We start from the raw sequence: 136704 nt of genomic DNA, 5'->3' as shown, positions 1-136704 counted from the left end.
TCTGTGCAAGCAGGAAATAAAGACTAAGGTCTGTCTAAGCACTGGAGCGCCCCAGCACAATCTGAAAAGACTGGGTGAGGGTTTTCTTTGATTTTCTTATTTTTTTTCTCTCTCTCTCTGGCTCCTGGCATTCAAGTAAATCTTTGTCAAAACACTAGCTAAACACAAGCTAAAGAAACAGACTTCAGAGCTCACATGTGACAAAGAACACAGACTTTACAAACACAGTTTAGAAAAGGCACTAAACACATAAACAGCTACAGACTATAGCAAGCAACAAAAACACACCCTGAGGAAAAGGAAGAATCTGATTTCCAGAGTTACCACATTATAATAAATGAAATGTCCAGCTTTCAACAAAAAAATTATAAAGCATGCAGAGAAAGAAGCAAGTATGGCCCATTCCCAGGAAAAATTAAAAGGAATCATCCCTGAGAAAACATAGATATTAGACTTACTAGACAAAGACTTTAACTATGTTAAATATGCTCAAAGGGCTGAAGGAAACCATGGACAAAGAGTTAAAGCAAAGTAGAAGAAGAATGTCTAAAGCACAAAGAGAATCTATATAAAGAGATAGTATTATAAAAAGGAACCAAACAAATCCTGGAGCTGAAAAACACAATAACTGAAGTGAAAAATTTACTAGAATATTTCAAAAGCAATTTGGCAGCCACAAGAAAGAATCATCAAGGTTGAAAATAGGTGGGTTGAAATTGACCAGTGTGAGAAGAATAAAGAAAAAAGCAAGAGCTTAAAAGGCCTGTGGGACATCATCAAATGTACCAACATACTAATAATAGGAATCCCAGAAGAGGAGGAGAGAAAGAAGGGGCAGAAATATTTGAAGAAATAATAGCCAAAAACTTCCCAAATTTGGTAAAATACATAAATTTACACATTCAAGAAGCTCAGTGAATCCAAGAGGGATAAACACAAAGAGATCTACAATGAGACTCATTATTATCCAGTTGTCAAAAACTAAGGACAAAGAGGGAATCTTGAAAGCAGCAACAGAGAAGTGATGCATCAGCTACAAGGGATCCTCAAAAACATTATCAACTGATTTCTCATCAGAAACCATGAAGACCAGAATGTAATGGGATGGCATATTTTAAATGCTGAAAGAAAAAACTGCCCACCAAAAATTATATATCTGGCAAGAAGATCCTTGAAAAATAAGAGGAATTATGACACTGATAAACAGAAGCTGAGGGATTTCATTGTTAGTAGACTTGCTCTATGAGAAATGCTAAAGGAGTCCTTCGGGATGAAATGAAAGGATGGGAGATAGTCACTTGAAGCCATTCTGGGAAATAAAAAACAAGGGTAAAAGTAACAACATAGGTAAATCCATAAGCCACTAATATTGTATTTCTGGTTTGTAACTCCTTTTATTTCCTACGTGATTTAAAAGAAATGCATAATTTAAGAGAATTAATCTTAAATGTTCTTACCACAAAAAAAGTTACTATGTTAGGTGATGAATATGTTAATTAGTCTGATGGTGGTAATCATTTCACAATGTATACATATATCAAAACCTCACATTTTACACCTTAAATATATTTTTAATTTTTACTGGTCAATTTTATCTCAATAAAGCTGAAAATTAATTAACTAAATAAAAATTTAAAAGCACATAATACAACAATTATAAGTCTGTTAACAGGCACACAATGTATAAAGATGTAATTTATGACAACAAGATAAAAGGGGGGCAACAGAGCTGTATAAGAGCAGAGTTTTTGTATGCAATTGAAGCTAGCTTGGTATCCATTCAAACTAGATTATTATAAATTCAGAATGTTAATTGTAATCCCATGGTAATCAGAAATAAAATAATTTAAAAATTATTCACAAAAGGAAACAAGAAAGGAATCAAAAGAGTATACCATAAAAAAAATCAATGAGGGGCCAGCCCCATTGCTGAGTGGTTAAGTTCGCATTCCCCACTTCAGTGGCCCAGGGTTTCTCTGGCTCAGATCCTGGGCGCAGACATGGCACTGCTCATCAGGCCACGTTGCAGTGACATCCCACATGCCACAACTAGAAGGACCCACAACTAAAATATGTACTGGGTGGATTTAGGGAGAAAAAGCAATTAAAAAAAAAGAAGATTGGCAACAGTTGTTAGCTCAGGTGACAATTTAAAAGAAATCAGTGAAACACAAAATAAGGCAATAATGGAGGAAATAAGGAACATAAAAGATATATGACATACAAAAGACAAATATCAAAATGTCAAAAGTGCTTTCTTATTAGTAATTAAGTGTACTTTAAATGTATATGAATTAGGAGAGAGAATTCTGGGAAGATGGCAGAGTAGGAAGCACCAGGAATATGTATTCCCAGCTAGCAATTGCACTGGCAGAATCTGTCATATATTTCAGAACTCTAGAGTGTGTTGAATACTTGCAACTTCAAGGAGAAGACTCAGATGGTAAATTGCAGTTAATTTCAATAAATTTCAGCTTTTAGCACAGTAGCAGGGACCCATGTCCCACCCCCAGCCACATGGCAGGCAGCTGTGCATGTGTTCCTAGAGCAGCTTGCACCAGCTTGCAAGAGCCAATGTGGGCAAAAAGGACTCTGTCCTTCAAATACCAGGTGTTTGTGTTCTGATTGCTGATTGCTGCTTCTGATCAAAGAGGGGTGAAGAGGTGGGCAGACATTGCTGTTATACCACAGAAGTACGTCCCTTCTTATAAGTAATTACTTTAAATGTAAATGGATTAAACTCTCCAATCAAAAGACAGAGATTGGGAGAATGGATAAGAACATGTGATCTAACTGTATGCTGTCTACAGGAGACTCACTTGAAATCCAAGACAAAAGATAAGCAAGGAAATAGGGGTCTTAAAGCCAACTAAATTTAACAAACATATACAGAACACTCTACCCCCCAACAGCAGATGCAGTCTTCTCAAGTGCACATAGGACATTTTACAGAATAGACCATATGTTAGGCCAGAAATTAGTCTCAAGAGATTTATAAAAAATAAATGTCATACAAAGTTGTTCCCTGACAATAGCAGGATGAAATTAGAAATTGATAATAAAAGGAAACTGGAAATTTTTTTAAATTATGGAAATCAAACAATACAGTTTTTAAAAAACCAGTGGATGAAAGAAGAAATCACAAGAGAAATTAGAAAATACTTGGAGGAGCTGGCCCCGTGGGCGAGTGGTTAAGTTCCTGTGCTCCGCTTTGATGGCCCAGGGTTTTGCAAGTTCGGATCCTGGATGCAGACTTGGAACCACTCATTAGGCCATGTTGAGGTGGCATCCCACAGACCACAACCAGAAGGACCCACAACTAAAAATATACAGCTATGTACTGGGGGGATTTGGGGAGAAAAAAGCAGGAAAATAAAGAAAATAGAGATGAATAAAAACAAAAATACAGTATACCAAAACTTATGGAATGCAGCAGAAGTGGTACTAAGGGGGAAATTTATAGCTATAAAAGCTTACATTAAAAAACAAGAAAGATCTCAAATCAGCAATCTTATTATACAACTTAAGGAAATAGAAAAAGAAGAGCAAACTAAACCCAAAACTAGTAGAAGACAGGAAATAATAAGGACTGGAGCAGAGATGATTGAAATAGAAAAGAGAAAAACAATAGAGAAAATCAATGAAACCAAAAGCTGACTCTCTGAAAAGATCAAAAAATTGACAAACCTTTAGTTAGATGGACTAAGAAGAAAAGAGAGAAGTCTCAAATTACTAGTATCAGAAATGAGAGTGGTGATGTTACTACCAATTCTACAGAAATAAAAAAGATTACGAGAGAGTACTATGAATGATTGTATCCCAACAAATTGGGTAACCTAGATGAAATGGACAAATTCCTAGAAATACACAACTTACCAAGATTAAATCATGAATAAATAGAAAATTTGAATAGATATAACTAGTAAGGAGATTAAATCTGTAATCAAACTCTCCCAACAAAGAAAAGCCCTGGACCAGATGGCTTCACTTGTGAATTCTACCGACATCTAAAGAATAAGTAATACCAATCATTCTCAAACTTTTCCAAAAAAAAATTGAAGAAGAAGGAACACTTCCTAACTCATCCTATAAGGCTAGCATTACCCTGATGCCAAAGCCAGACAAAGACAATACAATAAAAGAAAACTACAGACCAACATCCCTTATGAACATTGATGTAAAAACCCTAAACAAAATGCCAGAAAACCAAATTCAGCAGTATATTAAAAGGATTACATACCATGACCAAGTGGGATTTATTCCTGGAATGCAAGGTTGGTTTGACATACAAAACTCTATCAGTATAATACACCACATCAACAGAATGAAGGGGTAAAAACCATATGATCGTCTCAATTGATTCAGAAAAACGATTTGAGAAAATTCAACACCCTTTCAGGATAAAAACACTCCACAACATAGGAATAGAAAGAAACTACCTCAACTTAATAAAAGTGATATATAAAAAACCCACAGCGAACATCATACTCAATGGTGAAAGACTGAAAGCATTTTCCTCTAAGATCAGGACAGTTCATTGGTATTAAATACATTCACATTATAGTGTAGCCATCACCACCATCCATCTACAGAACTCTTTTCATCTTTATAAAACTGAAGCTCTGCACTGATTATACAATAGCTCTCCATACTCACCTCTCCTCAGTCCCTGGAAACCACCATTATAATTTCTGTCTTTTTAAGATTTTGACTACTATAAGTACATCATTTAAGTGGAATCATACTGTATTTGTCTTTTGTTAATGAATTATTTCACTTAGCATAATGTCTTCACAGTTCATCCACTTTATAGCATATTGCATAATTTCCTTCCTTTCAAGCCTGAATAATATTCTCTCATCCATTCATCTGTCAGTGGACACTCAGGTTTGTTTCTATGTTTTAACCGTTATGGATAATGCTACTATGAACACTGGTGTAAAAATATCTCTTTGAGACCCTGACTTCAATTCTGTTGGGTACATACCCAGAAGTAGAATTGCTGGATCATATGGTAATTCTATTTTTAATTTTTTTATGAACAACCATACTGGTTTCCACAGTAGCTTTACCATTTTACATTCCCACCAACAGTGCACAAGTGTTCCAATTTCTCCACATCCTCACCAGTACTTATTTTTTTCTGTTCTTTTATAGTAACTACCCTAATGGGTGTGAGGTGGTATCTCATTCTGGTTTTGATTTGCATTTCCCTAATGATTAGCAACGTTGAGCATCTTTTCATGTCCTTAATGGTCATTCATTTATCTTCTTTGAAGAAATATTTATTCAAGTCCTTTGCTCATTTTTGAATTGGGTTGTGCTCTTGTTGAATTTAAGAGTTCTCTATATATTTGGGATATTAATCTCTTATCAGATATATAATTTGCGAATATTTTCTTCCATTCTGTGAGTTGTCTTCTTACTCTGTTGCTAGTGTCTTTCAATGCACAATTTTCTTTTAATTTTCATGAGGAGAGAGAGAAAGAAGATGCAAATAACTAAAATAAGAAATGAAATTAAGGACATTATTACTGACCTTACAGTATAAAAAGGATTACAAAAGAATACTATGAGCAATTACATGCCAACAAATTAGATAATATAGATGAAATGAGCAAATTCCTAGAAAAGCACAAACTACCAACACTGATACAAAAAGAAATAGAAAATGTGAACATACATATAACAAGAAAAGAGATTCAATTAATAATTTTTTGAAAATCTCCCACCAAAAAAAAGTACAGAAGCAGTTGGCTTTACTGGTGATTCCTACCAACATATAAAGAAGAATTAATATCAATCCCTCTCAAATGCTTCCAAAAAATGGAATATAAGAAAACACTTCCTAATTCATTCTATGAAGTCAGCATTACTCTGATAAAAAGCCATCATATTAAAAGAAAAGTCAAATACCCCTTCTGAATATATATGTAAAAATCCTCAACAAAATACTAACAAGTCAAATCCAACCATATGTTAAAAACATTATAAACCATAATCAAGTGGAATTTATCCCAGGAATGCAAGAGTGGTTTAACATAAGAAAATCAATGGAATTTACTACATTAATAGAATGAAAGATAAAAACCACAGGATCATCTCATTGATACAGAGAAAGTATTTGACAAAATCCAACGCTCTTTCATGATTAAAAAAAACACTCAAACTAAGAATAGAGGGGGACTTCCTCAATATGATAAAGGCATTTAAATAGCCTTCACCTAACATCATTCTCAATCATAAAAGGCTGAAGGTTTTCCCCCCTACAATCAGGAACAAGCTAAGAACACTCACTTTCACCACTTCTATTCACATTGTACTGGAAGTTCTATTCAGAGCATTTTAGTCAACAAAAGAAAAGGCTTCAAGATTGGAAAGAAAGAAAGAAAACTCTCTCTATTAGACAGCATGATCTCACACAAAGAAAATCCCAAAGAACCCCCACCAAAAACTACTAGAGCTAATAAATGAATTCAGCAAAGTTTCAGTGTACCAGACCAACAAGAAAAATAGCAGTTGTATTTCTATACACGAGCAATGAGCAATCCAATAAGAAAACTATTTCATTTGAAATAGCATCCAAAAGGATAAAATGCCTAGAAGTAAATTTAACCAAGGTGAAAGACTCATATACTGAAAACTATAAAACACTGCTGAAATAAATTGAAGAAGATCAAAATAAATGGAAAGATATCTTACATTCACGGATTGGGAGACAATATTGTTAAGATATTGATACTCCCCAAAGCAATCTACATATTAAATGTGATCCCTATCAAAATTCCATAAATGGAAAAGTTGATTCTCAAATTCATATGGAATCACAAGAGGCCCTAAATACCCAAAACTACCCTTTAAAAAAAAAAGGAAGAGTTTCAGGATTCACACTTCCTGATTTCAAAACTTACTACACAGCTACAGTAATCAAAACAATGTGGTACTGGTATAAGGATAGACATATACACCAATGGAATAGAATTGACAGCCCATAAATAAACCCATCCCTATATGGCCAATTGATTTTGGACAAAGATGCTAAAAACATGCAAGGGAAAAGAAATGGTCAACAAAATGGTGCTGCAACAACTGGATATTCACATACCAAAACATTCACTTGAACCCCTGCCTCACACCATATACAAAAATTAACTCAAAATAGATCAATAACCTAAAGGTAGAGCTAAAACTATAAACTCTTAAAAGAAAACATAGGGGTAAAGCTTCATAAACTTGGATTTAGCAATAGGTTTTTAGATATGACACCAAAAGCAAAAGTAACAACAAAAGAAAGGATAAACTGAACTTCACTGAAATTAAAAGTTTTTATGCATGATAGGACATTATCAAGAAAGTGAAAAGACAACATACAAAATAAGAAAGTATATTTGAAGATCATATATCTGTTAAGGTTGTAGTATCCAGAATATATAAAGAATTCTTACAACTTAACAATGAACAAAACCAAGCAACTCAATTTAAAAATGGGCAAAGAATTTAAATAGACTTTTCTCCAAAAAAAGATAAAGAAATGGCCAAGAAACACATGGAAAGATGCACATCAATCATGGAAATGCAAATCAAAGCCATGATGAGATACCACTCACACCCACTAGGATAGCTTTAATCTAAAACATACAGACAAAAAGTGTTGGTAAGGATGTGAAGAAATTGAAACCTTCATACATTGCTGGTGGGATATAAAATGATTTGGCCACTGTAAATAAACAGTTTGTTGGTTCTTCAATAAGTTAAATATAGAATTGCCATATTCATTTCACTGCTAAGTGTACATCCAAAAGTATTTAAAACAGTTACTCAAAAAATACATGTACACACATGTTCATAGCAGCATTATTCACATTAGTGAAAAGTTGGAACTACCCAAGTGTCCATCAGTAGATGAATGGATAAACAAACTGTGATATATTCATATAATGAGATGTTATTCGTCTCTAAAAAGGAATGAAGTATTGATATATGATATACCGTTGATGAAGCTTGAAAACGTTATGCTAAGTGAAAGAAGCCAGACACAAAAAGTCACATTTGTAGGAAATATCCAGATTAAGTAAATTCATAGAAACAGGAAGCAGATTAGTGGATGTCAGGGGCAGAGGGGAAGGCAGAATGAGGAGTGACTGCTTAATGGGATTGAGGTTTCCTTTTGGGATGATGAAAGGTTTTGCACAACATTGTGAGCGTCCTAAATGCTACCAAATTACTCATTTTAAAATGGTCAATTTTAGGGGCTGGCCCAGTGGCCGAGTGGTTGAGTTCGCGCACTCCGCTGCAGGCGGCCCAGTGTTTCGTTGGTTCGGGTCCTGGGCGCGGACATGGCGCTGCTCATCGGGCCACACTGAGGTGGCGTCCCACATGCCACAACTAGAAGGACCCACAACGAAGAATATACAACTATGTACCGGGGGTCTTTGGGGAGAAAAAGGAAAAAACTAAAATCTTTGGGAAAAAAAGGTCAATTTTATGTTGTGTGAATTTCATCTCAGTTAAAAAAACTGATCCTATGTTTTAAATAGCACTAATTCAAAATTTTAGAAAACTGCTGTATTAAGTAATTGTTCTTAATTTTTGCCATATTAGTATTTTCCATGCATATTTATATTTTAGCTAGGTTATTTATAGTCTTTACATCTGAAATTTAAATGTGATATGTAACTATGGTCATAGAAATGCAGCATTTTAGAAAGCTTAATATGGGAGTGGTACGCAGCATTAATAAAAAGAAAGAGAGGGACTAAAGTTAGAAATTTCAAATAGGAGATTATTCCAGTTATGTAGACAGGAATGAAGTAATACCTTTGTAGTACCTTTGATAATGGTAGTGTGATGGGTTTTTGATGTGTCAACTTGGTTGGCTAAATTATAAGGATGAAAGTGAGGGCAGTATCTTTTTTGTAGTATACACACACCTTATCTCACTAATCAATCAAATACTAATCTAGGTGCTGCTATGAAAGTAATTTTGCAGATGTAATTAAAGTTCCTAATTAGTTGACTTTAAGGAGATTATCCTGGTGGACCTGGCTTAGTTAGTGGAAGCCTTGTAAAAGAAGAGTTAGGCATTCCCTGAATCAGACTCTTAACAGCAGCTGGGACTACAGTTGTTTTCCCTTACCTGGATCTTCCGTTCCTGACTACCTATGGACAACAATTTCATCTTGTGTCCAAGGGGTTCCATCCTGCTTATGATAATCCCTTTCTGATAGCATAGTGACAACAGCATTGGCTGGTGCCCATGGATTCCAGCCTGCCCACTAACTTCCCGTCGTGATGGCCCATCCTACACATTTCAGGCTTGTTTAGCTCCAGCCTCCACAATCATGTAAGAAAATTCCTTGTAATAAATCTCCTAATATAAATGTTATATATACATATATATCTTCTACTGTTTCTACCTCTGGTTGAACTCTGATTGACACATATTTTGGTACTGGAAGTGGCTCCAGAGAAACAGAATCTTAAAGTAAATTCTCTGACTTGGTTCTGAGTTTTCTGGGAATGGTTCTCTGGTTGAACTTAAAATCACTAATGACCCTGTTTCTGGTGAAAATGAGGACACTGAAGTCCATAGCATGATGTGACAGAGAGTTACTCAAGTTTCATTGTTGGATATCTACAGTCAATAATGATAGAAGATGAGGTTCTATTACCACCCGAGGGGGGAGGGTTGTCTCCCCACCACAAGACATGCCAGTAGACAAGAGCGAAGGTGATAGCAGACTTCATTACAGCTTGCTAGCAAGGGGGAAGATGGCTGACTCATGCCTGAAAGAATCATCTTACAGAACAAAGACTACAGGCTAGTTATATAGGGGCTGGTCTCCGGGTTGGGGAGGCATCTGATCTTAATTCCTGATAGTATTTTGTTTTACTGGATATGCATCAGAGACTGGAGCAATGCCCTATAGCCTGATCTTTCAGCTGTCATTGATGATGGCTATCAGCATAGACTCCCTGCCTGGGGATAAACACATTCCTAAAGAACTCAAAAGAACAAAGTTATCAACTTATAGCAGCTGGGATGGACCATAAAATCTACAGAGCATGTCTGGGTTAGTTAATCAGAGATCATTCAAAGTTACAGTATAGTTTTTTCCTACAATATGACTTCCCTTATGTCAACCTTGTGTTGAGCCAGTATCAGTTCTAGGTTGACAAGTATTTGCTATGCTGGAACATTTTAGTCTAAATAAGGAGTATAACGCAGTTGAGTGCTTGCTCCTAACTGCACAAAGTCAGGAAAGTAAAGAACGATCTCAAACTCCTAGCTCAAGCTCTGCATAAATGGTGTCAGAGCTTCTATATCTGCTATGAAAGAAATCTTGTGGCTGCAGGGCCCAGATTTCTGAAAACCAAACCCACAAGCTTACCCTATGAGTAGCTGAATTACAGTACAAATTGAATTCCCAACCTCACAAGTTCTCTTTTGTTAAAGTCAGGGCATTGACTGGGAAGAAAGGCGATCCTAAAAATTGGAATGGGGACATATGAGAAGATCCCAATGAAGCCGGAGACATCAAACCCCTAAGTTCTGCTGACTCTTCTTTGCCAGAAAAAGCAGCCTTTCCACCCCTGCCTGAGGAGGTTAGCCCTCCTTTGCTTAAAGAACCTGTGAAATCATACACACAAGGTTGATGTGGGAAGCAAAGTAACCAAAGTTTCTGAGCTTGTTTTGCAGAACAACAGGAAGACCACTGATAAGAAAGCAGCTTACTGACAGTTCCCCCTACCCCCACCACCTGGCGAAACATGGCACAAGTGCACTGAGAAGTTAAAATGACTGATTGCAAACTTTAGACATCACAGACTAAAAATCCACCCCATGCAACACATAGAACATTCACAAATTTTCACATGCCACCCATGAAGAAATATGAAAGGCAGTCATGCCTGTGCAGAGGACTCTTAAAACTTCAGCCCCCAACTCCCTCCTACTCTATTTCCCTGATAAATATCCCACACAAAAGCCACTCAAGGAGGCAGATGTGAGCTGAGTCTCCTGTCTTCTTACTTGGCTGCCCTGCAGTAAAGCCCTTTCTTTCTGTAAAAGACAGTTGCTCAGTATCTGGTTCTTCCATAGTCCATCAGGCAAATGGACCACTTGTGGTCAGTAACACTTGTAACATCCTCCCCTGAGGCACTGATGATCTCCCTCAGGATGTATCCAACCACTCCTCTTTCCTTCTAGACCTATAACTAGACTTAAGTCCCAGCAGGCCACAAAGGGTAAGATGCAAAGTGTGACCCCCAAGAAGATGGACTTACTACCTTCATTGTTAATTTTAATTTTTTAAAATAAATTTGTGTCTAATATTCACCTGAGTCCTTTGGACCAAATTAAATGGTCATTTAACAGTCAACAAGGCCAAGTGGTAAGGGTAGAATTCACTGTTTTGAGGGAAAGGGAGAGGGGTCTCAGAAGACCCTCAGAATTAATTCTTGTCCCTCCAGCTCCTTTCTCCTCTGCCACCTCTCCCTACCCAGTGCTCTGCCTCTCCTTATCTTGATATGAATGTATACGTTAACCAAATATTTTTTCTTCCCTCTCTCATTCTCATCATCTAACATAAGATATATTATTAATAGTAAACTTTATATCTTAATATTTAAGTTACAGCATACAAAGGAAAAGAGAAAACATCACCTAAGGATGCAAGGGTCCCCTCACCAGAATGACTATGTGCTAAGGAAAGGGAAATCATCTCAGTCCTGACTGCCTGGCACCCTTCCGCCATCTGCTCTAGTCTGACCCCTCCAAACTGGGGACTCTCAGTTTGCATTTCTATGCCCAGAGCTGCTGGAGAGTAACCGGGGCATCATCCTTAGTGATTCTAGGATGTAGGGGCAATGTAGTCAGAACAAGGGTTCCCAGGAATTAGAATATTCTGCACAGGCTCAGCAGGCTGGGAAACCCCCATCAGGCCTATGAGGCTGGTTTCCTGGCTCTGGAGAGACAGAAAAAGAGCCACAGGTGCCCTTTCCAGCCTTCCAGAAAGGCATCAGTGGTTGCTGGGACCCAGGGTGAAGATGAGGAGGTATGAGAGAGTTTCCAGAGGCTCGGGCAGGCCAAGGATCCTTCCTCTGGCCTCCCCTGCACACAGGACAGTCCCACCCTCTGGGAAGGACCTGGAACACTTCCAAGTTATCACTCTAAGAGGAGCACCAGGTGGCACTGTAGCAATGTGGGGGAATCCTCGATCCCCATCTTCAGTACACTGGACACCTTTCATGGATAGAGAAACTTTAATCAATCTTGCATAAAAACAACAACAATAAATAGTAATAATGGTAAAAATAGCAATAACGATAAATAAGAATGATGAAGATCACAATAAGAAGTAGAAGAAGTGGGGAGGGGGAGGAGAAGGAGAAGAACAAGAAGAAAATGAATAGGAGGAGGAGGAAAACAGAGGAGAACAGAGAATAAAGTACAGATTCCGTGAGTGAATGGCCACATACCCACATCGGGTCTTGGGCAATGACTTGAAGTCAGAGTCCCAGGTTAGTACCATGAAACACACTCCACGAAAGTGAAAGAAGAGGAGCAAGACAGAGAAAAAGCCACTCGCACATGCTATTATGCGAATAAACCTTATCCACATATGTGGTGTTGCAGGAGATCATAGTAACATTCTTGCTAGGCTTTAAGCTTAGGAAAAATAAGTTACAATGGGTGGTTGAGAAATATGTGACTGCTGGTTCTCATAAATTACTGTACCATCACTGTACTGTGCTTAGGAATCAAGGGCCTGAACAGAGTATCTTTATCGAGCATGAAGGCAAAGGGCTTAGGAACGCCAGGCCCTTGCAGGGACGGAAGGCCATCTGCATAACTTGCTGATTGTTCCTAGGTTACTCCCTAAGGCAATGGCCTTGGATAGGGCTGGGGTACATTGGAGGGAGGAAGACTAGAATTGCTGAGCTTTGACTTGCATATCCCTGCTGGCATGAATTCCTGCTATGCTTGTATTTCTTTGCCTGCAAATAAATACGTGGTGATCAGAGGGACCTCACCTCAGTCCTTGAGGCTGATGGTCCCCTGTCCCATTGAATAATATAGATTGTGTCTATTATATACACATATATACATAACACAGTTCTGTCTATTAATTGCGCCCGCCCCTTCAGCTGGCTGCCTAGCTGGTCTCGGCAGCAATGTGGGGTGGGGCCTCGGGGCCTTGGGGGCTCCGGGGCTGGGGTGGGGGGACCTCCACCAGGGGCCTTCCCTGTGGCCAGAGTCAGTTTCCTGGAGCTCAACCCGCAGGTGTGGGGCCCACACCCCGCCCCCGGCCCCTGAAGCCCCTCCAATGCAAAGCCTTGGGCCGCGGCACCTTCTCTGCACACCATGGGTGGCCTTTCAGGCACCTGTTCTATCTGCACCCTTGGTTTGGCCTGGGGCTATCAGAGGGTGTCATGCTGGCAGAAAGCAGCACATGGGGGAGAGATCTGGGGAACTTAGAAAACTAAGTAAGCAGGGTGGGCGGGCAGGCCCCTCCAGCGTTAGCAGTCCCTCAGCCCTTATAGACTGAGATAATTTCCATAGTCTGGATACCAATTTACCTTCAGAGAGAGCAACTTTTCTGCTGAAACTACCATCTGTGGCCTTATCTGCCATTGTGGTAGTCCCTACAGCATCCCTTCTGATCAAGGAAATAACTTCAGAGCAAATAAAGTGTAGCAATGGGCCCATGTTCATGGCTTTGACTCATCTTACCATGTTGCCCATCATCCTGTAGCAGCTGCATTGATAGAATTTACTTAGACCATTTTTAATTTCTTTCATCAAAGTCTTGTAGTTTTCAGTGAATAAGTCCTTAACCTCCTTGGCTACATTTATTCCAAAGTATTTTATTCTTTGTGATGCTATTGTGAATGGAATTTTCTTCATTCCTTTACAGATTTTTCATTGCAAGTGTATACATATGCAATTCATTTTTATATATGGATCTTCTATCCTGAAACCTTACCAAACTTGTTTACTAGTTCTAATAGTTTTTTTAATGGACTCTTTAGTATTTTCTGTATATAAGATTGTCATCTGTGAATATAGTTTTTATTTCTTCCTTTCCAATATGGATGCCTTTTATTTCTTTTTATTTTCTAATTGCACTGAGTAGAACTTCAGTAGAATGTTGAGTGGAAGTGATCTTAGGGAGAAAGCATCCAATCTTTCACTATTAAGTATGTGGGTTCTTTATAGATGACTTTTATCAGATTGAAAATTTTCACCTCTATTCATAGTTTGTTAAATGTTTTTATCATGAAAGGCTGTTGTTGGGTTTGGTCAAATGTGTTTTCTGTGTCTATTGAGGTGATCATGTGATTTTTGTTATTTATTCTATTGATATGATGTATTACATTAATTGATTTGGGGATGTTAAAATAACTTTGCATTCCTGGGATAAATCCCACTTGGTCATGGTATATAATTCTTTTTATATTTTGTTGGATTCTATTTACTAGTATTTTGTTGAGAATGTTTTTGTAGTTTTTAAAAATTGTGGTAAAATATACATAACATAGAGTTTATCATCTTAACCATTTTTAAGTGTACTGTTCAATAGTATTAAGTGTATTCATATTGTTGTGCAACCATCACCATCATCCATCTATAGAACTCTTTTCATCTTGCAAAACTAAAACTCTGTACTCATTTACTCCTCCTCACAGTGCCTGGCAATGACCCTTCTACTTTCTCTCTCTATGAATTTGACTACTCTAGATACCTCATAGAAGTGAAATCATACACTATGTGTCTTTTTTTGACTTCCTTATTTCACATAGCATGATGTCCTTAAGGTTTATCCACATAGTAGTATGTGTCAGAATTTCTTTCCTCTTTAAGGCTGAATAATATTCCATTGCATGTGTATACCACATTTTGTTTATCCATTTATCTGTCAATTGACAGGTGAATGGACACTTGGGTTACATCCACCATTTGGCTATAGTGAACAATGCTATTATTATATGGTTGTACAAATATCGCTTTGAGATCCTGTTTTCAATTCTTTTGGGTATATACACAGAAGTAAAATTTCTAGATTATATGTTGATTCAATTTTTCATTTCTTGAGGAGCCACCATACTGTTTTCCACAGTATTTGCACCATTTTACATTCCAACTTATAGTGCATGAGTGTTCCAATTTATCCACATCCTCACCAAACACCTGTTATTTTCTGTTGTTTTTTTCTTGTAGTAGCTGTCCTTATGGTGAAGTGGTATCTCATTGTAGTTTTGATTTGCATTTTCCTAATTGTTGGTGATGTTGTGCTTATCGGCCATTTGTATATTGCCTTTGAAGAAATATCTATTCAAGTCCTTTGCCCATCCTTAAATCAGATTGTTTTTGTTGTTGCTGAGTTGTACAAGTTCTTTATATATTTTGGATATTAAGCCCTTATCAGATATATGATTTGGAAATATTTTCTCCCCTTCCAAATGTTGCCTTTTCACTCTGTTGATTGTGTCCTTTGATGTACAGAAGTCTTTAAGTTTGAAGTTAGTCCCATTTGTCTATTTTTTCTTTTTCTTGCCTGTGCCTTTGATGTCCTATCTAAGAAATCATTGCCAAATCCAATGTCATGAAATTTTTCTCTTATGTTTTCTTCCAGGAATTTTATAGCATTGGCTCTTACATTTAGGTCTTTAATCTATTTAGAGTAAATTTTTGTACATGGGTTAAGATAATGGACCAACTTTACTCTCTTTGCATGTGGATATCCAGTTTTCCCAACACCGTTTGTTGAAAAGACCATCCTTCCCCCATTGAATGTCTTGGCACCTTGTTAAAAATCATTTGACCAGAAAGTGATGTCAGCATCATGGCAGAGTGAGTTGTTCCCTTTGTCTTTCCCCTCTAAGTTACAATTAAACAGGCATCCATTAATCCACAGAGGATTCCCTACACAACACAATAGGAAGCCTGAGAGATTCATGCAGCTATACATCCAAAAGGGAGTGGAATAGACCCCCAGAAAGCAGTGGGACTAGGGGAGTGGCCCCCTCCCTTTCCCCAGTGTCAGTGACCCAGGTTGTGGATCCTCACACAGTATCCAGTGTGATTGTGAGAGGAGGTAGGGGCAGCCTAGCCCATGCACAACCGCTTTCAGAGCCATGGTAGCCTGGGCCACGGGAATACCCACCCTGCCACAGTGGCCCACTTGCATGAATACACTCCACTGAGTGGTGGTGGCTGAGCCCATGCAAAGGCACCTTGCCCAGCAGCTGCAGTTTGGCTCACAGGAATGCAGAGCAGGCTGACTGGCAAAACTATGAGCAGATGCAGTGGGAACAGAAGAAACAGCCCTTGCCCTCCGAGTGGTGGCAGGTGGAATCTGTGACTAGAAGCAACAGGAGCTACAGCAGAACTGATGACCCAGCCCCCAGTGGCAATAACCCCAACACCAGCTCCACCAGCATCAGGGGTTGTATACAGTTCTCTGGGCCCTCAGGCCCCCAGGAGTGACAGTGACATCTGTGAACCCAGTGCCCCTGGCAGTGGTGCAACCATCACCCCCAAGACAACCCAGGAATAGCAGCACAGGTGGTGCATGGGACAGCAGCATCCAAGCCCACAGAGAGCCAGTGGAAGAACATGAGACCCAGGTGACCAAAACCAAAGTAACCAAAGCTGTACCCAAATAAGAAAAGGTGATTACTATCACGAATGCATCAGCAGAGGATCAATTCATCAAACATCATGAAAAACTACAGTAACACTGCAGAACTGAAGGAAAATGACAACTCTCCAGAATCCAAACCTGAAGTCACAAAAGACTATATTTTAACCAACAGAGAATTCAAAAGAGCACTCATAAAGGAACTCAATGAGTTATAAGAAAACTTAGAAACACAGTTTGATAAGCTTGGGAATAAAATTAATGAACAGAAAGAATATTTCACCAAAGAGATTGAAGCTCTAAAAGAAAAATCAAACAGAAACTCTGGATATGAAGAACACAATTAATGAGATAAAAAATAATGTAGAAAGCATAAAAAATAGAGTGGGCCTTATGGAGGAGAGATTTAGTGAGCTTGAAGATAGAACCCTAGAATGCTTCAGATGCAGGAGGAGAGAAAACTAAGATTCAAAAAAAATAAAGAAATCCTTTGAGAAATATAGAACTCAATTAGGAAAAGTAACATAATAATAGGCATCCCAGAAGGAGAAGGGAGGGAGAAAGTAGCAGAGAGCTTGTTCAAAGAACTAATAGCAGTGAATTTCCAAAACCTGGGGAAGAAACTGGACATACAAGTACATGAAATCAATAGAATTGATAATTACATCAATGCAAAAAGGTCTTCTCCAAGGCATATAACAGTAAAACTAGCAAAAGCCCATGACATAGAAAAAATATTAAGGGCATCAAGAGAGAAGAAAATAACCTACAAAGGAATCCCTATCAGGCGTTCAGCAGATTTCTCAGCAGAAAACTTACAGTCTAGGAAAAAATGGAATGATATAGCCAAATACTGAAACACAAAATCTATCAGCCAATATCACTCTATCCAGTGGAATTACCCTTCAGATATGTTGGAGAGATAAAATCTTTCCTAGATAGAAGCTGAGGGAGTTCATCACCACTAGACCCCCTTTACAAGAAATGATGAAGGGAGCCCTCCTACCTGAAACAAAAAGGTGAAGGTTTACAAAGCTTTGAGCAAAGAGATAGACAAAATCAGAAAATTGCAGCTGTATCAGAATAGGTTAGCAAATAGTTAATTATAATATAAAAGGTAAAAGTAAAGAAAGCATCAAAAATAACTATAAACACTTAAATTTAGTCACAGATGCACAACACAAAAAAGAATAATTGGTGACAACAAAACCATAGAAGGGGAAAAGAAAAGAGTTGGAACCTACTCAGGCTAGTGGAGATAAGAAGCAATCAGAAAACAGACTATCTCATCTATGAGATCTTTTATACAAACTTCATGGTTACCACAATACAAAAAATCAGAGCAGAGTCACAAATCATAAATAAATAGAAAATAAAGAAAACCATCACAGAAAATCACCAAACTGAAATGGCAGTCAGAAATACAAGAGAAAAGACACGATGGAAATATAGAACAATTGGAACCACAGAAAATAAAATGGCAGTATTAAGCCCTCATATATCAATAATCACTCTAAATGTAAATGGATTGAATTGTTCAAACAAATGACACAGAGTGATGGGAAGGATCAAAAAAAAAAAAAGACCCAACAATATGCCACCTTCTGGAAACACATCTCAGCTCTAAAGACAAATATAGGCTCAGAGTGAAGGGATGGAAGATGACATTCCAAGCAAATGGCAAGGAAAAGAAAGCAGACGTTGTCATACTTATATCAGACAAAGCAGACTTCAAGACAAAAAAGACAATGAGAGACAAAGAAGGGCAATATACAATGTTAAAAGGGACATTCCACCCAGAGGACATAACACTTATGAATATATATGCATTTAACACAGGAGGACCAAAGTACATAAAGCAAATATTAACAGACTTAGAGGGAGAAATTAACAGCAGCACAATAATAGTAGGGGACCTCAACACCCCACTTACATCAATGGGCAGACAGAAAGTAAATAAGAAAATCGTGGAATTAAATGAAAAACTAGACCAGATGGACTTGACAGATGTATATAGAACATTCCACCCAAAAACAACAGAATACACATTCTTCTCAAATGGAACATTCTCAAAGAGGGACCATATGTTTGGAGAAAAAGGGCAAGCTTCAATAAATTTAGAAGACTGAAATCATGTCAAATATCTTTTCTGACCACGATGCTATGAAACTAGAAATCAACTACAAGAAAAAACCTGTGAAAGTCACAAATATGTGGAGACTAAAACATCACGCTACTGAACAACCATTAGATCAATGAAGATATCAAAGGATAAATTTTTAAAAACCTGGAGAAAAAGAAAATGGAAATACAACATACCAACTCTCATGGGATGCAGCAAAAGTGGTACTAACAAGGAAATTTATAGCAATACAGGCCTACCTCAAGAAATAAGCAAAGTCTCAAGTAAGTAATCTTAAGCTATACCTAAAAGAACTAGAAAAAGAACAAACAAAACCAAAGTCAGTAGGATTGAAAAAATAAAAATCAGAGCAGAAATAAATGAAATAGAGACTGAAAACATAGGAAGGATCAACCAAACTAAGAGCTAGTTTTTTGAGAAGATAAACAAAATTGACAAACCCATAGCCAGACTCACCAAGTAAAAAAGAGAGAGAGCTAAAATAAAATTAGCAATTAAAGAGAAGAAATTATACCATTACACCAGATACCACAGAAATGCAAAGGCTTATAAGTGAATACTATGAAAAGCTATATGCCAATAAATTGGATAACCTAGAAGAAATGGATAAATTCTTAGAATCTTACAACCTCCAAAAACTGAATCAAGAAGAAATAGAGAATCTGAATAGACCAATCACAAGTAAAGAGATTGAAACAGTAGTCAAAAACATCCCCAAAAACAAAAGTCCAGGACCAGATGGCTCCTCTTGTGAATTCTACCAAACATTCAAAGAGTATTTGATACATATCCTTCTCAAATTATTCCAAAAATTTGAAGAAGATGGGAGGCTTCCTAACTCATTCTATGAGGCCATCATCACCCCCATACCAAAAACAGACAAGGACAACACAGAAAAGGAAAATAAGAAGCCAATATTGCTGATGAACACAGATGCAAAAATCCTTAATAAAATATTAGTGAATTGAATACAACAATACATTTAAAGGATCATACAACATGAGCAAGTGGGATTTATTCCAGGGATGCAGGAATGAGTCAATATCTGCAAATCAATCAATGTGATACTTCACTTTAACAAAATGAGGAATAAAAATCACATGATCAAGCATTTGACAAGATCCAACATCCATTTATGATAAAAACTCTTAATAAAATGAATATAGAAGGAAAGTACCTCAACATAATAAAGGCCATATATTACAAACCCACAGCCAAAGTCATACTCAACGATGAAAAATGGAAAGCCATTCCTCTGAGAACAGGAACAAAACAAGGGTGCCCACTCTCACCATTCCTATTCAACACAGTACTAGAAATTTTGGCCAGAGCAATTAGGCAAGAAAAATAAATAAAAGGGATCCAAATTGGAAAAGAAGAAGTTAAACTGTCACTATTTGCGGATGACATCATTCTACATATAGAAAACCCTAAGGAATCCACCCCAAAACTATTAGAAATAATCAACAACTACAGCAAATTTGTAGGGTACTAATTCGAAGTACAAAAATCAGTTGCACTTCTATACATTAATAACAAACTAGCTGAAAGAGAAGTCAAGAATACAATCCCATTTAAAATTGCAACAAAAGAAATAAAATACCTAGGAATAAATTTAACAAAGGAGGTGAAAGACTTATACACTGAAAACTATAAGCTATTATTGTAAGAAATCAAAGAAGACATAACGAAATGACAGATATTCCATGCTCACGGATGGGAAGAATAAACATAGTTAAAATCTCCATGTTACCTAAAGCAATCTACAGATCCAGTGCAATCCCAATCAGAATCCCAATAATAATCTTCATGGAAATAGAACAAAGAATCCTAAAATTTGTATGGAACAATGAAAGACCTTGAATAGCCAAAGCAATCCTGAGAAAAAAGAACACGGCTGGAGGCATCACAATCCCTAACTTCAAAATATACTGCAAAGCTATAATAATCAAAACACTATGGTACTGGCAGAAAAACACACACACAGATCAATGGACAGAATTGAAAGCTCAGAAAAAAAATCACACATCTCTGGACAGCTAATCTTTGACAAAGGAGCCAAGAACATACAATGGAGTACGGAAAGTCTCTTCAATAACTGGTGTTGGGAAAACTGAACAGCCATGTGTCAAAGAATGAAAGTAGACCATTGTCTTACACCATAGACAAAAATTAACTCAAAATGGTTTAAAGACTTGAATCTAAGACCTGAAACAATAAAACTCCTGGCAGAAAATGTAGGTAGTACACTCTTTGAGTTAGGACTTAGAAGTATCTTTTCAAACACCATGTCTACTCAGGCAAGGAAGACAAAAGAAAAAATAAACAAATGGGACTACATCACACTAAAAAGCTTCTGCAAGGCAAAGGATATCATGAACAAAACAAATAGACAACCCAACAACGGGAAGAAAATATTTACAAACCGTATACCCACAGGGGTTAATTTTAAAAATATATAAAGAACTCATACAACAAAAAAAATCAAACAACCAAATCTTTTGCCCATTATTTTGGCTATTTGGGATCCCTGGAGATTCCATATGAACTTTAGAATGGGTTTTTCTATTTCTACAAAAAACACCCTTGGGATTTTCATACACATTGCACTGAATCTATAAATCATTTTGGGTAGTATTGACATCTTAACAATATTGTCTCCCAGAGATTTTTCCAAAGAAGATATTCAAGTGGCCAACAGGTACAAGAAAGGGTGCTCAACATCACTAATCATCAGAGAATGCAAATCAAAACCACAATGAGCTATCACCTTATGCCTGTTAAAATGGCTATCATCAAAAAAGAGAAGAATAACAAATGCTGGTGAGGATGTGGAGAAAAGGGAACCCTTGTACACTGTTGGTAGGAATGTAAATTTGTAGAACCACTATGGAAAACAGTATGAAGTTTCCTGAAAAAATTAAAAATAGAACTACCATAGGTTGCAACTGTTATCTGCAGCCACAAAGGGCAAGGAATGACAGGTACCGCCAAGGCTACTTGGTTGTTTAAGCAATCAGAGTTTATTGATAAAGGGTAACAGAACAAGGAGTGGGGGAAGCAAACAACAAATCGGTACTTACAACATCCACACCACAATTAGCAGGGGAGGTCCCAATAGTTTGTACAGTGGGCAGGAGTGCCGATTTTCAGGGTCTGAGGCAAAGCGTCCTCTCCTCAGTGAGACTTCCAATTGTTCTATGTTTGTGACTCCCTTTTATTCTAATGTTCTCTTGGTTCAGACCAGGGTTTCAGACATTTGGAGACTTTGAGTTATTTCTTCTTGTTCCCATGGATGGGATGTCTATATCTTTTTGTTCCCATGATGGGATGTTTCTATAGTCCGGTCAGGTGCCCATCAGGGTGGCCAGCCCAGACAAGGAACATGATGCAGGACATTTTCTTATTAACTTGTGCCTTGAGGTCAGAGTCAAAGTGGCCATCTCCTAGCCCAGACACATTCTTTCACGTAGGCCCCAGGTCCCAGTGTCCCTGGAAGGTGGGGAGGTCAATGAACTCTGTACTTCAGCAATTCCACTTCTGGGTATATATCCAAAGGAAATGAAGTCACTGTGTTGGAGAGATATCTTCACTCCCATGTTCATTGCAGCATTATTTACAATATCTAAGACACAGGAACAACTTAAGTGTACATTGAGAGATGAATAGATAAATGAAATATGGTATATACATGCAGTGGAATACTACTGAGCCACAAAAAAGGAAATCCTGCCATTTGCAACAATGTGGATAGACCTTGAGGGAGTTGTGCTAAGTTAAATGCAAGTCAGAGAAAGATAAATACTGTATGATATCACTTATACGTGGAATGTAAACAACAACAGCAGCAACAACAAACATTTAAAAAGATCATATTTGTGGTCACTAGAGGCAGGGGGTGGAGGGTGGGGGAATTGGATGAAGATGATCAAAAGTACAAATTTCCAGTTATAAAATAAATAAGTACTGAGGATGTAACATTCAACATGACGACTATAGTTAACATTGTTGTATGGTATATTTGAAACTTGCTAAGAGAGTAAATCCTAAAAGTTCTCATCACAATGAAATAAAGGTTTTTTCTATTTTTTGTGACCATATGAGATCGGTGTTAACTAAACTTATTGTGGTAATCATTTCATAACATATGTATGTTAAGTCATTATGTGATACATCTTAAACTTATACAGAAGTGTATGTCAATTATATCTCAATAAAGCTGAAAAAAGTAGTTCCTCCAATCCATGAACATGAGATGTCTTTCCACTTATTTGTGTCTTCTTTAATTTCTTTCAGCAAATTTTTGTGGTTTTCAGTGTACAAGTCTTTTGCCTTCTTGGTTAAGTTTATTCCTAAGTATTTTGTTCTTTTTGAAGCTATTATAAATGGAATTTTCTGAATTTCCTTTTCAGATTATTCATTGTCAGTGTATCGAAACACAAGTGATGTTTTTGTGTGTTGATTCTGTAATTTTGCAACTTTGCTAAGTTGGTTTATTACTTCTAACAGCTTTTTGGTGAGATCTTTAGATTTTCTACCTATAAGGTCATGTGACCTACAAACAGATAATTTCACTTCTTTCTTTCCACTTTGTATGCCTCTGACTTCTTTTTCTTGCCTAGTTGCTCTGGATAGGTCTTCCTGTGCTGTGTTGTATAGAAGTGGTGAAAGTGGACATCCTTGTCCTGTTCCTGATCTCAGAGGAAAAGCTTTCAGTCTTAACACCATTGAATATGATGTTAGCTATGGCCTTTACTATGTTGAGGTAGTTTCTTGCTAATACTAGTTTGTTGAGTGTTTTTTACCATTAAAGGTGTTGAATTTTGTCAAATGCTTCTTCTGCATCAGTTGAGATGACGTTTTTTTCTTTCATTCTGTTACCAATTTTCATATATCAAACCAACCTTGAATTTTATGAATAAATCCCACTTGGTGTATGATCTTTTTAACGTGCTGTTGAATTCTGTTTGCTAGATTTTTTTGATGATTTCTACATCAATATTTATCAGAGATATTGGTCTGTAGTTTTCTTTTCTTGGAATGTCTTTGTCTGGCTTGGGTATGAGGATAATGCTGGTCTCCTAGAATGAGTTAGAAAGTGTTCCCTCCTCTTCAATTTTTTGAGGGAAGATTGGTGTTAAATTCTTTAAGCATTTGGTAGAATTCACGGGTGAGAGCGTCTGGCCCTGAGCTTTTCTTTCTTGAGAAGTTTTTGCTGATTCAATTTCCTTACTGATTATAGGTTTGTTCAGATTTTCTATTTCTTCATGATTCAGTCTTGGTAGATTGTGTGTTTCTAGGAATTTGTCCATTTCATCTAGGTTGCCCAAATTGTTGAGGCATGAATGTTCATAGTACTTTGTTATAATACTTTCTATTTCTGTAAAATCAGTTGTAATGTCCCCTCTTTTATTTCTAATTTTAGTTAGTTGAATCTTCTCTCCTTTTTCCTTTGTCCACCTAACTAAAAGTTCATCAATTTTTTTTTTATATTTTTGAAGAACCAACTCCTGGTTTCATTAATTTTCTCTGTTGTTTTTCTAAACTATATTCTGTTTATCTCTGCTCCAATCTCCTGCTACCTTTAGGTTTAGTTTGTGCTTTTTCTAGTTACTTAAGGTGTAAATTTAGGTTGTTGATGACATCTTTTTTCTTTTTTAGTGAAAGCTTTACAGCTAACATTTCTTTCAACACAGCTTTCACTGCATCTAATAAGTTTTGGTATATTGTGTGTTCATTTTCATTTGTCTCAAGATATTTTTTGATTTCTCTTTTGATTTCTTTTTTGACTCTTTGGTTGTTTAAGAGTGTGTTTTATTTCCACGTATTTGTGGATTTTTCCATTTCCCTTCATAGGGAAAATTTCCCTGTGAAATTTTCCATTTCTAGTTTTATTCAATTGTAGTAAAAAAGATGGTGTGTATGATTTCAATTTTTAAAAATTTCTTAAGACTTGTTTTGCAGCCTAGTATATGGTCTATCCTGGAGAAGGTTCCCTGTGCACTTAAGAAAAATATATATTCTACTGTTGTTGATTAGAGTGTTCTGTAATATGTCTTTTAGGTGCAAATGATTTCAAAAACTTACTACAAAGCTGTAGGAATCATAATACACAGTAATCATAACAGTGTGGTACTGGCAAAAAGACAGACATACAGACCAATGGAATAGAATAGAAAGCCCATAAATAAACCTTCACATATATGGTTGAATGATTTTTGACCATAAGCAAAGAGAGTACTTGAACAATATGCCCTTAGCATGTTTATCTCAGTTAAACAAAATTCCTGATCTAATAATTCCAACATACCTGCCATAGCTAAGTCTAGTTCTGATGCTTGCTCTGTCTCTTCAAACTGTGGACAGTTTTTTTGCTTTTTAGTATGCCTTGTAATATTTGTAGAAAGACATGCTGTACTGGCTAAAAGGATCTGTGGTAAAATAGGCCTTTATTGATATGGTGATAAGTTGTGGCTGGAGGGGAAGCATTCCATAGTCCCTGAAATTATGATTACTTCTCAGTCTTTTAGTGAGCCTGTGGCCCTGGGCTGTGAACTTAACAAGGGTTTCTCAGTATTTCTCCCTCCTTTAGGTGGGACAGGATGGCTAGAGGGGGCTAGAACTGAGTTTTTCCCTTCACTCAGGTTAGTTATGCTCTGATAAAACCCCAATAAGTTAGGCTTTGTTGAAATAGTTCTCTTGGGCTGGCCCAGTGGCACAGCAGTTAAGTGCACATGTTCCACTTTGGCAGCCAGGGGCTCCCTGGTTCAGATCCCAGGTGCAGACATGGCACCGCTTGGCATGCCATGCTGTGGTAGGCGTCCCATATATAAAATAGAGGAAGATGGGCATGATGTTAGCTCAGGGCCAGGCTTCCTCAGCAAAAAGAGGAGGATTGGCAGTAGTTAGCTCAGGACTAATCTCCCTCAAAAAAAGAAAAGAAAAGAAATAGTTCTCTTGAGGACAGGCTTCATTAAGAACAGAATGTTATGGCATATTTCAAAATGGTTCCTTTTCCCCTCCCTCTGCTGGAAGCACAAGGGGCTTTTTCTCCAGTCTTCATTGTGAGAACCTGATAAAATTCCTGGAGATGAAACTCATAAACCCTCTAAGACTGGGTCCCGCCCTGAAGTTTTTAACTCACAGACCTGTGCACGCTGAACCTCCAGAAATTCATCAGCTTCAGTTTAGATTTTCTTACTCTGATACTGGTTCCCATAGAGGTTTCCATTTATGGGTTTCTGCTTGGATAAGTTCTGATTCTCTGTATCCATCTGTCTGTCTCCCCGATTCATGGGTCAGCAGTTTGCCCTGTGACCTCACTTCTCTCATGGGTCTAAGAAGAGTTTTTGATTTTCAGTTCCTTTAGCTTTTTACCTGTTAGGACAGAGTGTCAGCTTTCAGGCTCTGGATGCGCTAGACCAGAAACTGGATCTCTATTATTTCTATCTCCTTCTTGATATTTTCATTTTCTTCATATATCGTTTTCCTGATTTCCTTTAGTTCCCTGTACGTTTCTAATTTAGCTCATTGAGCGTATTTAAGGCAGTTGTTTCAAACTGTTTGTCGAGTGAGTCTGAAGTATGTGTTTCTTTAGGGTCAGCTTCTGGAGATTTTGTTCCTTTGAATGGATCATGTTTCCCTGCTCCTTTGTATGCTTTGTGATCTTCTCTTGAAAATTGGGCATTTGTAAAAACATGTACCTCTCCCAGTCTTTGCAGACTGATTCTATGCAAGGGAAGACCTTCAGTAATCAGTGCAGCGTGAACGCTTAAGGTCTTCTCAGGGCTTTTCTGGTAATGCATCTTTCTTGGGCCTGTGTATGTGTTTCCCCCCCCCCCCCCCAATTTCTCTATATACACAGCTGCTTTTTAAAATGTCTTATGTCCCTAGGAGTCTCACCCTGCTTCTTCTCAGGGCCTTACACATTTTATTGTATTCCTCTGCCCATAATCTCTTACCCCAGGTGCCCACAGGTATGAAATACCTCTGCAGCTCTCCACCTTGCCTTGGCGCCCCCCACTGCTTTCATTAGCCTTCAACCTGATATCCAAACTAATCCACCATCCTGTCAGCACTCTGAGTTAGGCAAGACAAAACCAGTCCCTCCAATGGCCTCCAGGCAAGTTGGAACATTGCAAACAACTTGCACTTTTTTCCTTCCACCCTAAGGGAGGAACCAGAAATTGAGGGAGGAACTTCTTCCTAACCATTCGGTGCTGGGGAGGGAGTGGGCAAGGGTGATCAAAAACATCATGAAATTTTTGTTTGAAATGTTTTAAGTACAACTTTTCTTGGTTATGCATTGGTTTGGTTGCTGCAGATCCTTAACCAGTTCTAGAGTTCTCACAAAGCTACTTTGGTCCCTATGGTGTTTACCTAGCATTTCTGTGGGGGAAGATGGACTGGGAGCTCCCTACTCTGCCATCTTTCTCACATCAACCAATATGTTATATTTCGTATCTAGTAAAACTGCTTAATTTTGAAATTCATCCATTTTATAATACTTGGATCATTCTTTCCTTTTTATTAATAATATTCCATTGTATGAATATACCATACTTTGTTTAACCATTTTCCTAGTTATGCCCTTTTTGTTTCTAGTTTTTTGCTATTATGAATAAGGCTTATAAGAATGTTCATGTGGGTGATGTCAGCAACATGGCAGTGTGATCTCACCTGGGACTCTCTCCCCTCCAAATTACAACCAAAAAGAGCAACTGCTGTCCAACCAAAAAAAAAAAATTGTAATAGAAATTGTCAGAGACCCACAGCAGCCAAATGACAGAAAGTGGAGAGGCTGGAGCTGCCCTCAGAGGAGCTGGAATGGGGTAAGAGAGAACTTCGCTCCCTCCCCTAGAGATTGGGATCACTGCTGCGCGCGAGGGAAGGAGTGGGGCAGGGGCCACGCATCCAGGGATCATCCAGGACTCACACCGCCAGTGCAGTGGAAACCCTCTAATGGGGGAAAGCTTTCACGTGGGGGAACCCCGCAAGCCAGGGCCCCAGGAGACCAGAAAGCGAGAGCTAACCAATCCAGGTCGATGTGAGTGAAAGTACCCCTCCTCCCTCAACCCACACTGCACGCAGCCATCGCGGGTGAAGGTGGAGGGCTCAGAATGCAAGGCTCTCGACCTCCGTCTAGTGGCAACAGGCTGTAACTGCAACCAAATAATAGCATCATGTGCAAAAACTGCTCCTCTACCATCCAGCAATTTATAAAAGCTCCAGCCCAAAAGGAAAACAATAAAAATACAGAAGTAGGTCCTGAGGGCTTGGAAATGGGTAAACTAAGTGAAGATGAGTTCAAAATAGCTATCATCAAAATATTCAATGAGGTAAAGGGAAATATAGGGAAACAAGTCAACGAGTTCTGGAGTTACTTCACAAAAGAGATTGAAATTATAAAGAAGAATCCATTAGAAATACTAGAGATGAAAAATACAATGGATCAGATAAAACAGAATGAGGATTCCCATAGAGGAGCAAATTAGCATAATCGAAGATAGACAGGCTGAATGGCTCCAGAGAGAGGAAGAAAGAGAACTAAGAATTATAAAAGCTGAAAAAAATCTCAGAGAAATAGCTGACTCAATGAGAAAAATGCAACTTAAGAATCATCAGAATTCCTGAGGGTGTGGAAAAGGAAAATGGAGCAGAAAGTGTGCTCAACAAAATAATACAAGGGAACTTCCCAAATCTAGGGATTGAGAGAGAAACGTGTGTGGAGGAAGCTTTCAGATATCCTAGATTTGTCCATGTAAAAAGACCTACTGTGAGCCATATAGTAGTAAAAATGGCAAAAATGAATGACAAAGAAAGACTACTCAGGGAAGCAAGGCAGAAGAAAATAACCTAGAAAGGAACCCCCATCAGACTTTCAGTGGATTTCTCTACAGAAACCTTACAAGCTAGGAGAGCTTGGAGTGACATATTCAAAACTTTAAAGGATAAAAATCTTCAGCCAAGAATACTCTATCCAGCAAAAATATCCTTTAGATATGAGGGAGAAATTAAATCTTTTCCAGACAAACAAAAGCTAAGGTACTTTGTAGTCACAAGACCTCCACTACAAGAAATCCTCAAGAAGGCTCTCATACCTGAAAAAAGAAAAAAGGGAGTAAGGGGTCACAAAACACAGAGTTGGGAGACAAATAGAATCTGAATAGGATAGCAAATATTCAACTATAGCATTAGGATAAAGGGAAGGAAATCACCAAAGCAAAGACAATCTTATCACTCTAACCACAAACTCACAACACAAGTTGGAATGAGAGATTAAAATAATAATTTAGGAGGGGAGGAGGAAAGGGACTGAAACAGTCTAGGCTAAGGAAGTAAGAGACCACCAGAAAATGGACTATGTTATACACGAGATTCTGAATACAAACTTCAGGGTAGCCACTAAACTGAAAAACAGAACAGAGACACAAAACATAAATAAGGAAAAATCTAAGAAACCCAGCATAAGAAATTGCAGAAGTCAATGGGTAGGCTAAAACACACAGGACGAGAAAAAAAGGAAACACAGGAAAACCAGAAAACGAGCAACAGAATGACAGCATTAAGCCCTCATGCATCAATACTCACCCTCAATGTAAACAGATTGAACTCTCCAATAAAAAGGCACAGAGTGGCAAAATGGATTAAAGAACAAGATCCAACAATTTGTTGCCTCCAGGAAACACACCTCAGCTCCAAGGACAAACACAGGCTCAGAGTGAAGGGGTGGAAGACAATACTCCAAGCTAATAGCAAACAAAAGAAAGCAAGCATCACAATACTTAGACAAAACAGACTTCAAGATAAGGCAGGTAAAGAGAGACATAGAGGGCCAATATATAAGGATCAAAGGGACACTTCATCAAGAAGAAATAATGCTTATAAATATCTATGTACCCAACACAGGAGCACCAAAGTTCATAAAGCAACTATTAACAAACCTAAAAGAAGATATCAAAAACAACACAATAATAGTAGGGGACCTCAACACCCCACTCACATCAGTGGACAGATCATCCAGACAGAAAATCAACAAAGAAACAGTGGAGCTAAACAAAAAGCTAAAACAGTTGGACTTAATAGACATATATAGAACACTCCATCCAAAAACAGCAGAATACACATTCTTCTCAAGCACACATGGAACATTCTCAAGGATAGACCGTATGTTGGGAAACAAGGCAAGGCCTTTACAAATTTTAAAAAATTGAAATAATAACAAGCATCTTCTCTGATCATAATGCTATAAAGCTAGAAATTAATTACAAGAAAAAAGCTGAGAAAGGCACAAGGATGTGGAGACTAAACAATATGCTATTGAACAAGCAATGGATCATTGAAGAAATTAAAGAAGAAATAAAAAAATACCTGGGGACAAATGAAAATGATAACATGCCATACCAACTCATATGGGATGCAGCTAAATCTGTATTAAGAGGAAAATTCATCGTAATTCAGGCACATCTTAACAAACAAGAAAAGTCTCAAATAAGCAATCTTAAACTACACCTAACTGAATTAGAGAAAGAAGAACAAACAAAGCCCAAAGTCAGCAGAAGGAGAGAAATAATAAAAATCAGAGCAGAAATAAATGCTATTGAAACGAAAAAGGCGGTAGAAAGGATCAATGAAACAAAGAGCTGGTTCTTTGAGAAGATAAGTAAAATTGACAAACCCCTAGCCAGACTTACAAAGAAAAAAAGATAGCTCAAATAAACAAAATCAGAAATGAAAGAGGAGAAATAACAACAGATTCCACAGAAATACAATGGATTCTAAGAGAATACTACAAAAAACTATATGCCAGCAAAATGGATAACCTAGAGGAAATGGATAAATTCTTGGACTCCTACAATCTCCCAAAGCTCACTCAAGAAGAAGCAGACAATTTGAACAGACCAATCACAAGGTAAGAGATTGAAACAGCAATCAAAAGCATCCCAAAGAATAAAACCCCAGGACAAGATGGTTTTCCTGGGGAATTCTACCAAACTTTCAGAGAGGATTTAATTCCTATACTTTTCAACTTATTCCAAAAAATTAGGGAAGATGGAACATTTCCTCACACATTCTACGAGGCCAAGATCACACTGATACCAAAGCCTGACAAGGACAGCACAAAAAGGGAGAACTACAGGCCAATATCGCTGATGAACATAGATGCAAAAATTCTCAACAGAATTTTGGCAACCCAAATTCAGCAATTCATCAAAAGGATCCTACATCATGACCAAGTGGGATTCATCCCAGGGACACAGGGATGGTTCAACATCTGCAAATCAATCAACGTGATACACCACATCAACAAACTGAGGAATGAAAACCACATGATCATCTCAATAGATGCAGAGAAAGCATTTGACAAGATCCAACAGCCATTTATGATAAAAACTCTGAACAAAATGGGCATAGAAGGGAACTACCTCAACATAATAAAGGCCATATATGACAAACCCACTGCCAACATCATACTCAATGGGCAAAAACTCAGTGCCATCCCACTGAGAACAGGAACGAGAAAAGGATGCCCTCTATCACCACTCTTATTTAACATAGTACTGGAGGTTCTGGCCAGAGCAATCAGGCAAGAAAAAGGAATAAAAGGAATCCAAATAGGGAGGGAAGAAGCGAAACTCTTGCTGTTTGCAGACGACATGATCTTATATATAGAAAACCCCAAAGAATCCATTGGAAAACTTTTAGAAGTAATCAACAACTACAGCAAAGTTGCAGGGTATAAAATCAATTTACTTAAATCAGTAGCATTTCTATACTCTAATAAAGAACAGAAAAAGAACTCAAGAACACAATACCATTCACAATTGCAACAAAAAGAATAAAATACCTCAGGGTGAATTTAACTAAGGAAGTGAAAGACCTATACAATGAAAATTACAAGGCTTTTCTGAAAGAAATGGATGACGACATAAAGAGATGGAAAGACATTCCATGCACATGGATTGGAAGAATAAACATAGTTAAAATGTCCATTCTACCTAAAGCAATCTACAGATTCAACACCATCCCAATCAAAATCCCAAAGACATTCTTTACAGAAATAGAAAAAAGAATCCTAAAATTCATATGGGGCAACAAAAGACCCTGAATTGGTAAAGCAATCCTGAGAAAAAAGAACACAGCTGGAAGCATCACAATCCCTGACTTCAAAACATACTACAAAGCTACAGTAATCAAAACAGCATGGTACTGGTACAAAAACAGGTGCACAGATCAATGGAACAGAATTGAAAGCCCAGAAATAAAACCACACATCTATGGACAGCTAATCTTCGACAAAGGAGCTGAGGGCCTACAATGGAGAAAAGAAAGTCTTTTCAACAAATGGTGCTGGGAAAACTGGACAGCCACATGTAAAAGAATGAAAATTGACCACTCTTTTTCACCATTCACCAAAATAAACTCAAAATGGATCAAAGACCTAAAGGTGAGACTTGAAACCATAAGGCTTCTAGAAGAAAATGTAGGCAGTACACTCTTTGACATCAGTATTAAAAGGATGTTTTCAGACACCATGTCTTCTCAGACAAGGGAAACAATAGAAAGACTAAACAAATGGGACTTCATCAGACTAAACAGCTTCTTCAAGGTAAGGGAAAACAGGATTGAAACATAAAAAAAACCACTAACTGGGAAAAAATATTTGCAAGTAATACATCCGACAAAGGCTTAATATCTATCATATATAAAGAACTCACACAACTCAACAACAAAAAGTTAAACAACCCAATCAAAAAATGGGTAGGAGACATGAACAGACATTTCACCAAAGAAGATATACGGATGGCCAATAGGCACATGAAAAGATGTTCATCATTGCTGATCATCAGGGAAATGCAAATCAAAACTACACTAAGATATCACCTTACACCCATTAGAATGACAAAAATAACTAAAACAAATAGTAACAAATGTTGGAGAGGTTGTGGAGAAAAAGGAACCCTCATACACTGCTGGTGGTAATGCAAACTGGTGCAGCCACTATGGAAAACTGTATGGAGATTCCTCAAAAAATTAAAAATAGAACTACCATACGATCCAGCTATCCCACTACTGGGTATCTATCCAAAGAGCTTGAAGTCAGCAGTTCGAAAAGTCCCATGCACCCCAATGTTCGTGGCAGCATTATTTACAATAGCCAAGATGTGGAAGCAACCTAAGTGCCAATCAACAGATGAATGGATAAAGAAGATGTGGTATATATATACATGGAATACTACTCAGCCATAAAAAAGAACAAAATTGTCCCATTTGCAACAACATGGATGGACCTTGAGGGAATTATGTTAAGTGAAATACGCCAGATAGAGAAGGACAATCTCTGTATGACTCCACTCATATGAGGAATTTAAACATGTGGACAAAGAGAACAGACTAGTGGCTACCAGGGGAAAGCGGGACTGGGGGGTGGGCACAAAGGGTGAAGGGTTGCGCCTACAACATGACTGACAGACAATAATGTGCAATTGAAATTTCACAAGATTGTAACCTATCATTAACTCAATAAAAAATTTTTTAAAAAAAAGAATGTTCATGTACAAGTCTTTGTGTAGAGATAAATTTTCATTTCTCTTGGGTAAATACATAGATGTAGGATTACGTACCATAGCATATATGTATGTCTAACTTTATAAGAGACTTCTAAAGTGTTTTCTTTGAAGAATCCTATTTTTATTGGGTTGTCATTTTACTATTGTATATTCTTTGTATATTCTGGATACAACTCCTTTGTCAATTATATGAAAACAGCATTGTCTTCAAGTCTGTGCCTTGGCATTTCACTTTCTTAACATTGTCTTTTGATGAGAAGTTTTAAAATTCTGAGCAAATTATTTATCATTTTTTTCTAAAGTTATTGACCAAAGAGGTTAGTACATTTTCTGTTCTCGGACATCTTTGCCTACCTCTATGCTAAGGTTGTGAAATTATTCTCATGTTTTCTTCTAGAAGCTTTGTATCTTTAGCTTTCACATCTAGGTCTGTGATCCATATTGAGTTAACTCTTCTGTGTGGTGTGGGCAAGGGGGTCAACGTTCAATTTTTTGCACATGGTTATGCAGTTATTTAGCACCATTAAAAAAAGACTTTCCCTTCTCCATTAAATTCCTTTGGCACCTTTATTGAAAATAAACAGCCCATATAGGTGTGGGCTTGTCTTAGTCTGTTTGGGTTGCTATAACAGAATACTACAGACTGAGTGGTTTATCAACAACAGAAATTTATATCTCACAGTTCTGGAGGCTGTGAAGTCCAAGATGCAGGTGCTGGCAGATCTCGTGTCTGCTGAGAGCCCACCTCCTGGTTCACAGACCTGTAAACTCAAATAGTGGAACAGATGAAGGAACTCTCTGGGGTCTCTTTTCTAAGCACACTAACCCTATTCATGAAGGCTCCATACTCCTGACGTAATCACCTCCCAAAGTCCTCACCTCCAAATACCAATCAATTGGGTATTCGGTTTCAGCGTATGAATTTGGGGGGCTGGGGGACAAAAACATCTCAGTCTACAGCTGGGCTTATTTCTCACTATTCTGTTCCACTGGTCTATTTGTACTTCCTTATGCCAAGACCACACAACTTTAATTACTGTGGATTAGTGGAATTGGTATTGTTTCTTCCTTAAATGTTTTAAAAAATTCACCACTGAAGCTGTATCAACTTGGAGATTTTCTTTGTGGGAAGGTTTTAAATGATAGATTCATTTTCTTTTTTCTTCTACCAATTTGGGACTATTCAGATTTTCTATTTTTTTCTTGTATCAGTTTTGAAAAGTCATGTTTTTCAAGAAATGTATCTATTTCTTCTGAATTATTAAATTTACTGCCATCAAGTTTTTCATACAATTCCTTTAGTATCTTTTCACTGTTGATAAGAAACTAGTAGGGTCTCCACATTTATTTCTGATGTTGGTAATTTATGTTTTTCTAAAATCAATTTTGCTAGGGTGTAACAATTCTATTACTTTTTGCAAAGCCAGCTTTTTTGGATTTTCCTGTTTGGTCATTTATTTTCTAGTTCATTGTCTCTGTTCTTTATTATTTCTTTACTTCTTTCTTTGGATTTAACTTGCTTGTGTTTTTCTAAACTTTTTTGAGGTAGAAGTTTAATTATTAATTTTAAGCTCTCCTTATTTTCTAATATATGCATTTCATATATAAACTTTCCCTCTGAGCATTCATTTAGCTTCCTTTCATAAACTTTAACATTTTTGCATTATTGTTTGGTTCAACATATTTTCTCATTTCCATCGTGATTTCTTTTTTGATCAAAGGGACATTTGGAAGTGTATTATTTAATTCTCTAATATTTGGGCATTTAAAAAGTTATTTTTTTGTTACTGCTTTTTAACTTAATTTCATGGTGTTTAGAGAAGGTTCAACATGATTTCAACCCTTTGAAAGCCGTTGAGGCTTGTTTTACTTCCTAGCATATGGTATATTTTGTGAATGTTGCACATGTGTCTGAAAACTTGAATTCTTCTTAGTAACACCTTGAGGGCTCAGTAGACAGTGTTTGAGCATCTTTTATTCAATCCAGCATATTCTGTTTTGTGGGGGTACTGTTTAGGTTAAACAAGTTAATTGCCTTTTAAATTTTTCTGTATCATTGCTTATTTTTGTGTCTGCCTGTCCTATCAATTACTAAGAGAGGTGTGTTCAAATCTCTAATTATGAGTGTGTGTTCGCCTATTTCTTTTTCTGATTCTATCAATTTTTCCCAAGTATTTCAAAGTTTATTTGGTGTATACACATTAAAAATTATTTTTTTTCTGAATAAATTGACCCACTTATCTTTATCAAATGTCCCATTTAATTTCTGGCGACACTCCTTGTCTTGAAGTCTACTTGATATTAATCTAGCCACTCTAACTTTATGATTAGCAGGTGCATGGTAGATCATTTCCATCCTTTAAATTTCAACCTTTTTGTGTCCTGACGTCTCCTTTAAACAGCATCTATTTAGGTTTTGTTTTTATCCAATGTGACTGTTTCTGTCTTTTAATTGGAGTGTTTAGCCCATTTATATTTAACGTAATTACATATATGGTTGGATTTAAGCCTAAGAGCTTGCTCTTTTTTACTGTTTATCCTATGTGCTTTTTCCTCCTTCTTTGCTGCCTTCTTTGGATTAACTGAGTATATTTCAGCATTCCATTTTATTTTCTCCCTTGAAATTTTATCTATGCTTCTTATTTTGTATTAATTGCTCTAGGGATCACAATGTTTTTAAATTATCACATTATACCTTGAGTTTGTATTCTATCACTTCACCTACAGTTTTTATTTTATTTATTTATTTATTTATTTATTTTTATTTATTTATTTTTAAAGATTGGCACCTGGGCTAACCACTGTTGCCAATCTTTTTTTTTTTTTTCTGCTTTATCTCCGCAACCCCCCCTCCCCCCCCCCCCCCCGCCCCATAGTTGTATATCTTAGTTGCAGGTTCTTCTAGTTGTGGGATGTGGGACGCCGCCTCAAAGTGGCCTGACGAGCGGTGCCATGTCCGCGCCCAGGATCAGAACCCTGGGCCGCCGCAGCGGAGCACACGAACTTAACCACTCGGCCACGGAGCCGGCCCCTACAGTTTTTAAAAAAGCCCTTTGGAATCTAACTTTGAGGCTCAGCCCTGGGCAGAAAGAAGTAGTAATTGAAAATGTGTAGCCTGGGAACCAGAAAGTCACTAGAAGTCCATGTTTTGCAGGAGTGTAAGAGACCTCCGGGAGCTCCTAGAAAAAGTGTTGTTTGAATATTTAGACAACTGGTAGACTCTGGCCTAGTCAGGATCCATTTGCTGTTAACTTTTTGCATTATCCGAGGACGGCCAGGGAATAATCAAATGTCTTTTGGTTTTCACAGTTCAGTGGCCAGATTAGAATACCTGATGACCATCATTATTGTTCCCCATTAGATCTGGGACGGAGGGTGAAGGGGGAGAGGGTAGTTGGGGGTGAGTGGGAGTTCAGAGCAATTTTTCTCCAAAGCACGCCTGTGACAAGCTCTCTCCTCTCAGCGTTTCCACATGATGTGTTGCTTAATTGCCTCTCTCAAGATTGTTTTTTGGGGACTAATGCAAGTCGGGTTTTCTTCTGTCAGCAATTCTCACAAGCAGGCACATGCATTTGCTCCTGGCTCAGAGGGGAGATGGGATTGTACAGTTGTGATCACTGCAGGGGCTCGACGAGGTCATTTTCTCTTAGTTGGCTAGGCTCTGGTGGCTTGTACCTGTCGCACCCGGCCCCCGGCCCCCTGCTGTGGTCCGTCCCTCGGGGCGCAGGTGTGCGCTCCTCCTCCCTGGTGGTGGGGCGCCCGGCCAGCGCGCCCTGGGTTCATCCCACCCACCGCACAAACCCCGTGGAGCCCTGGGAACAGGGTACAAATCCCCGTTCCTTTTACGCCTAGTGCCGGGCGGCTACCACGGGGAAGCCCCTCGCTGATCTCTCTGCCCCCCTCCTCCCCTCGCGGTCCCAGGCAGAGCTGAGGTCGCATAAAGCAGCAGGTGACCCTCGGGGCCTCTCCTCCCTGGGGAACACCTTCGGCAGCTGGAGGGAAGCGCGGCCAGCCCCGCTCGGGCGTCTTCCCACTGACCGGCGTCGGGCGCGCGTGCCCCGGCGGGCTCCCGGGAGGCGGGGGCCGCGAAGTGCGTAGGGAACACAGGGAGCAGACAGGGCCGCGGCCGAGCTCAGAAGGAGGAGCGCCGGGAGGAAGAGGCCGAGCCGGGAGAGCCCCCGCCCCGGGAGGAAGGGGAGGAGGCCGGGTGTTTCCTGGCGCATTCCCGGCCCGCCCGAGTGACTCACTCAGCCAGGAAACTCCCAGGGCCTGCTCCGGACCCCCGAGCCGCCGCTGCTGCTGCTGCGGACCCAGGTGAGAAACGCTGCTGCCCCCGCCCCGTCCTGCTGCCCCCGTGGGGTCCTGGCCGCCCTCTGAACCGGGTCGGGCAGGGCGACGGCGGTGCCGGGCCGGGGCCCCGCGAGCGGCCAGGACTTGGCCCTCAGCGGTGCGGCCTCCCCGGAGGCGCGGCCTCTCGGATCGCCTCGGCTTCCGCACGCCGGCTCTGGCCGCTGTACCCCCGACCCTCGTACCACCGGCCCCTGCTCTCCCTGTCCGCTCGGCCTTGGCTCTCACGTCCCCCGCCCCCGGTCTCCTGACCGCGCGCCCCCAGATCCCGGATTCCCGCGTCCCCGGCACGTGGCAGAGCTCCAGTGGGAAGGGGTACGTTGGTGTTTTGCAGTTATTGTTGGAAAGTAAGGGGCAGAAAGCTTGCACGAAGGTCGTGCGACAAAATCCGAACCAGTTTTTGCTTTGTGTCCCTCTCGGAGGAAATGAGGGAGACTGGCCAAGCGAAATCATTTTTCAGATTCTTGGAGAGATGAGTTTGAGGCTTTGTTAAGGAACCAGGATTGTTACGTGGGAAGCGCTGTTCCGCGCAGCCATGAATTGTGTATTTTAAGCCTAAAATGCGTGCGCTTAATTTGCAGCACATTGAGGGCATAAGAAAAAGAGCTGAAGAGTAATTTGGAAATGGGGTTTAAGGAGCGTTTTTTAAGCTGAAAGAGGCATGCGGACCATGTACACTCTAGTATTATGTGTAAACGGGATGGATAGCGATTGCTTATTAAACCCAGTCTTGGGTGATCTGCGCTTCTGTGGTCGACTGGGACTTTGGAGTGTTTCTTTTCTAGTAGTAGAGGGTAATGTGGCCCACATCGGGCAGGGTTTTGCAGGAAAGCTTCGTGAGCCCGGTGGTATTTCTTGGCCATTGTCTAACATGATTCCTTAAATGATTTGTGATTGAAGCAGCAGTGATACCCGACTCTGTAGCTCAGATTGCTGTGGTTGACAACTCGTCACCAACTCGGAGCAGCGTGGTGATTGTGCTAGAGAATCCTGTCCAGGTTCCTGAGCCGGCGGTGGCAGCCTCTACGCTGCGTGCTCCTGTGCTCGGACCAGGGAGGGTCCCAAGCGTCGTCTCCCTTATCCCTGCAGGTCGTTAGTGGTTTTCCATGTAAAGCGTAGTTATGCAGGCACAGTAAGAAGTAATCATGCTTTAAATAAACGTGGCCACTGAAGGTATGCATTTGTAGGATTTCAGTGGGAAGATGGGTGCTAATGCTGTTCGATTTGCTGCTGCCTTCTTCCCCAGCGGCATCATCTCTCTGACAGGCAAACAGGGAATCGTGGTGGAAACATTTCCTATATGTTTGTATGCTGGTAGGTCGCTCAAAGAAAATTTACTCCCCGAGGTTTTTTCTTTTTTGTAGTGTTTTATTTGAACTTATTTTTAAATTTACATATAGTAAAATTCACTTTTTGGCGTACAGTTCAATGAGTTTTGACAAATGCAAGGGGTCGTGTGACACCCACCACAAACAAGATAAAGAACAGTTCCATGGCTCCCAAATTCTTTCATGCTGTGTTTTGTAGGCAACCCTCCCCCTCATTTTCAATTCCTGAAACCACTGAGCTGGCTGTTCTCCATTCCTACAGTTTTTCTTTTTCTGGAGTGTCATATGTGGTCTGTGACTCTGGCTTAGTTCACTTAGCATAATGCATTTGAGACTGACCATACTTTAGTTTGTCCCTGAGTGGTAAAGACATGAAGCTTTGAAAAGTGTAGTTCTAAGGTACAACCAGAGAGATTCAAATAATATTTTTAAGTTATGATAAAAATTACAAAACTCCAGCTCATTAAAAAATTTAAACTATACAGAGAATGATGTATACTAATTCTCTCAATATGTCTATCATAGTATATAGCCTTTTTTGTTCTTACACGTAGTTTTTGGTTTTTGTGTTCTTTTGGTAACAGTGAGATTATATTGCGTATATCTTCATACATTTTCACTTGATGATCTTCGCTTAATGATCTTGGAGATCTCTACATGTTGGCATATATAGTATATATATGCAGATTTTCCTCATTCTTTTTACTATCTGTATGGTGTTCTAATATATAGAGGTACCATAATTTATTTAATCAGCATCCTGTTTAACACTGTTATTTCACGTTTCTCATCACCGTGATCATTGCTTGTGTCTATATCTTTGTGCACGTACTCAAGTTTATTATTCTGGAAGTGAATTTGGGTTTAAATAATAGCTAACATTTCTTAAGTACTTACTTTGCTCCAGCGTTTTTTTAAGCCAGGGTTACTTTTCCTGTAAAGGTCCAGACAGTGAATGTTTACGACTTTATGGGCCGTATGGTCTCTGTCATAGCTACCCCATTCTGCTGTTGAACCACCAAGCAGTATAGACCATATGTAATGAATGGGTGTGGCCATGTTTCAGTAAAACTTTATTTACAGAAACAGGCAGTGGGCTATAGTTTGTAAACTGCTAAGTACTTTACATACTAATTATTCTCACAACCTTCAAAGGTAGGTGCAATTATTATTCTCACTTTATGGATGAGGGAACTGACAAAGAGGGATGAAGTATGTGTCCAAGGTTACATGCCTGGTAAGTGGCAGAGCCAGACTTTGAATCCAACCATCTCACTGACACACTCTGAGTTAAAAATTAGAAAGAATTGCTAAAAATACCTTCCCCAAAATATTAGACCCTGGGACCTGACTCTCACACACCTACTGAATGACTCACCTATGATTCTTTGAAGGCACCTTGCTTGCTCAGGTGCTACTCCAGGAGCTCAACTGCCTCCCACTCCCCCAGGTGGGCCAGTGTTCCCTCAGCCACTTTCACTGTATGACTGTGTCCTGGCTTTTGATCTGTGTTTTACTAGCACGAGCTTATAGAGAGGTCAGCTCAGTCAGTGCCCGGGGCCACCCAGCTAGCCAGTGGGAAGAAAGACAGAGACTTCAGCAGGTGAGATCTAGTGGGTCCTGGCAAGTCTGCTGCTCTGACTGTTATTGATGTCTGCTCCAGCAGGATCACCTGAGCCCAGGTGGGCACCTTGCTTTGCCTACCTTGGCCCATTTTCCTTCTTCAGTAACATGGAAAATGTACCTATTACATTGTTATGAAGATCAAGATAGATAGTATGGGAAAAGTACCGTATGATATAGGAACAGTTACTATTAGTGCTATGTTTTCTAGAGCTTTTATATTAGAAAAATGGATTTTATAGTGTCCATTTCTAAGTAGCTAACTTGTCCCAGCTGCTCTTTCTTGCACCCAAAATTTAGCAGCCACAGGTATAGCATGGATTAATGACACGTATGTAATTTTAAAACTTTATTTTAGCCAGTGCAACAAGGTCAGAAAAAGAAATAAAAGACATGCAGATTGGAAAGGGAAAATAAAATTGTCTCTATTTGCAGGCGACATGATTATCTACATAGACAATCCAAGGAATCTATGAAAAAAACTATGAGAACTAGTAAGTGAGGTTAGCAAGGTCACAAAATAGAGTCAACACATACAAGTCAATCTTATTTTTATATACTAGCAATGTACAGTTAAAAAGTGAAATTTAAAAATACCGTTTTCAGTACCTTTAAAAAAATCAAATACTTAGATATAAATCTAATTAAACACGTACGGGATCTGTATGCTGAAAACTACAAAATGCTAATGAGTGAAATCAAAGATCATGTAAATAAATGGAGAGGCGTATTATGGTTGTGGGTTGGAACACTCAGTATAGTAAAGATGTCAGTTGTCTCCAAATTGATCTATAGATTTAACACAATTCCAATCAAGTATCCTAGCAAAAAATATTTTAAACAACTTTATTGAGGTATAATATACGTACTATAAAATTCACCTACTTTAAGTGTAGAGTGATTTTTAGAAGATTTATGGAGTTGTGCAGTCATTGCCGTAATCCAGTTTTAGAACATACTCATCAACCCACTAAGATCCCTTGTGACCTTTGACAGTTAATCCCCATTCCTAACCCCTGTTGAAGCTAGTCACTAATTTACTTTCTGTCTCTTATAGAATTGCCTTTTCTGGACATTTAACATAAATGAAAGTATACAATTTGTGGTCTTTATGTGCAGCTTCTCTCACTTAGCATAATGTTTTTTGGGATTCATTGCTGTTGTAGCATGTGTTTCATTTCTTTTGGTTGCATTGTATTCCATTGTATGGATATATCACATTTTGTTTATCCATTCACCAGATGATGAACTATTGTTTGTTTCCACTTTTTTGCCCAGTATGAATAGTGGTGCCGTGAAGACTCATGTACAAGTCTTTATGTGGACATATGTTTTAATTTCTTCTGGGTAGAAATCTTGAAGTGTTATTTCTGGGTCATAAGGTATTTATGTTTAATTTTTTAAGAAACGTCAACAGGATGTTTTTATGGATGAAAGATAAGCTGATTCTAAAATTTATGTGAAGGATAAAATAAACTAGAATAGCTTAAAAAATGTTTAAAAACAAAAATAAATTGAGGAAATCTCCTTACCTGATGTTTTCTATGTAATAAAATATAGATGACCTCACATTTACTATTTTAAACATTTCAAGTGTACAGTTTAGGAGCATTAAGTACATTTACATTGCTGTGCAACCATCGCCACTACCCATCTCCAGAACTGTTTCATCATCAGAAACTGAAACTCTGTGCCCATTAAACACTAACTCCCCACTCCCTTATTCCCCCAGCTCCTGGTAACCACCCTTCTACTTTCTGGCTGTGAACTTGATTATTCTGGATATCTTATATAAGTGGAATCATACAATATTTGTCCTTTTGTATCTGGCTTATTTCACTTAGTATAATGTCTTCAAGGTCATCCATTTTGTAGCATGTATCAGAATTTAATTCCTTTTTAAGGCTGAATAATATTCCATTGTATGTGTATACTGCATTTTCTTTACCCATTCATTTGTTGATGGACAGTTGGGTTATTTCCACCTTTTGCTATTGTATAATGCTGCTGTGAACATTGGTGTACAGATATCTCTTCAAGACCCTGTTTTCACTTCTTTTGGGAATATATCCAGAAGTGGAATTGCTGGGTCATATGGTAATTCAGTGTTTAGTTTTTTTGAGGAATTGTCATACTGTTTTCTACAGCAGTCAACACTTGTACTTTCTGGTTTTTTGATAATAGCCATCCTAATGGGTGTGAAGTGGTATCTCCTTCTGGTTTTGATTTGCATTTCCCTAATGATTAGTGATATTGAGCATCTTTTCATATACTTACTTGCCATTTATATATCTTCTTTGGAGAAATGTCTATTCAAGTCATTTGTCCATTTTTTAATCATGTTTTTTTGCTGTTGAGTTGTAAGAATTCTTTATATATTTTGGATATCAATCCCTTATCAGATATACGATTTGCAAACATTTTCTCCCATTCTGGGGGTTGTCTTTTCACTGTGTTGATAGTGTCCTTGGCTGAACAAAAGTTTTTAATTTTCATGTTCAGTTTATGTATTTTTTCTTTTGTTGCCGGTGCTTTTGGTGTCATACCCAGAAAATCTTTTTCAAATCCAGTGTCAGGAAGCTTTCTCCATATATTTTCTTCTGACAGTTTTATAGTTTTAGCTCTTATGTTTAGGGTTTTTTGTTCATTTGAGTTAACTTTTGTACGTAGTATAAGGTAATGGTCCAGTTTAATTCTTTTGCATTTGGGCATCAAGTTTTCCCAGCCCTGTCTGTTGAAAAGACTGTCCTTTCTCCATTGAAAGGTCTTGACACCCTTGTTGAAAATCATTTGATCATATATGCAAGGCTTTATTTCTGGGCTCTACTCTATTTCATTGGTCAACAGCCCCTACCATACTGTTTTGTTAACTGTAGTTTTACAGGAAGTTTTGAAATCAGTAAGTGTGAGTCCTCCAACTTTGTTGTTTTCTCAAAATTCTTTTAGCTATTCTAGGTCCCATGAGATTTCATATTAATTCTAGGATGGCTTTTTCTGTTTTTGCAGAAACTGCTGTTGGCGTTTTGAAAGGGATTGCGTTGAATCTGTAGATAGCTTTGGGTTATATTGTCATCTTAACAATAGTAAGTCTCCCAATCCGTGAACATGGAGTAGCTTTCCATTTATTTGTGTCTTTAATTTTTTTCAGCAGTTTTGTAACTTTTAGTGTACGAATCTTTCACCTCCTTGCTTAAATTTATTCTTATTTTTTTCTTTTTGATGCTATCGTAAATTGAATTGTTTTCTTAATGTCTTTTTTGGATAGTTCATTGCTAACGTATAGAAATGCAGCTGATTTTTGTGTGTTACTTTTGTATCCTCCAGCTTTGCTGAATTCGTTTATTAGCTCTAACAGTTCTTTTGTGAAATCTTTAGGATTTTCGGCATAGAAGATCATGTCCTCTGCAGTTTCATGTATTATGAGGCTGTGTTGTTAGGTGAATATATGTTTATACTTGTTACATCTTGCTGATGGATTGACCCTTTTATCATAATGTTTCTAGTAACAATTTTTGTCTTCAAGTCTGTTTTGCCTGATATTTGTTGAATGCTAGTATAGCTACTTCTGCTCACTTTTAGTTTCTCTTTGCATGGTATATCTTTTCCCATCCTTTTAGTTTCACTCTATTTGTATCTTTGAATTTAAAATGTGTCTGTCATGGACATGTAATTGGTTCTTTTTTTAATCCATTCTGTCAATGTCTGCCTTTTAACTGTCTAGTCCACTTACATTTAATGTGAATACTTATGTGGGAGGATTTACATCTGCCATTTTATTACTTGTTCTCTTTATATCTTATATCTGGAGAACCTTTGGCTACAAATGGGGGGTTTAAGTACAGCAGCTGTGCAGGAGCCAGTGGAGAACCTGGGGCCATGAGTGGGGCTTAAACATGGCAGCTCTGGCTTGATTTCAGATTATCTAGTAGGGGGATTACAGAGCATTCCAGGAATAAGATTTGCATTGATATGAATTTTTTGTGTTAAAGGCCTCTCAGAACATGTGCTCAAGAAAACAGGAATGTATTCTTTACCTCTGTGTTGGTTTGAGCCTGGTGTGCATTTGTGCTGTTCAGCAGGAGCTCACTGAGCATTCATTTACCTGATTACTCCCCCATCCAACTTCATCATTTCTGCCTCACCTCTGTGCATGGCTGTGGTGACAGAAATGATAGGCCTTCAACTGTGGCTTTCAGATGTTTTAGTTGTGAATAAGACAAATGGACAGTGATAGCGTCTGTGACCTTGAAACCAGCATATGTATGAATTGTATTTATAACTCAGATACTCCACTAGCCAAACTTGTCAGGCCCTGTTCTTTACTCTCCCTTGGGTGGATTTTGCTCCACAGCGGGAGAAAACAATTAGAGAGCATTGTATTCTGTCGTGAAACCTGATTTTCATAGCCAGAATTTTATGCCGCACTGATCAGGTTTTTGTACACAGAAATTGTGTTTTTTCCTTTGCTTGATGGGGGTGGAGCTGTGTATTAGTCAGGATTCTCCAGAAAAGGAGAACCAATAGGATGTTTATATCTAGAGAGAGATTTATTTATTTAAAGTAATTGACTCACATGATTGTTGAGGTTGGCATGTCTGAATTCAGATTAGGCAAGCTGGAGAGCCACTGAAGAGCTGATGCTGCAGCTCAAGCAGCCTGGAGGCAGATTTCCTTCCTCTTTGGAGGACCTTAGTCTTTTCTCTTAAGGACTTCAACTGATTGGATGAGGTGTACCCACATTATGGAGCATAATCTGCTTTACTCAAAGTCTGCCAATTTAAATATAAATCACATCTGAAAAATACCTTTACAGCAAAATCTGGACTGGTGTTTGATCAAAAACTAGATCATACTGTAGCATAGCCAAGTTGACACATAAAATTAACCATCACAGGAGGTAATTTTTATTTTGTACTGTAGTAATTTGCATTTTAGATAATTGCTGCCTCCAACAAAGATTGGCTGAGTGCATACTGCGAGGTAAGCACCATGCAAAGGGTGGACGGGGAGAGGGGCTTTGCCTTGTAGAGCTGCCAGCTGAGTAAAGGGAGAATCAACACGTCCACCCTCCCTTCACCAGGAAAAGGGAACATGTCCTTTCATATCGTCACTGTCAGACTTGCACACTCTAAGAGCTATGAGGAGCTGTAACCCTCTCAGCTTGCACTGGAGGTGGACAGAGCTGGGTCAGTCCACTCAGGGTGCCTCTGCCAGGATGGTGAGTTCTGGGACAACAGCCACAGGAGATGTGGCCTCCTGCCTGCACTTCCATGTGACCCTGTACTGAGTTCTCTCTGTATCATTTGTATTCCAGTTGCACATTTGGGGCTTACCTCATAGATTGTGTGGAATTGGTTACAATTCTGAAAGGGCTCTTGCTAAGTTTCTAGAACTCTCAGTTGCCCTGATTTTGCTCCAAGGTCAAAAAAGGAGGGGAGATGTGCTGTATTATCAGACCTCTGGGATGTGACTCATCCTGGGGGTCCCCCAACAGACCAGGGTGGGGTGGCCCCGGGCACTGTGACCCTGTGGGCCTTGGGAGGTGTGTGCAAAGATGCAGCCCCACATACACCTTTCCTGTAGACTCCGACCATGAAAGCTCGAGTTCCCTCTGAATTCTCCCTTTTTACATAGGTCAGGTGCATTCCTGCATAGTTAGCCAGGATGGTGTAGTGTTTGGAAGTGTGCTTAGAACTCTGCGCCTCGGAAGCTTCATGATTTCATTTACTGCACCCCTGCTGAACAGCCCTCCTGGCTGTCCCAGAAGGTCCTGTTATCACCCGTTAACCACAGGAGGGGACGCACACACCTGAAGTCCAAGTAAGTTGTCCCAGGTCCCTCAGCCACCTGGGCTAGCTGTGGTCTGTCCAGGCTATCTTCACGTTCTGTGCAGCTCTCCAAGATTTAGAACTGGGGATTCCCTGCTGATTGCAGCCTCATGCTGGTTCACAGCGTTTTGCCCTTCAGCCAACAGGTCCCAGGTAGGGGTGATGGGGGAGCACTGTCCCCTTGTCCCATGTCCCCACCCACGTGCCCAAGTTGATGCTTCCACGTACCTCAGATTGCTTGAAGAGTTTAAATTAAAAGAGGTGATTTTGGGAAGCACAGCATTTCACGTCCCAGTCGTTTTCGGCTGCTCGCTCCATCCCTAAAGTGTCTCTGAGTATCTTCTGCAGTTGGTGTCTGTGTTTGTAAATGTAAGCAGAGTCTCTGTCCAGGCATGTTGGGTCAATCATAAAGTGTGCACAGTCAATATTAGGTAATAGAGTTTGAAAAAGACACCACCAAGTCGTAGAAGGCAGAGTTGTATTTGCTTGTTGGTTGCGACAGCCTTGTGCCAGCTGTTTTAGACCCCCAGGCCCACACACTTGGAGCAAGGTGAGGCGGTGGTTAACTGTACTGGGGGCCTGTTCTTGTCTGAGGCTGCCAGTACTCCTGACTCCCTCCATCCCCAGAATCTTGGCAGGAACAAAATCTTTCCAAAGGGTTTGTGTATTAGTCTGCTAGGGCTCTTGTGACAAATTAGCACAGACTGGATGACTTTAACAACAGAAATTTGTTTTCTCACAATTCTGGAGGCAAGAAAGCCAAGATCAAGGTGTTGGCAGGGGTGGTTTCTCTCAAGGCCTCTCCTTTTGGCTTATAAACAGCTGTTTTCCCTTTGTATCTTCACATGGTCTTTCCTCTGTGCCTGTCTGTGTCTTAATCTCTTCTTATAAGGACACCAGTCGTATTGCGTCAGGGCCACCCTGTGACCTCATTTTACCTTAATTACCTCTCTAAAGACCCATCTCCCCTACTGTCACAGTCTAAGGTATTGGGTGTTAGGGCTTCAACATATGGATTTGGGGTGTGGGACACACTTCATTCCATAGCAGTTCATTTATATAAACTTGTTATTACCATTAGCACTTCTCAATCCCCTGGGCCGGCCCCTCAATCATGGGGCTCCCATGATCCCTCACAGCCTTGGGCTTCTGCTGCTCCATGAGGCTAGGTATGTAACTATCAGGGAGGCTTAATTCCTTGTCCCTGTTAGGTAAAAATACAGTTGCTCTAGTGTTTTCTTCCATCATTTCAAAGGATTATATGGTGTACCCCACCTTGGAGACCACTGCCCTTAAACAGTTTCTCAAAGTGTGGGCCCAAGAGACTCCTACCTCAGAATCAACAGGGGGTGGTGTGGGCAGGGCGTTAAAAATGCTGGTGCCCAGAGCACCCCAGCTCTACCGAGTCAGGGTGAGGTCAGCCAGCTCGTACTTCAGCTCCCTGGGGACTCTGGGGTGCTGGGCGGGAGGAGACCATTCTTAGGATTTTATGGTTCTCTGAATAAAGTACTCACCTTATCAGCTTTGTAGCAGCCTGAAAATGTCTGTTTGCAAAAAACTCCTACCTCTTGAAGACTTTTTAATTATAACTGGAAAAAAAGATGTAGTTAATTAAAACTAGACATTTTTAAGTGGGTAGGAGCACTGCCAGGCTATCTGTCAGGCCTCAGGGCTCCTCCTATCTGCAGAGCCACTAGCTGTGGCCTCATCACTGCAGGGACAAGGGGGTGACTGCACACTCTAGCTCAGCCCGAAACGTGAAATCTTGTATGTATGTATATTAAACTGTTCTTTGTGAGCAATTGCAAAATGGACAGAGGCACAGAAAATAGTGTTGTCAACCCTCGGTGGTAGTCTCGGTTCATCTGTAACCCCTGCCTCACTCTGCACTGTTGGGGAGCAAACCCCACGTGCAGGATTTCATCTTCATAAATGCTTCTGACTTCTCTCCAAGAGTTAGGAGTTCTCTTTAACAACATAAATGGTGTTGGAGTTTTGCTGCTTTTTTCTGGGCCAGAAGTAGAAATGGTTTTACATTTTTAAGATCTCTCACTGCTTTCTGTAAGCTGATTTCTTTCAAATCCTAAATATCTGGGAAACGTAAAATTATTAAGTAATTGAAGCTAGAAATTTGGAGTATTTATATTTTTAAACAAAGCCAACACTTTGCAGTGGTCTAAAGCATTCTGGATGATAGTACTGACATGATCCCTCTTGGAGCTGAGTTGTCTGGGAGAGCCTCTCTAACAGCCCTACCTGAGGACGTATGATTTTGGGCCCAGCTCTCCATCGGGAAGCTTGCATCCAGCAGTAAGGACTCTGAGCGAAACCTTCCTCTGGGCAGACGCAGGATCTCTAAGGCAGGTGTTCTGGTTGGAAAGATGTGTTTCACTCTGAAGTGAATACAGGTGTATAACCCACCAAGGGTCGTGGCAATGAGGAGCCGCTGAAACTTGCCTCCGTTCAAGGACTTATGACGTCTGTTATGAACATTTTTAATTCCTTCTCTTTTATGTTTGCAAAAAGTTTCCAGAGGAATATTCTATTTTTACTCTTTTAAAATAATTTCAAACTTACAAAACATTGCAAAAACAAAAATAGTACAAAGAACACATGCAGACAAAACCCTTTACCATAAATTTGAGGCCATTTGCCCCTAAACACCTCAGTGTATTTCCTAAGAATCAAGGTATTCTCTTATATACCTACGGGACAGTTATCAACTTCTGCCCCTTATAGGAAAACGTTACTGACCTTTGACCTAGAGAATTCATTGCACATGTATTTGTGCAGGAATTTTCCTCACAGTTCGCAGTAACAAAGACCTGCCTTTGGAGACTGGATGTGTCGTCCATTTTTTTCAGTGGAGTAGTATGCACCTGTCAAAACAGCACTTTGGAGCAACACATAACAGTGTGGATGCGTGCTGGTGATATAACAACAATGGAAAAAGTAAGTCAGACGATTATATATAGCATAATATACTTTTATAAAGACTAAATTTTAAAAGTGCCTTTTAAGAATATGTAGAGATGAGATGCAACTTGTACTAAAGAAAGCAAGGGGTTGATGCCCAGGTGGGCTTCCCTGTGGATCACAGGCAGGACCCCAGCTTTCGTTGTAGATAGTGTTTCACTTGTCTTTATGGCATTATTAAACATAACTAAGTTGAGAGCAGTTCAGGGTCTTAAGAACTATTGTGCATCTGAGGTCCAATAAAAAAATTCCTACCATCAATCAGTTTATTTAACTTTTTATGGGTCTCAATATTACTTTTAAGTTAATTCTTTGAGATTACCTGTTACCTCAAAACTATTTCTCAGATGGGCAATTGTTTGACTTCTGATAATAGGTCAGCAGTTTGCTGAGATGGGGCTGTGGATCAGAAACTGCTTCCTTCTCTGGGCCAGGCTAGTGGAGTTCTTCCTATTTGGTAAATTTAGAAGTGAAAGAGGAAATTCCAAAGGGAAAGGCTGAAAAGGTTAATCTGGTAAAAATTTAAAACTGAAGTTTCAAAGAAAAAAGTCAATGACTGAGAAAGGCAAGTAGCCTGACCTGGGAAAAAATTTTGCTGCCACTTTCATACAGTTTTAATGTCTTTAATGTCAGTAGTATAGTGAGTGCCTGTGCATGTTGATGAGAAAAGTACTACTGAGGTTTCAAAGGATGAAGTAACAGGGAAACAAACCAAACTGGCAAGTCACACACACACACACACACACACACACACACATACACACATACACACACACACGAGTTACTGTGTAGAAATGTGTTCAACCTTAGTAAGAATAAAAGGAATGCAAATTTTAAAAATATTTAGATGCAGTTCCATTTATTAAATAGTAAAAATGAAAATGATCCGTGGGTGCTGTGGTGGGGCTCAGTGCTGGAGTCTGCAGGCCCTGTGGGAGGGCGCTTTGCTGGAATCCACTTGCGGCTTTTTTTTTGAGGTATAATTGACATATACCATTATATTACTTTCAGGTGTACAATATGATTCAATATTTGTATGTATTGCAAAATGGTCACCACAATGAGTCTACTTAACATCCATCACCTCACATAGTTAAGAAATTTTTCTTTCTGTGATGAGATCTTCTAAGATCCCCTCTCTTAGCAGCCTTCAAATATATAATACAGTATTATTAACTATAGTCACCATGCTCTACATTACATCCCATGACTTATTTGCTTTATAACTGGAAGTTTGTACCTTTTGACCCCATCTACCTGTTTTGTCTACCTCCCGTGCCCACCTCTGGCAACCATCAATTGGTCCTCTGTATCTATGAACTCATTTTTTTTTAGATTCCACATATAAATGAGATCATACAGTATTTGTCTTTCTCTGTCTGACTTATTTCACTTAGCTTCACTTGTCTTCACTTGTCTTCAAGGTCCATCCATGTTGTTGCAAATGGCAGGATTTCCTTCGTTTTCATGGCCGAATAATATTTTAGTGTGTGTGTGTGTGTGTGTATATATATATACACTTCTTTATCCATTCATCCATCAGGGGACACTTACGTTGTTTCTATATCTTGACTGTTGTAAATAATGCTGCAATGAACATGAGGTACAGACATCTTTTCAAGTTGGTCATTTTGTTTCCTTTGGGTAAAGACCCAGGAGTGGGATTGCTGGATCATCACCTGCAGCTTTAAAGACAGTAGTGTGATTGAAGAATCCCCTCCTGGGATGCGCTGCAGGGAAAGTCATCCGAAAATACATACTGAACTTTTCTGCCCAGAGATGGTAATCTTAGGCTTTTCCCTAGCAGAGAAAAATTTAACTTAAATGGTTAACATGAAAAGAAGGTTCAGAAGGACTGTTGGGTCTGAGTCCTTGGTGCACCTTGGTGAGACTGTGAAAGCGAAGGTGAGGCCGCCATCTAGCCTGGAGGGGTCTTGGTGACAAAGCTTGAGTGGCAAAGTCCAGCTCCACATTTGTGTGGACTGAGCTCAGGACAGGCTGGAAGGGGAGGCTGCACGCAGTGTTTTTCTTTCTTCAGGTGTTCTGGACTCTGCAGGCATTTCTATGTTGGTGGAGAAGATATGCAGGAGCTCAGTGAAGGAGCTGCTCTCTGCTTTTGTCCCATTGAGGCTAGGAACCACAGGACAGCTTCACTGGCCTGGGCAGAGTTCCTGCAGTTCTGGAGAGGACCAGAGGTGGCCGGCTGTAAGAATCAGAATTTTGGTTCCCTGAGAAGCTAGCTCTCCTTCTCTCCACTTCTTCTCCGCTTCCAGAGTTGGTACCTCTGCGGGAAAACCTCCTGCCTCACCTGGGACCTTTGGTGACACCTGCTCTGTGAGAACCATGGGGTCACAGGGCACAGAGGAAAACAGCAAGGCTCATGCAGACGCTTTCAGCATGAGTGGCTTGAACAGCAATATCTTTGGTAAAAGTTGAGGAGTGGGGTGTAGGTAAGGTGGTGACCGAAGTCATGGACTTGATCTCAGGCTGAATGCCATGAGGAGCTCAGAGGACTCCAGGTAGAGTCTGGCTCTGGGTCACAGCTGGTCTGGAGGACCTTGAGAGGTGAGCCTGGAATGAGAGGAGGTTCATCGCTCTGGGCTGCTCCAGAACCATTGTGGGGCTTTCTAGAACCCTGGTGGACACCCAGCCGTACTCAAACATCTAGATGGAGATGTGGGAGGCGAGGGTCCTTGCTTTGTCAGGGAGTGGACAAGGAGAGAAGAAAGGGCACACGCAGGTGGTGTGGGGTGCCCGGTGAAGGCTGACCCAGTGATGTCTGTGTGCCTTTTGGTCATCGTCCCACAGCTTTCTCTACCCTGGGAGAAGACCTGAGGAGGCTGGCATGGTGCACACAGGGAGGGCCCAGGAGAGGCAGGACCAGGGGCTTGGTCCTCGTGGGACCTGTTCCTCCACCCCTGCAAGATCTAGCCTGTGGCAGCTCATCATACCATAAGGGGACCAAGTCAGGCTTTTTCTTGTCAAGCAGCAGGGATTGGAGACGGCTGAGAAGGCCTGGCCAGAATGATGAACAGTGGTGTTACTTTGCCAAGTGTTTAAGCTGGCACTGCCCTGATGTGATGCGTGGCCTCCTGGACATGGCAGTCACTGTGTTGTTCTTTCCAGACAGGACTGCTCAAGCAACGGCAGCTGTACTGCTGAGCTGGGGTCTTAGGGACGGTGTGAGACACTGGAAGGTAGGGGAGCTGTGCTGCTCTGGGGGAGCATGGAGGGCCCTTCAGGCTCAGTTCTCTGCTGTGAAGTGAAGAAGGTCATCATCCTGGTGCAGGATGGGTCTCGAGGTTTGTTGGCAGGCCTGTGTGGCGGGTGTCAGCCATGTGTGTGGCTCAGTCTCCCAGGGCTTGAAGCTGTCTCAATGTCACCATGGATGGGGAGCCCTCGAGTCTAGTTGGAAGGTTGGTGTGACCACCCACTGAATGCCAGAGACTGCTGCAGTTGGTTCTGTTCTACCAGAAAGAATGTACTCAACTGGGCATACTCTTATCTTCCCTTCATGTCTTTTAGACATGCACTGGATTCTGTGTCAAAGAGGAAGGACTACCACAATCACAAAGACACCTTCATTAATTAGTAGACCGTACTGTCTCTCTGGATCCCAGACCATGGAGGCAAACAACCATCTCCCCATAGGGAATCCTGTGTGATCTGAGCATCCATCAGGCAGTCAGTCAGGTTCTGTGGTGCTTACCTATGTGCTTGGTGTTCGGCTGGGAGCCGTGTCGAGCATTTCCATTTTCCTGAGGGACCTGCTTGAAGTGGTGGGAGTGGGAGAGCAGGGCACAGCGGTGTCAGGCTGGGCCTGAGCATGGGTGAGCCGAGGAAGGCTGAAGGCTGTGAGGAGGGCCCTTGACTTTACCTCAGGATTGAGAGTTTACCCTCCAGGATCCTGGACACATTTCTGCCTTTCATTGATTGATTTATTTTAAGGTCAGAGTAGTTTTTCCATACAAATCTCAGGAGGCATCCCAGTATATAAAATAGATAAAGGTGAGGCTGCTCTCCCTTGCCATCATGGGGCACCCTGGGGTTCCATGGAACGTGGTTTGAAAACCACAGCTGTAGGTAGAGGGAGCTAGTGCAAATGTAAGCAGCAGAGTGACGTGATCAGAATCCTGCTTTGCACAGTTAAAAGGAATTATTAAAAAGAAGAGTGGAGGCGTGAGTGCAGCTTTGGAGTGCTCCAGGTTGGCGAGGGGCCAGTCAGACCGAGTGGGGCAGCAGCAGGAATCCTGGGGAGGAGGCATTGGGGAGGCAGAGACACCACTCAGTCTTGGGAAGACCCTGTCCCAGGGGCAGCCTGATTTCTGCTGCAGGGTCTGCAGACTGAGGACGAGGGGCTGGAGAGCAGTGTCCTGCAGAGAGGGGCCAAGAGACTCAAGATTCTCAGGCAAGCTCCCTCTGAGACTTCACCTCCTTGTGATTTTCAGGCAAACTTGACTTTTGTTTCTCTGTTGATGCAGCAGTTCTTTTGAGGTAATTGCAAAAGAGACCAGTGGTGCTTTTGAGAATGGAATTTGAACTTTTTGTGCATTAAAACCATTGAATTTCCTCAGTAGTAAAGCCGGGCTAAAAAATGATGTTTGGTTTTCATTATGAACTTCCTAGTGATCTCAGCAGCTCCACCCCTGCCCTGCCCCAGGTAATCTGGGGAAACAAGCTGGATTCCCTGTAGGTTGGTGATACATTGTTTTAAAATGTGGGAGAGAAAAAGGCATAGTTCAATAAAGTATGTGTCCCTTCCTCAGATGATTTATTTTACATGTGAACAGATTGCACAAAACTATCAAATGTTTTTACTCTTCTGGGAATTACTGTTATTTGCATATAGAGAGGAAGAAAATCAGCGTACGCTTTGCCCATGTCAGCAGAAATATTTCATAGTTTGTCCTTGTTTGGTTATGCTGCAGAGTTTGATAAGCGAAATACTTTCAAGTTGTAAATGCGGGGAAGACCATCTTTCCAGCTGCTGCCCGCCACACCCGCTTCCCGGCTCTCACTTAAACACCCTCACTGTGGGGGCTCGCAGGCAGGATGCCTACATGAGCTCAGAGCCATCAGTTCTGCATTTTCCCGCCTGTGGTTTCACTATTTTTGCAACCTTGGTGTCAAGCTGCCCTGAAAGTTTCTATTTTAAACAAAGATTATAGTGCCTTGCAGAGCTCCTCCTTGCTGGCTCTTGGGAGCCTGCAACCCTCACTTTGCTTGTGTCTGACACTGGGCCACGCTCCTCACAGACACCCCTAGAGGGAGGCTCTGGGCCTTGGTCACTGATGGACTCCATCCCCCCCTGCACATGGCACTGGCGTTGCCTCCTACTGTCGTGAGTCCTGCCCCTGAGTTGGCGTCCCCATACCTCAGCCCTTCCTCGGGCCTCCAGGTGCCAGCAGCTGCTGCAGACAGGGCTGCCTGCCTTCCAGGGCCTCAGGGTCAATTTTTGGTTCTGTTTGTGAGCTGAGTTAGCCGCCACCCCAATTCACTCACATTCCGCCTCCCCCCAGTCTGGTTCCCGGCCCCTGGAAGGCTAATATTTGTTAATAGGCGGGTACCTACCATTACAATCTTAATTTTATTTCTGTTATTGTGGGCAGTAATTTATCTAGTTAAGACCTTGCCTTGATAAAAGTTATAGATTCTGTGAAACTATTTACTGAAGTCCTTTTGGATATGTGAGATCTATTGGATTTAAATGTTTGATTTGCTGAAGATTTAAATTTAGAGGCTGTTTTGGAAACAGAAGTAACCAGAAAAAGTTTGCTTACTGTCTGTGTTTTGAGCTGTTTCTCTTAGAGTTTTTAACCCAGCCTTCTAAACTGTCACCCTCTCCAAGCTGATGTCCATCGCCCCTGGGTTTGGCCTTAATTGGTATCTATTTCCTCCTACACTTCATTTTTATCCGTGTACACTGGTAGGTGAATGCCCTTCTTCAAATGCATGCAGATTATTCAACCAGAAAGCGGTTCAGATGTTTTTTGTTTCCAGAACAGTACTAGGGGCATGGTGATAGAAAAGAAATCTGTCTCCATGGTGAGAGAAGTTTATCCTCTACTCTGGTAAAATACAAGGCCCCCCTCTGTGCCTTGTGTCCCGCACCAGGCTGACCCCAGCTGGCAGTGCAGACTAAGGTTGTTCAGGCTCGGAGGAGGCCTTGTGTCTGGATGGCAGCTCTGTGACACCACCCCTCGGGCCCTGCTGTTGTCCCAAGGTCTTGTTGGGAGTCTGAACCAGGCCTGGACCCTTCAGGTGTGGATGCCTCCACGTTGTGTTCTCAGGGGGCCTTGGCAGGGCCGTCTGGACTTTGGGCCTCTGAGGGCGCCCCTCCTTGCCAGTGCCCAGCACCTGTCCTTGTTCCTCACCTGCAGTGCCCATCTCTGAAGGCACCTGTCTGGTCTTGCTCCCGTATTCTGTCTTATCTCTGCAGTGGCTATCCTGACGGGGAGCCTGTATTCTCCCAGGGGTACTGGCTTATTGGAGACACTCACACTCACATACTCTGACACACATTCAGTCACACACACTCATACACACTCACACTCAATCACACACGCACACTTTTTTTCTCTTTCCCTTTTAATCTCTTGGCACCATCTATCCTACCAGGTTGAAAATCAGTCTCACTGCTTTAACTTGTTTGCAGCCTAAGTGTTCCTTTTTCTTTTTTTAAGACTGTTGAGTTATACAAGGACCCATTGTCTATTACTACCTGTTAACTGAACTACCAGCAAACAGAGGAGGCTTCCCTTTTTTCCCTTCCCCCACACCTTCCTGCTGCCCAGAAACAGGGAAAACAATCAAATCATATTTATTTAAAAAAAAGAGTTGTATTATTCACTGTTCTTTGTTTCAAGCATGTGGTGACTATCATGTTTTACAGAAATCGCCTTACCTTTTCCCTTGGGTGCTCACTGTGGCCCTGTCCCCTGTCCTCACACTGCCTACCTGCCGTGGGTGGCTCTGTCTGGGTCTCTGCCTCTCACTGCCTCTCTCCTGCCCCTCAGGCCTAGGCCAGCTTCCTAATACCTGCACTCACACTTGTGAAAGTCACTTTATTGACCTTTCTGTTTGCCTCTGGCCTTGATCCGAGTGGGCACAGTGCTCATTGCTGGGGTCAGTGGCTCTGTCCCCACTGTGGCCTTGGGTCCTCTGAGCCTTGCTCTGTTCGTATGTCAGAGTGTGAGGACCCTACCTTGCAGGCAGCCTTGAAGAGGCCTTGTTGAGAAGATGTCAGGGTGAATCTGAAGCTGAAGGGCAGACATTGCCATGTGAGGGAGAAAGGAACTCAGCAGCCATGGGCCTCCAGCATGCTGAGTGGGCACTGCTCTTCTAGTAGGCGGCTGTGAGGCTGTGAAGCTGGGAACCCTGGCCTCCTGCCTACCAGAGTGCCTGACCCCCCTTGGGGTCCCTTAACCCAACTTGCAGGCAACTGATGCCCACCTGAGGTGCATGTGGCACCGTCCTTGGTCCCCAGCTGCAGTCACTCACAGACTTCAAGTCCGAGTAAGGAATGAAAGGAAGGGATGCCTGTGGCTTGCTGTGCTCCAGAGCTGCACTGGCAGCATTGTCCAGGCTTCTGGCCCTGTGCAGAGCAGGATTCGTGCATTCCTGTGTGGTGGTCCCTGTCACAGTGTGAAAGGGGAGTCTCTGTTTTTAAGAGACCCCTTACGGAGATACACCAGCAGGATTTTGGAGACTCCACCCTGCAAGGAGCTAAGCCTGGCTTCTGGGTCCAAGACAAGTGTGTCTGTTCCGGGCTGAGTCAGAAGAGGCCTTCTGCGTCCTGGGAGCGTCTCACCCAAGGGCAGGAGATGAAGGGCCTGGGAGGAGGACTCACCAGGCTGAGAGTGTTTGGTGTGTCACAGCACAGCCCGCTCCCCTCCTATCCAGCATGCTCTCATGGGCACATCATCTACAGTCCAGGGCCATGTGTAGGGACCCCCGCTGAGCACTCAGCACAGTGCCCACCCTGGACACAGGCTGAGTGGAGGACTAAGCAGGGTAAATACGGAACACACTGTGATGCGAAGTGCTGCCCAACTCAGACCACAGGCTGGCTCTCACCCACTAGTGTTGAAAATGTACTCACACTTTCACAGCTGTCCCCTGAACCAAGGAGATCCCCATGATTGACTCAGGGACACTTGGACAGTTGCTGGAAGAGCAGCAAAGTACATTCAGTGTGTGCTTTGAAATCTTTATTTTAAAAACTCTTAAATTTACAAGATAAATTAGTTGATGGTTTGTTAAAATGGCAGTTTTATAACTTGACAAGCTGTAAGGACTTGGAAAAAACCTTGACGGTTGGGAACTGCTGCCGATAGAAGTTCAGTCAGGGAAGAAAAGGCTGGCTTTGTGCTGTTCGATGACATAACCGAGGAGAGCACATTGTTTGCCGTTGGTTCCCTCTGAAGACCAGAAGTGCTGGTGCTAGCAGTACCTTCTCTGCAGGCCTTCGTTTTGTCTCCAGCAGTCTGCTTTTTCTGCATTGAGCACGTATTGTTTCATGATCAGAAACACCTCAGCACATGGTGGTTTTTAACAGCCGGTCAGCGCAAGGGCCTAGGGACCCTGTCTTTGCTGCATCCCATATGAGTTGGGATGATCTCTTTTCATTTTCATTTGTCTCCAGATATTTTTGGATTTCCTCTTTAATTTCTCAGGGATCCAGTGGTTGTTCAGTAGCATGTTGTTTAGTCTCCACATATTTGTCACTTTTCCGGCTTTTTTCTTGTAGTTGATTTCTAGTTTCATAGCATTGTGGTTGGAAAAGATGCTTGATATGATTTCAACCTTAAATTTGTTGAGGCTTGCCTTGTTTCCCAACATATGGTCTATGTTTGAGAATGTTGCATGTGCACTTGAGAAACATGTATATTCTGCTATTTTTGGATAGAGTGTTCTAAATATACCTATTAAGTCCACTGTTATTTAAATCCACTGTTTCCTTGTTGCCTTTCTGTCTGGATGATCTATCCATTGATGAAAGTGTGGTGTTAAGGTCCCCTACTGTTATTATGTTGCTGTTTAAATCTCCTTTTAGGTTTGTTAGTAGTTGCTTTATGTACTTTGGTGCTTCTGTGTTGGGTGTATAGATATTTATAAGTGTTCTGTCTTTCTGGTGCAGTGTCCCTTTGATCATTATATACTGTCCCTCTTTGTCTCTTATTCCCTGTTTTATCTTGAAGTTTACTTTGTCTGATACAAGTATGGCAACACCTGCTTTCTTTTGTTTGCCATTAGCTTGGAGTATCATCTTCAATCCCTTCACTCTGAACCTGTGTTTGCCTTTAGAGCTGAAATGTGTTTCGTAGAAGCAGCATATTGTTGCGTCTTGTTTTTTAATCTGTCTGGCCACTCTCTTTGTTTTTATTGGAGAATTCAATCCATTTGCATTTAGAGTGATTATCGATTTATGAGGGCTTACTGCTGCCATTATATCACTTGTTCTCTGGTTAATCTGATTTCTGTTATTTCTCATCTCATTTATTTCACACTGCCAATTTAGTTTGGTAGTTCTCTGTGATAGGTTTCTGTTTATTTATCATTTGTGTCTGTTTTGATTGTTTAGTGGTTACTGTGAGGTTTGTATAAAAAATCTCATAGATGAGATAGTCCATTTTCTGACAGGCTCGTATTTTCTTAGTCAGAGCAAGTCCCATCCCTTTTCTTTTCCTCTTCTAAGTTATTATTGTTACAACTTACTCCTTTTAGTGTTGTCAGTATGTGACGAGATTATATTTATTTTTGTTATTTTCCTTCCCTTTATCTTTATTTTTACAATTAAGTGTTTGCTAACCTGTCCTGACAGAGAGCTGCAATTTTCTGATTTTGTCTGCCGGGTTATCTCCTTGCTCAAATATTTGTAAACGCTTTTTTATCCAGGTATAAGGGACTTCTAGATCATTTCTTGTTTGTGGAGTGGGGAGCCTTGTGGTGATGCACTCCCTCAGCTTTGGTTTATCTGGAAGTTTTTTAATTCTCCATCATATCTGATGGATAATTTCACTGGCTAGAGTATTCTTGGCTGAAAGTTTTTGTTTTTCAGAATGTTGAATATATCATTCTACTCTCTCCTGTCCTGTAAGTTTTCTCCTGGGAAATCCCCTGAAATCCTGATAAGAGTTCCGTTGTATTTTATTTTCTTCTGCCTTGCTGCCCTTAATATTTTTTCTGTCATTGACTTTTGCCAGTTTTTTTTTTTTTTTTTTAAAGATTTTATTTTTTCCTTTTTCTCCCCAAAGCCCCCCGGTACATAGTTGTGTATTCCTCGTTGTGGGTTCTTCTAGTTGTGGCATGTGGGACGCTGCCTCAGCGTGGTCTGATGAGCAGTGCCATGTCCGCGCCCAGGACTCGAACTAATGAAACACTGGGCCACCTGCAGCGGAGCGCGCGAACTTAACCACTTGGCCACGGGGCCAGCCCCTGACTTTTGCCAGTTTTACTAATATATGCCTTGGAGAAGGTCTTCTTACATGGATATAATTAGGAGTTCTATTAGCTTCTTTTACTTGTAATTCCAGCTCCTTCCCCAGGTTTAGGAATTTTTCAGTCATTAATTCTTTGAACAAGCTTTCTGCTCCTTTTTCCCTCTCTTTGCACTCTGGAATACCTGTTATCCTCATGTTGCGTTTCCTAGTTGAGCTGGATATTTCTCGGAGAATTTCTTCATTTCTTTTTGTTCTCAGTCTCTCTCCGCCATCTGAAGCATTTCTATATTTCTGTCCTCCAAGCTGCTAATTCTGTCCTCCATAATAGCAGTTCTGTTATTTAAGGACTCCAGATTTTTCTTTATTTCATTCATAGTGTTTTTAGTGTTTTTCATCTCCACCATTTCTGATTGTTTTTTCTTTATAGTTTCAATCTCTTTTGTGAAGAATTCCCTCTGTTCATTAATTTTCTTCCTGATTTCATTGAGCTACCTTTCCAAATTTTCTTGTAACTCATTGAGTTTTTCTTTTTTTTTGAGGAAGATTAACCCTGAGCTAACATCTGCCACCAATCCTCCTCCTTGCTGAGGAAGAATGGCCCTGAGCTAACATCCATGCCCATCTTCCTCTACTTTTTATATGTGGGACGCCTGCCACAGCATGGCTTGACAAGCGGCGCATAGGTCCGCAACCAAGATCCGACCCAGCAAACCCCAGGCCGCCGAAGCGGAACCTGTGAACTTAACTTCTGCATCACACCACCAGGCTGGCCCCTCATTGAAGTTTTTATGGTAGCTGTTTTGAATTCTCTGTCATTTAGATTGTAAATTTCTGTGCCTTTGGGATTGGTTTCTGGGTGCTTGTCATTTTCCTTCTGGTCTGGAGTATTAATATACATTTTCATGCTGTTTGATGGGGTGGACTTGTGCCTTTGCATAGTGGAAGTATCTGGTCACAGATTCTATCTGCTGCCACCGGGGGCAAGCAGGAGCTGTGTATTCTGAGCCTGCTGCTATCCTGGCATGTATGCCTGTCCTTTGGAAACGCTGATGGGGCATGTTTGTGATTGCCCACTGGCCACTGCTACTTTACAAAGGTATGGGCATGCACTCTGGTGGGGGTCCCTTGCTCTGCCCCACCAAGCTGGTGCTCCAGGTGGGGAAGGTGTGCTTCCTTTCACCTGCGTGATCACAAGGATGTTCTCACTTTTCCCTCGCTGTCTGCCCTCCTCAGGTGCTGGCTTGATGAAGACACCCTGACAATTGCTTGGCCTCCCCTGTGTGGGGCTTTCCCATAGTTGGGAGGCAGCTTGGAGAGCAAAGGTGTTCCCTTGGAGAGCTACCCCTCCCCTCTCCTTGCAGAGTTGCATGCAGTCCTACACCCTAGATCGCTGCTGGGGAAGGAGAGGAGATCCCCTTACCTCCTTCCGCTTCCTTCTGGGGGTCCAGCACCTCCACCTTCAGAGGTATGGCTCTGTGGGTCTCTTAGACGTCTGTTGTGTTGTGTGAATGTCCTGTGTTGGTTTATGAATGTTCTTTTTATTGTATCTTAGCGGGGAGAGTCTAAGGGAGGAGCTCACTCCATCATGATGCTGATGTCACTCTCCCCAAACATCTTTTAAAGAGCTGTGGAGGAAATCATCTGTTCTGTAGTATTTACCTTTCTGTCACTTTTGTTTCATTCTTCATGTCCCCAGTGACCTCCTGGTAGCATTTCACTTATATCTGAAGAGCTTCATTAGTCTTCTGTCTATGAGTTCTCTTAGTTTTTCTTTATCTGAGAATGTCCTTATTTCATGTTCATCCCTAAAGGATATTTTCGATTGAGGTAGGATTCTGGGTTGACACTTCTTTTCTTTCAGACTTAACAAGTATCATTCCACTTCCCCAGGGTCCCTGGTTTCCAAGGAGAAATCCACAGGCATTCAAATTGCTCTTCTTCAGGTAATGAGCTATTCTTCTCTGGCTGTTTTCAAGATATTTTTCCTTTGTCTTTAGTGTATACCAGTCTTGGATTTCTTCAGATACACCCTGTTTGGCTTTCATTGAGCTTCTTGGATCTGTGGACAAAAGTCTTCTGCAAAATTTGGGAAGTTCTCAGTCATTGTTTTCAACTATTTTTCAGCACTACCCACTTTCTGCTGTCCGTCTTGCATTCTGACACAAATGTTAGATCATTTCTCTTGTCCCAGAAGTCCCTGAGGCTCTTCGTTTTTTTCAGTCTTTGTTCTCTCTGTTGTTCAGATTAGATAATTTCAGTTGTTCTGTTTAAGTTCACTGAATCTTTCCTCTGCTCTTGAGCTCATGTAGGGAGTTTTTAAAATTTTAGTATGGTATTTTGTAATTTGAAAATAATCTTATGGGACCATGGTCATATATGTGGTCCATGGCTAACTGAAATGTCATGGTGCAGTGCATGCCTGTAAAAAGATATCTTTTTTTTTTTTGGCCTGATTTCAATCTTTTCTTTCTGTTTGGGAGTGTTATTGTTTGTTAGAACATTTTTATAGTAGTTGCTTTGAAGTCTGGTACATGATTGTAACATCTGTGTTATTTCAGTGTTGGTATCTGTTGTTTATCTTTTCCCGTAGGAGTCAGGACATTCTTGGTTCTTTGTGTGCTGAGTAGTTTGCATTGCAGCTGAATGTTTTGGATATTATGATCTAGGACCATGGGTCTTATTTAAATCCTAGGTGAATGCTGATTTTTCATTTTAGCAGGCAAACAACATGGTTCGATTTTAGGCTGCAGTTCCAACCTGCCTTGTTTGGTTTGTGATTCAGTATCAATTCTGTTCTCAGAGCCTCTGCAGTGCCATTTCGATCTGTCCTCTGTGTGCTACCCGTGCAGTCTGGGATCTGGCTGTGGGCTCAAGGGACGGTATGAGAGGATCAGATCCATCACCTACAGCTTGGGAGGGGGCCTGACACTCATGAGCAACTTTGTGGGCTTGCTCTTGGGAGCTTCTTCCTCTCCACACTGCCCCTGGGGCTTTCCAGTGCCCTGGGGTTCCCTTTGTGGTTCCCTAGCCAGCATACCAGGGCTTTGGTAACCTGATGCTCTGTGCACTTCCACACCCATGCCTAGTCTGGAGCGCAGTTCTGGGAGGAGTGATTGACTGCTTCTTCCATTCAGTGTTCTTCTCCATCCTGACTGGTGTTCTTTCCTTCTCGGAACAACGTGGGTGCCCCATGTGTCTTGTCTGTGGTTGGGGCTGCGCTGCATGTCCTGTCTGGGGTCAGAGCAGCCTCTCATGTCTTGTCCAGGGTCGGAGTTGCTTGATGTGTCTTATCTAGGATTAGAGCTACTCTCTGTGTCCCATCCAGAGTTGGAGCAGCATTCAGCAGGAGGCACGCTGGAGTATGCCTACTCCTTTTCCCCAGAGCCGGCACAGATTTGTATTTAGATGAGATCTGCTCCGTTTCTATGCTTCTGTACATGAGCCTCAGAGTTCTGCTTTCAGTCTTCTGCTAACGGCCCCCTCCCTGTTTCACCTTGGCCCCTAGCCGTCACCTTAGTAGTCACTGCAGGCTGCCCCTGTACTTCTGGAGGGAGGGCTCTAGCCATTGCCATCTCCATTCCTAACATGTAACCCTGCTTGGAGGTACTGCCTGGGAAACATCCGTGTGCAGGGAAGCCCCCTTGGAGGTTGTGCCGGCCTCCTTGGGGCGGATGTGGTGTTGGAGGGGATGTTCCCTCCTCCAGCCCATGAAGGGGTTGTCACACCCTCCTAGAGAGCCCTTTAGGGACAGCGGTGGCCCCGAGGTGGGAAGGGTGGCATGAAGCGACTGCACATGTGGTGGCCCATGTATCCTGCACCATGACACTCCTGGAGGCGGCAAGAGGCAACATTGTGACTCCCCTGCCAGCGAGCCCTGGGAGAGCTGCTAGACCCCAGGGACTGACTGTGACCATCTCAGCCACCCCAGTGCCCTCAGGAGAGGAGTCAGGCAAGTGGGGGCCTGATTTCCCCATCCCAGAAGGATTGTCAGGTGCCCCTGCCCTTCCTCACAGCACAGGTAGCTTTGTGTTTTGTTCTAGGCCAGGATGGCGGCCCAGGTGACACTGGAGGATGCGCTGTCCAACGTGGATCTCCTAGAAGAGCTGCCTCTGCCTGACCAGCAGCCCTGTATTGAGCCCCCACCATCCTCACTGCTATACCAGGTGTGTGCTGGGCGCCGCGGGTGCACTGCCTGCCATGCCGACCCCCGCATGATGGTTTTTCTCTTCCTTTCAGCCAAATTTCAACACTAACTTTGAAGACAGAAATGCATTTGTCACTGGCATTGCAAGATACATCGAACAGGCGACTGTCCATTCTAGCATGGTAATTCCATCCGCACATCTTTGTTTTCCTTGTGGGAATAGCAACTCTGAATGGCAAATGTATGTGTTTTTGGTATTCTGATGGGATACATAGTGAGGAAAATGAGAGGAAACTGAATGAAATGCCTTATGCTTTTAGAAAAACCTGTGTTTTTCTTATTATAAAAACAATGCATGCTCTCTGAAAATTTAGCACCTATGGCCCAGAGAGAACCTTTCTCAGTATTTTGAGGGAATCCGTTCTCTCTCCTACTTGTATACCTTTACTTGTCATGCCAGGTACTTATGTGATTTAGACTGCATAAGTCAATTGCGGTGTTATTATAATTGTGTATTTTAATGATTTCGGGAACATTTTCACGTCATGAAAATGTGCTAAAGTAATTAATGGCTGGTACATATTGTAAATGCCCACAATTTAACTATTTTTGCATGTTTACTTAGTTTCCCTTTTTTCTTATAATAAAAAGTGCTGTGATGAACACTTTTCTAAATACATCATTATTCTCTTTGGCTAGATTTGTAGAAGAGAAGTTACTGGGTGAAAGGTTGAGAAATATTTTAAGGCATTGTAAAACCATCAAACTGTAGCTGACATTTTCAAGAACATCTCTGCACTTTTTATTGTTTTTATCAAAGGAAATAATGTGGAAGAAGAGTAGACACTAAGGTAGTTTTAAAATGACGGTAGTCCTCTTCCCAAGGATTCTCTGGATTTTAAGTACTGCAGAAACACTTCTAGCTTTTCCTGCCCACACTGGGAACAGCAGAGCTCCCTCAGTCTTCCTTAGGAGCCAGGAGACTCTGTGTGGCCTGGTGGAGAGCCTGTGAGGACCCCGTGCACATTCACAATGCATTGGGCCCTCCCCCGTGTCCCCACCTTCAGGTATGCATTGCCAGTGGGTGGTTTAGGGTTGAGTGGAGCTGCAGTGTAGCAGCTGTGGTGGATGCCCTGTGCGGCCCCGTGCAAAGGTGCCTGCCGGTCGCTGACACCCCTCTCCAGCCTGCAGAAACCTAGGGGTGTTTTGGGCCATCATTGTGGCCACACCACTGCACTGTGGCATCACTAGCTTCTCGGCAGCTCTGTTGGCATGCATGTCCTGTGCTTGTCTGTTCCTTCAGGGAGAGTCAGGGTAGTTTATGCGTCTAGATTTTAGCAATTTGGCATCTTCTTGTTTATGATTGTTCCCCTGCGTGCCTTTGATTTGCCCTATGTCCCCTGCAGAATGAGATGCTGGAGGAAGGCCAAGAGTATGCTGTCATGCTGTACACCTGGAGGAGCTGCTCTCGGGCCATCCCACAGGTGCCCCCAACGTTGCTGGCCACACCCTACTCCTGCCTGCCCAGCCCAGCCCAGCCCCTCCCTCATCCCACAGACCATGTCTTCATCTGAAACACACCACACCTCTATCCCTTCCAGCCCTGCCCCACCCATACCACACCCCCATATCCACTGGTCACCTGGGACCCCAGCTCTAACAGCGGCCTTGTCCTCTCACTCCTAGCTGGGTTGAAGCCTCTTTACCTTGCTTTTCCCCAGGTGAAATGTAATGAGCAGCCTAACAGAGTGGAAATTTATGAGAAAACTGTGGAGGTCCTCGAGCCTGAGGTCACAAAACTGATGAATTTTATGTACTTCCAGGTAAAACAGCGCTGTAATCCTCAAGGTTTAATGCAGAGGGGTAGGGATGCTAGTGCTATCTCATCTATCACTGTGGACCCAAGAACAAAGCACATGTAAATTAAAACAACCACACAGCCTCTGAGATAAAAGGGAACTAAGGTGTTGATGGTCTAAAACCTCACTGGCTCTTTCAGAATAGATACTTCTCTTGCATTTCACTTTTCTTCTCTCTGAGTGAATTCACATTTCCTCCACGAAGGCTGCTTTCTATCCTTCCGAGCACTGTTGTCCTTCTGCCAGTCCTACTTGGGATTCACCTGGTTTCTCAGGTGTTTCTTTCTCTCATCCTCACCCTGACCTTTGCTGTGGTGGTCCTCGCCCTGACTGTCCACCCCAGTGGTCCCTACCTTGGCCTTGGCTCCTCTGGCGTTTTGGGTAGGCAAAGTGGCCAGAGGGAGGAGACTTGCTGGCTTTTTAAAGATGTGCTTTGGACATGTGAGAAAATTTTTCTTACAGACTCCTTTAGCAAAGGGAGAAGATAGAACTTGTTAGCAGATGAATTTTTGTTTTATCTTAAATATCGTCCAGAAGAAAACTCCCCCTCACTTTTTTCACCTCTGAAAGTTAAAACATCTCTTTATAAACATTCTGCTGGAGCATTTTGCTCAGTGACTGCTGAATAATCAACAAAATTCTTTTACTTTAGGGAAGTAGTTGGTAAAGTAGAAAAGTACAAAATAAATCGTGGTTGTCATTGGTGTGTGGGAATTACTTTATAGAAACATGTCTTTTGACCTGAGCTGCAAACATCCACTCATTTGGGTGTATATTTTATCAACAAGTAACAGTGAATCCAGACTCTGTGCTTGAAGCTGAGCGTGGACTCAGCCTATCATTGACAGTGGCTTTTCTGCCTTCCTTCGTTTGTGCAGAGAAATGCCATTGAGCGTTTCTGTGGGGAGGTGAGGCGCCTGTGCCACACGGAGAGGAGGAAGGACTTTGTGTCTGAGGCCTACCTGATCACACTGGGCAAGTTCATCAACATGTTTGCTGTGCTGGATGAGCTGAAGAACATGAAGTGCAGTGTGAAGAACGACCACTCAGCATACAAGAGGTGAGCTTTGGCCTTGTGCCTTTGGGCCACGTGGATAGTGCTGGGGAGGTGGGATGGTGCCTCATCAGTTGGCTGTCCTGCACATAGTTGGTGCACATCCCATGTGTTCTGAAATAAGCGCTATGGGTTGGTAGTGGTTGCTCAGCAGTCTTCGAACTGTTTGAATACACACCCTTAGGAGGTGGGGGTAGCCAGCAGATTGTTTGCGCTGTAGTGCAGCGCTGTGTCCTCATAGACATGTGTATATTATGGTTTCATGAAGTTAGAGTGGGATCTGAGCATCCTCGTCATCCCCAAGTGTTTGTTGAGGACCTCTGGGTGCTCAGCACCCTTGGGAAGACAGAAGCGCAACGACCAGTCCCTGCTCTCAGAGTGCTGGGGTCGCTGCAGGGCCTTGGCCTGGTGAGCATCTTGACAAGGGGGCAGGTGGGTTCTGTGGCCTGAGGGCGCCCCCTCTGCTCATCACTCACTGGTAGGATGTCCGTCACAGCAGTGGGCAGAGCTGGAGCTTCCAGGTCCTGGACCAGCTCTCCTCCAGGGTGGTTTTCTTTTTGAACGTGAAGAACTTCTGGAGAAGAGAACTGGAAAAGCTGGGCATGGCACAGCAGTGCACTTCTGAAAAACCATGAAGGGGCAGTTGGTGGCAGGCAGAAGGAAGGCCGTTGGTCAGAGCAGAGTCAGCTGTCTTCCGATCAACTTTCTTAGAAAATATGCTCAGTACTGTTGAAGGCATGATTGGCTTGAAGGAGATGCTGACATCTGTTTCTTCCGTTAGACAAGGAATCTTGGCTATGAAATTAAATTTGAAGAGTTTACTTTGCATCTGAATACACTGTAGTTAGGTTGCATCTAAAAATCATACAACTGTTGCGTCTTTAAAATAAAATCGACTTGGGATACAGTGCCAAACCTAGATTTGAGGATAAGGCGGCAGTGGGAGTTGAGCTAGGTCCCTAGCATTTTAAGCTTTATTCAAGTGAGTAAGTACAGGCATTCCATTCATCACCTAGGATCAGCTCTGGGCAGAAGCCTGGATCTTCAAAACCAGGAAATCTTTGGAGTTGGCCTGTTACCCCTCTTGGGTGGGAAACTCTGCAGTTGTCCCCATCTGATGACAGTGTTTGTGAGACTCCAAGTGTGTGTGACTCTCTGCAGAGCATGGGGTCTTCTGAGAGGTGGAGGGTGAAACCAGCCCAGCCTAGGAGAGCAGCGTCTGCTCCTGGCTGAACAAATCTCTTGCTATGATTCTGAGCAGCTTTCTTAGCCTTTCTGACTTTATCGGGGAGATGGGGATGGTGGACAGCATCAGTGGTTTTTCATTTCAAAAAGATTTTCTTTTTTCTCGGCAGCAGCACTTTTATTCCAAAGCCCAGTCTGTAAAATAGTTTAAAGATGGGGCTGCTCTGTGGAAGGCTGTGGGGGCCCCAGGCACCCCCTCCAGGAACCACAGGGGTCTTTACCACCTGAGGCTCCCCTGAGCACTGAGAGGGCCTGGGCTACCCCTTCATCCTTTCCAGCGGCCTCGTCCTGTGACCTCTGTTTGGGACCCCCTGTTGGTTCCCCTTCCCAGACAGTAACCCCTACTCCTCCCCAGTCTTTACACACCCCCACTCCAACACAATTTTTATTTGCACCCAGCTGGTAGCTACCAGTACATCCTCTTCTGAGTGTAAATGCCAAGATAACCTATATGGTTATCGTGAGGCTTGAGAAAAAGAAAACAGCATCTTTGATCCCTTCCTTAGTTTCAGCAGCCACTCAGATCAATAAAGTGAACACTTTGAAAAGGAATGTGACTGTATTAGTTAATGTTAGTTTAACTGTATATAATTCTTAAAAACTTAGAGAAATAACAGTGCCTTAAACAAGATTTCCGATTCTTTCTTTCTCACCTGAAAAGTCCTGAGCTGGGTGATCTGCAGCTGATGAGGGGGTTCCACAGTGTTCAGGACCCAGGACTCCAGCTGTCCTGCTGCTCTGCTGTCTTCATGTGTTGTCTCATGTTTCAAGATGGTTGCTTAAGCTCCAGCTGTCATTTCTGCATTCCAGTCAACAAGGAGGAAGAAGAATAGAAGGGCCCACACTCTCCTTTATAAAAACTTTCCAGTGCCTTGCAAGACTTTTCATTATGTCTCATGGCTCAGCCATCGGTCATGTGGAGATGAGGCACATTGGTGCCGCATGAAAATTGGGAGTTTATTCCTAAGAAAGCAGGGAAGAAGTGACTATTGGAGTAGGTTATCAGTCTTCTATCAGTAAAAACCCCAAGTTTCTAGGTTGCATAGACATGTCCTTATGTGGGCAGGCTATGTGCCGAATCCTCACGTTCACCTTGACACTGCTCTGACGAACTCAGAGACTCAGTACGTGCCTCACAGCACGATCAGACCTCAGTCTACAGGTCCTTCTGTGCGCCTTTCCATCTCTGTTCTCATGTCAGTTCTGTGGGCGGTCAGATGGGCGGCTGTTGTTAGTTACTGATGTGATGAATGAGGCTCAGCAGAGTTCAGGAGGTTTGTCCAAGATGGAGCTGTGGGTTAGTGGAGGGACCAGGATTCTGTCTCAGACCTTTGGCATCAAAACTGTGTATGGTCCCTAACTTGTGGAGGCGTGGTGGCCCAGAGGGTTCCCAGCAGAGAGCATGAATGGTGCTTGCCATCCTCGTCACCGGGCTCTAGAAGTCACAGAAGAGGGGGTGGCCTTTCTCAGACCCGGGGACAGGGATCCCAGGACAGAGGCCAGTGTGCAGGGGCCCTTCAGAAAGGCCTGTGGGTGGTGCTGCCACGTCTCTGAGGAAGTTTGTCAGCTCTGGACATCTGGGTCATGAGCTGTCCAGGTCGGCAAAAGACTGCCCTGGAGTTAAAGATGGAGAAGCTAGAGGAGGCTGAAGTTAAGACCCACATTTCTACAGATAACTGTAGGCAGAGTAAAATAATCCTGAATTCCTAGGCTTTTTTCTTTTTTCATCATTAAGCATGTTGGTTGATTAACTCTGTTTTTTGCTTTCAAAGGGCTGCTCAGTTTTTGCGGAAAATGGCGGACCCACAGTCCATCCAGGAATCTCAGAATCTGTCCATGTTCCTGGCCAACCACAACAAGATCACACAAGTAAGGCTCACGCTCTCCCCACTCTGGCTGGCAGGGTGCATGGCTGGGGGGCGGGGGACCCGGGGCCAGGAGCAGACCATGGCACAGATCTCCTGCTGTGTGTGTCAGTCTCTGCAGCAACAGCTCGAAGTGATTTCTGGCTATGAAGAGCTCCTCGCTGACATCGTGAATCTGTGTGTGGATTACTATGAGAACAGGATGTACTTGACACCCAGTGAAAAACACATGCTTCTCAAAGTACGTGTGGGGTGACTGCCCATTGTACTCTGGAGGGAGGGATGGCCTTGCTGTCATTAATAGGCTGTGCTTTGTCTAAGATCCTTTTGCATGCCTTTTCTTATTCTGACGCTTGCCGTTTGTGTATGTGTTTGTATGTGTGTGTGTATGTGTAGCATCCTCTGCCCTGCACACAGCCTATAGTTGCACTACAGGCTCTTGACACATTCCTGTGAGTATGTCCTGGGCTTGACCCCGGAGCCAGGTGGATCATATGCCCACCCCCAGAAAAGGTGCTTGTGGGTGAGGAGGTCCTGGGTCCAGGGTTTCTCCCAGCATTAAGCTTCTGTAGTACAGGTTATACCTTATTCCACCTATCAAGGATGTGATTCCGAGGAATTAAATATACTGTGTCACCATGATTAAAGTAGACTTGTTGTTCAAGAAACAGCCATTTACCATATTGTTCGTTATTATTCTATTTCAAGATGAGGAGGTTTTCAGTGACATTCCTCGTGGGGCCAGGAGAAGGTGGTTCTGCCATTCCCTTTGCTCTGCCCTACACCTTTGTGGAGGGAAGCCCTGGAGACCCTGTGCTGCATGTCCGGCTGCCCAAAGCCCTCCCTGCAAGAGCGGGCCCAACCCCAAGACCTCATCACACTGGAGAGCCCACTGGATAGCACTGTGACGGCTGAAATGTTCTGTCGGTGCTGTCTGGTGCAGGGGCCCCTGGCTATGGGTGCTCATGGAAATCCGTATTTTGTACTGCATTGTGCTTGATGAGAGGTGGAGCTGATGTGTGTGCCTGGGGATGACGCTGAAATAGCTGCAAGAGATGACGCATGTAAAAGAATAGCTTCTCAAGAAGGGATAGCTATTTATTTCCAAGGAGCTTTTAAAAACGCTTTTTGAAAGGAGTGAATTGTCATTTCAAAATAAACTGTAGCAGTATAAGTGCTTAGAGGCAATTAAACTTGCAGGTCTGAGTTTTATGTGATTTTCAGGTCATGGGGTTTGGTCTGTACTTGATGGATGGGAGTGTCAGCAACATCTATAAACTAGATGCCAAGAAAAGGATAAACTTATCCAAGATTGACAAGTACTTCAAGGTAAGTTGCGTTTTTTTAGATAAATGTTTTTATTGAAATGTATACCACTTGAAATTTGGGAGATGAACCCCTATAACCATGACACATATCAGGAAATTGGGGCATGCTGACTGGCAGCGCTCACACTCCTGTCTACAGAGGCGGCTTCTCTCCCTCCTGCTGTGCACCAGTGTTGCCTGGGTTTGAACCTTGTAGAAAGGGAATCAAGCCATGTTCTCTCTCGTGCATCTGGCCACTTTCACTCACTCTGTTTGTTAGAGTCATCCCTGTGGGAGCCTGCAGCTCCAGTCCTTAGGTTTTTATTGTGGTGGAGCAATTCTTGTGATTAGACTGCAGTTTATTTATCCATTTTGTTGTGATGGACGTGAGATTGTTTCTGGGTTTTGGCTGCTCTGATTTAGTGCACGTCTGTGCTCGTTTCTGTTGGAATATACCAGGTGGGTGGTGGTGGTTGCGGGTCCTGGTAGTAAATCCAGCCTGACGATTCTCCCACATGGTTGTGCAGATTTGTGTTCCTTCCAACAATGAACGAGCATTCCCATTGTTCCACATCCTTGGCAACACTTGGCACTGTCACTTTTTGAGGGGAAGGGGCATCCTGAAGGGTATGTCCATCCTTATGATTTCCTCAGTAGCATGTCCTGCAGTTTAGTCGCTGTTTCCTTGGTGACTTTTCATGCTGTTAGCCTTTTGTGTGTTCTCTCTGGTGAAGTGTCACTTCAAGTCTCTACTTCTTTTTTCCCTGTTGATTTGTAGTCTGTGTATTCTGGGTCCATGTCCTTTGTTGGATACATGTGTTCTAAAATACATGCCTTCTCCCCTATGTGGCTCTCCTTTTCACTTTCTTAAAGGTGTCATTTGGTAAACTTCTGTTCAATATTTAATGTAGTCCAATATATCGATCTTTAATGTCCACTTTTAGGAAATCTTTGTATACAGCAGGCTCATGAGAATTTTCTTCTGTGTTACCTCCTAGAAGTGTCACCGTTTCCTTTTCCATCTAGATCTGTAATCCCCTTGAAACTTCCCTCTGTGCATGCTGTGAGGTAGCAGATTGACATTCTTGGATTTTTTCCTCCCCATTATACATATCCAATTGACCCTGTCCATTTATTGCAAAGATTATCTTTTCTCCCATTGCCCTGCCGTGTTACTTGGGTCATAAAGCAGGTGTCTGCATGTGTGTGACTGTCTTAGCTTCTCTGTCTTTCTCCACTGGTTTCCGTCTGTGCTCCAGGGCCATACTGTCTTAGTTTTCCAAAGGAATAGGTCTGCATATCAAGAAGTCTTCAAGTTATGTTAAGATTGCCTTGAGTATCATCCCTTCACCTTTCAACCTACATCTTAGCATTGGCTTGCTGATTTTCACAAGCACACAGACACACACTACTGATAGCCTGGTTTTCCTCTTGGAATATTGTTTGGAATTCCATTGAATCTATAGATCAATTTAGTGAGAACGGACATTTAAAAAATACCAAGTCTTCCAATACATGAACCTGATATATTTCTTCATTCACTTAGAATTTTAAATTTTCTCTAGAATTTTTGGTGGTATTTTTGCTTAGAAGTCTTGTACATATTTTGTTCATGTATTCATACATACTTTTTTGATGCTATTGGAAGTTGTTCCTCTTTAAATTTTCTTTCTTTCTTTTTTTTTTTTTGTTGTGGAAGATTAGCCCTGAGCTAACTGCTGCCAATCCTCCTCTTTTTGCTGAGGAAGACTGGCCCTGAGCTAACATCTATGCCCATCTTCCTTACTTTATATGTGGGACGCCTACCACAGCATGGCATTCCAAGCGGTGCCGTGTCCGCACCCGGGATCTGAACTGGTGAAACCCGGGCCTCCGAAGCAGAACGTGCGCACTTAACCGCTGTGCCACCAGGCCGGCCCCTCATTTTCTAATTGTTGCTTGCATATAGAAATGCAGTTGATTTTTTTGTAACTATAGATCTAGCAAAAGGTAGGTTAATTTTAATATTTGAATTGGTTTTATGAATGTTGGTTCTTAATTTGTATTTTGTTCCGAAAGTGCATGTAGAAGTTATTTACAACTTTTTTGCAGTAAATGATTTGCAGAAATAGCGTTCAATGCATAGTAATTATTACTATTACTCGTTCTTCTTGTGTTTATGTATTTGGTGACTAAACATACATAATGACCCTGTTTTTTTTGTTCTTTGAATACAGCAGCTCCAGGTGGTTCCACTGTTTGGGGACATGCAAATAGAACTGGCAAGATACATCAAGACCAGCACGCACTATGAGGAAAATAAATCTCGGTAGGACGAGCTGCCCATTAGAGCATTCTGCTGTGGCCTCACTGTCGTTTAATAACTCTAGTCATTTATCTGAGATAACACCTTTGCCATTCTCAACTCTCTGGAACTGAATGCCTAATGTGGTAGCCCTTGCCACGTGTGGCTGTTTACCTTTAAATTCATTAAAAAATGCAATTTATTTTCTTAGTGAACTAGCCATTCAAATATTTAATAGTTTGTGGCTACTGTATTGGTGAGCACAGATACAGAACTTTTCCATCATCCCAGAGAATTCTTTTGGATAGTGCTGGTTGAAATGTAGACTTGTTAACAAATTCTCTGGGCCTTGTGGTCTGCTGGTCACTTCTTAACAAGCAGCCCTGTTTGTGGGTGGGATGTTTGCGTGTATCTTACAGAGGGTACAAGACTGTAACCTGTGGACCAAATCCAGCCCAGGCCTGTTTTTGGAAAGTCTTTGTTGCTGAGAACGATCTTTACATTTTAAAAGGGTTGTTTTTAAAATAAGACAATGTGACTATGTGACAGATGTGACAGAGACAGTGTAGCCCACAAATCCTAGAGTATTTACTTTCTGGTCTTATCTAGAGAAAGGTGGCCAACCCTGCCATATAGGATCTGTAGCTCACAGTTAAGGTATTATTGTAGATTCCACATAGGCAGGTGAGTCCCATAGGATGCTTTTGCTGACTTTTGTCAAATGCATGCACCCATAGCCAGACTGGCCGAAGTTCAACCATGATTTTGAAAAACCAGTTGCATCTCAATCTGTTCACTCTGAGGCTGGCAGTCTTTTTCTTTAAAGGCCAAATAGTAAACACGTTAGGCTTCAGGGGCCACATGTGGTCTCTGTCTCATATTCTCGTTTGTTTTTTCTTTTCTTTTTTGTCTTATTAAGCAAGTTTTTAAAAATGTAAAAACCATTTTATGGCCCTAGACCCATACAATAGCTGACCGCATTTGACCTGTGCTGTAGTTTGCCAACCTCTGTGCTAGTTTATTTCCAAATATATTTGCCATTAAATCTGCTATGTGATCCACTCTTAGATGGCTTCTCACTCTCCTCTATGTTAAGTTCATTAAGCTGAAACTTCTTTCTGCTTCAGTACCACCTCAAACTCTGATTTGGAACATGAGCTGATGTCCATGGTGTGAATGTCTGGCTGTGACTGAGTTCAGGCTGACAGCGTGACATTCATTACACAATGCTTCTGCCCTAACAGATAGGGATTAGCTCTAGATCATAAGTAATGGAAAGTCAGTAAGAGAATCAGGAAACCATGAGTTTGTGCACTTATTGTCTGTTTTTAATATGATTTATTCTAAGTTTATAGCATTTAATTGGTAATAATGCCCATGTTTCACAGCTTCCTTGGGAGGTGCCTGAGCATATAGCAATCAGCTTTGGGAGCCTGGCCCAAGGGCCCCACACCAGCATCTGGCCCCAGAAAGGGCAGATGCAGAGTGCGCCAATGCCAGCAATCAGGCTCTGGGCTCCAGTGCCTTGCCTGAGGTGGATATGCTGTTGGGGGTCTGCAGGGGAGGCAAGTGTATTGAGAATGGATCCCAGTGCAGAGCCTGTGCCTTGCACGCTCATTGCAGACTTGAGGAGCTGCCTGGGATAATGCCAACATAATCATCCCATCATCCTGTAGTGGAATCAAAGAGAAAGAGGTACTACTTGAGACAGTGCACTGACCGTCTCAAAAAGTGGTAACTTGTATTCCATCCCTTCACGAAAAGGAGACCAGCTTGTTAAAAACACAGAGTACTGGTGCTACATGTGAGGGGGCAGCCGTCTAAGTCCTAAGATCCATGCTTTCTGCCCAAGAGCACCAGCAGTTTCAGTTCTTAATAAACTTCTTTCCCACTAAATTGTGTCTGTTTGCTGCTGAAATGGTGTGCACATATGTTGTGCACATAGGTAGTTATGGTGACAGTGTCTAACTTCCAGATGATGTCAGTTTTCAACTCTCCCCGTAAGGATAACTTTTGCTCCTGAGTCTTTGGCTGATTTGTTTCTATACTATAGCTTATATTTTCCCATGTGAGTAATAAAGAAATAGTTCCTGCCAACTCTGCAATAATACGTCAAGAGGTCCTCGCAAGGGTGATGCATTGTCCTAAATCCAGCAGCATCTCTCAGCGTTTTAGAAAATGGTTTATTGATTATAGAGAAATTACAATTCCTTTTCCAAAACACAGATATGAGAAGGTAGGGCAGTGACCCTGACACAGGGAGAGGGGGCTGGGCCAGCTCTGTTTCCTTGCTGAGAATTCCATATTGTTTCCTAGCCTCCAGCTCCTCTCCCACGCTATGCATGTGTCCTTGGGCACCCAGCGTTGTGCTGCATAAGCCTTGTGCAAGTGCCCTCAGGTGACACACGTTTCCCCTTCACTGCAGATGGACGTGCACATCTTCCAGTAGCAGCCCGCAGTACAACATCTGTGAGCAGATGATCCAGATCCGGGAGGACCACATGCGCTTCATCTCAGAGCTGGCACGCTATAGCAACAGTGAGGTGAGTGGGCCTTCTGCGCCCGCCCGCACTGACACCTGAGGACAGATGGCCCTAGAATGTCATCTGTGTTCTCTGCAACCGAAAACTGACGTTAATTGCTTTGAGAAGCATGGTTGAGTACGAATACTTAAAAAGCACTCGTTATAATGGATGGCAGTGCAGTGAGCATCGTTTTTATCTGTTCACCTGTAGATCTTTTTTCAGAAAAATGTAATAGAGGTCCCAAAAGAAAGGACTGAGGAAAGACCCTGAATTAAGTCTGTTTCCTAGTCTAGTCTTGTTTCCAAGCTGCTAGAAGAGAGAGGGTAGGGCCTCAGGAAAGGAGTGATTATGGCTTGTGGCCGTTTCGTGCCTAGAGGCAGGAAGTCCTGAAGGCAGAGGCGTGTAGGAGCTGCTGGGTCGGTGGGAGGACGTCCTGGCGCCCAGGGGAGGGCCTGGAGTTGGGTGTAGGAGGAAGCGCTATCTCCTCGGCTTCAGGCCTTGTTAATTCCTTTCGGCTTTGCAGCTGGGTTTCCTGTGTCCTTGTTTGGGCTGATCACGTTATCCCCACCTGTCAAGTGTGACTCCAAGCTAGCCCTGCCAGTGTGTGGGGTGTGCTGGAGGGGTGTGTGAGTGTGGAGGAGCATTGGGAATGGCACTTCTCATATCTTAGCAGACAAGGCAGCAAGGTCAAAGCAGTGGTCAGTGGTATGGGTTCTGCAAATAGTCAAGAAGAACCCGGGGACTTGGGGCCACAGACACAGGTCTGGTTTGTGAGACTGTGGTACCTCAGGGTTCTCAGGAGGACCATTAACATTTGTGGGGAACAGCTCTGTGCGTTGGCCCCACCCATTGCAGGATGATGAGCACCCCTGCCCCCACCCACCAAACGCTAGTCGTCATACAACTAGAATGACTGAAAGACAGCCCAGATGTCTTAGGGCATGTGCTGCCTCCAGCAGACCCCTGGTAGGTGGCCGACTCCCTAGTGAGGAGGCTTTACTTCACCCCTTCTCCAGCGGCCAGCACAGCCCTTAGGGTAGAGATGGGGAGCAGCCCCTTGAGACTTCATGATGTAGTTGTAAACCGAGTTCATGGGAAGCTCTCAAACAACACGTAGAGCTGATTTTTACTCCAAATAAGAGCATCTAACAGCATGCATGGTTCCTGTCATCTTCCTTTTGCTGTTGAGTGTAGTACCTTCAGGATAAGATGATGATTTTAACAAGAAGAAAGAGATCGACCTTTGAATGCTTTACTCAGTTTGTTTGTTTATTTATTTGCTGAGGAAGATTCGCCCTGAGCTAACATCCATGCCAATCTTCCTCTAATTTTTAGTATGTGGGCTGTCAGCACAGCATGGTGACTAACAGAAAAATATAGGTCCAAGCCCAGGAACCAAACCTGGGCCACTGAAGTGGAGAGCACTGAACTTAAGCACTAGGCCTCCAGCAACTTTGGTTGTTTCGTGTCTTGGCTATTGTGAATAATGATGCAATGAACCCAGGGTTGTAGAGTCAGTTGATTTTTGATGAGGGTATACTCAGTGGGGAACAAATAATGCTGGGGAAACTGGGAATCCACGTAGAAAAGAATGAAGTTGGACCCTTTCCTCATACCATACAAAAAATGCAACTCAAAATTGATCATAAAACTAATTGTAAGAGCTAAAACTACCAAACTTTTTAGATTCCACGTATTAGTGAGACTGTACAGTATTCGTCTTTCTCTGTCTGACTTATTTCACTTAGCCCAGTACCCTCAGGGTTCATCCACGTTGTTACAAATGGGAGGATTGCCTTCTTTTTTCGTTTGAGGAAGATTAGTCCTGAGCTAACATCTGCCACCAGTCTTCCTCTTTTTGCTGAGGAAGATTGGCCCTGAGCTATATCCATGCCCATCTTCCTCTACTTTATATGTGGGACGCCTGCCACAGCATGGCTTGCCAAGTGGTGCGTAGGTCCGCACCCGGGATCCAAACCTGTAAACCCCACGCCGCTGAAACAGAACGTGCAAACTAAACCGCTGTGCCACTGGGCTGGCCCAGGATTTCCTTCTTTTTTATGGTTGAATAATATTCCACTGTGTATACAAGTGTATGTATATACATACACACACACTATTTTTCCAAATTTGTTTGCCTCAGGATCCAAATTAAGTTCCAGACACTGCAGTTTGTTGATGTGTCTCCTCGGAGATGTGTCCCCCTCCGTCTCTCTCACTCTCTGGGGCATCATTTGCCATGACTTCTGTGCCGTGTTTCCTGTACATTGGTAGTTAGATCTGGAGACCTGATCAGACTCAGCTTCCCTTCTCTCAGCCCACTCGGCCCTTCGTCGGCCATGCCGCAAACCGCTGGAATGTCTGGCTGACTCTGTGATGCGGGCAGCGTTGTCTGCTGCCTAGCTGCGTGCACCTGTAAGGGTGATACTCTAGTTCTGCCCTCCTCCTCAGCCCTCATACCAGCTGTGCCTTACTCTGTGGGATCCCTCCTCCAGAAGAGACAAGGTCACAGCTGGATTCCTTTGCTTTACGTATCAATTGTTAAAAATAATTGATTCCCTAGCATCATCTAAGGTAACAAATCAAGGGTTTTTTTAGTACTGTGTTGAAGTCAATCTACTTCAGTTTTTTTCTTTTTCTTTTTTTCCCATACTGGTTCTTAATGACTCCTGCAAATTTTGACTTGATGTCTCAAGATACACGCAGCAATTTTAAAATAGCAATACTGGCACTGCTAATAATCATATAATTACTAGAAACAACATAGTTGTATATCGTAATGTATAACTTTATGTTATATTATAATAACAATGCAATTACCAAAAATTGTTTAAGATTTATTTTGCGGTGGATTTTGTCCTTAGATTTCTCCCTCTGGGTTGTTCATTCACTGTCTCTCAAAGTCGCTTGAAGTGTTTTGTTTTGTGTTGGTCTCAGCCTATTGGTAGTGATGCTGAGACACTCTCTTGGAACTGTGCTACTTGTGGCAGCCTGAGGGTAGAAAGAGAGCATGCATGTGGGCCTGGGGTTCTGCTTTTATTGGAGTTGAGGGTAGGGGCGTAGTGTTTCATGGGCTCACTCTTTATTGGTGAATTTAAAACGTAAGAGTGGGAATGTAAAGCGTGGGAAGAGAAAAAACAAGTGGCCCAAATGGTCACTTATGGAAATCAACTAAGATCTCTAAAGCAAAGGAGCCTTAGGGAGGCAGGTGGCCTCGCTCTTTATCTGGTCATGTGGCTGGCAGTGTGTTTGTTGAGACAGCTATCTTTGAAGTGGATGCCACACAATCAAAGCTTATGTGAGGCACTTGCATTACAAAAAAGAAAGACTAACTGTCAGCGCTTCCAGTCCCCTGGGTCACCCAGGGCTCTCTAAAAGGGGAACTTCATGGGTGGAGCAGCCTGGCTCTTTATCTAGTTGTGTAGCTGGCAGTGTGTTTATTTGAGATGGATGTCTTTGAAATGGATCCCTTGGCAATCAAAAGGTTAATGTCAGGCACTTACATTATAATCAAAAAAAGCCAATTATCAGACACTTATGCTATATGGCCCCACTGTGCGGCCATGATGCCAACTTATTACACAGTTCAGTTCATTGTTTCATTTTGCTTTTGAGTTTCAGGGAGCCCTTCCCCCCCCCAATTTAATGTTATGTCATAGTATATACCGTTTATGTGGTTCCCAAGTCAGATGTCTCAAAGGAGGCATGCTCAGAGAAGCTGGCTTCCCCTCTACCCTGTGCCTCCCTACCCTGTAGGTCACTATACTTAAATCTGTTTTATTTGATATAAGCAAATACACAGGATGTGCACGTTTTCCTTTATTTGGCAAGTGGAAACATACTGTGCACAGGCCTCTCTGAACACCATGCCCTGGAGGTTCATCCAGCACAGTCTACAGCATCTTTTCTCTTTGCTTTGAGAGCTACAGAGTATTCATCATTGGGGGCTCTGTGGATGCCAGCCTGTTGCTACAGGGAAGGCTTGTGTGCCCACATCATTTCATATTTTAGAATGTACCTTTAGAGTAGGTTCCTAGAGTGGGTTTGGTGGGTCACGGGGTAAATGCATAGGTGGTTTTTCTGCATATGGGGTGTCTTCCTGATACTTCTGTTGTGCTCTAGGTTGTCACAGGGTCTGGCCGCCAGGAGGCTCAGAAGACAGATGCTGAGTACCGGAAGCTCTTCGACTTGGCACTGCAGGGCCTGCAGTTGCTGTCTCAGTGGAGCGCCCATGTGATGGAAGTGGTAGGCATTCTGTGCTTGCTTTTATTTGGAAATGCAGGGAATTAAAAGAACATCAACCTCCAGCTGGTTAGAAGTGCTTTTGTTCCCAAGCTCCAAGAAATTGACTAAATGATATTTGTTCTGCATTAACTTTGGTCTTTGGATCAAGAAAACATTGGCTTTTTAGCTTTGGCCTTAGAAATAAGAATATATATCAATTTAAATGTTTCTAAGATGACTCAACATACATTGCATGTATGTATGTTACAAATAAAGGGCCTCATCTTTTAAAACGTTTTATAGAATTAAATTTAAGTACTGTTATGATGATTTTTAATTCTCTTTTATTTAAACAATATTTTCTCTGTGGGGTTCTAGCCATCACTTTTTTTGTTTAGTATTAGTAAAATGGTTTCTGATGCCATGTAAAGATTTGCATACCTATAAGTCATAGAAAGTTTTCTCTTTTGTTGTTTATTTTGATCAGACCAAAATTATATTGGATGAGTACATGATCATTTGAATAGCTAATTCTTTTTTTAAACGGTGATGAAATGCCTAGAGTGTTAGAGAGTTAAAATATCCAGGCCGTTTTGTCTGATGTATTTCTTAAACCTCTGGTCTGTTTCTTAAACCCGAAGTCGCATGGCCACAATGTTTTGCACTCTTAGGGAGATGGACTCTGTGTGTGTCTGCGTGGTGTGTGCACGCATGTGTAGCATGTGTGTGTGAGTGAGTGTGACTTTCAGACTCTGCAAATACTACAAGGCTGACCTGTCGGTAGCTTTGGTGAAGGTCATGTGAGTGAGACAAGCAGTTAAGCATTGTTCATTCAGTGTGAATGTCTTCCTCCTTTCTGACCACACCAGTATTCATGGAAACTTGTGCACCCGACGGATAAGTACTCCAACAAGGACTGCCCTGACAACGCTGAGGAGTACGAGCGCGCCACCCGCTACAACTACACCAGTGAGGAGAAGTTCGCCCTCGTGGAGGTATGGTTTGTCTGCTTTCTCTCTTCCTATGACTCTGGCCTCAAACTTCTTCCCTTTCAAAAGCAAAGGCAAAAATGTGAATAAAACTGCCCATTTTATGTCATTACTTTTATGTAGGGTAGCCCTTTGCATCTATCACAGTTCTCAGTACAGGATAAAGTAGGTTCTTGGTGTCTGCACTGACAGCTCCCCTGGGCAGATCAGGGGTTTGCTCGTGAGCATCTGGGAGGGGGAGCAGCTTTTGGTGTGGAATGCAAGAGGACACGACATGACCCTGGCAGTCTGAGAGAGAAGCGCCCCTCATCTCCTCCAGTGTTTCCAGCTGTTGAATCACCAGCTCTTTGCTCTCACACATGTCAGCTGTGGCTCCCTCAGTTATGCACTGTCTTCACGAGCCTTTTGATGAACAGAAGCTCTTACATTTCACTGCCACCCAGTTTCTTTTCTTTTGTAGTTGAACTTTGCCTGCCTTGTTTAAGAAATCTTTGCATGCTGTAAGGTCCTCAAGGTATTCTCCTCCATTGCCTTCTGGATGTTTTATTCTGCTTTCACATTTAGGTCTGAAATTCACCTGAAGTTAGTTTTTGAAACACTTCGCCTGCCCCCTGCTCTACTTGCCACCTTTATTGTGAACAAGTGACCATACATGTGTGGGTGTGTTTCTACTCACTCTTCTAATCCATCGGCCAGTGTGTCTGTCCCGTGCTAACACCCCTCTGTCTTAATTACTATTGCTGGTTCTAGGTATAGTAAAGCAAGTCTTTCTGTCCTTAGGAGTTCCTCAGCTATTCTTGCCTTTTGTATTTTCATGTAAATTTTAGACTCATCTTTTCGTATCCCAGTGAAACTTTTTGGAATTTATGTGGATCACTTTAGGGGAGAATTGACAAATTCATAATATTGAGACTTTTATAAATATGATATATCCCTCCATTTGTTTAGATTCTCTTTAATTTCTCTTTTATAATCTGTGTAAAACTCCTGCACATACTTTGTTAGCTTTATTTCTAGGTGTTTGATAGTAGGTGGTATATTTTTAAGTTTTTATAAATATTTGTCACTGGTATTACAAATATAAATTATTTTTTGTAGTTTTCCTTATGTCTATCAATTTATCTAAACTGACTTATTAATCATAATAAAGTACCCATAGATTCTTTGGGATTTTTTACTTACATAATCATATCATCTGGAAATGATGACAATTTTATTTCTCGCATCTTTCTTTTTTTTTAAATCACACTGGGTAAGACCTCTACTCGTTAAATAGGAGGCACCAGGCATCCTTGTCTCATTTCTCATCTCAAAGGGAAAGCTTTCAACGTTTCACTATATACTGTATTTGCTGTAGGGTTCCAGAAGCCACTCCTCATCAGGTCTGCAAAGAGTGAGAATTTCACTTCTTCATTGCCAATTTGGATCCCCTTTATTTCTTTTTCTTGCCTAATTACCCTGGCCAAAACTTCCAATACTGTGTTGAATAAGAGCTACAAGAGTGGGCATCCTTGTCTTGTTCCTGTTCTCAGAGGGATGGCTTTCAGTTTTTCCCCATTGAGTATGATGTTGGCTGTGGGTTTGTCATATATGACCTTTATTATGTTGAGGTACTTTACTTCTATACCCATTTTATTGAGAGTTTTTATCATATATGGATGTTGCATCTTGTCAAATGCTTTCTCTGCATCTATTGAGATGATCATGTGGTTTTTATTCTTCATTTTTTTAATGTGGTGTATCACATTGATTGATTTGCAGATGTTGAACCATCCTTGCTCAGGGCTTTGTAAACCCCTTTCTTTTTTTTTTTTTGGTCTTAGGGCCTTCTTGATCATTTCTTGCAGTGGGGGTCTTGTGGTGATAAACTCTCTTAGCTTTTGTTTATCTGGGAAAGTTTTTATTTCTCCATGAAATCTGAAGGTTATTTTCTTTGGATAGAGTATTCTTGGCTGAAAGTTTTTGTCTTTCAGAATTTTGAATATATTTTTCTACTCTCTCCTAGCCTGTAAGTTTTCTGCTGAGAAATCTGCTGAAAGCCTGATAGAGGTTCCTTTGTGAGTTGTTTTCTTCTGCCTTGCTGCCCTTAATATTTTTTCTTTGTCATTGACTTTTGCCAGCTTTACTACTGTATGCCTTGGAGAAGATCTTTTTTTTTTTTTTCAGGAAAATTAGACCTGAGCTAACATATGGTGCCAATCCTCCTCTTTTTGCTGGGGAAGCCTGGCCCTGAGCTAACATCCGTGCCCATCTTCCTCTACTTTATATGTGGGATGCCTGCCACAGCTTGGCTTGTCAAGTGGTGCCGTGTCCGCACCTGGGATCTGAACCGGCGAACCCTGGGCCCCCAAAGCGGAACGTGCACCCTTAACCACTGCACCACCGTGCCGGCCCAGGAGAAGGCCTTTTTACATTGATATAATTAGGAGTTCTGTTAGCTTCTTTCACTTGTATTTTCAGCTCCTTCCCCAGGTTTGGGAAGTTCTTAGCTATTATTTGTTTCAACATGCTTTCTGCTCCATTCTCCTTCTCTTCTCCCTCTGGAATACCTGTAATCTTTATGTTGTATTGCCTAATTGAGTTGGATATTTCTTGGAAAATTTCTTCATTTCTTTTAGTCTTACTTCTCGCTCCTCCTCCATCTGAAGCTTTTCTGAATTTCTGTCCTCCGGACTGCTAATTCTCTCCTCCATAATATCAGCTTTGTTATTCAGGGAGTCCAGATTTTTCTTTATCTCATTCATTGTGTTTTCCCCCTCCACCATTTCTGTTTGGTTTTTCTTTATAGTTTCAATCTGTTTTGTGAGGAATTCCCTCTGTTCTTTAATTTTATTGCTGATTGCATTGAACTATCTGTATTTTCTTGTAATTCATTGAGTTGTTTTTATGATAGCTACTTTGAATTCTCTGTCATGTAAATTATAAATTTCTTTGCCTTCAGGATTGATTTCTGGCTGCTTGTCATCTTCCTTCTTGTCTGGAGTACTAATATATTTCTTCATACTGTTTGATGGCATGGATTTGTGTCTCCACATAGTGATAGTATCAGGTCTCAGCTTCCACCTGCTGCCACTGGGTGGGGGTCAAGAGCTGTGTATTCTGAGCCCCCCCCAATGCCCACCTTGCTCGCTCATAGCTGCTCTTTTTCTAATGTATGCCTGAGTGCCCTGTCCCACTGGCTGAGCCAGAGCTCCAGGCAGAGGGAGGGGCGCTTTCTTTTCCGGCACGATCCCAGGGGTGTTCTTGCTCTACCCTTGCTGTCTGCTCCCCTGGGTTGCTGGCTTTATGAGGACACCCCAGAGTAGCTTGGCCATCTCTGTGGGGGGCTTTCCCAAGGGCTGTGAGGGACCTTGGAGATTGAAGGTGTTCTCGTAAAGATCTCCCCCTTCCCCCTCACCTCTCAGAGCCGCGCACACTCCCATGCGCTGGGTCGCTGCCCTTGGGGGAGAGAGAGGAGATCCCCTTATCTCCTTCTACTTCCTCTGGGTGCTCCAGCACCTCCACCTTCAGGCATCTGGCTGCATGGGTTTCTCAGATGTCTTTTATGTTGTGTGAATGTCCTCTGTTGGTTTTTTAGTGTCCTTTTCATTGTGTCTTAGTGGGTAGAGTAAGCGAAGAGCTCACTTTGCGGTGATGCTGACGTCAGTCTCCGCATTACTTTGTCATAAGCTTCCATTCTAGTTTTTGGATGAAGCTTCAAAAAACGACTCATGGCGTACTCCTTCTTTTCTGTTGTCTGCAGTGGTTTGTGTAAGATGTCATTTCTTCCTCAAATGTTTGCTAACGTTTATTGGCAAAGCTTTCCCTTCATGGAATGGTTTTTGAAACGTTCACTTTCTTTACTATATATAGCAGCATTCAGATTTTCTGTTTCTTCTTGTATCAGTTTTGGCAGGTTGTATTTTCATGGATTTTCTAAGAGTCTTTCTCAATTTTCTAATGTTTTGGCATTAAGTTTTTCATAATAAATTTTCGTCTTATTTTTGGCACAGTTTTTTTTCCCACGTACTATGCAGTTCACCCATTTAAAATGTAAAATGCAGTGCTTTTTTGGTATGTTCACAGAGTTGTGGAATCACAATCAAATTTGGAACATTTTTGTTACCTCAAAAAGAAACCCCATGCTCACTAGCATTCACTCCCGTTCTCCCTTCCCTTCTACCCTAGGCAGCCACCAGTCTACTTTCTGACTCTGTAGCTTTGCCTGTTCTGAACATGTCGTGTAAATGGAATTCTGTAACATGTGGCATTTTGTCATTGACTTCTTTCACTTAACAGTGTTTTCAGGATTCACACATGTATCAGTATTTCATTGTTTTCATTGCCAAATAATGTTCTGTTGTACGGATATATCATGTTTTATTTATCCGTGTATTAGCTGACGGACGTTTGGGTTGTTTCCACTTTTTCCCTATTATGCCTAATGCTGCTGCAACTTTTGTCTGCAGGTTTTTGTATGGATGCATGTTTTCATTCCTTTTGATGATACACTTGCAAGTAGAATTGCTTGGTCATATGGTAACTCTGTGTTTAACATTTTCAGAAAGTACCAGATGGTTTTGCAAAGTGGCAGCATTATTCTACATTCCTACCAGCAGTGAATGAGGGTTCCACTTTCTCCAAATCCTGGCCAACACTTGTTATTGTCTGTCTTTTTTATTCTCACCACCTTGCTAGATGTGGAATGGTATCTAATTTTGGTATTTGATTTGCATTTCCCTAACGACTAATGATATTGGGCATATTTTCATGTGCTTATTGACAGTTTGTGCATCTCAGAGAAATGTTGATTCAGATCCTTTGCCCCCCCGCTTTTTTTTTGGTGAGGAAGATTGGCCCTGAGCTAACGTCTGTTGCCAATCTTCCTCTTTTTGCCTGAGGAAGGTTGGCCCTGAGCTAACATCTATGCCAGTCTTCCCCTGTTTTGTATATGGGATGCCCCCACAGCACAGCTTGATGAATGGTGTGTGTGTCCTTGCCCGGTATCCAAACCTGCGAAACCCATGCCGCCAAAGTGGAGTGTGCAAACTTAACCACTACACCGCAGGGCTGGCCCTCCTTTGCCCATTTTTCGATTGGGTTGTTTTTGTATTATTGGGTTCTTTATATATTCTACATACCAGTTCTTGTCAGACATGTGATTTGCAGTATTTTCCCTCATTCTGTGGTTTGTCCTTTTATTTTCTTAATGGGGTCGTTTGAAGCACAAAAGTCTTTAATTTTGAGAAAGTTCAATTTTTCTGTTTTCCTTTTGTTGTTTGTACTTTTGGTGTCATATCTTAAGAAACTATTGCCTTCCCCAGGTTACAAAGATTTACTCCTATGTTTTCTTCTAAGAGTTTATGGTTTTACCTCTTACGTATAAATGTATGATCCCTTTGGATTGATTCTGTTAATGGTGTGAGGTCAAGGTTGTGTCAGGGGTCCCCAGGACCACCTCAGGCTAGATTTATCAGAAGGACTCACAGGACTAAGTAGCAGTTCTGTTCAAGATTATGATTTATTGCAGCAAAAGGACACAGATTAAAATCAGCAAAAGGAAAAGGTGCATGGGTGACATCCAGGAGAAACCAGGTGTCCCCTACTGGTGGAAGTGCCCAGGATGTGCTTAATTCTCCCAGCAATGATGAGTGACAACAGATGCAGTTTTTCCAACCAGGGAAGCTCATCCAAGCCTTGGTGGCCAGGGTTTTTATTGGGGTCAGGCATGCAGCAACCACAGGACTGACCTTAGCTTCTCAGACTCCAGAACCCCAGAGCAAAAACAGGGTTCACCATAAACCACATTGTTAGCATCAACTGTCTGTCAAACTGCTGCTCCACTGGCCCAAAGCCACAGACACGCATACACTCTTTTCAGGCAGAATCTTCTTGTCGCTCAGAGCTCGTCCTAGGAGCTAGCCAAGGGCCAGACCTGAAGACAGGCCTTTCTCAGGAATGTGCAGGGTTTAATCATCCCAGGCCTGCTGGGTTAACCCTTTTCTGCACAGTACGCCGTCTTCATGCTTTGGCGTGTGGATATCCAGCTGTCCCAATACTATTTGTTGAAAAGATCATATTTCCCCATTGGATTGTTTTCACACCCTTGGTGAAAATCAGTTGACTGTAAATGTGAGGGTTTGTTTCTGGATTCCTACTTCTCTTCCCTATGCCAGCATACTCTCATAATCTCCCAATATATGTCAACTTTGTAGTAATGCCCCCTTTCTATTCTTAATGCTGGTAATTCATGACTTGTCTGTTTTTCTCTTGATCAGTCTTGCTTGGTATTTGTCAACTTATTTATTTTTAAAACAGCTTTTTCTCAGTTCATCACCTCTATTATATGCTTGTTTTCTGTTTCATTAATTTTTGCTTTTAGATATTCATTTCCCTCTACTTTCGGGGGATTTATTTTGTTTTTCTTTTTATAAATTCATGGTGAATATTAGATTAGTATTATCTTCAGGCTTTTTTGTCTTCTAATATGTGCATCTAAAGCTCAAAATTTACCTTTGAGCTCATCTTTTTGTACATCCCGTAAGCTTGAATATGTAGTATTTTCATTTTCATTCAGATTGGCGTGATTTTGAATTTAGTTCAATTAGAATTTGAATTAGAGAATTTACTTTTTTAAATAGAAGTTTTCCCTTTTTTCCTTCATTAGAAAAGCAACCCAGATTCATTAAACAAATCCCTAAAGTAAACAAACAGAAAACATGGATGTGCAATGAGGACAGTACAGTGTCCATGACGCCATCACAGAGATGAACTTTACGCAGTTTATGCATTTTCTTTCAGGCCTTTTTATGCATATTAATTCAGTGTGCCATTATTGTTTAATAGATGGGATTTCGACTGCAAACTCTTATAACTTCTTTTTTCTTTTCCAGATAGTAACATATTTGCTTTCCTAAAACTTTTTTCTTCTCCTTTGAAGTCCTTCATGGAGGTGTGCCCTTAGGGATGTGGGAGGATTGTGAGTCAGTTACAAACACTCCTCTTAGCTCATGCCTGCAGATCCATCCCTGCCTTCAAGGTGCTCATGGTCTGATGGAATCAGACGCAGGTGTGGGGATGGCTGATGACACAGAGCTGTTCTTGGGAAGATGGTTACAGGACAGCAGCTGCAGAGCAGGAATGCAAGAAGCCAAGAGAAGCGCCATGCAGAGGGAGAGGCAACCTCCAGGGAGTGTGCCAGCTGATGGAGCTCAGCACTGCCTGAGAAGGAGCCGTTTCCTATCACCCTCCAGCACACTGAAAGTCTTGTGTGCCCCCTGCAGGTTATCGCCATGATCAAAGGCTTGCAGGTGCTGATGGGCAGGATGGAGAGCGTGTTCAACCATGCCATCCGGCACACTGTCTACGCCGCGCTGCAGGACTTCTCCCAGGTCACCCTCAGGGAGCCCCTCAGGCAGGCCATCAAGAAGAAGAAGAATGTCATCCAGAGGTCAGCCTCACTGCATGCACCTCCCTGCATTCAATGTCTAAAACTGTAGGATCAGCTTAGGTTTCAACAGCTATAGAGTTGCATTTTCATAAATATGCTCAGTACATTTCTCTTCCACTTCCCGATGCCCTTGTGGTGAATTTCCTCTAAATGTATTGCAGGGGCTCCAGTTATTAACCTGAACAACCTACAGTAGATGAAGTACAGAGTGTCTGAGCTATCTGGAGATCCAGGGGCAAGGGCGTGTTTATCTCAGGCCAGGAGTGTCTCAAAATCTGTCCAAAGAGTCTGATCACCAAGCCTGTAGGGACACGCAGCCGGCCTCCCACCTCCCATCTCAGTGTGTTGTCTTCAGTGTTTTTACTTCTGTTCCTTTTGGCCTATAAGTTGGTCGAAAACTACACAGATATGGCAGACATCCTGTAGCAACCTTGAGCTAGTTTTCCCTCAATATTTAGCCTTTCAGATAAAGTTGTCTCTCAGAGACATCTCTGTAAAATGGAGCTTACAAAGGCCCACAGTGCACTGGTTTCATTTTGTGATTGTATAGTTAATATATTTGTTACCAGTGTGGTGTGATTTTTAGCATTAATAAAGTTTTACACTGTGAGACTTAGCAGTTTGTGTTCGCTCCAGCTGGGTGGAGGGCTGGGTGGAGGTTTTCATGTTTTCCATTATGCCCCCTGTTTTGCTCATGCTCGCCATAATGGGAGGCTCACTATGTGGGCAGTGTGCAGTGTGCTCCAAAGGTAGCTTAGGTTTTAGCTAGAACTTTCCCCACGAGGTGATCAGGATGGGCGTGTGGGTTCATCTGCTCCTAGTGTGCTGTCCAGGGCCTCTCTGCATGGTGGAGTGTGTGGGGGATGGGACACATTCCATGTGAGTCGAGGACACAGGCCCAGTCCCTGCAGTTATGTTGGTGACTTCATGTTCCTGTTAGAAAAGGGGGATCAGCCACAGGGAAGTCGAGTTTCAGCTCTCTGGGTGGATGTGTGTGGTCTGTCTTGCTGCCCTTAGCATGACTCAGTGTTCAGGAAAGAAAACATCACTTCTGGTAATTGATGTAAACTGCAACTACATCAGATCTTTTGGAGCTAGTAATGTCCCCAAGAAAATTATCTATTTTTAAAAATTTGCCTTGAACTGGTCCATTACCGTGTCCCCCGACTACCCCCAGGGGACTTCATGTGTGAGAGTTGGCTATCCCAAGAGCTGTTTGCTAGGCAAGGAGATGCTGTGATTGTCAATGTCCCGAGGGTGCCAGTGCTCCGCGCCTTGCTAATGACTTGATGGGGCTGTTTAGCGTCCTGCAGGCTATCAGGAAGACTGTGTGTGACTGGGAGACAGGGCACGAGCCCTTCAACGACCCAGCCCTGCGGGGCGAGAAGGACCCCAAGAGCGGCTTCGACATCAAAGTGCCCCGGCGAGCTGTGGGACCCTCCAGCACACAGGTTCTTGTCCCCCCTGCTGCCCTGCTCCACCTGTTCCCCTGGGTGCGTTGCCCCTGAGCTGGGGGACAGTAAGCAAGGCCAGGAGCGAAATGACACCACAGCTGTCTGCTGAGCAGATCAAGTGTTGACTGTGTCTTTTCTGCTCCTCTGCCCCTGCTGAAGCGAATCCGGAGCATTAGCATCCTCGTGACTCTCAGATTTGCCCATCTGCGTGCTGAACTTAATGTGACTACATTAACTCCTGTCCCAAAAATGTGGATGAAAGTCTGTGTGTCTGTATTTATGCTGTGTTTCCTGATGGGCGTTTAAATGTATGGTTATAATTTTTATGCTGGGCCTAAAACTGATCATTCCTAAAGACAAAACTTTTGGAAATATAACAACATAACTTTCATGTGTCCCTGGCCTTAAGCCACCACCGCTCTTCTCTCTCCTGGCACATTCAGCCACCCAAGCAGCTTTCCTTGACTCTCCAACCTGATTTAATATTCCCTGTGCTTCCCTCCTCCCCTTTTGGGACTTGGCACTTCTTATTCATCACCTCTCTGTTGAGGGCTTTTATAGTCTCTTTTGCCAGTGTATGAGAGAATTACCAGCAAAGCACGTTGCTGGCTCTATAGGAAACCTCTCAGGTATGTGGGAGGAAGGCATTTGGCCCACTCGAGAAGCATGGGTTCTGGGTCTCTCCAGCGCGCATGCACCCTCCCTGCCCTTCGTCCCCACATGCCTCTTCCCACCCCATGATGTGTGTGTTGTGAACTAACCGTTCTTTCCACCTCTCCCCTGTCTGTCCATGTCTAGCTCTACTTGGTGCGCACCATGGCTGAGTCCTTGAGCTCTGCCGAGCTGCTGAGGCAGCTCAAGTCTCTGGGCATGGAAAGGCTCTTGCATGTAGTAAACGCGTTTCTGAGGCAGTCCTACACCTATCCGCCTCTTTTAACCTTTGGTGGTAAGACTTCCTTTGTTTTCTTGTTGATGTGTACAGCACAGAGGTGAACTTCTCTGCTACCAGTTCTTTCTCCCAAGCATCAGCAACTTGGCCACTTGGATGGGCACCCAGACCCCCTTTGAGGAGCCGGCTAGCAGCGGGCTGCCCACTCCAGCCCGCTCTGGTCAGAGCATGGCAGAGCAGTCCTTCTCTCATGGTTTACCTGAGTTTGGCGTAACTAATGTGTATTTTCTCCCCTACAAATGTTTCCTTGGATGATGCAGCTTTATATGGTGAGAACCATGCTAGAGTCCCTCATTGCAGACAAAAGTGGTTCCAAGAAAACCCTGAGAAGTAGCCTTGAGGGGCCCACCATATTGGACATAGAAAAATTTCATCGAGAGTCATTCTTCTACACTCACTTGATAAATTTCAGTGGTAAGAGATACTGCTGACCAGCGTCCAGCCTAGCATGTTCTAACACTGCTAACACTGTCTAGAATGCTTCCACCTGCCTGACCGTCCCCTGCTGTGGTCCCCTCACGCACCCAGATGGCAACACGTCCTAATCTTCATGCCATTCCCTCGCCTATCGCTTTAAATGCACAGCTGGCCAGAAACTTCCCTCCATGTGATATGGCCCTTAGGAGGGTGAGGGCTGTGGGGCCATGGGGCCGTGGCTGGCCCTGTGACCTGAATACCAAGTTTTTGTAACCCGCACGGAGTCAGAAGCACACGCGAATGTAATCTGTCACCTGGCTCGAGACCAAGACAGTGATAAATGTCAGAAACAGCCCCCAGGGGCAGTGATGTATGGAAGGTGGTAGGTGACCTGACACAGGCAGCCCGCCCTGGGGTGACGCCCTTGACCACAGTGCCAGGTGGATGCCCTTTGTCATCATGGAGTTGTCCATATTTACTCTTGTGCCACAGCCACTTGCTCAGAGTGAGAGGCCTCTGTCTTAGCTAGGGGTGCTGCAGATTTGGAGTAAATTATAGTAAGGCTTTTGTTTTTCACTCCGTGAAAGGATGGAGACATTTTTCTTGAAAAATCTCTCTCTATTTTTCATTAGATAGACCTGCACTGAATATGCATGTAATGCTATGTCTTTATCTTAAGTAAAATAGAGTAATCCTGTTTTTATTTCTCCTTTTAAAAAGGACTTTTTTTTTCTCCCAATCCCACCAAGAGGCTCAGAGGGTTGACAAGTTCCCATTAGTGGGTAGTGGTGTCCAGTGGGGGCGGGACACTTGACTCTGCTCTTTCTGTGAGCCAGAATGTGCAAAGTCCAGGGGAGCTTTGCCTGCAGTCACACTGTGGTTGTGTTGTCCCTAGTGTGAGGTGCCATGCGACCCCTCCCCACTTGTGTCCCCTCCCACATGGCTCAGGGCTGAGAGTGAAGGAGCCAGCTCCTGGCATGTGGCCTCCTGAGATCACCCTGCTGAGTCTTTTTTGCTTGCAGGAGATTAACATGGTGTTGTTTAAATCCTTCAAGAAACACTCCAGCAGTGCTGTGACCTTTCACAGTTGTGGTTCCGAGAGTTCTTCCTGGAGCTGACGATGGGCAGGAGGATCCAGTTCCCCATTGAGATGTCCATGCCTTGGATCCTGACGGACCACATCCTGGAGACCAAGGAGGCATCAATGATGGAGTGAGCGTCCTGTGGGCCAGTCTTGGCTCTCTGTTTATGGTGACCAGGGTCCTTGTTGGCATTTGGGAGCTGGGAGGTGGAGGAAGGGGCCAGACTGTTCTTAGCACTTGAGTTGAGGTCATAATTCTTGGGATACGACTTCAGAGATTAATACAAGTAACAGGTTTCTTGGCTTTGAAATCAAGAGCTCAGGCAGTAGGACTAATTAAGTCCCACCATGTTCAGATGCTGGCCAGGCCCTGGGGACTTAGCTGGGGTCAGGGAGAGAAGATGTGGCCTGGCCTGTCACATGGCAGAGCCTCCAGCACAGACAAATTTGAAGGAGGAAGTGTTGATTGGACAGCTTTGTTCTGAGGTCAGGGCTCAGGGCCAGGACAGGGCTCAAAGACTTTCAAAATATGAAGTCCATGGAGGGAAAGTAATAGAAAAATGGGTGTCTTGTGGTGACCAGATCAGGGACTGACCCAGCAGCTGCTTCTGTTTGCAGGGCGAATGGTTAGCACCTCACCTTTGCCCATGCATGTCAGTTCTCACGTGGCGCCCGGGAGGATGGCCTTCCACTTTCTCTGGAGTGGCCATGGCATCTATTCTGCAGTGTCAGAGATGGTATGAGGAGAACAGAGACCCAACACAGAAGAGACCCAACACAGAGGTGTTGGTGTGCCTCTGTGTCATGCTTCTGGGATTGGGCATGGCCCTGCTGCGCATGTGGCCTCCCCTTGCCAAGCAGGAGTGGTTTGGTACCCTCAGAGGGAACTTACTCCTGGAGACCATTGGCCACCGCCTTTTGTCCAGACATGGGTCAGGGAGAGAGGGGCTTTTGGCTACACTGGACATGGTCATGGTCAACTGTGGGACCCAGGACCTTCATATATTTTTCTTTTTAAGTCAGTGTGTTCTTAAAAATAAGAAAATAACTTACTTTTGCGGTTATAGAAAATACCACCTACTTGTGGTGAAAGCTTTGACACAAGACAAGTGAGAAGCTGCAGTTATAGGAGACCCTTATGGATCTACCAGGTGCCTGGGCATGGCCTGAGTAAGGCATCCCCCCCTTGGAATAGGCCGGGCTGGCGTGAGTGCACCATCAGGGCCCTCGGCAAGAACCGAGTTTGGTGTTTGAAGTAAGAGAGCATTTTCCTCACGTGAGAGGACAATAGTAAAAGTTAAGTTTCTGGAGGTGTGTAGGGCGTGAGAGCCAAGAAGCCCTGTGTGGGAGGCTGGCTGACTGCTCGTCCCTCTGCAGGTACGTCCTCTACTCCCTGGACCTGTACAAGGACAGTGCCCACTACGCCCTCACCAGGTTCAACAAGCAGTTTCTCTACGACGAAATTGAGGCAGAGGTGAGGGCCCAGGCACTGTAAACAAACTTTCTTTCATTTTCCTTTTCCTCTGATATTAGAGGAAGCAAACTTTCTTTATAATACAAGGAAGTTTAAACAATGGATTGAACTTTTGAAATAAACATTTTGGGATGAACCCTTCTATCTGCACTTTTCTCTGTGCATCTGCACGTGTGATGATTGGGGTCCTACCACATAAGCTGTGGGGTGACATACTTCTTCACTTGACAGCATGTCACAAGCACTTCTCTATCCTCACTGTCTTTGGTTATAGACACGGTCTAAAGCATCTTAAAGAAGATGCCCTGAACCAAGCCCTGTTTTATTTCTTTCATTTTAACTTTTTATTTTTCCTATTATAAATAATGCTTTGATTAACTTCTGGGCACACAATTTTTTAGTTGTGTTGGATTATTTCTCGAGGACAAATTCCTACAAGTGGAATTATTAAGTCTATATATACACAACTAAGGAGATCAATCTTATTTTCTAGCTTAAGATTTAAGAGAACTTAACCTCAACAAATTGTATTGTGCAGCTGGGTCTCCTTCTCCACCTCCTCACAAAGACCACCAGAAAGCGCTTCTTTAGGGAGCTCTCATGGGCTCCTGGGTAATGCAGGGTGGGCGCAGGGCAGAGACCTGCAGGTCCTGGGGCCACTCTCCTCTGAGCACACGGTGTTCTCATCACAGTTCCGGGGCAGGGTGCTAGCCCCCTTTGCGAGTGAGGATATGGTTTCGAGGGTGAAGTTGCAAGGCTGTCTCCACCCTGTGTCTCCTAACTGACCTCAGTGTCCAGAGCAGCCAGCCCTGTGTCTGTGTCTCCTGAGAAACAGCCTGCTGGCAGAAGCTGCCCCCAGAGTGGGGACCCCAAATGCAATGCACATTAACCCCTTGGGAACACAAGATGAAGAGAGACTTTTTCATATTCCTTTGAGAGCAGAGAATAGGAGCATTTTTCTCCATCAGTAAGAAAGGTCTGATGTTATTTTCACTGGCTGTGCAGTGGCTACTCCTGGCCACAGCATAATATGTTTAATCTGCTGTTGTTGGACAATAAGGTGGCTTCTTGTTTCTCTTTCCTAGTAAGAACCTCTGTTATTGCCTTTTTTTTTTTTGAGGAAGATTAGCCCTGAGCTAACATCACTGCCAATCCTCCTCTTTTTGCTGAGGAAGACTGGCCCTGAGCTAACATCCATGCTCATCTTCCTCCACTTTATATGTGGGACGCCTGCCACAGCATGGCTTGACAAGCGGTACACAGGTCCACACCCAGGATCTGAACCAGCGAACCCCGGGCTGCTGAAGCAGAACACGTGAACTTAACCACTGCGCTACTGGGCTGGCCCAAGTTGCCTTTTTTTAAAATTTTACATCCCAGGACTTATTTATAATGGGAAATTTGTACCTTTTGATCACCTTCACCCATTTTGCCACCCCCCCCCCCCCCCCCCGCTTTGGCAACCATCAATCTGTTCTTTGTATCTATGAGCTCAGTTTCCTTTTTTAGATTCCACATATAAGTGAGCTCCTATGGTATTTGTCTTTCCCTGTCTGACTTATTTCACTTAGCATAATGTCCTCAAGGCCCGTCCATATTGTCACAAGATGGCAAGGTTTTTTCTTTTTTATGACTGAATAATATTCCTTCGTGTGTGTGTATGTGTGTGTACTACATCTTCTTCATCCGTTTATCCATTGGTGGACTCTTAGGTTGTTTCCATGTCTTGCGTTTTGTAAATAATGCTGCAGTGAACATGGGGGTATAGATATCTGTTCAAGACGGTAATTTCCTGTCCTTCATATGTATACCCAGAAGTAGAATGGCTGAATCAAAAGAGGTTTTTTGGTGTTATTTGATATTGATTTAGGGAATCAATCTAATACATGCTCTCTTTTTCTTCAGGTGAATCTGTGCTTTGACCAATTTGTTTACAAGCTGGCAGACCAGATCTTTGCATATTATAAGATCATGGCTGGAAGGTGAGTATATGCCTTGTTATTTGAGTATGAAATTTTGGGTAACTTGACATGACATTTCCATTAAAATTCACAGCGTGTGAGAAACATCTTCTTTTCCTTCCGTACTAGCTTGCTTCTTGATAAACGGTTACGATCAGAATGCAAGAATCAGGGGGCGACAATCCATCTCCCGCCATCTAACCGCTATGAGACGCTCCTCAAGCAGAGGCACGTGCAGGTGAGCCAGGCTTCTGGGCATGGCGAGGTGTGGAGCTGGCACTGGAAATAGTGGGCTTTTCTTAGACTCACTAGGTTTTAATAGACGTCATATGTTATGTGACTGTGGGAACATCCTTATAAAATGTTAAGATTTTAAAGACAAACAGTTTCTCTTAGCTAACCTGAAACACAAGGGAAGACCTGTAGCGCTCTGCACCCGCACCTGCCTGGGCCCCCACTGCAAGCTCAGCCTCACAGGGCTTGGCTCCTCTCCAGGAGCCCAAAAGCCAGAGCTTATAAGAATGAAGGTGAGAAACAATTAATTGTCAGCTCAGAGTGTCAGAGAGGCGCTTTCCCTTGGCCAGCACAAAGAATACAGTGCTTGTTTTTTGTTTCTTTAAAAACAGTATGTATACATCACAAAAAAATTAGGAAGATAGAGAAAACCCTGGGGAAAATTCCATGTAATTGTGACTACAGATAACAACCATTCACATTTTGGGACATTTTCCACCAAGGTTTTGTCTGTTTCTATGCTATTGAAATGATATTGAGGTACACATATGTTTGTAGACTCTGAACAAGAGGTGGGGTAATTTTCTTCCTCATTGTTAGAACTCTGGAGAGCAGGTGTGCACAGGCAGCTCTGTGCTGGGAGATGGTCATGAGCACCATCCTGAGGGGTGTGCTCACTGACAGACCTCATTCTCCAGGGTCTCTGGTGAGGCTTGGGATTTCTGCCCGAGATGTAAGCATAAGTTCAATGCAAAGGACACTGCAAAAGTTCTTTACGGCTTTGACTTGCAGAATTTCAGCTCCAGCAAGGTAGGGCATTTGGTTGTGACACCTGTATATATAATTTCATCTAAAATGTTTACAGTTTTGTACAGTATTTATTTGTTTTATCTTTTAGAATTGGTTTCTGGAGGGTGTATGTCTGTATATTTTCTTGCTTGCTTGTTTTTGTTGTTCACTCTTTCTGCCCTCTCCGTACCCCAGCTCCTGGGCAGGTCCATAGACCTCAATCGTCTGATTACTCAGCGTGTCTCCGCAGCCATGTATAAGTCTCTGGAACTGGCAATTGGACGCTTTGAGAGTGAGGACCTGACATCAATAGTGGTAAGTGCTCTCCCCTTTCTCAGGCTCCATAGATTTGGGGGAGACTGGCTGCAAGGATTTAAGCTGATTTTACTATGTCCTTACTGATAAATTGAACCAATCGTAGGTTCACTTTTTGCACAGAAATCAAAAAGTATGCACTAACGGAGCTTCAGCTATCCTGGGTATGTTTTTAAGCATCTGCTGTTAGTATTCACAGTACTAAATTGACTTCAAAGAACACTCAATCTCAGTCTCGAATAAATTACACCTAACTATGGCAAAAGAATGAAAGGAGAAAAGTTTTAAAAATCAACAAGAAATGAAGACAGAGATAAAGGATTTGAGAGAAAAATGTATAGAAGATAGACCGTGAAGATCCAACATAGATGGCATAGGGGTCCCTGAAGAAGAAAACCAGAGCAATGGATGCAACAAATATTAAAGTTGTATTTCAAGAAAATATTGATTAAAAAACACACTATAAATATATATTAAAAGCATGCATCATGTGCCTGGTAAAACTGACCCAGAGTGGCAACACCAAGGAATATTGCAGTAAAAGTATTGGACTTTAGAGGAAAAGAAAAAGTCCTCTGGGTATCTGAGCAGAGCAGTCAGGGAAGGAAAATCCGATTGTCCTCAAACCGCTGCCAGCAGCTCTTTGTGCCAGAAGCCAAGGAAAGGAAGTGGGAAGTAAGGATTTTGTGCCAGGCCAAATCGATCTTCCAAGAATGATGGCTGCACACCAATGGTAGTGAACATGCCAGAAGTCAAGGAAGATTCTTCTTTACTAGAGAAGCAGCTTTGGGCAGGAGAATGTAAGAAGCCTTGGTGGGGTGAGGGGCTGTCGCCTCAGGACACACTAAAAGATTGAGCTTCCCCAAGTAGGGTCTTGGACCATGGCATTTTAATTGTCATTGGCCATATATGATTTGGATTGAAATCATCGGTCAAGACTTTGACCTAGACCTGCACTGCCCATTACAAATATAATGCAAGCCACATAGATCATTTTAAATTTAATCACAGTCACATTAGACAAGGAAAAAGAAATAGGTGAAATTAATTTTAATAATCTATTCTGTTTAACCCAATATATCCAAAAATTAACAATTCAACATGTAATCATTATAAAAATATTATTGACACAGGTGTCTTACATTCTTTGTCTTCATACTCGTTTTTTGAAATCTGGTGTGTATCTCACATACACAGCACACCTCAGTTTGGACCAGCCACATTCTTGTTCCTATATGTGGCCAGTGGCTGCTGCAGGGGACAGCGCAGACCTAGGCAGGTTTTTATGAGCAATCAGTGTGAAAGCTCCTGTGAACATGCTTGCCAGCTCTGCCACACTGTTGTGCTTATGAATAACCCCAGGTGCATTGGAGAAGGTGACTCAGGCTAACAGTGAGTACATATGTGGTGGTGGACACGTCCCAGTGGTCTCTGACCTGTAAGGTGGTTGGAGGCCAGTGGTGTGCAGGGGGGAAGTGACTGCAGTGGAAAAGGACAATGGCCCTGTAGGGGTGACCATGGTAAGGAGGGGCATTTTAAAGGCAGTAGGGAGGGCATAATGAATTTAGGTGTGAGAAGCAAGCTTGTGTTGCCTATCAGACCCTGCCATGTCTTGGTGTAGCTTGCTTGCCCCTCCTTGGTATGGGCACTGTTTTTGGCCTCTCCCCCACCCCTGCCACCACCATCAGAGCACTGTCTGTGTGGAGAATGAAGGTCACTGTGCTGGGCCCAGTTCTGTCCTCGCACCCTGTCTTTGTGGTCCCTAGGAGCTGGACGGCCTCTTGGAAATCAACCGCATGACCCACAAGCTGCTCAGCAGGTACCTGACACTGGACAGCTTTGACGCCATGTTCCGGGAGGCCAACCACAACGTGTCGGCACCTTACGGGAGAATCACCCTCCATGTCTTCTGGGAACTCAACTATGACTTCCTGCCCAACTACTGCTACAATGGCTCTACCAACCGGTGAGCGTGCTGCCTCACAGATGGTTCCCGATGCTTCTGCCAAATGATATCTAGACAAGATGGTCTCAGACCTTCCAGTATGTCCACTGGGTCACCACCGCCCCTTCTTCTGTGCCCATCAGGATACTCAGGCCCTCCTGGTCTCGTCCATTTTGCATGTGCATCCCTGGGCTAGCCGTTGGGCGTCTGGTCGTGGCTTTGCAGTGGAGACTGCATGGCAAGCCAGAGTTCCTGTCTAGGGCACTTGCTTGTGGCTTAGGGTGGCATCTCATGCACGTGAACAGCGGCTGCCGGGTCTGCATCCCCTCCACAGTTTTAAGTCTCCCTGACATTGGACTGTGGTGGGTGACTCTACTTTTCATGGTTCGATTCTGGGATATCGGGGTGTGTGAGGATCTGTCAGTTAGCCACCCTCCCACCCTCCTACCATTTTACTGCTATGTTGAACAGCACAAAATAGCCACTTGGATGATGGGACGGTTGAGAGCAGCAGTTTCATGTGGTCCAGCCTCATGATACAGCCCCAAGTCCTGGATGGCCCTGCCTTGGCCTCCATGCACTGGGCCACCATCTATAGGAGATTTGTTCTCTCTGCACTTAGCTTGGTTCCATCTCTGCGTCAGCACATGCCAGGGACATGGCGTGAGTGTATGTGTGTGTGAGTGTATGTGAGAGAGAAAATGTGGGTGTGTGAGTGAGAGCACATGTGAGTGTGTGAGAATAAACATGGATGTGTGAATGTGCATGAGAGTGTGTGAGTGTAAGAGCTAGAAAGTTTAGGTATGAGGGTGTGTGTGCATTTGTGACAGTGTGTGTGAGTGTTACGACCACTTTTTAAAAATAAGCGTGTTCTATTTTGTTTTGCTTTGCTCCTGGATCTGAACATCCACCATGTATTAGCTGAATTGTTACTCACTTTCAGACCCAGAGTTTTGGGTCTCAAGAGGGGGTGCTGAGCTCTGATTGTACCTGCTGTTGCCATTGTCAGTTGGGGCTCCAGGGTTGGATTTCCCTGGGGTGGCAGGCCTGTCCCCAGGTGCATGGAGCTGTTCCGTCAGAGCCATTGGCCCAGCCCCAGGTGGCTGATGCCCATCCCCAGGCAGCGGTGGTGGGGACATGGCCATGGCCTCCAGAACCGTGGGCGGAGGAGCCTGGCTGGGTACAGTCCGCTGGGAGCAAACGTTAGAGACGACTACTCCCTGTTTAACTTCCTTTTAAGGTGCCTAGTTTCGTGAAACAGATATTTTTCAAGTTGTTATAGAGTCTGAATTAACTGAAAATATATTTTTGTTACACAAATAATGCATGATACTTACAGAAAAGCTAGAGATCATATGTGTGTGTGTGTCTATATATGTCTATATATATCTCACTCTCTATATAGGGAAAAATTGTATATGGAGGAAAAATAATTAAATCCCCAGAGATTTCCCTTGTAAAAAAATGTGTGTATCTTGTAGAGTTTTTGCCATACGGTTAAACATGCATAGGTACTTTTATTTTGCACAAATGGGTGCTATTAGGCATACTGTTATATACACATTCTTTTTCCAGGTGATGTATCAGGAGGAGCATCGTTCTGTGTTAGTGAGGATGCGTATATGGTCCTTCTGCATCTGAGAATCCGTTTAAGCGATGGCCAGTGTTCGCAGGGTTCTCTTTGTTTTGGTTGGTCCATTGAAACCTTTGGGAGTGATTTCTGTTAGCTTTCCTTAAATCATTTTTGCCTCATGTTAGAACTGGCATCTCCAAAGGTGAAGTGTAACAGAACCCCACTGTCAGTGGGCTGAGAAAAGGTGTTCCAATGGGGTCAGAATCAGGCAACACAGGGAGTTGTGATTTTTTGTATTATTTTAGATGGTATTTTTGATTATCTAGCATTTTGTCATCCTTTAAAAGATTTCCCAGAGATCTGGGAACAGTTGAAGATGTTCCCTGTGTGCCTGCTGCACTGAGTATGTCCACACAGCTCTGGCCTGTCCTGGTCTCCTTGGTGACAGGTCAGTGGGTGGAGCCCTGAGAAATGAAGAGGGGTGATGGACCACAGGGAAAGGTCAGGGTTACGTGATGATGACATTCAGCAGGTGCCCTGAACCCTTCTGCTGAGTTGTTGTGTTTTCTGAAAGACACTCCAGGCTTCTGAACGAAAGTTGGGTAAGGAGTGTGGAGCTAGGGAAACAGATCAGATTCTGAGGCCCCGCCTGCCAAGTTGGCTCATGTGGGTGTCCTCACCCTGCTTGGGGATGATGATGGAGAACCTCCCACTGTCCAAGGCCATCTGACCTGCTGGCAGCGGGAGTCTCACTCTCGAAGACAGAGTTGTCAGGGCTCAGGTCGAGAAGTTGGCGCTGTGTAACCCAGTGACCTGACGGAGAGTCGAAAACCTCCAGGCCAGCGTTGACTGTAGGGCCTTGGTGGAACTGTCTGTGTGATGAACTTTGAGGCATCCAGTTAGATAAACAGAAGAGGCACCAGGTGGTACCTCAGCCCTCTGTTCCCTGATTGCACACAACACGTCTAACATAAATGACAGCAAGCCGAAGAGACAGCACTGGGTGTCTTCGTCTGTTGTGGCATATGTCCCCCACGGGCCCATGAGGCACTGTGACCATTCCTGTTTGTGGAGCAGACACAAAGACCTGGGAGAGTATGAGTGGGCCCTACTTGGGCAGCAGGAGGCCGCTCTACCCACCGAGGCTCCTCGAGAGCTGTATGCCCTCCTTGAGCAGCTAGTTGATCACATCTGGAGCTAGTTTCACATGTCGGGGTTGCTACCCTCAGGGCACATCTGTTAACAAGGGCCAGCATGAAGTGACCTCATCCTCCTTGGGCCCTGAGATGCCATTCGGAGGGAGCCCTATCTGTCACAGGGGCCTCTCCTCCCCAGAGGAGCTCTGCTTTACTTGGGGGACCTCCACCTTTACATTCCTGTTGACAAATGCCATTACTTCTGTATTTTTAACGGGTCTTCCAGTGGGATCATTATAGCTTCCATGATGTGGAAAAGGCGTTTTAAAATAGCATTTTGTGTGTCCAAGTTATATATGGAAACCTGAGAAGACAGACAAACCTGTGCCACCCAGTATTTTAACTCTATGTCTGAGGGTTTCTGAGAGCTGCTTAAGGGAAACCAGAACTTCACTTGTTGCTCCACGTATCTGCTTAATTTGCTGCTTATTTCCGATGCTTCTGCCTGGTGACTCTGGGGAGTGGCATAGGGTGGCCTGTGACTTAAAAATAACCAAAAATAACCTGACAGCTAATAATTGTGTGACAGTGCTATGACCCTGGAAACAGGGCAGCAGTTGGGACAGAGTCAGGCCTCTGGCCAGCAGACCACAGAGGGAGGGTGTGTCCTCAGTCACTTTGTCCCATCACTGGCGATGTTAACTTCTGCCCTTGGTTAGGGTGGTGGCTGCCAGATTTCTCCCTAGCTTGTTAACCATTTTATGTTTGAAATTTATAAGTAATTTATAGGGAGATAATTTGAGACTGCAAATAAACTGTTCCTTGTTAAAATTTGGTCCACTTGTTTTAGCAGCTGTTGACGATTCTTACCCAAATCAGTTATCAGTATGATGATTGAACAATGGTCATTTTTGAACTTCTTCATTCCATCTACATATATTAGTTGGCATTCTGCTGTACATGTTAGCATTTATGTATTTGTTTATTATCAGTAAGTCCTCAGGGATTCTAACTTAAAGTTATGATCTGTTACTATCATTACTTGATTTTTGTGGCTCAAATTAGTCCAGGGTTGGCCAGCGGGAGCCCCTCTGCCAAGTTTTTGTGTCCTGTTTGCTGTCCCCATCATTCTTAAGCACTGCCCTACTTTCTGCCCAACAAGAAGTTCCAGGTTTATCTTATTTCTGCTCTGTCCTTGCAATCTATCATTTCTACAAAGATTCCTTTTAGTGGAGAGTATTTTAAAACTAAGCCTGGTATTTAAAAACTAAGTCTGGGTGTTAGGTATGTTCATTGCTGTTTGGGCGTCATTGTTTCTGGAACCTTTCGGTGGTCAGAGATAGGAAATACTTGTGTACTATATTAGGTTCCTCTGGTTGCTATAACAAATTACCACAAACTAGGGGCTTAAAAAAGAAATTTCTTTTCTCACGGTTCTGGAGGCTAAAAGTCCAAAATCCAGGTGTCAGCAGGGTTGTGCTCCCTCTGAGACTCTGGGTAGAATCTTTTCTTGACTCTTCCCAGCTTTTGGTGGTGGCGGGTAATTCTTAGCCTTGCTTAGTCTGCAGCTGCATCACTCCAGTCTCTATCTCTGTCATCACATGGCGTTTTCCCTGTGTGTCTCTCTCTTCTTATAAGGACACGAGTCATAGTGGATTGAGGGCCCACTCTACTCTGGTGTGACCTCATCTTAACTAATTACATCTGTAACAACCCTATTTCTGAATAAGATCACATTCTGAAGTGCTGGGAATTAAGGCTTCAAATTATCTTTTTAGGGGATACAGTTAAACCCATGACGTGTGCATGTGTGTGTGTGTGTGCATGCGTTTCTCTAAAGCTAATCTATATATTAAAACCGTGAATTTGCAGTGATATCTTCAATTGCAGTTCAACACCACAGGGTTCATTCTGGTCTTCTCCTTTTATATTTTTGTAACTTCCTTCTATACTGAGAATCCTTATTTCATTATCCTTAGTATATTTCCTCATTTGCTCAGTTCTCAAAAATGCACAAAGTAGTTTCAGAATTACAGATCCTTACCATTGTGAGACACAAACCTGCTAACTAGAATTCAGTATTTGTTTCCATTTTTTTGTCTTTAGATTGAGAATATATATAGTGAAAATATGGTATTCAAAAATTATTTGGGATAATGGAGTAACAGGGTTTGGATTTACTCTTTTGCCTTAAACAAGTGAAAAACTGGACAAAAGTTAGGAAACAGTTGTTTTCAGACATTAGACATTTCCCTGAGGGAAAGGAAACAAAGGAAGTGAGCCCTATGACTTCCCTGCCTTTCTTCCTGGAAGCACTGTCTGGGCCACGGTGCAGAGGTGGGTAACCAAGTACAGCTTGGAAGTCTTACTTCGTGGGGGAGACAGACTGGAAGTCAAGGAAGCTAAGACTGCTGGAATTTGCAGGGCAGAGTACAGGAGAGGAGAGAGCTACACAGAGAAACAGCTCCTGAAACCAACTTAGGCCCCTTTAGTCTTTGCTTGAATATTAAACCACATGTGCATTGGATAGAAATCCAAAAGGCTAGGCAAAGCACAACTGCTGGGGAGCTGTAAGCTGAATAATTCCCAGAGCTCACACAGAGCCAGGAGTGTCATTTGAGGCCCTACCAGCAAGAATGGGGAAGCCTCATTGACGACCCAGGCATTGGATGGAATTGCCAGAAGGACCTGCCTTGGTACCAGCCTTGGGGACAGTGATTACTCTGCCACCCTAACAAATCATGAAAGGATCCAGCTGACTTTCAAGCAATTTAATGGCCTGCCCTAAAAATTCAGCACTCTTTAAAGGATAACAATAAAATCCAGACACTCAGCAACATGACATTTCTGTGTAAACACACTCAGTACTATAGGCCACTGGTCTCCCCTGAGATGCGCATGTTCGTTTTATGTACTGGTGGTACTTTGACAGTTACATCCTTTCTTATTTATGAAAGTGCACTATGTCTTAATCAAGGTCTTAGAATTTAATAATTAGCAAATCCATATGTTTTTCTTTATTATGCTTGTTTGCAGAAGTTTTATATGTTTAAATGAACACTTCTGATTTGAGTGTTAGCAGAGTTTGGCATTTCTGCTTTAAAATCCAAGCATTTGATTTTCAGTGGCTCCTAATCCATTTTTAAGCCACAGTCTCTTGGCTAGGTGAGTGTAGTTATAAACACTTAGCTCATTCTTCCCTTTAGCTTGTAACTAGTGATCTGAATAATTGGACATCGCTGCCTGTGTCCGCCTTCCCACTCCTGTCCCCACTGTTAGTGTGGTGTCCAGAGGCCCAGCAGGGCCTGAGTGCTTGGTCAGGACCACTTCTCGAAGGACTGATTTAGGCTTGAAATGGTTCTGGTGACAACAGACCAGATTTTCCCTGAGTTTGGAGACTGTCTAGTGGTTTCAGACGGACCCCTTAGTTCTCACTCTGTTCCTGAACTTGGATACATTTATCATACTTTGGAATATTTATATCTCATTCATACTCTGGTTTTTGATTTCCTAGAATTTTTCCTATGTGATAATTATATCAGTTAACTGGGAGGAAGATTTAATTGATGGGTGATGGAAAAGTTCTGAACTTTAAAAAAATTTCTTTTAATTAAAAAGTTAAATTTTTGTTTTTGTTTCTTTTTTTTCTTTTAAATCTTTTTGTTTAGATTTGTTCGGACAGTATTACCATTTTCTCAAGAATTTCAAAGAGATAAACAGCCTAATGCACAACCCCAGTATTTGCATGGATCAAAGGTAGGTTCTTGTGTGTTTGTGTTAAGATTTTTAAGTTCACAATGAAGCATATTTTGAAGTTTAGTTAAAATCAGTTTGTTGCAATGATTTAAATATATCATGCCATGTTAATAACTGCTAAGTGATAAAATGCTATCGTTTTCTTCTATTATCACCTTCCTGGAAAGTAACATAGTGTTGGGATAGCCCTCTGGCCGTGTGGTGGGCAGCAGGCTGGGCCCAGCCTTACTCCTGGCACCTAAAATAAGTGAGATTGTTAGCAGATTTAAAGGTTTAGAAACATCAAGCCAAGAAAGTGTGTAGAAGAGGCTTGGGGCACTTGTGTGACGGAGGGGCTGGTCGGCCAGTTCCGGTGTGGTGCCATGAAGGGAGGAGTTGAGGTGGGAGGGGGCAAGTAGAAAGAGAGTTGACATCCAGAAACCAAAGGCAAGCTGGTGAAAACCACAGGATACCTGCCATCTAGTAAGATGAGACAGGTGTCCAGGCTGAGGTGGGTGGATTAGCAACAAATGAGTATTTTAATGGTTAGTGTTATTAATATTTAAAGCCTTCTTAGAGTTTAATAAGAAAAAGACAGACACTCGGTAGTAAGAAGGAAACAGATGCAATGAGCAGACATTTCCCAAAAATGTACTTAAAAAAATAAAAATAGATATCCAGCCTTATCAGTAATTGAGGGATTATAAATGACAGCAGTAAGAATTATTTTGCCCCAAATCAGAAAAGGTTAAGGTACCCAACTCCTTCTGTAGGGTAGTGGAATTGTCTTGAGTGCTGCTGCAGGAGCTCACCTGGGACTGTGTGATGCTGGGGGCCATCTGCCAGCATTTATCAATGTTTATATGTTCTCACTTAGAGGAAACCAGACACCTGAGGAAATAAATCACTTGAGTCCAATGTGAGGTCTGTTATGGGGGTAGTCCTACAACATTGGCATAAAAAATGGGAAGTACCCAACTTAACACCAAGAATACTAGAACAATTTACTGTCTGGCAGAATGCATTGCAGCTGTTGAAAATAATTACATAGATCTTATTGACTATGGGGTCCTGGGGCCTGTATTTTATTAAATTAAAAAAAATCAAGGGCTGGCCTGGTGTCATAGTGGTTAAGTTCACGCGCTCCGCTTCAGTGGCCTAGGGTTCACTCGTTCAGATCCTGGGCGTAGACCTAGCACAGCTTGTCAAGCCATGCTGTGGCAGGCCTCCCACATAAAATAGAGGAAGGTTGGCAACAGATGTTAGCTCAGGGCCTATCTTCCTCCCACACACAAGAAAAGAAAGATAGAAAGAAAAAGAAAAAATATTCCAACAAAGAGCAAGTGGAAAAACCAAATCAGAAAAAAAAAAAAATCAAACTCCAAACACAGTGATCCTAATTACAGAAAGATACCAGAGAAAAGAGTATTGGAATATGAAGCAGCAGCTATCTCTCAGAGGGCTGAGTCTGACTTAAACTCTATGATGCATTTGCATTGTTCTCACTTGTTTTTTAAGCTGTTTCTGTCTGATGTCAGTGTCAGCCTCAGTCTCACGCGGCTTCACCCATAGGCTGTGTGCAGAAGTGGCGCAGGGTCCCTGTCCATTAGAGACACCAGCCTCCCTCCACCTGGGAGTCTGTAGCTCTGAGCAGGTGCCACTTGATGCTGATCTGAAGCTCTGATGGGCCAAGATTTGGCAACGTGTTCTCTATGTTTTCTGAGTGTTCTTCTCACAGGTGCAGAAATGAACCTATTAACACAATGACATGAAAGGACCACTCTTCAGGCCCCCAGCTGTGACTCAGAGGGGTCTTGGCTCATCAGTCTTTCCTTTCTGACTAGTCTTTGGAGAGACACCCTGGCCTCCTCTCCCTCCAGCGTCTCCAAGCTCATAATGTCCATCATGGCGTGTCTCGCAAAAGGGCCCTTTGGTTGCCCACTTCTGTCTTTATCACAGCATCCCAACACTCTGTAAGCTAATGTGTCCATTTAAAATCTTCAGCCTGTTAGCCAAGAAGGAAATGACAGATGCGTTGCTGGGACGAGCCAGAGTGTTTAGCAGAGGATACATTTGAGAGGAAAGGGAAAGCAGTGTTGGTAAAAATAGAAACTGCCTGTGTTTTACAAGAATACGTGGAATTCAAGGTGAAAGTGATGTTATTTGTGTTGCGCACTCGGGAGGAAATGTGTGCTCTCTGTGCTGGCTCCTGGGAATGCTGTGAAAGGGACTGGTGTGACAGAGCCTTGGGTGGTCTCAGGGGCGGTCTCACTCTGGGAGGATCTGGATGCTGAGAAGGGACCAGCCCTGCAGAGGGGCCTGGAGGCCAAGGCTGTCGGGATGGCAGGCAGTGTGGGGCATTCAGGCCCCGGCGAGGGGCCAAGGCCTGAGGCGGGTCAGGGAGTAGGCAGAGAATGATGCCCGGTAGAAAGATGTTATTTTAGGCCAGGCAGGAGATGGTGGCTTGGACCACATGATGTTGACAGAGATGGAGAGAAGTAGATGGATTCAGGGTGTATTTTAGGGGTGGACTTGACTGAACTGACTTCTGACCTGGAGATGGAGGGTGAGGGAGAAGGAAGACCCAGTGCTACTTCCTAGGTTCCTGGTGGTTAGGGAATGGAAGTGCCACTTTTTGAAATAAGAGAGGGCTAGATTTGAGGAAGATAAAGGCAAGAGGCCTTCATCTCAGGGCCTGTGTCCACTCCCCTTCCTGGGGCTGCCCGCGCTGCTGTGAGGAGCGAGGACACTGCCCTGCTAAGGGTCCATTCAGCCATAGCCAGGCTGGCCTTGCACCATCTCCCATTGGCTGAGGTTGGGGCGGGGACACCGGAAGGGTGTGGGATGGGTTAGGGGATCATGCGGCTCCCCTCAGTTAGTGTCAGGGTTTAGCTGGCTGTTCCAAGCCTTGTGATGATGACCAAGAATGAAGAAGGCTAGGTGTCACTGTCCCATCTGCTGTGTTCTGGACAGAGTGTCATTTTTTAGTATTAAGTAGTGGTATTCTTTGCACTGATATCAAGTTGCAGTCACAGTCTCAGGGTGTACTCAGCAAGCATTTCCTGGGAGTGTGCTATGTCGCAGGCTATGCTGGCCTCAGTCAGGGAACAGAGTTCTTGGCGCAGCAGGAGCTGGGTGTAGGCCTTGCTCTGGAGAGGCCTGAAGGCATTGGCGAGGCCCCCACAGGCACCCAGGAGCCAGATAGCCTAGGCTGGACAAGGGAAGGGGCCCCCATGGACCCCATGGGTCTGGGCGTATGGCCAGCGAGGCCTGGAGGGCGAGAGGGAGGCTCAGGTTGGTGAAATGCAGGTGGGGGCCTGACGCCTCTGCCCTCCTCCTTCCTCCCTCTTAGCCAAAGATTTCTCACCTGCATAGGGATCCCCAGTGGCTCCTGCCTTAGAGAAGGGAGGTGGGAGATGAAAGCACCTTCACTGGGAGGCCCCTCAGGTTGGACAGATGACACTAGCTTGTGGTGGGACATGAGATCCAGGCAGTTACCAGACTGCCTCTTCTCCAACCCTAAGTAACACCCATACTCTACGGACCCCATTCTCATGCTCTCTGAGCTGCTGGTTGAGTGAGGCTGGCAACAGGGATAGACCCAGGTACACCCATCCTGTCTTTCAAACTGGGGATGACAGAGGCCAGGATGTAGATTGAGAGCCAGTGGGCTGCCACCCCAACACAGCGTGCACCAGTACACTTTCTAAGGTGCCAGCTGGATCTGAGAATTAGAAAAGGTGTTGCTAACCCATTCTTTCCTGATTCTCTGTTCCTTAGAGTGTGAACCTCTCATGTCCGTCCTCTGGGTTGCCCGCCTGCCTCACTACAGACGGTAGCTTGAACTTGGCCGTACTGGGAGCATTTGCAGCTTGGAAATGGGCAAGCACTAGAATCCAGGCTGGTGTGTTGGTGCACACTGCACACCTCTCTGCCCCTCGGAAAGGGTGTGAGTTAGATTATTTTTAAAAGGATTAGAATAAGTGCTCTAATGCCCCTTTTCTGAAATTAAAATATAGTGCCTTACCTCCTCAGAACTAAAAGAAATTTTATGTAATTTTAGAAGTTAGGACTAGAAAGTTTGGCAGGTAAGATAGAAATTTCTTGGGTTTCTGCTAACTAAAAGATTTGCTATGAAGTTGGCTTGGCTCTGAAATTTTTAATCCTGCTCTTAGGCATGACCACAAAAGAAAGTTTTTATTGCATTGTAATAAACAGAAGTGTCCATGGGAAAGAGGAACCAAGAAATGAGGTGGTTCTTCCCTTCTCTGTCCTCCAGTTCCTCCCCTGCCCCAGCATTTGGAGAGGATAACAAGCAGTGAGGAAAGGTGGACGCTGGTGATTGCCCCCTTGATCTGCACAGCATCTAGCCATAGGGGTGTCAGGACAGCCTCCCTCTTGGTCTCGAAGGGGTGGATTCCTGGCTTGTGTGGTTGGTTTCAAAAGAAGTTCCCCTCCAGCACGGTTGTGTCCATCCTGCTGTGTCCATCATCGTATTAAAGGCACAGGAGACACATTTTCATTCTGCAGGGTTTTCCTCCAGGAATGCAGGGAGACGGCAGTGTTTCAGCTTCCCATGTGGCAAAGCTGTGAGCCCACAGTTTCTGAGTAGCCCGGGGTCTGCATTCACATGTTGTGTGTCCACAGGGGCACAGACACTTTTGGAGCAAAGCAGGTGCCCATTTAGGGGGAAGGAAAGATTAGATGAATTGGATTTGATTGTTCTTTCTAAAGCAACCAGACGTGACTGAACTTGAACTTACAGATTTCAGCCTTAGTTTGAGAAATTATGATTGTGTCATTTTTATTCTCATAACCTAAACCAATATTTTTGTTAGATTATTTGGACTCTAACAAAAGTTTGGATGGGTGACATTGATGTTGACTGTTCATCTTATATGACACTTTTTTGAGGATCAGAAAAAGGCAGAACGCTGAAACATCATGATATCAGAGTTGAATGTTGTATTAGAAGGACAGTCATTTTATTTGAAGTGCTCAAAGCTGTCAGCTGCATGTCATTTTGCTGCAATATAATTTATAGTGTTTGTACCTGTGCGATTATGGAATACTCAGGAATCCAATCAAAAATCCAACTAGTTCTTTTTTTTGTGAATGATGAACTAGAGCTAGTGTCTTATGGAAATAAAATTGACTTAGATGAGTGGTCCATTTATGGCATTATCTTTTTGGTTCTTGGTAATATCACCACTCTGAGTGAACTCTCTTCAGCACATCACTGATACTCTTTCCTATAAGGTAAGTAAGACTGTACCCGATTGACAGTTGAAGTTGCACAGCGTCAAGTGTGTTAGGGAACCCAAGGCACACAACTCATGAGTCTGGAGCCCACATACTCCGGTTTCCAGGCAAGGCCCACGTCTCTGCATCAGACATGGCCAGCAGTGTTTCTTGAACTGAGCTGTAAGCGTGGATGTCCAGAGTGCTTCCCTCCTCTGAGTACTTTACCATGTAGTATCTGTAGGTAGGTCCTCCTCCCCTCCCTCTGAGTAGTTACATTATTCAACTTGTGTTGTCCCTAGCATCTGCCATCTTTGGGATGAGTGTAGTTCGCAGGGAAGTCAGACACTGGCCGAGGGGCCAGGAAGCAGGTATTATTGAGCCATAGGCCCCAAGCAAGTCAGGGTGACTTTCCAAGTGAATTTTCTCACTTGTAACCTGAGGCTATTGGATTTCAGTAGTGATTTTTGTGTTTTTCTTTTCAAGCATTAGAACTTATTATCAAGCAAAAACCTCACACAGAATCCCAGCACTTAAAGCACAGTGTGGTGCTTAGAGGAGGCAGTGGGAGGCAGTATGTGTCTGACCCAATGATTGAAATATGGTCCTTTCAAGTGTGATACGGTCATAGGAGTGGACATGTGACAGGCACTTTGCAGAGCTTCTGTGGTTCTCAGTGTAGCAGAGGAAATAGCTAAGATAATTATAAAACAGGGATGTGGGAAATACAGGGACCTAAATGGAGGTAAGCTTGGTATACTTCACTCAAAAAGTGGTAATATGTTGATAACAGTAGATTGTGATAACTTATGTAATGCATAATGTAAGACCTAGAACAACCACTTAAAAGATGTGTGCAAAGAGATACTGTCAAAAATGCTATAGGTAAATCACAATGGAATTCTAAAAAATGTTTAAGTGACCCATAGGGAAGACAGGAAAATGAAACAGAGCCTACTTAAATATTAAGAATTATATGTAAGTGTATTAAATGTAAGTGGTATAAATAAAAGAGAGATTGGCAGAGAGAATTAAGAAACATGACTGTACACGAAACTCACTTAAAATTAGTGATATGTGTAGGGTGAAGGAAAACCGATGGAAAAAGATATACCATGCAAACATTACTCAGAAGACAGCAGGAGTGACTATGTTAATACAAGATAAAGTAAATTTCAGAGCAGAGACTATTACCAGGGACAAAAAGGGACATTACATAATGATAAAAGGGTTAAGCCACTGAGAAAATATAGTAATCCTAAATGTTTATGCTCCAAACAACAGAGCTTCAAAATACTTGAAGCAAAAACTAACTTAAGTGAAAGGAGAAATGAACAACTCCACAATAATAGTTGGGGAATTCCATGTTCTTCTCCCTTAGTAATTGATAGACTAGGTAGACAGAAAAATCAGCAACAAAGAACTGAACACAATCAACCGACAGGATATTACTGACATGTATAGAACACTCCACCCAACAACATCAGAACACATTCTCTTCAAGTGCCCGTGGAGCATTCCCTAAGATAGACCATATCCTGGGCCGTAAAGCAAACCTCAACAAAATTAAAAGAATCGAAATCAGGGGCCAGCCCCATGGCTGAGTGGTTAAAGTTCTGCACACTCCGGTACAGCAGCCCAGGTTTGTGAGTTCAGATCCCAGGTGTGGAGCTACTCCACTCAGCAGCCATGCTGAGGAGGCATCCCACATGCGAAGTGGAGGAAGATTGGCACAGATGTTAGCTTGAGGCTAATCTTCCTCAAGCAGGAAAAAACAACAGATAGGCAATGGATGTTTAGCTCAGGGCGAATCTTCCTCACCAAAAAAAAAAGAATTGAAATCATACAGAGTGTGTTCTCTGACCACATGAGCTCCAGTTAGAAATCAGTAACAATAAGATGACAAGAAAATTTCCTAACACATTTCTAAAATGATCCATGGATTAAGAGGAAGTGTCAAGAGAAATTTTTTAAAAATGGCATTGAATTGAATGAAATGCAAATATATCAAAATTTGTGGGATGCAGCTAAAGAGTTTCTGAGAGGGAAGTACATAGCACTGAATGCATATATTAGTGATCTCCCTGCTGAGTATGTGTCCGTGTCCTTAGATGAGCTTGGAGGTTCCCTCCTACAGGAGACCATCCTGACTACCTTTCTCAGTTGCCCACCCTGCAGGGACTGCCGTTCCCAGCTGCCTGTACATCCCACAGAAGGCAGCTCCCATGGCCTCATCAGGGTCTGTCCTTGGGTGTCTCCCCCAGTAGATTGGAAGCAGCTCCATGGAACAGCAGTGAGGCTCTAAGATGTATTCATTTCTCATTCTGGGACCTCAAAATGGCTTCTTTAAAACTGGCAGTTTAATAAATGTTGAAAAACCAAACTGTTTTGTTTTCTTTGTTTTAGCAAGCTTGCTTTTCATGTCTTCAGTTTGAAGACATAAATACTAGTAAAGGCACTCTAACAGATTCTCTGGATCTCTCCACCTAAGGGTGCCGTGTGTTGAGTGCATCTTTGATAATAATTCTTTATCTTCATGAGTGTGTAGGGACCATGTTGAGGACTCTGGAGATTTCATCAGACACTTATGTTCTCTATCCCCCAGGCTTTGAACTTGGCCTACTCTAGCATTTACGGCAGCTACCGGAACTTTGTGGGACCTCCGCACTTCCAGGTCATCTGCCGGCTGCTTGGATACCAGGGCATTGCAGTGGTCATGGAGGAGCTGCTGAAGGTTGTCAAGAGCCTGGTATGTTTCCCTCTGATGTGCTTCCTTCACCCAGTGAAGGGTTCTGCACCCAATTCCAATGTAGAGAGGGGGTTTTTCACTCCACCAAGCAATTCTCAGACACCAGCCGTGTGTCCTACAGTTCAACTCAATTCTGACACTGTCCACCTAGAGATAGCATCAGATCCTAAAGGTTAAAGCTCATCCCCTAGGTGCCAATTGCAAGTCCAGGTTGTCACCTTTGCCTCTGACTGACTGGCTGTAAATCAGAGATTTCTACAACGCCCTCCTTGGGTTTGATTAATTTGCTAGGGCAGCTCACATGACTCAGGAAACTAGTTTACTCACTAGATGACCAGTTTATTACAAAGGACATTAAAGGATATAAATCAACAGCCAGATGAAGAGATAGACACAAAAGAGCTTCAGTCTTCATGGAATTTGGGGCCTGGGACAGTGGCACATGGAAGCATTCCGGTTCCCCAACCTAGAGGCTTTCTGAACCTTGTCCTTTTGGATTTTTTGGAAGCTTCATTACATAGGCATGCTTGGTTAAATCAATGGCCGTTGGTGACTGATTCAACTTCCAGTCCCTCTGGCCTCTCTGGAGGCCTGGGGATGGGACTGAAAGTTCCAACCTTCTGATCAGGTGGTTGGTTCTCCTGGCAACCAGCCCCAGCCTTAGATGCTTTCCAAAGTCACCTCATTAACATAACAAAAGATACCTTTAAGGCTCACTTAACTTAGGAAATTCCAAGGGTTTTAGGAGTTCTGTGCCAGAAAATGGGGACAAAGACCAAATACATGTTTCTTATTATAAATCACACAAGGCTTTGAATTCACTGAGATAGAACAAACCAGGGAGTCTTTGTATCTGGACTGTTCAGTTTAGCTCCAAACATACACAGTTTGATTTCTCTCCCATCTTTCTTAATTCAAGAGAAGATCCATGTTATTTTAACTAAGTCATAGAAAAAGTTATGTACTGTTGATGAAAATAATCCATCAGCAATCTATAAATGAAAATTTGGGAGAGTTTATTCTGAGCTAAAATCTGAGGACCATGGCCCGGGGCCTTTCTTCCTGACGGTAGAAAGGGCACCAAAGAAGTGAGGTATACAGAGTGGTTATATACCCCCAAAGAGGATCTTTCTCATATGATTGAAATGTCCCTTTCACAATAGTCACGAGACTGCTCTGTCAGCACAGCGATTGATGGACACAGCAGGTAGGTCTGCTGTCTCTGTGGACACAGCAGGGTGGCAGGTCTGTTGTGTCAAGCTGGGTGGTCACAGGTGAGCTGGGTGGTCAAAGGTGAGCATAGCAATCAGTTCCTAGCCTGAGGAAAGATGCTTATCCTTAAGAAAATGCCAATGTGGGGGAAGTTGCACCTTTATCTTAAGGCCGTTTGTTCTTGCCATAGTAAATGTTTAAAGCAGATATACAGTGCGTGCTCCATGGCCACCGCCAGGCCCTTTTTGAAAAAACAAAGTCAGGCCAAATTAGGTTTACAGCAAATGGCTTCCTCATATACTCCAATATATCCTATTGCTTGCCATTTCTATTTGTCAGTACCAAAATAGAGCCTTTCTTGTAAGAGAATATTATCCTTTATACGCATAGTCTCCCCTCAACTCCTTTTGTAAAGGACCACCGCTGTTGCCCAAAACTTGTAGGAAAAGACAGTGCTCTGGAGATGGAAGACAAAACAGAAACCAGGAGGGCACTATAGAAAGCCTTTGTGTTTCAGTTGGTGAGCATCTGGGAGGAGACAGTTCTGCGAAGACCCCTATTTTCATTTGTGAAATAGGAGTTTTCTTAAAACAAACATTTCAAAGAAACACTTATGCTGGGGCAAGTGGAGTCGAGCGTGTTGGCCACGAGGAGTCTGAGCTATTGATGGGGGAGGGCTGAGCAAGGGCAGAGGGGGCTCAGCTTTGAGGTGGTGGTATTGGCAGGATACCACTGCTGCTCAAAGGCTCCCGTTACCTTGAGAGAGCCAATTCCCACTTGTAGGGTGGACGGCATGTGCCCCTTTGCTGGGGGCTGGGGTGAAGTCGCAATGAAGGATTCAGATACTCGTCTGTCTAACTTCAGACTGAGGTGAGAAGTTAGTGCAGGAAAGTCTTTTATTTGTCCTTTTGAAAAGGGAGAGAGAGAATATTTGTAGGTTATCATGGATTTAGTTTTCTATGCATAATTTATTTCTGTTTTTAACTGAAAGAAAACTTTATAAAATCTCAATCTTTAATCTTTTTTTCCTTAATCATCTTTCTGTGACTGGGCCTCTTACCGCCCAAGAGGGGTTGTCTGCCTGCTGCAAGACATGCCAGTAGTCAAGAGGCAGGTGGTAGGAGAGAAAGGGTTTTATTACAGCTTGCTAGCAAGGAGAAAGGTGGCCGACTAATGTCCCAAAGAACCATCTTACAGAACAAGGACTACAGGCCAGTTATATATGGGGCTGGTCTCTGGGTTGGAGAGGCATCTGGTCTTTCTTAGTTCCTGACAGTTTTTTGTTTTAGTGGGTGTGCATCAGAGACTGGAGCAATGCCCTATACCCTGGTCTTTCAGTTGTCATTGACGGTGGCTATCAGCAGAGACTCTCTGCCCCAGGGTCATCAGATTCCTAAGGAACTCAAAAGAACTAAGTTATCAACTTATAGCAGCTGGGAGGGGCCATAAAATCTACACAACATGTCTGGATTAGTTAATCAGAGGTCATTCAAAGTTATATTATGGTTTCTTTTCTACAGTATGGCTTCGCTTATGTCAACTTTGTGTTGAGCCGGTATCAAGCCCATTTCTTTAATGTTCTTTATTGCCAAATATAGATTTTCATGTCTTTTCCATGATTCACATACTAGTCAAGAGGAAGCTTGAAGCAGAGTTTATGGCCACATAAGTAAAATAGCTATCCATCAGGAAGATGATACGATCATTAGCAGTGCAAAGCAAAAGCTGACAAAATTCTGAGAAGTTGACAAAATCTGCAACTGTGTAGGTCACGATCAAAAACCAATTAGAATACAGTCATGTGTTGCTTAACAATGTATCATTCTGAGAAATGTGTCAGGCCACTTGCCTCCTGAAAGGGACGTTGTGTTTTAGAACATCATTTAGTCAGTTGTGTCAAGTCACCCTGGTGGAAGCTGCTTTCTTTTTGTGGATGGAATTTCCTTTCTCAGCCAAAGTGATTCTCAGTCCTGGGCATAACCAGATGTTTTACTAACAGACTCTTTCTCAGAAGTCCCCGTGCACTGCCCACAGCCTCCAGGACAGTGGCAGCCGGAGGCTCACACAGCCTGTCTCTCCCACAGCTGCAAGGCACGATCCTGCAGTATGTGAAGACGCTGATGGAGGTGATGCCCAAGATCTGCCGCCTGCCCCGGCATGAGTACGGCTCTCCCGGTGAGCATGGTGCCTCCCTGGGTATGGTGGGGAGGGCGAACGTCAGCCCTCAGGCCACAGTAAAGAGCGTTACTGACATGGATCTCACCCGCTTTCCCCGGGTGGGAGGAGGCAGGAGCCCATGCAGAGCTTGATTGTTTCCAGTAGAACAAACAGACCAGCCTGTCAGCTGGGGCAGGTGTGCCGAAGGTGTGTTGGAGTCACCGTTTTGGGGGGAGGAAGCTGTGGGAGAAGCCAATGCCTCTTAGTTGTCGACGGGTAACAGGGCTCTGAACCCTGTGCCCCTCAGCTCCCCCACAACACCAGGACCGTGAAGATCACCAACCCAGGGAGGGGCAGGAAGCTGACTACCCAGTCCAACTGCTCTGCTGGGCTTGACGGGACCAGGCCTCAAGGGCGCCCCATGAAGGCACTGCTTTCCCACAGTGCAGTCTGTCCCTCTATAGGGCAGGCTTCCCTTCTGGAGCTGTGGGGCTCTAGGACAGATGGGCCGTTCAGGGTGCCAGGCCCATGTGCCTCACAGAAGCTGATTGGGGCTATCCAAATAAACAGCCTAATGATCCCAGAAGTATTGTTCAGGATAAAATTGGACCATGGGAGCCCTTGTCTCTTAGGAAAACTGCCTTTTGTCTCCTATCTTATAACACTTTCCTGAAAGGTGGACAGCTGTCTCATTAAGTGACTTGGGTCCACTCATGGTCACCAATGAGAGACGTTCTGATGAGTAGTCGGCTGGTATGGCTGAGCTCCCAGGTGGTGCCCAGTACCTGCACAGGGCTGTTCCTGTGTTTGAGGACATGGTGACACGACCCATTGAGCCACTGTGAAGGGAAATAACCATTGGTGTGGCCTTGCTTAGGAGAACTTAACTTCAATTCATTGTCAGAAAGTAGATGAGTAATGCCGGGAAAATAAAACTAGTGCTCATATCCTGACTAGAGATGGGAATTTTAAATGTTGAAGATGAAGCCATTTAGGCCAAATTCCAAGCTGGTCTAGGGCAGAGCTGTGGCCCGCAGGGCTGCTCGTCACATCTCTTGCCCACTGCCACCCGGTGTCAGCACAGAGGCTGGTATAGCCCAGGTACATGGGCATCACCTCGTGGGTAAAGCCATGTTGCTGACAGGTCCCACTCATATGTGCCTGTTGGGGGATGACACACGTGAAGGAGTGTTTTTTCCCCTAGAGGGATGAGTTCACACCAAGGAATGTTGAGAACAGAGGTGTGGACATGGTGAGGAAGGGAGAGCCTCTCAGGCAGTCAGGGCAATTCGGGTCCTTGTGGAATGGCATTCAAGGCCCGACCTGTTGGGATGAGGGTTTGAAATCTGGTAGATCTCCCACTTTATTCTTCTCAGGGTTCTTCTGGCTATTCTAGGTCTTCTGCATGACCATATAAATTCTGGAGTCAGCTTGTGGATTTTTGACTGGGTCAGCATTGAAAGTATAGATCAAGTGAGGGAATATTGACTTTCTTTCCAGTCTTTATACCTTGTGTCTTTTCACGCCTTATTACAATGTCCAGGGCCTCGAGGACTATGGTGAAGATGCGTTGTCTTGCTTTGGAGCTCAGGGAGAAAGCTTGCAGGTTTCACCACTGAATATGCTGTTAGCCGCAGGTTTTTTGTAGACATCCCTGATGAGATTGACTACATCCCTTTCTATGCCTGTGAAGGGATATTGAATTTTATCAAATATTGTTTCTGCCTCTGCTCGAGATGACAGTGTGGTCTTTCTCATTTATTCTTGTAATGTGGTGCCTCCTTGGAAGATACAGCCTGACCAAGAAAGAAGCCCTGGAGCCGAGGCCCAGGGCCCAGGTGGTAGACAAACTACTGTTGCAGGGAAGATGTTGGGGTGAGGTGACTTGTGGTCATCTCCATAGCGGGCATGGTGGCAGTGTCAGAGAATGTTTTGTGGCTTGCAGAGGTCTCCTGGCTGTGAAGCCCAGGCTGGACCCTGTGCCCTGCCGAGGCTCAGCCCCTCCAACCTCTCCCAACCCCACCACTCACTCTCTGCCACTGCAGGCATCCTGGAGTTCTTCCACCACCAGTTGAAGGACATCGTTGAGTATGCAGAGCTGAAGACGGTGTGCTTCCAGAACCTGCGGGAGGTGGGCAACGCTGTCCTCTTCTGCCTGCTCATCGAGCAGAGCCTGGTGAGTGGGCAACCCGGCCCCACCCCAGGCTGTGCTGAGTCACTCCCCACAGGTGACAGAAGAAGACATCTTTTAGAGGCTTGATTTATTGGGGTTATTCATGGGAGTAAGGGGAGTAAGTGTTGTAAAGCCCCATTCTTTTTTTGTGACTATCTAGATTAATTTGAATTTGTTTCTGACAGTTGAAAGACAAAAATGCAGTGTAGCTCTTCATTGAAGAATGTTTTACCATGTGAGCGTTGTAAAAATGTTTTATTATGCATATTTGCTACACGTAAGGTATAAAGCACGGCTTCCATGAGAGCTGTCTGCAGTGATGGAAAGTTCCATATCTGAGTCTGTGGGGCACTTGAAATGCGGCTCAGTGTGACTGAAAAACTGATTTTTAAATTTTCATTAGTTTACTTTTCAATAGCTACACGTGTCCCATGACTGCTGTGGTGGACAGCATAATAAAGTAGCAGCCCACCACCACTAAGCAATCGCATGGTGGGAGAGCCACTTTCTCCACTGATTGCCTCCTTGTGGTATCATTTGTGGCCGTCCCTCTGTCCCTTGTATGTCATGTCACCTGGCAGTTGTGAATTGGAAAGCCTAGTGAGTGTAACAGAGAATCTCATTGGCCTTCTCTGCCTTTCCCTCATGACCAAGGAGGTGGGCATCTTCGTTTGTTGCTTGGTTCTTCCTGTTTTGTTAAATGCTCTATTTGTGTCTTTTGCCCATTTTTCTACAGCTTGTTTATAGAAGTTCTTTATATATCCTTTATGTATTACACATATTGCAAATACCTCTCCCTGTTTGTGGCTTATCTTTGCATTCCAATGGTGGTGATTCGTCATAAACTGATACTCTTAATTTGAATGTAGTCTTTTTTTTTATGGTTAGCACTTGTATCTTTTTAAAGAAGTTCTTCCCTACCTAGGGATCATAAAGATATTCTTTTATCTCTTTATCTAAACGTTTTAAGTTTTGCTTTGTACATTTAAGTTTATAATCCTCCTGAAACTGGTTTTGTATGTGATGTGAGAAGTGGATGAAGTTTCTTTCTTTCCCTTTGGGTAACCAGCTGTCCTTCCTCCAGTGGCTGAAGGACTCCTCCTTTCCTGCTTATCTGCAGTGTCTCCCTCTCACCTGCCTGCTTTCTGTGGTCTCTTTCTTGGCTTTCTGCCATGTCTCGTTGATCTACCTGTCTGTCCGTGGCATAATAACACATTGTCTTACTCATTATAGCTCTAACTTAAGTCTTGATACCTGATACCTGACAGGGCATGTTTTCTTACCTTCCTCTTCTTCAAGAGTGTGTTGCCTCTTCATGGATCTCTGCTCTGCTCTGAAAGTATGAGAACCGGCTTGCCAATTGTATTGAAGAAGCATATTGGCATTCCAATAGGGATTGCATTGCATCTCTAGACCAGTTTGGGGAGATCTTTGCTATGTTGCTTCTTAAAGCAGTCTCTTGTCTTCAGGGCCCTGGCAAAGGCAGGGTCATGCTTTGCAGTGACGTGGGTCAGGGTGCCCAGCACACAGTTCAGGCGTGGCAGTCAGCCTGCCAGGCATCCAGGGGCTGAGCCATTGGACTGGCTACCTTACCCCCGCATACACAAAAAAGAAAACATCTTGGCTCATATGTCAGGGAATCCCAGGCTGGTGTGGACACATCCAGGAGCTGATGGCCTCCTGTCAGGGCCTGTGTCTTTTGGCTTCCCTCTATGTTGCTGTGTTCCTAGGCAGACCCTTTCCATGTAGTGGTAAGGGGGTGACTCCCAGGCCCTCGTTGTCCCTACCACTCGAGACTTGGCATGGACCCTGAGTGAGCAGCCCGTCACGTGCTGCCCTCTCCCACAGCAGGAGTGATGGCAGGACCTGGAGAACCCACCGGAGTCACAGGGCAGGCCAGCAGTTCCCAAGAAGCAGGCAGGCTGACCGGACCAGTAAGCAGCCAGTGTTTAGGGCAGCCTCCTCCAGGAACGTGTTGGGGAGGACTGACTCTTTTACCTAAATATATGTAAATTTTTAACAGCCAGATAAATTAGGAAGAATTCCTTTAAATAGTAATCTCTCTTCATGAATTTTAGCTATTTAATATAGGAAAATTTCCTTCAGGTGGCTTTTCCTGAATATACAACGTAAGGTGCAGTCTCTTTCGTCCACGTACATCTAAGCCTGAAGAGGCCTTTCAGTCACTGGCTTGGGTCAGGGTCGGGGAGTTTTACTGAAGGGGGACTGCCTTATAGAATTGATTTAGTCAGTGCCAGGGAACTGTTAGACGGCGGGTTTCTTTTCTGGTCCAGCTTCCCCTTTAGCAAATAAGATAAACTGTCAAAAGCTTTTCTTTACCAAAATAGAAGATGTCAAGGAGGCCTTGTATGAACATAAAATAATTACAGAACCACGGGGGTTTGAAGCTGAAGAAACAGTACTTGTCTCTCGTCAGCTCAAAGGAACAGTCTGTACTCACCGTCAGGGCAATGACCGGACATTTGTTGGCTTCAGGAAGGAGTGTGATGCTCTCTTAGAAACTTAGGGAAAGAGAAAATCTGGAACCAGTGCGATCCGTGCCCACCCAGATTCTTAAATTATACCTGTTGCCTCTCGCACAAAATCCCTCTGAGAGTTGTCCAGCACTCTTCAAGGCTCACCACAGTCCTGTGGGAACTGGTGCCTCAGTGAAGGGCTCTTCTAGGTCTTGGGAGCTTGGTAAGTGCCCGGTCTCCGGCGCCCAGCTGACACGGATCCCCGGTGTCTTCCTTCTGAGACCAAGGCCTGTGTCTCAAGTCTTTGCCTCTGGACTTAGCTCCATTTAGTGACAAGCACAGTGCTGGCTACCTGGGAAAGAGGCTGTAAATGGTTGTCACTTGATCTTAAAGCAAACCTCGGCTAAGGAGTGGATGGATGTTTCTCGAACAATGAATAAAAGTGAATGAAAAGGGCAATCTACAATGCAGTTGAGTGCAGTTTTGTTTTCACTGCAGATTCCTCGGCCCATGCTTGAGGGCTCTTGTGAGCACCATGTGTGGTTTTTGTGGACAGGGTAGCCGTGCCTTGCAGGAATGCCTTTGGCCCCTCCTTCTCCCACCCTCTGCTCCCTGTCGCCCCTTTGCCTCTGCCTTCTCTGGCCCCTCCTGTCAGCGCACCTTGTCGAGGTGGTGAGAAGCTACTCCTTCTGTGTTGGACGAGTCTGCTTCCAGGCCCAGCACCAGATTAGAGTTTTGTGTGTTGCTTTTGTCCTTTTGGAAATAAGGGGTGATGTTTTCCAATAGGTTTGCCAGGGTGGGGCTCTCCAAGTTGGAAGACGGCATGGCTCCTCTGACTGCGTCTCAGATGGTTATGCCCACGTCCCATCCAACCCAGGGGTAGATGTCTTCTTGGTGGTTATTTTGGTCTCTCCAAAGAAGGTGGTAATAAAATATGTTTTGGCATCTGCACAGGCTCCCACTATTGTAAATAAAGATATTAAAAGAAAATGTGTCCTTCAACTTGTCACAACATTAGAAAAGAGGGTAACCGTCACCCACTTGCTGAGGGCACCAAGTGTGTGGGTGGGGCCCCAGGGGTCCTGTCCAGTGAGGCCATGCAGTGGTGGCTCCGGCTGGCACCAGGATTTGATTCAGTAGTGAAAAATGTTGATCTTATTCTGAATCTGTGCATTGGATAGATAAATCTTCTAGCTTTGTGAAAGACTCCCTAAAACCAACCTAAATGTTTTGGTAATGTAGCTTTTTTTAGCTTGTGCGTGTTAATAAACTTTTTGTTTTAGAATAGTTCTAGATTGCTTGTTTTTAATGCTGTTCTCACTTTTTTCCTGGTTTGGTTTAGGGGCAAAGATTTGAACTCAGTGACAGTGGTACCTGGAAGCAGCACAGATGGCCAGTCAGCCCCTTTGGGGTGGTGTTGCCAGGTGGCAGGCCCCTTTACCACCTGCAGAATTCCCCCTGTGTGGCTCTGCCCCAGCCTTCCCACCAGCAGCTCTCTTCCCTTATCGAAGTCTCCCTTCCTCAGTCCATTGGCCTGGCCACTTTCTTGTGTCAGTCACCTTCCAGCTGCCCTCCTACCATCTGTGGGTGCAGCCAGTCCAATCGCCCTTCTCCACCTTGCTTTTGTCACTTGATAGTAAATACATCCTGGAGACCCCTCCACATTAGTAAGTGGTGACATTCCTCATCCTTTTTATAGCTGCGTAGTATTCCACTAACATCGCCTCCTTTTATGTGTTTATATAGTGTGCGGTCCCCATCTGATCCTTTCCCTTGTTTTAGTTTGTCCCTTTCTCCTCCCCCCACACCTCCTTGACCAGCCCAGGGGAGGTGCTCCTGTTTGCACTCGCCCGGAGGTGGCTTCTATTACATATATCCTACATGAAGGGCTCAAGCACTGCTTCTGGCCTTAGAAACAGAAGACAGGGTGTGGAGGGGTCAGTCTCCATCTGGAATGTCCTGGTGGAGCGGGTGGCGGCTGACTGGCTGCTTCACTCTGTTTATGTTAAGTGACAGTGAGACACTCGATGAGTGTAGAAACTCTTCTCTTCCTCTTCTTGATGTTAGCTTTGGCATCATCTTTAGGGAGATCCTCAGAAGGAAAAATCTCATCAGTCAGTATATGTCTTAAGTTTCTGATAACCATTTCTTTGTTTAATAATTTGCTTTATTACTACGGAATTATAAGATTTCAGGCTGGGTATAGAGTAGGGGACACAAGAGCCCATTCTCCTTTCCTGCCTCTCCGTGGTGAAGGTACCACAATCCAAGGGGCCTTCCTTGAGGTATAAGAGCCCTCAGACTCTGGAAGGATGCCCTGTTCTAGACCATCTTTGGGCTCATGGTGGGGTTTTAGGAATTCTGCAACCCCTGATGTTGCAAGTAAATTTTCTCTCCACATTGCATTATTCTGGAGAACGGGCCTTGAATAGTGTAGGGTTTTATACCTCTTTAAAGGAGTTTTCGATCCAGCTACAGGTTCAGAGCAACTGTCCAGAACTTTGTTTGGGGCTCTGAGGAGAATGAGTAAATGCTGCGTACAAAAGCGATGCTGCCCCTTTGTTTCCACCGCCTGCACTGTTTGCAGAGAAAGCGCCCTTCTTCCTGTCTCTGCCGTGGTGTCTTGTTATAAACTCTGGTTCTTAAGGGGCTGGTAGCAAACTTGGGGGTAGTGCTGCCAGAATGGTAAATCCTGGAAAACAAAGGCCACATTCAATGTTGGATTTTACTTATGTCTATATTTAAAGTAAATAAAATTAAAAATTCCATTTTTCAGGTGCACTAGCCACATTGCAAGTACTTAATACCCACATGTGCCTGGCAGCTGCCGTAATGGACAGCACAGATGTAGAACATTTCCATCATCCCGAAGAGTTCTGTTGCATGGTGCTGCTTCCAGTGTTTATTTAACACTAAATGGCAAAGATGTACCTTGTTTTCAGCTCCAGATTTGTCTGTCCGGCTTTACGGTGAGAGAAACTTCCTGATGCAACCTTCTCTTTCTTTCTCAGTCTTTAGAAGAAGCATGTGACCTGTTGCATGCAGCACCTTGTCAAAACATTCTGCCAAGAGTCCACGAGAAAGGTGAGCCTGTGTCCCTCTGACTAGGGACTCTAGACTGTCCTTTGCAGTGGTGACCATGGTCTGTGTGGCCAGAGAACTGAAGTCCACTTTTGTTTGAGTTTGGCACCTGGTGAGTCATAACTGGGGGTAATTTGTAGTGTAACGTAGTTAAATGACTATTGAATAACTGGAATATTTAGGGTTGCAACGCCTTTGTCCCCACCCCGACACGACTCTGAGGCCCAGAATGCCCAGTCTGTAGGAACCCCATGGTGCTGGTCCTGAGGATCTGCGTTTCCTGCAAGATCTTCAGATAAGTGTGATGCTGATAAAGCGGGAGACTTTGCATTTACAAGTCCACTTGTGAGAGCCAGCCCCGCCGGTTTCCCACGAGCTCCACTGCCCTGCGTGGTCTACATGGGAGACTTAGCAAGAAGATGGAGCTAAACGGCAAGAATTTCTGCAGCAAAGCCTGCCTGGTCTGGCCTAACACGTTTCAGTTTCCCAAGTATCATCACTAGCTGTGACCAGACTCTGCTCTGCCCAGGCAAAAGAAGACCTATCCAATGAACTCAACATAGACTCTCCATGGCTGACCTCTGGGTAAGCAATAAACTAAGCAGAGGCAACTTACCAACAAATGCCTGCTTGGAGCGTTACTCGCTTAAACAAGTGGGGGTGGGGGGCGCCGAACCAAACCCCCAAGGACACAAAGGGAGCCTCCTCCTCTGGGCAACCTCCTTGGTCCCAGCTTTCTCATCTCCTACCGCTCAAGAGCCTACAAACTAAGATCTTTGGAAGAAAGATCCCCAGGAATACTTGCGGGTCACCTAGTGAAGATTTCCCCCACTGCTGGGTGAGGCATAGGTCAGAGAGGTCCTCTTGGGCTGCCTGGGCCTCTGCGCCGGACACTCAACACACAGAGTTGCAGACCCCCTAAAGATTTCCCGCCATGGGCATGACCCTGGTGACTTGGAGCCCCTGAGCCCTGAGAACTCCCAACAGTCAAAGACCACCCCCACCCCGCTTCCTCCTCATCAGGGTCTCGGGATTATTCTGGGCATTGTGTTCTTTTTGGCAGCTTTTCCGTTAAAGGACCCCTAAGGGCACTGTTGGTTTGCGCTTGGCACTCTGAGAATCCGCCACCTCGGAGGTGGGCAAGCAGCGGTGTCAACTATCACCTTAAGACTGGCAGAGGCCACAGGACACTGGGAAGGAGAGAGGTGAAAGGTTAGGAAAGCCTGGTTGTGCAGGCGACCAGGGACAGACTGGCGCTAACTTGAAAAGCTGGCCCGAGGTGAAGCGCATGCCACTTGTGAGTCCTGGGCCCGTTTCCGCTTTCAAAGGAGAACGTCTTTTGCCCCGTGCTTTTCCCACTGGGTTGGACGTGCCTTTTGACTTAAGATACGAAGGAGCCTCCAAAACCTCTTGGGGTGCCTGATGGGTCAAGGAGGACTTGCCTCAGCCCAGTCTGTTCTTCCTGCAGGTAGAGGACCAATCACCTTAGTGTCCCAGGTCGTCAGCTGGTCTTAGGACTCGGATAATCGGTCTTTGAAGGCATCCCAGCCGAGGAGTACTTCCTGGGTTCACCTTCTCACAGCTGGTTGCTTGACTCCCAGTTTTACGACTCGAGTGAGAAATGGGACCACGAGAGGCGTGAGAAGTACGGAGACATGAGCCCTGACCTCTTGGCATTGGCTCCTGCTTCTTGAGGAGGGAAAAGGTAAAGAAGGCCGCATCTACTGTGTCCTGTGACATGTGTGCCGTGCATTCTCGCGAAGACGCTCTCAGGTAAGGAGTTGGTGGGAAATGCTTTGCTTTCTCTTAAACTCTGTCCTTGAGGCCTTTGCTGATGGAGGGCATCGAACCGACATTCCACTGGAGGAGGGAGGGAGGGAGGGAGGGAGGGGCAGAGGAAGGGGCAAATTAGTATGTAGGAAATGAGCCCGTTTTGGTAAAACAAGAACAAAGATCTGAGTATACTGGAAAACCTATATACACGTGCATAAAGGAGTAGAAGCGTATGTTTGTATGTGTATGATTGCTTAAGCAAGGATGATGAAGGAGTCTACTTATTAGACTGTTAGAATTATCTGGACACACTTCTGCAACTGTGACAATGAGTGAGAACACGCAGAAGGGACAGTGTTTAAAGAAATAGCATAATGAAATGTATTTCCATTCTATAGTTATGTATCAGTGTATATAAGGTATGCTATAATTCAAAGCCATGAAGAGTAAACATGAGTCAAAATAAGAAGAACCAAAAAGACAGGGTTAGCTGTATCTGCTGACTGACAGGAATCCATCATAGATTGTCCAGTGAAACATGGCGCAGAACAATGTGGGCCAAGTGTGACGTCATTTTTAAAAAAGCGAAGAAACAGACAGACCTCCCCGTGTACCTGGGACTGTATATGTGTGTCTGTCTTAGTCCATTTGGGCTGCTATAACAAAATACCACAGCTGAGGCTGGCTGATAAACAACAGGAGTTGATTTCTCACAGTCCTGGAGGTTGGAAGTCCAAGATCAGGGTACCAGCATGGACAGGCGAGGGCCCTATCGGGCTCACACTCTTGCATCCTCACATGGTGGAAGGGGCTGGGGAACTCTGCGGGGTCTCTTCTATAAGAGCACTAGTCCCAGTCATGGGGGCACCACCCTCAGGACCCAGTCACCTCCCAAACGCCCCATCTCCTAACTCCATCACATTGGGGCTTAGGATCCCGACAGTGAATGCTGAGGGGACAGAAACATTAAGAATCTGGCAGTCTCTGAGCAGAGAGAGATGTAGGGAAGGATACACGTGTGTCTTTTAACACTGGACAACTTGGGAGAGGAGTGCAATTTACATATGAGAGGATGATTCTGATTATACTTTCGATTTACAATACTTTGCAGTTAGACAGATCATAATCAGAATATAAGACCTCTCTAAGTTAGAACATCACAGATATGCATTTTTAAATTTTGCATTGTGAAAAGATAGGCATGAGCCCATCTTTAACGTCAGACACAAAGAGTCCGACCACTGAATGAAGACACACCCTCAGCTGTAGAGGGGTCAGACCCAGCAGAGCTCTTGCTTGCCATTTGGAGACCATGCCTTCTTCTGGACTCTACACCTAGAAATGACCAAAGTATTCTGTGAGGATTAAAGCATCCACCCTCAAACGTGTGCTGAGTATACATGTATACTGGCGAGGAAGAAGGCTGGACACCATGTGCAATTCATTAAGTGACACGCAGACACTGCGAGATTCTTGTTCTCTGCTATGTGCTCCCGCCTTACTCCTCTAACCGTTCTAATGGAAAACTCACCCAGGTGCATTCGAGGCCATTTTCCAAGACTACCCTTAGACGTAGTTAACGGGGATTTCGCAACTTATAGGAAGGAAAAGATTTTGGACAAAAGATCTCTTGGACAGTGGAAAGTCCCAGCCAGCCTCTGCCTCCCACTGGGATTGCCAGACCATTTCCACTCTCGCATCTCTGAGAATCACAGAGATGCGGGGTGGGTGAGCCGAGGAGTCGAAAGAGAGATTTCTTGGACTCTCAAGGTCTGGCAGTAGTGCTCTTTGATTGAGAGAATAGTATGGAAGAGCACGGGGTCAGGGCCCATGGGCAGTCAGAGCTGCTGCTGCCGGCATGGGGACAGGACCCAATGGGCAGTCAGAGCTGCTGCGTGGGGACTGGACCCACGGGCAGGAGGAGCTGCCGCTGCCGCTGCCGCTGCCAACATGGGTTGAGAGTAGGGCTAAACTGAAGGCATAGGTATGTGAGTTTATCTCTTTCCAAGACAAAGGAAAGAACGTGTAAAAGAAGTTGTTAAAATGGCATCAGTGCAGGTGGGGTCTGGTTATTGGCTGGCCCTATAACTTTAGGTCAGAATCAGACCGGATTAAGTCGGGATGTCCTATGCCTCCCGGAGGCTATTGGTGGTGGGGGTGGGGGGAGGAGTCAGCTAGGTGAGGTTACCAGACGAGCACCATAGACAAGACTTAAGTCCTTGCCGTCCCCATTAAGAGTCTCTAGAGATAAGGTCACCCCTCCTTCCTCCTGGGGCAGAGAGGGAGACACCCCCAACACGTGGAGACTTCCTTCACAGATGCAAATGTCTCTCATCAAAGGGCAAGCAAATCCCACTCCTCAGAGGCTCCTTCCCGTCTGCAGTTTTTAAAAGTAACCAGCCTAAAATAATCCTCATCAACAGGATTTCCTTCTTCATCATTAGCACCTGCCTCAAAGCCCTGGCTTCCCTCCACTTCAGACCCTGTCACCCTCAGGAGCCATGTCTGTCCCTCTGAGAAGTACAAACAGGGCAGCCCGTGGATGGATGTGCCAGGCCTGGGAACCCTACCCACGCACCCTGTGCCCTGAGGGTCCCCGTGTCACTCTGCGTCTCAGCTCCCAGGGACATGGACACACCCTGACACCCCCAGCGCTTCCCGGGCCCTTGGACTTGATGCCCTGACCCTAGTTTCTCTGCCCACCATGGAGTCTGGGCATGAACCTGACCCTTCCCATCCTCACCTCGGATCACCCCTGCCTTCATTATAATTCCAGGGTTCACAGGAAATGTCCTCTCTTTTGCTGCTTTATCCTCAGCCAGGTGTTTTCTTGCAGTTCTCTGATCTCAGGATAGGTCCGGTTATACCACAGAACAAAGAAAGAACAGGCAAGTGTCACGGATGTGTCACGACCGGGGGGTAAAGCATGTTTGTTGTAAAGGGGCCAAAAAGTTTCCAAGCTGCTTCCCTTGCACCCTAGGAGACCCTCTGCAGGACTCATCCAGTAACTGGATCTCCTGTTGTGCAGAAAAGGATGGCACCAATGGAGTCTTTCTGCACCAGCTGCCACCTCCACTCCCCCCAAGAGGGAACGGCACATCCCTCCAACCCCGCTTCTCCCAGTGAGGCCAGAGGACTTGGATGGCGAGCTCAGCTTCCTTTAAGAGCCCGCCTCTCCTCTTGCAGGCCCTCCTTCCTGTCTCTCCCTGCACGTGGCTGGGAGCGGAGGCAGGCGGAGGGGCGGGTTGAGGGGCTTTATCCCATTGCTGTCCTACAGACTGTTTCCCCGCGTCCCCGAGTCCTTCTGCTTCCTCCTCCTGCGGACGACTCAGCTACACCCCTTCTCAACCACACTTCCTTTAGAGCTCCCTTGGCTGAGGCGCTCTCCCAGCCCTCCAGAGCCCCCTGAAGTCCCGTTTTCTTTCCCGCCTTACACGGTCGCCATGTTCAGGGTCCCGAATTCCACAGCATCTGGATGGGGCTCTCCTCTCTTCTCCTGGCTGGGCGAGCCTCTGGCCTGACCTGGCGTGCAGAGTCGGCTGTCCCGAGGCCGCTTCATCCACCCCTTCTGGGTGGTGCTCTCCACGCCCTTGGTTGGCGATGCGGACCACGCAGCCTGGAGCGAAGGGTCTCCCGGGGTGGCTAAGCGGTCTGACCCGCGGTCTTCCCCGACAGGCCCCATCCCACCCACAGCCCTGCTCTGCAGTCACAGGGCCTGAGCGCGGCCCTTCAGGCGCGTGCCCCGCGGTCCTTGGGGCCGCGCCCCGCGGCCCTGCCTCTGCCAGGCCTCCTGCCTCTGCAGCCACGCCAGCTCGCTCCGCAGCCGCCTCAGCTCCTGGCTCTGTGCTTGCAGTCTCGCCTGCAGGCGCAGGCAGGCTTCCTCCTTGGCTCGCACCTCCCTGCTCTTGGCCGCCAGCAGGCGCCTCTGGGCCAGCAGGTGGCAGCGTCGGGGCCGGCGCGGCGCAGACGCGGGCCGCCGGCGCTCCAGCAGCTCCTCATAGAAGACGCGGCAGCTGAAGCCCTCCTTGACGCCGCGCTCGGCGTGCGCCACCACGGCGGCCGGGCACGGGAACACGCGGCAGCAGGCCACGCAGCGGAAGCCGTGCTCGCCGGTCACCAGCCACTCCGGGGTGACCGCGCGGGGCGGCGCCTCCTGCTCCTGGACGGCCGGCGCAGGGGTGTGCGCCTCGGCTTCCTGGACACAGGGCTCCGTGTCGCTGAGCAGGGACTCCGTGTCAGCCGGGCTCGGGGGAGAGCCGATGGTGCTCTCCTGGGAGAGCTCGGCCTCGAAGACGCGGGGCCTCTCGTCCACGGGTGCAAACCCGCTTTCGGTTTGCCACGCGACGGCCACCCCCTTCACGGTGCGCACTTGGGTGTAATAGGCGCACCGCACCCATTGCTTCTCTTTGGGCGACCCGTAGCTGGAGGAGTGGGAGGTCCGCTCCGCTGAAGCAGAGGAGACACACGTCTCTGGGAGTCGGAGGGTCTTCCTGGGCCTGGAGCTCCGGCTTCTGCTTTCCGATGGTGTAGGCTGTGTGGCCCTGTCCTCTTGGGTTGAGGCCTCTGAGAACAGAGTGGGAGTTCCATGAGCTCTGGGGCCTGGGGCCTGGGGCCTGGTCTCTGAGCCCAGGCTGTTGTGTCGGGGGTCCCTGGGGGCCTCTCCGTCGCTACCCTCCTCCACCTCTGGGAAACCTCGTCACATCTTCGTCTTGCCCCGGCGGGCCCGGGTCCCGAGCCTTCCAGTGCTGGTTGCACTGCTGGGGGTGACACAAGTCCCCTCGAGCACAGTGGTACCAATGACAGTGGTACCCTGTGTCAAAGGTCTGTCGTGGGAGACAATACAATACCCTTTGCGATCTTCTGCTTGTAATTGTAGGACCTTCAGGCTAATTTTTCTTTTTTTTTTTTTCCTAACATTTGTTGAATGCCAACTATGCTACCCCTCTGGGAGATGTTTTCTATGAAGTTGATTTGCTAGGATAGTTAGTTAGAGGGTTAGCGTGCCAACGGGAGAAATGCTCAGCTCTTTTCAACCCGGTATTAGGGGGGCACTGATAGAAGGAATTCCACTGACAGACATACTAATTTGCAGACTTTGTTAAGGCTCTTGCAAGTTTCCTTCTTTCTCAAACCTTCCTTAACCGAGCAACACTAGACCTTTAAAAAGGCTTGCTCGGAGCTGACTCCTGAGCACTTCCTCGTGAGATGAGCTCCTTCAGTGTGAAGGCAGAAAACAGATGTCCGTGTCTGAGCGCCCTGATCCCCCAACCTCCGTGGTGAGTACGTGAAAACCTCACCGAGGGCATCTGCGGGCTTGCTGCGTCAGCCTCAGGGTCTGTGCATGCTTCTGAGGACGGGGCTGGTTTGGAGAGTTCAGGATGCAGAAAGGAAGTGATGGAAGCAAGCTTTGGGGGTGTGTGGGGGAGGGAGCGAAGGGTTCAGGTAGGACCGAGATGGAGAAGACCTCAGGGGGCAGTGGACAGAATCTGCAGACAGAAGACCAGGAGGGAAGAGGAAACCAGCTGGGCCTGTGGCGAGCAGCACATGGGAGTTGTCAGGAAGTTGGGGAGGAGGCAAGGGGAAAAGGAACTGACTGGGGAAAGGGTCCCGAACTAGGATCTGTAGGATTTCTGGCAGAAACACAGGTTAAGGAGAGATTTAGAATGCGATTCTGAAGTGAAGCTTTGCTGTGCCACATCGTAGAGCCCTAGGGAGAGGTGGACGGGAGACAGAGGAGGAGAAGGCAAGGCCTTGGACTGAGGGTAGTGCTGTCTGCCCAGGCCCCCTTCTGCCCCAGCCCTGGCTCAGAATGAGGGAGACCTCTGGGGTCGTCGTGGGGTACCGGGCCAACCACCCAGCAGCCTTCCATAACTTCTGGATTACTGTTTTTGCTGCCTCGCCTGATGTATTAATTCCCTCTCAGTAGAAAATGCGAGGACAGTGAAGGGGACAAGTCCCCTCGCCCCTTCTCCCCAGTCCCACGCCGTCTGCCCCAGGGGCTCACTTGCTTCCTGCCTTCGCGTGGCCATCAAGCCCTTCCTAGGGCTCAGGCCTGAACAGTTAAGTTTCTAGTCTGAGCCAATTGAGGAAAGACCCTCAGACTCACAGTAGGGGGTCCTTCGGTTCACTCACTCACTCCTTCACTTAGTCATTCATGTTACGCATGTGTTCGTTGTCTACTAAATGACACAGTACGTTCACAGTGAAAGCCTCAGTGAGCCTCAGGCCTCTGGCCAAATCCTTCATCTTCGCTCTCCTGGCCATCTGTCCGGGGAAATCAGACCCCTGGCTTCCCAGCTCCCATCCATCAGACTGTTTTCCTCCTCTCCTTACCTGGGGTCTCAGAGATAGGCCTCTTCCTCCCGGATTGCCGCCGATTCATCCTGTCGGGGCAGAGGTGAACTCCCAGGATGGTCTCCGGAAGGATCTCTCTCCCTCTTCCCAATCTCAGCCTCTCTTGGGTCGTAGACTCTGAGTGAGTCCTCAATGTCTGTGAGTCGGCAGCTACAGGCGCTGCCCCACAGGGAGATCCCGGATCCACAACCTCTCTGTGAGCAGTTGGGATCTGAGTGAGCTCCGAGTCTTCCAGTAAATCCTGTGTGATGTCACCGCTGACATAGCTCAGTTCCGAGGGCCCAGTTTGAACGTCAACATGGCAACAAGAAATCACGGCAACAGTTGAAGTAGGGGTGAGGAGGGCAGCTGAGGGAAGGTGATATAATAATTACGTAATAAAGTGATTTGGAACTTTTCCCTGCCCTCAAGGGGCCTCCCATCCATTTGGAGAGAGGGTGAGAGGGCAGAAAAGGAGAACAGACTGGGATGGGTGATATCTTTCCCCGAGGCCTCTCCTGTGCCTCTGTTTGGAAGTCACCTCTCCAGCCCTGGTCACTCAGTGTCCCCTCTGAACCCCTCTCAGACCTCCTTTGCCTCTGAGCCTTCTCAAAGGCTGTTCCCCCTGACTAGGAGACCGTCCCTCCCCTCCCTCCTGGGTCCGCCCCTCCCACGGGGAGGCACAGTGGTGTGGTGCATGGAGCACCACTGGGTTTGATCCCTGCTCCGCCACCTGCTGGATCTTGGGCCAGTCAGTGGACCTCTCTCTGCTTCACTTTCCTTTTTTATTTTTTTTTAAAGATTTTATTTTTCCTTTTTCTCCCCAAAGTCCCCCGGTACATAGTTGTATATTTTTAGTTGTGGGTCCTCCTAGTTGCGGCACGTGGGACGCCGCCTCAGCCTGGCCTGACGAGCGGTGCCGTGTCCGCGCCCAGGATCCCAACCGGCAAAGCCCTGGGCCGGCGAGGCGGAGTGGGTGAACTTAACCGCTTGGCCACGGGGCCAGCCCCTCTGCCTCGCTTTCTGATCTGTAAAATGGAAAGGACTCTCTCCACCTGATAGCATCATTTGGAGGCTGAAGAGGTCAATCCGTGGAAAGCATTTAGAACAGTGACTGTTACAGGAGAAGACTATGCTAATGGTCACGGTTACCGTTGTACTGCAGGTCACAGCTTGCTGAGGGTGCGCAGATTAGCTGATGTCCTCGCCCTGAGCATGCAGAGCTCCCGAAAGCCCCCGTCCTTACGCTCCTCCAGGTCCACGGGAGAGGCTCATTTGAAAATCTGTCTCCTTGAATTGGACCGTAAGCAACGTGGAGGCAAACACCGGCTTGCTCTCAGGTCTGTAATCCCAGAAAGTAGGAGAGCGCCTGACACGTAGTAGGCACTCGACACGCATTTGTTGAATGAATGAATGAATGAGTGAATGAATGAGTGGTGACTCCCACAAGGACTCCTCCATCCTAGGCATCCCCTGCAGAGCTGGACTGTTTGTCCTGGCAGCTGGAGGCACCATCGCTCCCAAGTGAGCATTTTGCCCCCGTTCTTGACCTTCCCAGTCCCAAGCCCTGGAAAGTGTTAGCGGGAAGCTCCTTAGCCCTCTGCGTGTTTCCCCTTGGGACCAGTGAGAAAGAGATAGGATTGTGGCCTCCGGAAAAGCGTGGACTCAGGACCTCCACCTGTCTGGGAGATTTAGGAGGGCTCTTGGGGAAAGCCCGCCGTCCTCTCTTGGCTTGGATTTTGCTTCTGTTCTGGAGGCATTTAGAAGAGGAACCAGTAAATCGTGGAACCCTTTGAGGAAGGATTTGAGACAATGGATGTGGTGAGCAGAGTGTGTGGCCTGACTACTCAGAGGGACTTGAAAACCCTCTGATGGCGAGAGAGGAGGCTTGTTTTGTGCGATTCCAGAAGGCAGGACAGGGACGAGTCGGCGGGAACACAAGAGAAAAGAAAGATGTGTGCTTGTTCAGAAATGAATTAATAAAGGAAACCAACTAAAATTGGAGTCAGGAAGGCCTGGGAGTTACGGGAGCTGTTCTAAGTGAAAGTTAATTCAAGGAGAGTGAGAGTTCAGGGTGCGGACGACTCCTCATTGTAACGTTTTCCATTGGCTGGGCTTGTTGTCCCCAAAGAGGAAATTCTTTCTTCCTCCTGCTGGCATAGTAAAGTAGTAGCCAACTTCTCGTTGGAGATGCAAGGTGCTGGTCTCTCCCTAATTGGGGTAATTGACGGTGGGTGGTAGGACTGGAGAGCTCCCTGTAAGGCCTTCCTGACTCCAGTTTTAGTTGGTTTCCTTTATTGATTAATTTCCACACATTCAACCAGCTTTTACTTCTTCAATAGCTTAGTCTTTTTCGTAAGTTCCTTGCTGTTCCTATTGAAGTGTTTTCTTAATATTTTATAATTTTGACTCTATTTGGCACAGTGAACTAACGGGGGCAAGATAATGGTCTATGCCTCCCACCCCCGTTTCCATTTTCGGGATGCTTTATTTCTAGCTTGGAGAGAAGCCATTGATTTTGGTATATTTGTCTTATATGTAGCCACCTCGTCAAAATTTTTGTTGTCGTTTTCGAGGCATGCGATTGCATAATTATTAGAATTTTTTAAAATCTTGATATTTATACCTGCTTATTAAATTGTCTGGCTTATTCATTCAAGACTATGTTGAGATAGAAGTAATAACAGGTAACTTCATCCAGTTCCGAATTGTATTAAAATGTATTGAATATTTTGCAATTGACCCCACACCAGCCAAGTTTGGAGATAATTTGTTACGCACCAGTAGATAACTAATAGATCAACTTTGCTGACTACTATGGTGTGTGGCCTCATAGGACAAGTTGGGGAATGCCTTCTCTCTTTCTATTCTTTGTATAATATTAAAATGATATGGTACCTGCACGTTTGGTGGAACCTGCCAGAGAATTGGCCTGTTATTTTCTGTGTGGAAGATTTTAAGCTGCTGTTCCTTTTTTCAGAGTGATTAACGGACCATTCTGGTAATGATTAGAAAGCTTGCCCCTGCTTGCTCTAGACTGCTAAATCCCTTCTTAAATATGGTGGATGTTCACTGTTTTCAGGCCATCCAGATCAATTAATCAATCCCAGATTGGCAGTCACCTCTGCTTACTTATTCCCTTATCTCACATTATTTGCTTCAAAGAAATGCACAGTAGCATATGCAGGTAGTTTTGTGTCCACAGCCTCGTTGAGTGCAGAATGTAGAGAAGGTCTATTATTCCAGGGTTCTTTCTATTTTTTTAAATTATTTTTCCCTTATGCCCCTTAGGCTCCCGTCCCCCCGCCCCCACTCTCCCCCCCAGCCCCCATCTACTAGCTTCAACTTCTGCTATTCCCATCAGGTCTCTAAACTTGCTGGATTTCTTCAGTGCACGGTGTGGAACGGGTGACCTGTTGCATCTGCGCATCAGAAGAGAACGCACTACTGGAATGAACAGGCGGGGAGGGCGGCAGTTGGACCGGTTGGGGCGCAGGCGCCACGCGGGAAGGGAGCCCGAGGGCGGCGCGGCGTCCCGGGCCTACCCTGCCGCAAGCCCTGCGGCAGGCTGGACGAGATCCTGGCCTCGCGCTCCGCTGGAGACCGCCCGGCTCCTC

The 136704-nt window shown here is 43.9% G+C and overlaps 1 protein-coding gene and 1 long non-coding RNA gene across 3 annotated transcripts; one reads left to right on the top strand and one right to left on the bottom strand.

Annotated features, from left to right (window-relative positions):
• Positions 1-37455: 37455 nt before the first annotated feature.
• On the top strand, positions 37456-125240 carry LOC138917134 (cytoplasmic FMR1-interacting protein 1-like). 2 transcript variants are annotated; one of them, XM_070231936.1, is made up of 28 exons: positions 37456-37673; positions 63944-64066; positions 64140-64229; positions 65454-65531; positions 65769-65870; positions 66785-66966; positions 69978-70074; positions 70183-70311; positions 71295-71399; positions 73594-73685; positions 76087-76204; positions 80309-80431; positions 81280-81405; positions 88662-88828; positions 90132-90279; positions 91492-91645; positions 92704-92860; positions 94107-94203; positions 96109-96185; positions 96294-96402; positions 97383-97502; positions 99269-99468; positions 105825-105912; positions 113738-113881; positions 117178-117268; positions 119296-119426; positions 124912-124984; positions 125164-125240. In XM_070231936.1, exons 2-28 carry the CDS (start codon positions 63950-63952, stop codon positions 125223-125225), a joined length of 3177 nt encoding a protein of 1058 aa, XP_070088037.1. In that variant the 5' UTR covers positions 37456-37673; positions 63944-63949; the 3' UTR covers positions 125226-125240. The 2 variants fall into 2 exon arrangements, with proteins under 2 accessions (XP_070088037.1, XP_070088039.1); XM_070231938.1 differs by lacking the exon at positions 91492-91645 and adding an exon at positions 91081-91228.
• LOC138917135 (uncharacterized) lies at positions 124033-124962 on the bottom strand. The gene is made up of 2 exons (XR_011424663.1): positions 124712-124962; positions 124033-124592 (listed from the first exon to the last, which is right to left on the bottom strand). It is a non-coding gene; the product is annotated as an uncharacterized lncRNA (long non-coding RNA).
• Positions 125241-136704: the final 11464 nt, after the last annotated feature.

This window comes from Equus caballus, chromosome 1, assembly GCF_041296265.1.
Source record: "Equus caballus isolate H_3958 breed thoroughbred chromosome 1, TB-T2T, whole genome shotgun sequence".
Taxonomy (NCBI): Eukaryota; Metazoa; Chordata; class Mammalia; order Perissodactyla; family Equidae; genus Equus; species Equus caballus.
This window is presented reverse-complemented; position numbering and strand designations above follow the sequence as displayed.

Bases quoted from the DNA above. Each gene is read 5' to 3' on its own strand.
- LOC138917134 (XM_070231936.1), top strand. From the start codon at position 63,950: ATGGCGGCCCAGGTGACACTGGAGGATGCGCTGTCCAACGTGGATCTC. The intron at 94,204-96,108 runs GTGAGGGCCCAG...CTTTTTCTTCAG, and splicing joins ACGACGAAATTGAGGCAGAG to GTGAATCTGTGCTTTGACCA. The intron at 99,469-105,824 runs GTGAGCGTGCTG...CTTTTTGTTTAG, and splicing joins TACAATGGCTCTACCAACCG to ATTTGTTCGGACAGTATTAC.